The sequence below is a fragment of the Phaenicophaeus curvirostris genome, chromosome 6 (genome assembly GCF_032191515.1).
Source record: "Phaenicophaeus curvirostris isolate KB17595 chromosome 6, BPBGC_Pcur_1.0, whole genome shotgun sequence".
NCBI lineage: Eukaryota > Metazoa > Chordata > Aves > Cuculiformes > Cuculidae > Phaenicophaeus > Phaenicophaeus curvirostris.
Window position 1 is genome coordinate 48,547,801 of NC_091397.1, and position 128,543 is coordinate 48,676,343.

Consider the following 128,543-nt stretch of genomic DNA (forward strand, 5'->3'; position numbering starts at 1 on the left):
ATATTCCCAAAGTTCAATCGCATAAGACAGCCCTGCTCATACTGCTTCGTTAGTCTGGCCGTGGTTTGTGGGACCGTGTGCCACCATGGCCCGTGTTTGTTCAGGAGAGCTGTGACTGATTACCAACAATGGTGCAACTGATTACTGTGAAGGCCTGAAGAGATTAACACTGGAGAACAGAAAATGCTCTTGGCACAAATGACCTCATTAGAACAGATTTATTTATGGAAAGAAGACAAATTTTAAGGTGTTGTTTATATTCCAAGGAAAACCTCTTTGTGACAGGTTGCTTCAAGAGCACAACACATTTGACACATTTACATTGTTAAGTATATTCAGAATCAATGCATTAAATGTGATGGTGAAAATAAATACAGAGATTTGGGAAAAAAAAATGTCAAGTGCCAAGGTTAGATTGCATGTTTGTTAGAAGCTGTGTCTGTTGACTCAAAAAACTGTAACATTGGTTAAAGGGATTCTGAGCTTGTTTGCAGGAGGATAAAATTTCAACAGACTTGCAGAAGTCTGAAATATTAGAGTGACATTAAGACAAGTTGATTGCATCTCACCGGGTCAATGTGACTTCTCACAGAGCATTTATTACAACGTTGAGAAAGCTGCCCAACAACCAAATTCTAGTGCTTGCTCCCACTGCTAGCCCACTATGACTGGAAAAAAGAGGAAGAGAATCAAAGTACAGTGTCCTGTGCAGTTTACTGGGTTAGGCAAAAAGACATCTGGCAAGTGGCATCTGTCATTGATTCATTCGTTTCTTAGTCAAAGAGGAAATAATGGGAGGAGGTGTCCTGTTGCATGGCTGCACAGTAAGTTAGTTTTGTATTTCGCCCTTGAAACAAGAGACCTGGTCTTGATGCTCAGGGTAAACCTGATCTCCAAAAAGGGGATAAGCATGGAGTACTTAAAAGATCTAAACCTTGCAAAACAATTAAGATCATGTCTAATTTCATAACATTACAATAGAACCAGTCTTGTCAGCACCACAATTAGCAATACATAAGTGCAAAACCAAGAGTCTGTTTCAACTCTGCTAAACAACCCCTCATCTTGTGCATAGACAGAAATATCTCAGGAGGTGAGAGCTTTACAGCTGACTGAAGAGCTTGAAGCTCCCTTAACTTCTGCAGGGATTTTGGAAGGTACTGAAGTATTGTGTCCATTGAACTACTGGTAAGACTAAAAGCATGGGTCTCCCTTTAAGGAAGACTCTATTGAAACTGAACAGAAGAGCTGTGCTTCATAGAAACATCCCACCTAACATTAAGAAAACTGTACAGAGTATCATGACTGAGCACTGTAAATGTCAGCATTTTAACTTAAAGTCTGCCACGTTGTCCATCACAGTACTGGTCTGCCAGGGCACACTTTAGTACAAGCAGCTGACTAAAATGGAATCCCAGAAAGCCTATAGTTTCCATTAAAATGTGTCTTAAGATATTTTTCTCTTCATCTCTCAAGCCCCTCCTCAGCCAGTGGCACTCCACCCTCGCTAAAACAACAGTCTTTCTGTTCTGATAACTCTTTCCTCTGGAGCCTGAGGCAAGGGAAATTCTGCTACTGCTTTGTGAATCTCCAGGTATTCTGAGAAAGACTTTTATCAAACTTACTATCACCTAAGTATTACCTGGTCCAGGTAATTACCTGGAGGCTCTGGGAGGTGACAGTTTAGAGAAAAGCCATACCTCTACCGCCATGGGGCTATATCTTTTTCCTTCTGCAAAAGGCAGCAGGAATGTGGCACAAATGTTCTCCTTTCAATGTTGTTAAACTATGACCAAGAATAATACAACTGTAAATTCATTAATCAATATTGACAGTAATTGCAAGAATAATTTCCACAAGTTAAATAAGAAAAGCTTTCACAGCATATGAAGACCAGCACTTTAATGATAAAGTTCATGTGAGTTGATTGTTCATCACTTTGTCATATTTTAATTCTCTATTACAACCAGGTTATATTTATTTGAAAAGAAAATAATACCCACAACTAGAAATTTCCCCTGTTCTTAGCAGTGATTATTTTGCTGCATGGCTCATGACATTTGAATGTACGTGTAGCCGAGCTGAACAATAAGAGCCTTAATGGAAGAACTATGCCCAGTTCATCATCAACCATTAATAACGTTATGGTTAACCAATACCTGAGCAGTGTATCATAAATCATGTGCTGATTTTGACCCTTGGTAGACTGCAGATCCCCATTATTTGGGAAAAATAGGTTTTATGTAGGTGACTATCTCCATTAATTAAGCTACTCTAATCCAATTAGCTTTTTCCAGAGGGTACTTTATCTCATTACAGTTCACTCAACTTAAACAACAAAACAAACAAGAAAAAACTACAAACTCAATCTTACTGTTCCCAGTGTCACGGTGAGTTAATGTCTTGCTCACCAGACAGTGAGCGGTGATGCTAACGCTTCTAGTCAGGCTCTTTGCCTTCACCTACGTGGGGGGAGCAGTTCTGATGTACATTAAAGACACTAATCACTGTCACAAGGAATAGCGAGTTTTCTCACCTCTCTGACGACACCACAACAGCAATGTCCCATCAGGGTCATCATATTCCAGCAGCAAGAAGCTTTTGAATGTAACTTATCTTTACAGACAATCACAACCCTGGCTACTGCATTTGAAGTAAAGGTCACAGTTGTACTTTTTACTCAAACAGCGCTGCCCACATGCTGATAGTGTAGCACGTGTGAGGATTCCCAGGATTCAGGCGCAACATAGTTTTTTCTCACGCAGGATTTCACCCAGACATGTGGAAGTGAGATGCTACGATACACCACCTTATTTTTTCCATCTGGACACTGCTGGAAGCATTTTGCTTCTCACAAATAGTCTGAGATCATTTTTCCTCATTAACTAGGTCGTTGAATGGCTAGCCAAGTTGTTGAGCCATGTTGTAACATGCACACTAAAATGGTTAATCTGACCAACAGCCTACAAATAAGGACAGATCCCTAATCTTCAGGTTTCTTTGCTGAAACATGCCCCAAACTCATGTTCAGTGCTACTTGACAGTGTGAATGAGCACCAGGTGAATTTACTCAACACTGATACTCATTAGCAGCTCTAAGAGCAAGGCCCAGATGTTCCCATTCATTTCTTGCCACTTTGCAGGACTAGTGCATGATTGTAATCCAAGAGAGGACCAGAAAAAACAGAAAGAGGAAGAAATAAAGGCCAGATACCTTGGGGAGGCCATGAGACCAGAGGGCAAACTGTTCTGCCAGTCGTCAGAAGCAACCTCCTCCCTTAGGAGGCATTATTGCTCTCTACAACTACCTGAAGGGAGGTTGTGGAGAGGAGGGAGCTGGCCTCTTCTCCCAAGTGACAGGGGACAGGACAAGAGGGAATGGCCTCAAGCTCTGCCAGGGGAGGTTCAGGCTCGACATAAGGAAAAAATTCTTCACTGAAATGGTCATTAGGCAATGGAACAGGCTGCCCAGGGAGGTGGTTGACTCGCCTTCCCTGGAGGTGTTTAAGGTGCGGGTGGATGAGGTGCTGAGGGGCATGGGTTAGAAATTGGTGGGAATGGTTGGACTCGATGATCCAGTGGGTCTCTTCCAACCTGGTTATTCTATGATTATTTAAGACAGAGAAAACAAAACATTATTTGAGACAGAGAAAACAAAATGTCAAAGTGGTTTTAAATGAGAGGATTTCAAAGCACTTATTAGTGATGTCAAAAAAAGACAATTTGACACACAACTCCTCTCTTCCTCTGATCTCTGAGGCAAAGCCTTTGTGTCTGCAGTGTTAGATTTTACCATATCAGATTCTGCAGCAGTGCAAAATTGCATGCCATGACCATTCCCTTTGCCCTGGCCTTCTTCCACAACTAGTGAAATTTTAACCTACATGGGCAAACAGCAATTTAGAGACCAGATCTCAGTAATCCTAGTTTTCTTCAGTGTGTGGACTCAGAAAGAATAGCATCTTAAATGTTGTTGCTTTATTAGGTGCCCTAGGTGGAAGGTGGGAGTGCTGTGGAGGACATAGCTGGAGTCAGATGAAGGGAAACAGGACACAGGTCTGTAGGAACTCAGTATCCATTTGTTCTGCTGCTCACAGATCAGTGTATTTACCCAAGGCAACAGTTGTAGTGAGCATCAGTGCAGGGTTCTGCTTTCTAGTGATGGTGAGACCTAATAGCAGAATTTCCCTGTGATATTGCGTGGTTAAACAAGTCTTGTTTCAGAAACCAAGAAAGCAGTATGACGAGTGGTATTATGATTAAGGGGTGTTGTTATACTGCCTGTTTCCTAGATGTGTTGCAGTTAATTTTAGCCAATGCGTCCACTTTCTGTGCGGTCACATGAAAACACACTGGTCTATGAGGAATGTGCACAGCTGCAAGATGGCCACATGAATTTTAGATGTCTAAAAAGGTGGCTAATTGATTGTCTTTAAGCACCCTTACCTCTCTTCTGCCCTCCAGGTCGCCTGTACCCTCTGCTTCAAAAACTGTGGTCACAGATCTGTCTCTAGATGTCTGTGTCCAAAGTTTTGCCCTTCCAGTTATTAGTTTTGACTGCCTATCTCTGTGGGATGATTTCAGGGTATCCTGAAAACACAATCTTGGCCACTAACTCTTCTTTGCCCCAGGCTGAAAACAGGTTTGAAAAAGATGACAGCTGCCTAGTTCCACCTAACACTGAAAACCTGCTGCTTTTGCTGACCTTCATGTTCCTACACCATTTCTCGCTGTGTCTGTTGGCATGGTTCTCACAGATACTCAGACTAAAATTGGCTGCTACAACCACCTGGTCTGAATGGATGCACAACCCAGGCCACAGGGTTTAACCCACAGTCTTGCCTCTGCTAAACTACTCCAGGCTTTCACTCCTGTGGGGTGGGAGCATACCAGAAAAGACCTGAATGAACTGGAGAAGGAAGTACATCAATGTGAGAAAGCAATTGGACAGATATCAGTTAGGGTAATATATCATACAGGTGCTGAGCAGTCAGCCTGTGTTGTTCTTTGTCTAACTTCATATTTTGCAGCTCACAGTAGTCTGGCCAGTCAAGGTAGGAGTCATTTCACCTGACTTAAGACTCCTCCTCATGGCCTTTATCATCTGTGAAGAGACGCAGGTAATTGTAAGGCATGAGTCATCTGCCCATTTTAGATGTCTACATAGGAGTGAGATGACTCACATGCTTCCCAATGACTACGAAGGAAGTTCAAACCACAAGCTCAGATAAAGGCATTTATATTGTGACATCGAAAGTTAGATGAGTTGAGCTCATATCTTGAAGTTTGTCAGCAGCCCAGTCTCACTCCCGTTCTGTCATTTCGAAATAAAACAATATGTTTGTCCTGAGAATGATGTGTCTAATTCTTACCTGCTCAAGTGGATACTCTTGAACTGGAAATATCACCAGTTTCAAATATAGTGTTTAAATATGGAAATTCCTTCTGTCCCTGGTTTCTATCTAGCCAGCTTCTATCTTTTGCTGCTATTTTACAGTAACGCGGTCCTATTATTTTTAAATTATACTTCTCCAGCCTTCTTCTACATCCATTGCATTGCTGGGAGATCAAACAAAGCGTGCAAGGAGTGGACACAGCAAAGAAAGGATTTTTTTTAATTCTAGTCTCTTTTTAACTTTTTAAAAAAATTAGTAGTTACTTATGACAGCAAAACAGACTTCTCTAAGAGAGTGCTCTTAGTCGGCAGTGTCCCTTTAAATTTTTCTAATTGAATAACTAGCTTCATCAAGCAGCCAAAATCAATGCTTTGCATTAGATATGGACCCAAATGCTTTATGGCCTTATTATTCTAGCATGCACCTCCCTTCAGCTTTTATCTCCCCTCAAGGGTTTTCATAGCCAAGCAGGCTTACTGTTTTTATTTTTTTCTGTTTTTTAATTAGCTCTTATGCCCTGGAGTCTTCTATTTGATTTTCCAGGGAAGCTGGATGTTTTTACTACTCAATCCTTGGATAGAAAATTTTGCCTCTTAGTTCTTCATTACCAGTGATAATAAAGCTTCATGGAAGACATACTGATAATGCAGAGGCAGAAGCGCACAAAGGCAAAGTGACACTTCAAAGGGGCTTTAGCTCTGATACTGGAATCTCAGTCATCTAACTTGCTCCTAAAGGACAAGTTAGCATTTCACAGGGGCACAGTTCACATGTGTACATGAAGTGGCATGAAAGGCCCTTCGGTTCGGCAGAGCTGCCTGATCCCAATGCCCATGAGCATGCGGAGCTTTATGAATGTTGTATTATTTTTTTCTCCTGACTTCATTTGGATTCATATCCACAGAACCAACCACTTGCTTAGCTATTGCTGTTTGTGTGTCATGAGGCACCTAGAAATGATTGTATGAGGGGCACAGTTATTGTACGAGGAACTATCTGCATGTTTGCTGCCTTCCTATGTATGCTGAGCAACCTGTGACCGCTCACCAGTCAGTGACATGCAGTACCATGACTACCCAGGTGTGCACACCTGTGTAACAGATGCTGTGCCTTTGCTACTTAATCACAGTGTATCTCATCAATAGTATAACCAATGTTCACATAATCAATGCAAAGATCATCAACATAGGTGTATTCAATTAACATAGATATATGCATGGTACATTCTCTTATCCTTTAGAAATACTACAGCAACTATTCAGGGACTCTAATTTTATTAATAAGATAAAGGCATCAGATCATATTGTCCCAGGGTCTCCTCAAATGTAAGTCCACATGGTGGACGCAATTGCTATCCGTGACTGGTGAGTCTATGTTGTAAGCACCACCCTGTAAGAGCACCTAGTGGACTCAGACCTCCTCAGAGGGATTCATTCAAGTGTGCTGTCATCAAGGCAAAGGGGCTCATCCCAGCATCTGTCATCATGGCAAAGGGGCTCATCCTGTGCTGCAACAAACCGATGAGCCAGCCTTGAGTGCTGATACAGACATTGCAACTCTGTGATGCAAAACAACACAGAGTTGAGTTGGATCAAACTAACACACCCTCAGTAAATTTTACATTCTGGTAGGTAACGAATGCATCCATCCCCTTTCCTTTACCAAAGGCTTATGCTTGCCTCATTTCTGCACTCTGCTGGCATCTACCAAAGTCTCTGTACCTTGCTGAAATACTGGGATGTGGACACTGAGACCAAGTAGCTAAAGCTTTCAGCAAGAGAGAAGCTCAGGAACCAGCATAAGTGAATGGGAACAAAGCACTCAGTGAAGTTTTATCTCTGTTTTTCTGAAACTAGACATCATTGTGTGAAGAAAACTCAATGTGAATTGCCACCAAGTTGTTTTCCAGAGTGCAAGGCAGTTTCAAGCAGTAACTTCAAAAGAAAACTGTTCTCCTCCTTTTAGTGAAAGAGGAGCTCAGTAATATAAAAGCAGCCATTTAAATGTCTATGCAAATTATTTCATTCAGTGATCATTTTGCTCCCGCTAATGAGTTCAGCCGTATCTTCCCCAAATCCCCAAAGCCTGGGGACTTCAAGGCTGCACACTGTTGTGGGGAAAGTCACAATAATAAAATCACATAATAAAGATTGAAAACGGAATATTATTAAGTAGCATTAGAGAACTAAAATTGCCTGAAATGGCTGTCAGACAGAAATTTTTGCCATGCTTTCTTGGTCCAATAGTGTCGTTTGCAAAGTTAATTGCTTCTTAGTGCAAGCCTGTCAGAAGTGAGCCCCAGACCAGTACAGAGGGCTCTGACTCATGTGTTAATTTTCATACTTACTCTGTACATTTTCATATTTAAATTGGATTGCCTGATCGATCCTGCCAGGGCACTAGTAACAAAAGGAGACTTGGGGCAGAGCTTAGCACCATCCTACTCACCGCATGGGTTTGGAGAAATGCTTTTATTCATTCTGCTTCACCAGCATGGGAGGTAATTTCCCCTACAGTTGTGTGTGCTTCTCTGCCTCGCATTCCTGCAGAGTCCGCACGCATGAAGAGAGTGGGCTGGCCCCACAAAGAGTTGGCTGGCTTTGCAAAACACCACATATACTTATTTCTCTTGCAGGTCTCTGAAGGGACTCCACGAGCTGTGGCTGGGAAGAGGGAGATCATGAACCAGCTATGTTGTGCTTCAGCCTACTAGAGGGATGTCCATGACTGCTGCCCAGGAGGAGGCTTGGCCGTCTCTTCCTTGGATCTTAGAAGCCCAGCTGGCCTAGGAGCCTACAGATCCGCCTTTCATAGAATCATAGAATCACCAGGTTGAAAAAGACCCACTGGATCATCGAGTCCAACCATTCCTATCAAATACCAAACCATGCCCCTCAGCGCATCATCCGCCCGTGCCTTAAACACCTCCAGGGAAGGTGACTCAACCACCTCCCTGGGCAGCCTGTTCCAGTGCCCAATGACCCTTTCCGTGAAAAATTTTCTCCTAATGTTCAGCCTAAACCTCCGCTGGCGGAGCTTGAGGCCATTTCTTCTTGTCCTGTCCCCAGTCACTTGGGAGAAGAGGCCAGCACCCTCCTCTCTACAACCTCCTTTCAGGTAGTTGTAGGGAGAAATGTAGAGAGCCTCCTCCTCTCCAGGCTAAACACCCCCAGCTCTCTCAGCTGTTCCTCGTAAGGCCTGTTCTCCAGCCCCTTCACCAGCTTCGTTGTTCTTCTCTGGACTCGCTCCAGAGCCTCAACATCCTTCTTGTGGTGAGGGGCCCAGAAATGAACACAGGATTCGAGGAGTGGTCTCACCAGTGCCGAGAAAATCTTTGCTTTGAAATCCTTTCACAAGAAGAAGTAATCTGCAGCAAGCCACCCGCTTTTTGTCCTTTTTCTATGTTTTTCTCCACAGGAGTGACTTGAATAAACACCTTAACTTTCCTCTGGCAACAGGCAGAGCAGGCAGAGTAGCATACAAGGAATATAGACTGAAGTTCTGGTCTTTGCAGCCAGATCTGCCTTGCCTTACAGCCACCCTTCAGACCTGACTCTCCTGCAAGGGCATGGATGCAGGTATCCACAGCGGGTGGGAGTCCCTGGTACCTCATACGCTGGGACGTGTGGACAACATGGGCTGTTCACAAGCAGTCAGAGCCTAGGCCTGATTGTGTTTAGAGCTGTTCTTTAGCAAAGCAGACAAAACAATGGACAAAATGGGAGTTTAACCTGTGACTGATACACAGCCTACTGGCTCTGCCCCTTAGCCTGTGCTGTGAACCTGGGCAGCACTGCGCCAGGCTCCTGCCTTGTAGATGATGCTGGAGTTGAAACAGTCCAGGGGAGCAATGTGTTGACAGGCTGAGAGAGTTGGGCTTTTTCAGCCTGGAGAAGAGAAGGCTCTGAGGAGATCTTATAGTGACCTTCCAGTACCTGGAAGGGGCCTAGAAGAAAGCTGGAGTGGGGCTATTCATAAAGGCTTGTGGTTATAGGAAGAAGGGGAACAGATATAAACTGGAGAGGGGCAGATTTAGGCTTGATATAAGGAAGAATTTCTTCACCATGAGAGTGGTGAGTCACTGGAACAGGTTACCAAGGGAAGTTTTGGATGCCCCGTCCCTGGAGGTGTTCAGGGTCAGGTTGGTTGGGGCATTGGGCAGCCTGAGCTACTGGGATGTCCCCATTCATGGCAGGGGGGGTTGGAACTAGATGATCATTAAGGTCCCTTACAACTCCAACTATTCTATGATTCTATGATTATTAAGACCCGTGAAGACTGTCTTCACAGAGAGCATGGGGGAAAGAACCCATGTAGCGATGAGGTTTTTCTCTGCAGAGACCACAAGTCCAGCACCACAGGGGGGTGGAAAACTGGGGGGGGTTTCAGATTGCATTAAGGATTGGTTGATGACTTCTGAGTATGGAGGCTCATCTGTCACCAACAGGTAGGCACACCATCTCAGTTTGTGGTATGCTTCCTCCTTGGAAAGCAGGTATATTTTTGTTCTCTGTTTTCCCACAGGTGTCAGCTTAGTCGTGGATTTTAGCATGTTGCCTCATCTGGACCTGTGTACAATAGGCCAAGTCAGGAGAGCTCATGCTGTGCTGGAAAGTAAATGGAAATCCCCCGAGCAGAGTGTCCCTGGTGCTTGTTCCAGTCTGTGCTGGGGTTTCCCAACCACTCTGACCAGACACCTTTACCTGCATCATCAAATCCAATCAAGGCTGGCCATTGTCATAAATCACAGGTCCTTGCTAACTCAAGGAGGACATGGGGACACAGGTTTCATAAATGTATGAGCCAGGGATTTTGTGTCCTCCATGTCCTGAATCTAACTGACTGACAACCCGATGAATATGCAGCTCTTAAACATATGTACCATGAATGGCATTTTTAATATAGATTATTTGCTTAGGACATTGCTAGCTGACCAAAAAAAAAGTTGCCCTTTGTAGCCAGACCATGGTTAAGAGCCTGCCAAGTATGCCAGGTATGCTAGGTATTAAATACATAGCTCTTATGAACTGTTTAGATGATTAGCACACCTAAAAGCACCTCAGGAAACAGGACTGCCTCAGGTGTTTAGTAGCCATCTAGTCTATGCTTCTGCTCTGAGGCAGATTCAATTAGATGTAAACCATTTTTGAGAGGTGTTTTTTCCTTGTCTGCTCTTAGAAACCTCTAGCGACAAGGATTCTATAAGCACCCCAATCTTCTCCAGTGTTTCACAATACCTATATTCAGGAAACTTAACTTTCTGGTCAAAGTATCCCTTGCTGCAGTTGAAGTTCTCTTCTCCTTGTCCTGTCTGTGGTGGAAAGACTATTACTTACACACCAGCACCAGCATGCTTGAAGGCTGAAGCCCTCAGTCTGTTTTCCTTTCTCGCTGACTGAGCACTGTCCATTTGTAGAGTCTTTTCTCACCAGTGGCGTTATCTATACACCCCTCCCAGATCATTGCTCACCCCGAACTACTGAAATATATCAACTGCTTTTTTTGGTATGCTTTTAGATGCTAAATACAGGATTCCAGCAACTCTGTGCTTCTCACAGTGTCTAATGTATGACATTATCAGTGTGAATCCAGTATCTCCCTTTTTTCACCACAGCATGGAATCATCCACGCATGTTAAATCACAAACCATCCCTTAGGTCTTTCTGCAGAACTTCTGATGGCTGAGAAGGCCAAGAGCTACAGAAGTAAAGTCGCTTGTGCAGTTGCCCTCTTGATCAGAGCCAGGGGTGGGAACAGGCAAGAGGAGGTTGCGTTTAGAGGATTGTGTGAAAAGCAGCAAAAGGACATGAGAATACAGGCAGCAGGGGTTCAAAGGAAAGCACAGGCTGCCTCCTCTTATCATGAGAGCTGCAGCCAGTTTCCAAACCACCCTCCTACATCCCAGCCCAAGCAGGAGCTTTCACTGTTTGCTCCAGACAAGACCAAAGCAGCTGTTGCAGCATTTGCAGCCTTAAGAAGTCTGCTAGGTGACAATGGCTGTACAATGTTATGCTAAATAGGTCCTTGGAGTCCTCCACTGGGGGTGAGGGGGGGGTTCTGCCATGCTGGAGCAGGGTACAGAAGTGAAACCAGCCAGCAAAGCAAACACTGCCATGCCATAGGGGCCTCTCAGCCCTGAATCGCATGTCTCTCCACTGCGTTGTTGTGTAATGTGTGGCTTAGCACAGCCCCTCCATCTCTCACTGACATGGTGCTAGGTCAGGAGGTGCAGCACTGAACTCAAAGAGGTCACAGGTGACAACAGCAGCGCAAAGTCAGCATGCAGAAAGGATGTTGACACATTCAAAATCATTTGCGGAAGCAGAGTTGATCTAAAATGTTACTACACTAAGGTATCTTGAACAGTTGGACTCGATGATCTGGTGGGTCTCTTCCAACCTGGTTATTCTATGATTCTATGATTCTATGATTCTGTGATTCGAGGGTGGCAGGATGGGGATGAGAAAGCAAGACCCAAAAAGCACGGAGTGCTCCCTTGTTACGTGTTTCCATTTGTATTGGGAAGGCAGTTTTTTTTTTCTAATTGCTACCAACACAGGGCATATTTCCTGACTATTTCCTTCTCCCTTCATGTAGCAAGGCACGGTGCAGTCAGGTAAGCTGCTCTCACTGAAAGCCAGATCACTTGGAAATGGGGATGACTAGGTTTAAAGAAAGCCCTTGTTTGGCAGGCTCTGACAATGCCCGATCTCACATGCACAGCATCGACGTCTGGTAGGAAGGCTAACCCAGTGAAAATACATGCAAGGCTGTCATGTCAACAGCAGAGAAACAAAAGCTCCAGGATGCACTGCTGTGAGGAGCACAGGGGACATGGAGCCTTGCAGCTGTCATGCTCCAAGTGAAGCTCCCTATTCACTCACCTCCTGCCATCCACACTCATTGGGGCTGCAGATATTTCCCCCTCCCTCTCCTTGCCACTGAGGAGCCCCCAGGGGTGCTAATGCCATACCCTCTCCTCTGCAGCATGAACGAAAAGCTCTGTTCTGAGCTCAGTTTAGTAGGAAGAGATTAGAAGAGATTCAGAGGTTAGTTGGGGTTTTGCTGTCTGTTTTGTTGTGGGTTTGCAGTGATGAGCCGGCTTCTGAGCCCCCAGCAGGGTTAATTATTTATGAATGTTCCACAGAGACCAGGTCCTGTCGGAAAATGATTAAGCCAAATGCTTGCCAGCTGCACTGCTTTTCTATTGTGGCAGCTCTTCTCACTGATTACTGGCAGAGCAGGATACAGCCCTTATTAAAATAGGTAGACTACCTAATTGCCTCCCCTGGGAAAAAAAAAAAGGCCCTTTTGTAATCTTCATCTACTCGGAAAACATCAGACTCAAAATTGCTATTTATGTCTATACAAAAATACATACATAGTTATTTACACAACTGTTGTTAATGTATATGCACTAAAATGCACACACAGGCATTAGAGAAGGGTAGTAATGGTATCTGGAGTATTTTCTGCATGGTGCAAGTTAGTGGGCAGGTCCATGCTATGGTGGTAGGTGGATCTCACTAGATGTCACAGGAAAGATAGCTCAGTACAGATCTGCAAGGGGAAATAGCCGAGTACCTGGTTCCTTTCACACCAGGCCCTGATGGATGGTCCCTGCCTTGCTGTCCTCTTTGCTACACCACAGTGCACAGATCTTCTCCCAGTCTGTGGTCCCTGCACCTTCAGACAGAGCAAGAGAGACTAATCACTCTGAATTTGCAGTATTTTGCAATGTTTTCACTCTAACCATCCAGGAGCCCAGTTTACCATGTGTCTTAGAGCACCATTATCAGTACTTTGCCCACTGATATATATTTCTGAGAGTGGCTGAGACTGGTAATGGTTTTAAGCAGAAAGAGGGGAGATTTAGATTAGACATTAGGAGGAAATTTTTTACTGTAAGGGTTGTGAGGCACTGGAATAGGTTGTGCAGGGCAATTGTGCATGCCCCATCCCTGGAGGTGTTCAAGACCAGGTTGGATGGGACTTTGAGCAACGTGATCCAGTGGAAGATGTCTCTGCTCATGGCAGGGGGGTTGGAACTGGATGATCTCTAAGGTCAGTTCCAACCCAAACCATTCAATGATTATATGGTGAGTGGTGTGTCCAGCTCAAACCTTTTTCTCCAATCACTCACGTATCCTAGACACATGATGTGCTGAGATCAGTTCCCTGCTGGAGACGTGGGACAGGGTGAGGATGGAGGAGAAGGAGACATTGACCCAGTAATTATATTCTGTTGTGCAGTAAGTGCTGACAACAAGAGCTTCAATATGTGATGAATATGTGTGTTCCAAGTCCATCACTGTTTTGATATATCAACAGCAAATTTTGCTTCCCTGGATGACAGCTCTGTCCAGCTCAGGACTTGATGCATCTCCTGTTCTGATAGCTGCAAACAGCTTATCCTCTGCCACTAAAAAGAGAATGGGCTAAAAGAGAATGGAGGGGGCACTGCAGACATTTCTGGTTCCCCCATAAATCTGTTCTTCTACAAATTTGCCTAGTTGAGCTAAACCTGGGGCACCCACATCCTGCTGTGTTAAGTAGCGTAGTCCACCACTTGAGTACATTGTGGGTGATAGAACATCTTTCACTTATTAGAACCTGCCTCTTACTGCTTTAGTTTAATGGTCCTTACCTCCTGTATTGGAGGAGACAGTGAAAACCTTTTTCCCTTTCTTGACCTTCACATCACTCATGACTTTACAGAGCTTTAGTATCTCTCTCTATACTTTCTCTTTTGCAGGAAAATTAGTCCCAGGAACATTCGTCATAGTTAAGTTTTATCTGCTGTTTTATTGCCCATTCCCCTTGCAACCCTTGCATTTGGCTTTCATTTTAATACACCTATTAACCTGAACTTTCAGAGCCAAAGTATTTTTATATCCTGGAGCCGTAGCCCACGTAGACCACAAGTGAGAGTCCTAGTGCTGTGTTGGAAAGCTACTTCAAAGCAGAAGGCCTTGAATCTGATTTACAATGTCCTCAAGGAGAGATTTACTCATTCCTGAAGATTCCAGAAGCAGTTAGCCCAGTCTTCTGGCTGAGTGTCATACCTTAAGACAGAGAGGACCCAATTCTGGTATCTGGTGCCTTTGGGAGACGTGCAGGGATTGGTCGACATAACTGGATGCATGTTCTGCTCTGCTGTAGTGCAGGGATAAAGCTACACGAGGCACGCAGAGTCTTGTCTTACTCTATTTTTCATGAAAGAGGATGCTTTCCACACTGCCACCAGTCTGTGGTACTGAAAACCCTTAAAACACTGGCAGCAAAGGGCAGGTTATGTACAAAAGTAATTTGTTTTGACCTGGAGTGTACTTCTCTGTTCCTAGGTTTACAGCATCATGTGCCACCAGAGCAAAAGGAAGACGTGTTTGTGAAAGCCTGTAAATTAAATGTTTACCAAAACAAATGGGTCAGATAGACTTATGTGAGCCTTTGCCTCTCTCTGCCATAGACACATCCCTTACATGCCCAAAAGATGGGTGAGGTGAATGAGGTAAATGCTGAGCTGTGAATTCCTGAGCCACCCAGCCTGTTACTAATTACCATGATTAAATATTGACACAGTGACTGCACACAGGGCTCCCAGGCAGAGATCTGCACCCCTCCATGGCAGCAGCAGAGAAATCCTGACTAAGAAGTAGTTCCCTGGGCACTTAACACTGCAAGACACTGATCCATCCTACAATTAACGTCCCCTGGGGACTGGCAGCATGTGTGAGGACCTCCACAGCTCTAGCAGGGAGGTGGGGGTCAGGAGGTTTCTTATCCAAAACCATTGCCTTTGAGGTTCATTTTGCTGCAACCTCCGGCAGCTGGTAGGGTGAGTGGGATGAGGCGGCACAGTGGGATCTACTTCCTCACAGCAAAGGAAGGTTGTTACTCAGAAGAAGAGTAGAATTATGCTGCTCTGGCTGCCGACCCGAAAACATCCCTGGGGAAGCTCCCAGGCTGACCTCACAGCCCCAGTTGGCTTCCTCCCTTTAAGCTTGTGAAAGCTGACAAGCCTGGTAACTGCAACCCCTCACACACTCCATCAAACATCTTATAACCTGCGCTTTTGCAGATCTCAGGTAAGAGATCATGTCAAAACCCAGTAACTATACACTTGAGATCACCTCTGTTCAGGGAACCATTTAATCGCACGACTCGAGTTAAAAGTGTGCTGCATAGGGATGCACTAACTCACCTGACACAGAAAGATTTTGCCCAAGAAAGACTTGGTGCTGGGATGGGGAAGCCTCTGGAGGCTGTAGCTCTTTCTCCCTCACCCTCCCCTTCCCCAGCACTGCTAGTTAACGTGCTGGGCTGTGCGCCAGGGCAGCAGATGCACTATTGCATGGTTTCTCCGCCCCATATCATGGCCGTGGCCAGCACTGATTTTGCCTATGGTCATTTTTAAATACAGCAGCTGACTTGGCTACAAGCAAAAAATAAAATATGATCCCTTGCAATTGCAAACTACCCCAAGCCGTCTGCAGCCCTGAGCTCCCTCTCCTTTGGGAATGAGGAGCAGTATCTGTGACGTTTTCCTGTACCCAGTCCATTCAGCAGCCAAAAATCTCTTCTTTTTCATGAGATCTTCCCTCTTCATCTCTTCAAATCGCATTGGGCAGCCACAGAAGCCAGGATGAGTCAGTGACAGGTTAGGGCTCTTTAAGTGGCAGAACATCCATGTTCTCAGTTATACCCTGCTCCCATGCTAAGATTTTTTAATGAATGCTGCCTGTTACTTGTGTTAAGAACAGCCCCTACTCATAATTTGAAGCTCTAAAGAGCCTCTGCTTTCTAGGTGAGCTTTCGTGTCCTAATGCAGAAAAAGTGCTTTCCAGCAGTAGTATTTAATTTCAAAAGTCATTATAGAAGCGTTAGCATTTGAGATTATGCGCTATATATTAATACAAATTGTTGCAAGGCACCAAATTCTCCGTTCTCCTGGCTTCACACTGCAGCGTGCAGCAGCTTTGCCTGTGAAGGGCTGCAGCTGCAGCAGTCAAGGAAGGGCCGGATGGACCACCCTGGCTCCAGCTTCCTTCCTCATTCATCCAGGAGCAGTCAGGATTGGGGGAAAGAGGGAAGAAGTTATGAGGCAGCTCCTTTCCCCGTGGGAGGTCAGAAGCTGCAAAGACAGATGGAGGCAAGGAGCCAGAGTGAGGACTAAGGTACTCGTGGTTGGTTTTAATCCCCTTTAGGTGTAACCCGTGCTGGGAATAGCCCAAGTTAGGAGCTAAGGGCAGCCCTGAAAGGCACTTACAGTACGTCCTTATTTGGGATGAGGAAAGGAGAAGACAAGACTCAATGTATTTATTATCCATCCCAGACATAGTCAACAAGCTGTTAATTATCAGGCTGTAGGACAGACAGCTATAGCATACATGGCTTATACGGGAAACCATTGTTTAAACAAAATATCAAGGATGGTAGTAATTTGCCTTGTGGTTTGCCTGTGCTTTACTATGAGCTTAGTACATTTCCAATTAACCTAAGCTGATCCATTCCTCTTGAGGAGAAGACTGAGCTCCCCCAGGTTTGTAAGTGGGTTAGGAGGGAGTCAGGGGAGCTGGGTCTTGTTCTCTTCCACCTCAGACTTGTCCCCTGGCTCCTGGGGGGCTGCTGGGGCTGAGTGGGTTATTCTAACCCAGACATAGGTCCCACACATCTGGCCTGATTCATTTCTTTTTTAGCGTCTTAGAGCTGCTCGGTGACCAGTAGTGGGAGAAGGGCTTCACTGGTGGGAAAAACAGGGATGGTGATGTGGGAATTCATAGGGAGGGAAACACACTTTATCCTGATTTCTCCATTTTGTTGTTTTGTGACCTTGAGACAACCAAAGGGACTTTAATTCTGTTCTTCCACTTTTAACGATACCTTAATATTCATTAATTATCACAGTAGTGAACCCCAGTACTTGAACATTTGTTGTTTGTGTGTAGCCTCAACTTGCAGTTCAGGGTTAGCCACAACTTGGAATGAACATCGTTGTCCATAATCAAGCAGCAGTGAAGCACATACAAGAGGGCTGACAGACCATCCTTGTTGGCAGTCATTTGACTCACGTTTCTTTCAGCAGTGCCTTCTTCCCTTGCTAACTTTACCCATGAGAAATATCTCCTCATTGTTCAATTGGCTCCTCATTTGGGACCAAAAGAGGGACCTCTCTGGGTTAGAAATAACGTCACCAGTATGGGAGGTTGTTTTTTAAGCAAATGGGACTCCAGTCCTGTTCATTGTGGGTCCCAACAAATAGTCTCACTGACACAACTGAGAAAGCAGGGCTGGAGAGAAATGAACGGCCAAAGGCGTTTGAGCTAGACTGCCTCCAAAACTGTGCATGCCATCCAAGTGTTATCATCTGCTCATGCTGCTGCTGCTATGCATGCGGTAACTGCTTATTGCACACACTCTTCAAAATCTGTTTGGGTAGTGCAGTGGTACATGCACTCCAAACAGTGAAAACCAGCAACTGTTATACATCTACTGAAGAGCTGAATGTGTAATGGAGAAGGCAGTGATGCAAATGACATTCCCAAGCCTCACTGTTCTTGGATCCCCAGTGACTCTTATCCCTATTTCTCATTTTCTCTAGCTGTATTTCCATTTCATTTATTAAAATGCATAACAAAGAAATTCTACCCTTATTTATGCAAATGTGTTGGCAGAACTTTTAATTATTGGAAGAATAGCATGGATTTAAGTACAACCGATGTGAACTTTCTGATGAAATGCACCCAGATTTTACTCTTTTCTTGAGAACAGCCAAATATTTGGTGGTAACCAAATGAAGTACCTATCATCCACCTGCATTTTTCCACATTTCTTTCAAATCACCTTGCTGTGCTGCTGTCCAGTGGAGAAACTTCAAATGCTTAGGTTCAGCCTGTAAAAGCTGTTCATGGGTGTGAGCTGAGACAAATGTTGTCCCAGGCTATCTGTCATTTCAGAAGACAAACCCAGAAGCTCGTGTTACATTAAGGCATCTACAGCACGTCTGCTCCTGTGAGCATCACTTCAGCGGAGACCTCGATGGGTTGTCAGGGGGCAGGTTTTTATTTATGGCACCCATTGAATAAGAAGAGGGAAAAATAATTTCCTGTTTTGAAATGAGTCTCAATTTTATCAAAAGGAAAACTACATTGCAGAGCTGACTTGCTGCCTGCAATTTAATGTACACAGCTTTCCTATTTAGGCATTAAGCAGATTATTCTCTGCTGGATGGATGTGTCATTCCTGTTAATATTAATAGTCCTACATATGCCATGACAAAATAAATGCCAAACTACGTGAAGCATTTACTCCTAAAACAGAAATGCATCTCCTTCAAGCATAGTAGGAATCTGCCAGCAAAGTGATGGAAGCCCAGGAAGAGTGGAGAGAGCTTCTAGAGAAGCTGAGATGTAAGGATGTTGCTTTGGCAGCAAAGCCAACTGGAGAATATTGCTGCCCTGTTCCCAATCCTGTTCCCTTGTACTGTCATCCCCTGCTCCCTGAGTTGAAGCAACTGTAAATGAGCTGCAGACATGACTGAGGTTTAAAACAGCCCTTCAGAAGGAATGAAAAACCTGATTGCCCTTGTCAGTTTTTAGCCCAGCTGATCTCACAGAGCAGTTCTGCAGACAGTTGTACCCGAGGCAACAGAGCAAACGAGGCCAGAGGCCAGGAATGAGCAAACAGGGCAGGGCTATGGAGAAAAACTTCCTACGCTGGTATAGGAGAGAGCAGGGAAGCTAGAGGATGTGGAGTCATGCTTGGGTGCCTGCCCTGGCACAGAGTGTATGTCTGTGCCACTTCTGCACAGTGACACCAGCTCACAAAGCTCTGCCTCTGCAGCTTCTGGCTCCAGCAGAGTTCTGTCAGTGAGTAGCTTCTGACTCAAACCTTTGCCCCTGCTCTGAGACAGGCTGACCAGTCTTCCTGGATAAAAGCCAGGTCATTCAAGGTGCCTCCCTGTCGTCTTCCCTCTGAGGCACCTCTGGCAGTCATGTACGTGTGCCAGGGCAGCATGACCGGAATCCTTGACCCAGCAAATCCTGAAGATAGAAGGAAAAGGCTTTGCCAGAATATCACAGAATCACAGAATCACAGAATAACCAGGTTGGAAGAGACCCACCGGATCATCGAGTCCAACTGTTCCTATCAAACACAAATATCTGTAGTTCTCTACGCAACCATAAAGCTGTTGTTTAGATGGATGAAAAAACCAGGACCTAGACAAAAATCAGCTCTCAGAATCACTGATTAAGCTGAAGAGGAGACTGGGATTTTGTTCTTTTATAAGCCTCTTGTAACCACTGAGCTATGTCAATAAAATCAGCTTCAACCGTGTGTTGTCTTTTCACACAGATTTCATATCTTAGCAAGTTTATTAGTAAACAAACCCAGTGGTACTACTTAATACCCTGAGTGCTAACCTGCCGGGGGGCAGAGCCACCGCAGAGGACCTAAGCTTGTCCTGCCCAGCGTATTCCCAGGGAACGCAAACCCAGTGGGCAACCTCAGTAACAGCCAACCTGCACTTTACCACCAAACATGTATTTCTTTGCTTTAAGAAATAAAGAAGGTGCTGGCATTTCTGAGGTAACCCTCATGGCATCAACACAAGAACACACGGTATTTAAGGAATGCAAACAGTCACAGCAGAGAAGGGAAATTACACCAGGCTTTTGCTGCTTCTACACAGAACCAGTCACTGGATCAAGTTGTTTCCTCCCCACACTGGGTTTTTTTCTATGGGTGAGTCAGGGCTAATTCACATGGAGTCTTTCACATGGTGCCAATAGGATGTGAAAGGGAAAATAGCCAGGGGTGTCCACATTGCACCACTGGCAGGTCAAACTCGGCAACCTCTGTTTGGTTTCCCATGTTCTCCTGCTTCTCAGGGTCTGCAGGTGACTTTGCAAAGTCCTGATGTGTTGCTGTGGCCAAAACAGCTCCACACACAACTTTGCTGCTCGCTTGTTGCAGACAGCGGCTCCTTCTGATGTGTTTGATCTGCATTTCTGGCTGGCTGTGGCTTGGAGAATCACGTGCCCGTTCTGCCAGCCTGTGTGGACTACAATTTGCTGTAGCAGCAGCAGCAACTGCAGCTGAGAGAGGGGAAGAGGACAGAGAACAGCGGACCTTTGAAAGGAGACCTCTTGGAGAAATGTCTGCCTTAGCTGGAAGGGTTCACCAGGGAGCCTATGAACTGTGACCCGTTCTTGGAGTTGACAGTGGAGGTGATAGCAAAGCACGTCACTCTGAGAGTGAGGTTGCTCATTCAGAAGTGTGTGGCCATCATGAAAACTGCAGGTCCAGCCGTGAATGACCAGGGCTGGCCAGGTTCATCTGTGCAGGCTGGCGGCTGGTCAGGTGAATAAATGGTTGTGTACTCTGCTGCTACCACATATCATAAGACTGACTGGTCATCAGTGGAAGTGATTACTGGTGGTTAGGTCTGCAAGGGAGCACCACAGGGCATCCCCATTCTTCTTAGATGCATTCCACGCTGTCCCTTAGTGGCCACCTATAGAAGCACACCTCATTGTGCTCTAGCTCAGTTTGAAAAGACAGAATGAGCTCGATCTGGAAACGTCCAGGCTGCTTGAAAGTTTTTGGGAATTCTCATCTGTTCTCTTTAATGCAAAAACTATTTTGCCGGCATAGCTAATACAGACATTGATGGTATCAGCAGTCTTCCCCTTGTCCTTGGAAGCTCCTCTCTATTATCATGGCTAACGAATCATTTTATGGCATTTTGGGACTGCAGATTGACACTATTTAAGTACCACTGCTAGCTAAGAGTGGCACATGCATTTTGAGAAATTAAGAGTAGGTGATGAGCACTGACAAGAAGCTTTACTTTGCTAAGCAGCAGCTTCAAAGGCAAAGGAGGGCAGAGGTTTAGGGACCAGCATGACCACATGAGCTGCCCATCAGACATGCTGGCTTCAGTGGTAGTAGTCAGAAGCATGTTATTCATGTCTTTTGTGCAATTTTCTTGTGCATCTAAATGTCTGATACAACAGCATGAGTCACGCCACTGCGGGTGACTGAATGGCAGCACCTGGTCACTTTGGTTTGCTTGTATTAAATCTCACCATTGTTGTCCCATTAATTCTCGGGATTTGGCCTGCATGAACACAGGGACCTGCGGGCTTGGGCATGTCCCTGGTATATGGGCAAGGCTTGCCAAACATAGTGCTATACAAACAACCCTGCAGGGCCAGTGGGAGGAAAGAAACTTCATCAGGAAGGAAAACATGATATTGATTGTTCTGAAAGAACAACTGGTAGTGAAAGTGCCAACAGCGTGATAACACGTAAAAGCTCGTGAACCATGCAAATGGTGATGGTGAGAAGCTGTGCCAAAGGTACGAGGGACTTCAGTCACTGAGATGCAGAAGCACCTCACACAGGAGCAATTAGCCCTATCTGTTCAGCGTGCTGGCTGGCTGGATGAGGAGCACCACAGCAGCAGACTGGTGCTTAGTCACAAGGCTTTGGGGTCCTGCCAATGCTCTTTTTGCAAAGGCAGAGGCAGCTGAGTGATAGGGGTGGGGGCTAGGAGGGCGCTGCAGCTCCTGGAGCCCGTGATGGCTGGGGCAGGACCAGGCACAGGGCACCTTGTGAGATGGTGAAGAGGAAGAAGAGGTGCAGGGATTGTTGCTGACAGGCATGTGCTAGAGCCACGTTTCCCTGTGTGTTTTTTCATCAGATTCTGCTACATCCATTTCTGTTGCTTGTTCTGGCCAAGTCAAGCTGCACTGAGCTGTCACAAGTACCACTGCAGGTCAAACCAATCCTTGACTCCACCAGTCCCTTGCTACAATGCCCTTTTCCTGGTCTCAGTTCTCTTATATTTCCTGGTTTCCATTCCCTTCCCTTGTCTCAGGTATGCTGCCAGCTCCTGAACCGTGGTGCACTTTGAGGTATGGTCCATGACCTCCCAGATGCCTCCTCCTGGGGTCTTTGCCTCGAGCTGCTGTTCCTCGAAGGCTGACTGTGTCAGCATCCCTGCTGTGAAGCTAGAGAAGCAACAAGCTGCTGTTCAATGCCTGGTTTCCACAGTAACAAAGATACAAAGATGGCTCCCCCCACACCCCCTTCAAAACCCCATCCTCCTACTCCAGTTTTGAGACGTGATCTCCACTGTCTTGACATGATTTATCCCCAGCCAGCAACTAAACGCCACACAGCCGCTCACTCACTCCTTGCCCCTGTGCTGGGATGGGGAGGAGAATCGGAAAGAAGAAAGGTAAAACTCGTAGGTTGGGATAAAGACAGATTAATAGAGCAGCAAAGGAAGATAATGATGATGATAATCATATACAAAGCGAGTAATGCACAGTACAATTGCTCACCATCTGGAAACCAATGACCAGCCTGTCCCTGAGCAGTAATGACCCGCAGCCAACTTCCACAGTTTATATACTGAGCATGATGTTAAATAGTACGGAATATTCCTCCAGCTTGGGTCAGCTGTCCTGCCTATAGTCTCTCCCAGCTTCTTGTGCACCTCCCCGTTTTCTTGTCAGCAGACCACTATGAGAAACTGCAGAAAATCAACTCTGTCCCAGGTGAACCCAGGGCACACCTCTTAGATGTTTCTGAAGACCCCAGAGATGCTGAGTCTACCCCTAATTTCTCTCTTGAGTTCTGTTCGCTGACGCATGGAAGCAGGGGCCTGGGGCTGGTGGTACATGCCTTTGCTGACCTGTTGCTGCACTGCAATCTGTCTTTTACAAGGAATGCTGTATAGGACTAGTTATCTAGTGTATCTAGTTATCTCGTGCATGCTTGAGAGCATTCAGGGAGCACTGATGCGGCCCGGCTAGCAAACATGTTACCTGTTCTGCAGGTAGTGTCCTCCCTCACTATTTTGAATGACACGACAAAGAAACTGCACATTGACAAAACCTAAAGGAGTTTAGCAGGACCTTTCGGTGGTGGTTCCCAGAAAGGTGCCTCCTGCTGTCTGGCAGAGCTGGAAAAATACACACCCATCCATTGAGACTAGGGGGAAGGAAGTCCTGCCGCACAGTTTGAAGGGCTCCAGCAAGCATTCCGTCATCCCACTTGACATCTCCAGCTCATGGCTTGCTGGATTCATAAAGCTGTCTTGCCCTCCAGCTCAGACATTTCATGAAGATGAGAAAGGGTCCATGGGTCTGTGCTTTGCAATTTAGGCTTTGCATAAACAATTCTGTTGTGGTCTGTTCCATTGACTTCAGAAGGCTCAAAACCAGAGCCGGACTTCTCGTGGTTAAGGCGTACACTTTCTGTAGCACATGGGGGACAGACGTGACCAGCCTAGAAGTCCATCCATAGCTGGGTGACCCACTAGCAGCCTTTGTCATGAGACAAAAGTGGGGCACACACTCACACGCTTGGCTCCCACAGCTCTGCGCTGCCACTCCCCATCGCTGGAACATGAGTCACAGGCAGTTCAAAACCTTTACTGACAAAGGTTTTGCAGAAACTAAAAAGAAATACAGCAAACAAGAAGTAAGAGAATAACAAAAAAACCTTCAAGAAGAGCTAATATAAAATAACTTTTATTAACCAAAAGGGACAGTGGGATGGGATAAAAACTGGCACTGGTTTTTGTTGTGATTCCAGTACAACGTGTCCTCCTGAACGAAGTCTGCAAGTCTCAGTTCTCATCAAATGCTTTTGCTGGAGCTGAGCGTATGGTCCTTAAGGATGCAGAGAAAAATGGAGAGCCGTGCTTGGAGGGTGGCGCAGCTAAACTACAGGCGAAAAGGCAGCCACAGTCCTGGGCACGATGGGCGGGAGAAATACTGGGGAGAAAGAGGCATGTTTTGCCAGCTGCACTCCCAGTTATTTAGCCTGCAGCTGCAGCTGAGGAGAGGGTGAGCAGTATGTAGGGTGAATGCAAGCTCACGTTCACTCAAGGTAACTCATTTTCTCATTACTAAGCAATGTAATGCATGTGCTGACAGTGCTCTGCAGGCAAATGCCGCACTGGGTTTGGGCCTCCCTGCTGGGGCTGCTTGCTGCAAGGCCAAGTATTTCCAGAGGCCAGCAGCGGAAATTAGAGTCTTGGTCTGAGGTCTGGTCCAGCTCCCGGGTTGCAGGTACATCCAAGGTAGGACTCACCACTCGTCATCTCCTCAGCAATCTGTGCTGGTGCCTTGTGTCAAAACTCTTGTCCCTCTTCTGGTACTGCAGAAAGCTGACCAGATATGGAGTGTCTGTCTGCAACAGGCTCGTCAGCCCCAAGTCATCTGAATGTGGCACAGCTTGGTTCCCTTACACAGACACTCCAACCCCAGAGGCTGAGAAGGTCCAGGGAAAACCAGCTCCACCTCCAGTCCCAGGTAAAATGAGTGCCTGCACAAGGTGGGTTGAGATTGCAAGGACCTGGGCATGCAGAGAGGTGCTACCTGGTCAGCAGCGTGGCTGAGGCCAGCACAGCATCAGAAAGGAAGATAAGGGTTGGAAGCAGACCAGTGTGACCAGCAGCTATGCCATTGCAACACTGGAGCATGGATGGAAGAGGTGGCTTCGCTTCTGCTTGTAATGCAGTCCAGCCACAGTCCCAGGAGGGCTGGGTAATGTCAAGTCCAAGAAGTGCAGCCACCAGCTCCCGCTGCCCTATGCAGTTTTGACAATGCTGGTACCCATCTTCAGGCTGCTTCTGTTCCCTCTTCCCCATGGTCTCGCTCCATGGCAAACTCTCAGCCCACCCATCTCCAAAGCAGGACTTTTGCCCTATGCACTGATTCTTTTTTTCTCTTTTTTTCTTTTTCTTTTTTTTCCCAGCCTGCTCCTTTCTCCAGCAACAGCTGAGGTTGCAAGAGCAAAAACAGAGTCTTGCAGACCAGAAGCAAACTTGCTTTAACCATACCCACAACGCTACTGCTACCATCGGTTTGCGATGCTTCAAAATTTATGCTCTGCTGACCTCTAGGGGACTGCTACAAACGCAAAAGCAGAAAGGCTTCAGAGCTCCTGGCATGCTACAACTCTCCACATGCTCTTAAGAAACCCTGTGGCGGGTATAACATAGGTGACACCCACTTGTGGGCTCTTAAGCACCAAATTGTGTGCAAGCAAGGTAAGGTTGTTGTGGAGAGGTATTACCTGCTATCAGACTGCCCCATATAATCACAGCTTTGTTTCAGCATGAAGAAGCACTTGGGAGCTTCAGAGCTTGCGGTTTTCACCCCGTTCTGTATCAGTTGTCTAACAAAAGGTATAAAAAACTTTCCTTGGCATCACAACTACAGCACCACTCAGTGAAAAGTATGGGTGCATACATCTAGGCATTGAAAATAAATGTGTTTTTGTGGTATTTCATCACTCACTGTACGAGCCATGGGAGCAAGAACTTTAGCACAGAGAATAAAGAACACGAAGACTTGTAGAAAGAAAATGTAAAATTTTCAGACAGCACATAGAGCTGCTGAGAGGGGTAACTGCATTTCCCAGTTGACTCTACTTGAGGACACTTGCTCTTCCACAGACTGTAAGGTGTTCTTCAACCCAGAGACAGAGGCTAAGAACTACGAGTAACAATTGGCAGTGTTCCTTCAACTAAATCAGGGTGAGAAGATATCAAAGAGGCAATTAAAAGTGCAATATTTAAAGAGACAAATGAGTTGAACAGAACCAGCTATTTTCATTTCAGCATCATTACATGTGTCTTAACTAAAACAGAAGTCTCCCTAATGTGTGCAAATTAGAAGAGGACCTGTGAGGTCTGAAGTATTGGCTCATCCACAAATATTACCACCAACTCCCATCTTCTGACAGCAAATCCACCTCCTCAGACTGCACCAAACCAAACCACCCATTAGTTCTGGGTCCTGTCCTGCAAATCAGGGCTTACTCTGCAGTGCCCAAAGCTCAGATGGAATAATTTTCTCCTCCTTATATCTGCAAACACTATGTTAAATCCCACAAAGCACCAACACTGCCCAGGAAAAGCAAGCCTCTCATTCCCTTTCCCACATACATTGCAGCCATGCTTTAGCGCCTCAAAATACCTGCTTAGTTGATTTTCTCACAGAAAAAAGGACTCCCATCACTCATCAGAGTTTGGTAAGGTCTTTAATGGCAAGCTCATGGTGTAGCAACACTGCTGGATTTGATGCATTGGTGGTGGGAGAGGAAGGAGGATTAGAAGAAAGACAGGGTTCCACTGAAGGCTTACACCTTTTAAAGCACTGAACAAAATGGCAACACCCTTTGGCAACCTATTTCACAGCTTTATAGTCCCAAAGACAGAGAGATGTGCCAGTCAGAAAAATGGTGGAAAGCACATCAAAGACAACCTTTGCATGGTGTGGTGCAACAGGGTTTCTGCTTGATGCGTTTGATTGTTCCCTGCATTAGGAAAGCTTGGCGACAACAAAAAATTGTATTGACTGAAATCCAGAGCTGACATTTCCACCACCAGCCCTGAAGATGAAAGCAGACATCCTTCATATGCAGCATTACCACAGATCTTTGCCTCCATGAGCAACAGCACGTCAGTATGGAAAGGGAGTTTCAAAGTTCCACACATTTTATGTGAAACCAGTGAGCTGAACTGTCGTCAGCAGTAACTAGTTCAATGAAGTTTTCTTCTGCAGACAAATTAAAACCCTTTTTTGTTATCTGTGTATTTGTTTATAATCAAGCTCATACTGACAGTGCAGTGCTACACAGCTCTGTAGAAACTGGGGTTTGCAATAACGCAGACGTGTCTTTAGGGACTGTCTTTCTCTAAGAGAAAAATCAGCAATGAGAAAAGAGTGAAAGATAAACCACGTGAGTGATTTATGTTTGGTTTCCCTCATACACCTGACACAGACATCAGATACCAACAATGCAACTAGGCAAGTCTCAGAAGTCCAAAAAAAACCACTGAGGTGACAGGGTCTGCCCTCAGCGTCTTTCCTATCAGAGTTAAGGCCCGTATTTAAGGGATCTCTTATTTCAGAAGTGATATCTTGGAAGTGATATCCCTGTGCCTTCAGCTTTGTGGTGACTCTGCAAGCACCACCTCAAGCCCAGCCTGTTACAGGGTCTAAGAGCCGCTGCCCTGAGTCACTCCAAAGGCTTCCCAGCTGCAGCTGCCTGCTGGGAAGGAGGGGACATGCTGCCAGAATTCAACAGATAAAATAAAGGTTTTTCCCTTTGCTCAGCATTTTGCAGAATGGGGTATCCAGCTAGAGCCCTTGAAAGGATCCTTCTCAATTTTTCTGTGGCCAGACTGAAACCAGCCAGCACTAAGAGCAAGCCCTACAGGCTGGGCCAGGCTCCCCAGTGACTGGCAGCCAGAGATGTCTCATTTTCTGGATGCCCAGCCTGATAAGCCTCAATGGGTCATGATTTTCAGAGACTGGATTATTCGGCTAGGCACTGCTCCCTCTGAAAAGATCTTGAGTTTGGCACCTAAAACAACTGCTCCCTCCTGCACAGCCTCTGTCTGGCACAGACTGTTCCTGAGCGCTCAAAGGACAACACATCTCCCACGCCACCTCATCGCCCTCTGAGAAAGCGCTGCCTGTGCAGAACGGACAGCGCAGCTCGGTAACACACTCTGCATCCACCTGCAGCTCTCGCTGATGCACCTGGATGCAGCTGTGGGTGGAAGGTGTTTCCTCCTTCTGCTACTCTCTCTGTTCTGAGAGTAGGAATTTCTGAGAACAGAGTGGGAAGGATGAGACACAAGCTCATGATGGATGAAGTGGCAACCTTGCCTTCTGCCACAGCTAAATCTGACTTGGTAAAATAGCTGTGGACTTCAGCTCTAGATCCCAATGAAACATCAGGAAAAGTTGAAAGAGGCTGGGAATCTGTCCCACATGGAAGCTTTCCAAAGCAATGTCCACAACATTATTGCAATCATTTCTACTGTCACAGTCTCATGTCCTACCTCGCAGAGGGGGAAAGGGTAGTTCGCTACTCGGCAATGCTGTAGCAGAAACTCCTTCCCCCAGCCACCATCTCCCACAGCAAACCTTGCATAGACACAGCAGCAGCTAGTAGACAGATCACTGATGCAGGGAAACCAACTTTGGCTATTCGCATCAAAAGTGACACTCTTACATGCACGTGACTTCCAAATGCACCGCACTATGCAGAGGGATACTGCCAGGAAGACGGTGCAGAGCAGGCAGGAGGTGAAGCTTGTGAGAGTTCAGGTCATGTTCAGGGTGTGCTATTCCTCTTTCTACAAAGGAACAGTCTGCCAATTTTTCCTCTCCTAAGCAAGTCCTTTTAAGAGATGTTACTGTGCACACAGTACAGCAGCTTCCTGCTCCCTGACTGCTGCTCATAGCTACTCATACAAGATCATAAATAATAATGTCAGGGAAGAGAGGACAAGGCTTTTTAGTTTGCCTTTTCTCCATCCCTTCCTCCCTCACCATCTCAATGCATTAATCAGGCAGGACTCAAGGCCCCAGTAATGTCCAGAGCAGCTTTTTATAAACTGCGTAGGTTCAAAACTCCGACACTTGCAGGATGGTTTGGTCTGTCTCAGAAATCCCAGTATCTCTCTGAAAGGGGCCTTTCTCATTCTTGCCCTTGCAACCCAAACCAGTTGTTGCGTTTCCGAAATCTGCTCTTCTCCTATATATTTTCCATCCCCCAAGCAGCACTCAGCTCACTGCATTCATACAACTCAAGTTCTTCAAGAGGCTTTGCTCTGTTATCTTTTTATTCAGCTAGAGCATGGAAAGCCTATGAGAGAAAGGTGAGGGAGGAGAAAGAAGACTCTTCTGTGTACTTTCACTGTTCACTTTGAGGACAGGCAACAATAATGCTCACCTCTTTCTACTCACAGATCTAAAAGCACTTCATACACTGGTGGGCAAATAATACTAACAGACCCTTGTACAAAAGGTGGGACATTCAAAGGAGTTACTCTGCTGCCACTGAATTTCATGCAGGCTGGATTGCATAACTGAAGGCCTGCCTTGAATTCCCAGCTGCTGAGATCCACTCAAAACTCAGGACAAGGCAATGTCAGAGCTCTGAACTCAGGTTTTCTCACCAAGTCCCCAGGCTTTCTAGCATTTACACTTATGTTTGCAAATCTTGTGCCACAGTCTGGCAGTCTAGAAACTGTGTCATGCTATTCTTGGTTAACTACTGAATGGCTACTAACCTCAGTACGTGCTGGGAGTGAGGTAAAAATAAAATACAAATAAAATATAAAAATACATTGTGGTACAACTAAACTAGTTCTGCATCCCTTGCGTCATTTGTTAAGTATGGGACAAGTAACACAGTAATAGAGAAATGTATTTGGTCAAAGTAAGCAATCAATATTTTCTGATAAAATACATTCTATATTAATGCTCATTCACATTTAATACACAAGTAAATTAAATTTTCTATGTATAAAATTCCAGTTTATTCTCGCGCTGCCTGGTCATGCTTCAGTTCAGCAGCAGGGTTCAACACATTCGGCTCGCAGCAAAGTGAGAGGGGACGAGAGCGCTCGGCTCTCTGCAGGACCAAGCCTCATGCATTCCCTGGAGCACCTGGTCCTGCAGGTCCCATTTCAACAACATCTTGCTGGCTTCAGTGGGAATTTTGCAGGAGTGGGAGCTGCAGAGGGGCTCCTCAGGTGTTCAGCACTTGCAGTCTGGTATGGAGATCACCCAAATGGTATACAGCATTCCAAAAAAAAAGTGTGTTAGTGAACACAGAAAATGTATCTACATAATTTACAGCTTTATGTTTGCTCGTAACCATATTAATGCTCAATCACTCATGAACAATTCAATCAATATGCCGGGAAAGGCAGCAAAGTGCAGCACATATTACAACCTCTTGTATGCTATTACAAGCACCGGATCTTAGTCTTTCCTCATTTCATGAATTCCTGCCCTTCCCACTGCCACCCAGAGCCCAGTTCTCCATTGAGCCTTGTGGAGTCAATCCTTCACAGCCCTTAGGCCAGTTCAGATTGCGTCTGCACCTCCACCATAAACCCCTCGCACCAACTCCCGCCCCCTCCCCTCTGTTGTGCTGGCACTCACCTGTGCCACCATGCACCGAACTAGACGGTGGGACTGATCTGGCTGGAAAAGTGTCTGTCTGTAAAAAGGCAGAGGGCTATTTCCCAGCCAGACCAACCCCACAGCCCAGCTAACAATGCAGCCACGCGCAGGGCTTGTGCAGGTGCGCATGTGGGTTCATGCACGTGTGTGTCCGTGCCAGCCACCTGCACCTAAGCAAAATTGGTTCAAGTGGCTAGCAAACCTGAACGGCAGGACTTTGCCTCCAGCTTGCACTACTGGAAATTACACCTGGCATTACATTAGACCAGAGGAAAGCCAGTCCCAAAAGATCTACTTGTATGAGCCACAACCAAAGAACTGTATGCTACAAGGAGAAAGGTTGTCCCAAAGCAAGGTTCTGTTTAAGTTATGGCATCTGTTTCAGCTGGAGAGGAAAAAAAAAACTTAGGGACTTAAAGCAGGGATGGAAACCACTGGTCTTAACACTTTATTTTAGTAAGCAAAAAGCCTATTGCTGCTGTACAGTGTTATACAATGAACTGCCAAGGTTCTCACGTCACTAGTCCATAGAAAATGTGCTGTGACTACCATGTTTATGCCTGCATGCCGAAAGAATGTACAAAGTTACATTAAGCTCTGTTTCTCTTCTACTTTTTTTTTTTATATTCTTAAATTCCAACTTTTACAGTGTTGCAGACACTTCTGTGCATACTCAGGTACCACACATCATCCCAGGTATGGAAGGTCTTTGCCCCAGATTGGAAAAAATCAAGTGCTATTAATCTCTCAAGCAAGCCATCATCAGAAATGTAAAGAGAGCAAGTTTTCTTGGTGGTTAAGTAACCTCGAAAAAAAAGTCTTTAAAAAATCTATTGAAGAGGAGACATCGCTAACAACAGGGTTTTCAAAACAGTGTGAGTTATTTCTAGGAGTTGTCCAAACACTTTCTCTTCTCTCAGTATTTGGTTTTATAAAGCTAATTCTGTATAAAAGGGCTTTTGAAGTATGATACTTTCATTTCATGATTCTTAAAAAACTGGAAAAACCAAGTAAATTTAGAAACATTTTGCTTGATTGTGGAAAACAGCTGTATCACAACAGAACCCCCTCTGCTTCTTCTATTTTCAGTACAAAAGGCAAGTAAATAAAGAAATCTTACATCTTCACTGCCTGGCACTCATCCAAGTCACTTAAATCTAAGCAAAATAGGTATAAAATACGAGGGGTCTTCTTGTTCTTTATACCATGACCCTGTCAAACCCCTCTGGAGAGCAAGTCCCCAGCTAAGTAAAACCTCACTAGTTTTTATATCAGCCAAAGTAGCAGTATTTTAGCTTCTCTCCAACAAGGTGTAAATGCCTGGACTAGCTCAAAGGCCCAGGGAGAGGAACAGGTCCAGCATAATTTTAAGAGCCAGGTGCTGGTTTATACCCTTATGGCTTTAAAGTTAAGTTGCACTTTAATTCATAATGCCGCGAGGTTTGAGTAATAATTTAGCAGTGTATTAAAATCAGTAAAGCTCAAAGTTGGTAGTCATGCAGAAGTGGATAAGCAATGGCTATTTTTTAATTGATTTGGTTTATACACAAGCATTTGGCTTTGGATCAAATGGTGTCGGAGCACCAGGCTTGGTTAGAGGTTGTAACATGTACTGTTGGTACTAATTACTCCTAGTTATTAATCCAGCATTCATAAACTCAGGTGTCAGTAAAACAACATTAATACATCTGACACCGATATTCCCCTGGATTTTCTACTTCCCGTCATTTTTGTTAAGCCTTCATGTGCACTTCTGCAGTACCGACCACTATTAAACTAGGTTTTTTTCAGAAGAAATCTCTCCAAGTTTGGTGCTTTGTCAAAAAACATAGCTGTTGAACTCAAAAGAAAAGTGCAGGTTGTGTGTGCCCTCTACGCTGGCTTCCTTGGAAAGGTCACTGGTGAGGACTTGGCACTCTCACCACGTGCTTCCTACATTCTTGGTACTCTACATTCATGGCAGTGATTGCTACCCTTGAACACAAATCAAAGAGACAAGTCAGCGACAGAACGACTTCTAGACTGATAACAGCAGAATGCTAACAAGACAACTCCATAGAAAACCCACTGAAGCAGGAGCAAAATTCAGGTCACTTCTTAGCAAAGCTCATCACAGATTATTATTATTACTATGATTTTTTAAAACCATTTTGTAAAACTTCTATCCTGGGAGCCAGATATCCCCCTGTGATGTACTAATTCAAACAGGCTAATGTGGGACCACCTGACCCCACCTGGTACCAAAGGCTTCCGAATTTTTTTAGCTTCTCAGAAAATCACTGCTGACTAACACCCATCTGTTGGTGATCGGCTTCTGGTTCCTCCTCTTCCACATCTGCATTATATTCTTCAAATGCATCATCATCAACATCCGGAAGTCCAAGTAACTACAAAGAAGAAAAAACACTGTGTAATAAGTTACCCACTCGTGCAGCTTCGCTGCAAACCTTCACATAATGCCTAGGTGCCAATTCTTGAAATACACAAACCCTAGAATAACAGTATGGCATAACAATATCAACCCTCCTTCTCTCCCTCCTGTGACAGAGAAAGATTTGAAAGTGCATACTCATATCAAGTGCTCAGAGACCAGAAGACAAATAAAACCAAAGCAGAGCATTTGCACAAAGCTTCGTGTTCTTCCCTGAGGTTGTATAATGAATTGTCAAGTGTTTAGAATTGGCAGTGGTTTAACTCCAGAAAGAACCATGATAATACTATAGCAACAGTTATCTCAGTCCAAGATTGTGTTCAGCAACCCTACAAAAGCCAAAGAAAAAGTATCCTCATGCAGAACTGCCTAGTATGGAGGAAGCAAGAAGTCTCTAAAAACCTAAAGACCCCACCACATTAAGCACGTCTCTTGAACCTTTCACTCTATCACACCAGATGAAGCCTTGCAAGCTGGGTGAAGCCCTAACAGTTAGAAATAATGCGTATTCAATTCAAAATTGCCCAAGTCCCTTTAAATTTCTGCAAATTAGATGGGGCTTCTGAAGGACTGCCAGTTCATCTCTTTTGGATAATGCTTGGATGCCTCCACGCGATGGCTCCGATCCCTGCACTTGTTCGCTACAGGAAAAGGAGCAAATAGTGATGTTTGAACTTTTCCCCTCTCCTCCAAAAGGTTGCCAAGCCAACAAGAGTCAGGAAGACAGATAAACCAAATAACAGTCAAAATAACGCATCTGTTGCAGAAATCTCATATTAGAATCCTACACTAGCAGCTATTAGTAGCCACAAAGCAAATTCATATGCCAGGCATTATTTGGAATACCATGTATTTAGCTTGCCAGAGCTGGAAGAGCAGCACAGATGCACGCAACACCCTCTTTGGAGAGTGAGGCAGCTGTTAGCACTCGAAAGAGGCAAAGCACAGAAATATCAGGAGGAGGGTGACGCTCACTAAGTGGGAGAATGAAAATGAGAAGGCTGTGACTAGGCAGATTTTTTAGGAATCTAAACTAATATAGTCTGTAATCAACATTCAAAATTATTTAGTGGACATGAATAAAATACACAAAATTAGCGTCTGGGTCCAATGAAGCTTGTATTCCTCATTGTCACTGGGAGAAAAACAGCTTCTTAGTTGCAGGGTTTCTTCAGCAGGGAAATGGAAGGAGAATTTGCTGACTAAAACCCCTCCTTCACATTTTAAAAATACTTACAGAAGAGATCCCAAGATGAAAACGTTCTTGTTTTCTGACCGGAACAAAGAGTAAATACTCCTGTGCACACACATTTTTCAAATCAAATGCTTAACTGAACATGAAACTACTTGGTTCATTTTCAGGATGTGGAGGATTTGTCTCATGTTGAAGCTAAAATTAAGAGACTCTGTGTTTAAAATGCAAAAGCAAGGCCTCTGGACTTACTTACCCACCAGTATTATTTTTGCTGAACTGATTCAGTGTATTCAAATTAAATGTTGAGTGTTGTACTGCTCCGTTTACATCACCCAGCAGAAAAAGCTTTAATCGCTTTTTTTTGTCCAGCTCTGTTTATAATTCATCCTTGATTTGCAGGGAAATGAGCCACATGAATCTTCATTTTCTAAGATACTGTAAGCCTTTCCCAAGCAAAAATAGCAAGACACAACATACAGCACAAGAACTGCAAAGATGCACATGAACTCCAAGGGTTGGGAGCGCATCCTGCTTTTCACACAACCCCTCTCCCTTCACCCTTGGGAAACGCAGCTCTCCTCTCCCTGTCAATACATAAATCAGGGTGAAGCTGGAGACATCAGTGGTTTTACAGATCATAGGAAGGATGGGGAGGGCAGAAGATGGGATGCTATTCCGAGAGAGGTGTGATTTTGCTCTCTCATGGACACTACAGGATATTCCAAGGCATCAACGACCTCGGCCACGCAGATCCTACTTTCAGGGGTCACATCTTGATGCCTCCCACGGGACTACAGTCTGTCACTGCTGTTAAGCCCTTACAGCTGTCTGGACTGCAGTGACACATCAGCCAACATCTTGACCCCAAAGAGGGAGGATCAGCAACCAAAGTCTGAAGTGCAGGACACTCTGCAAACACTGGGTCAAAGCAGAAGGAGAAAGTATAAAAGATGAGGACAAAGTAAGATTGTGAAGGTGGGCTGAGCTGACCCTAGATTGACTCCCATTTTGTTTTCTTTCACACACACACATTTCTGCTTCTAGCCCATATCTGCTTTATTTATTCAAGTATCAGCTATGTGGCAGACTGGAAAGGACTTTAATGAAGTGCGAAGACAAAGATGAAAGAGGTAAAACAGGGAGAGGGTGTGGAAAGAGCAGATCCACCAGCCTAACAGGGAAGTGGAACAAAACTCACAGGTGAGGGGGACATGGGGAGGAGGACAGGAGAGTGGTGAGGAGGGAGGGAGGACAACAACCAGTTGCAGCACCACCTGAACTACACCTATCTACTCCTGATGGCCAAATTACCCATCTGGAGGTAAAGGACAGGTCACTGGGATGTGTATGAATTAAATGAAAATGGGATAAATGGCTTTTACACTGCAGGCTCCTCAGTTCATACATAAGCATTTTTGGCTGAAGGTGAGCTGAGTGCCAAGAGCCCTAGAATTTGCTGCTGAATTGTACGACTCATGTTTTGATTCTCTGCAAACTCTGTCAGACACAGCAACGCCCCTCAGGCATTTCTTATTTTTTTGTTTGTGTTTCTTTTCTTAACTCTTTCAAAATGCCCCAATTTTAGACAAATAACCTAGTAGTTTTCAAGGTGCAAACTCAGAGAAGTAGAGTGACATTGCCTGCTCACACACGTACAAACTGAAAAACAAGCCAAGCACAAGACTGAGCATTAGCGGTCCACATGATGCTACACTACAGATAACAAGGTTCTGTCAAATCCTGGTGTTAAGAGCTTAGTCTCCAGGAAGATTTGCTCACAAGCGCCAGTACAGATACCTCTGGCACTAGAGAGACAAGGACATCAGAGGAGCTGGGATGCTCTCAGGCAAACAGTGGCATTTGAGCCCAGTGCTACTGATATCACTTCATGTACCTGCATGGTGTCTGGCACTTTTGGACGTTCCCTGAATAAGTGGATAATAAGACAAATCACAGGAAAAAAAATGACCCAGGAAGGCAGTAACTGTCAGAGACAATATGCCTCCCACCACTTTCAGCAAAGAAACAGCTTGACCTTGCCTAGGGTAGGATTTAGAGATGCAGTTTTGCTGTCAAGGGTTAACCAACACTTTCTAAAACTAAATATCCTGCCCTGGCACTGCGTTTATGCCCATAAACCATAAGGGAGAGATGCCTGAAAGCAGTGAGGACTGGAAAGCAGCCCCTAGAGTACCCTCATAGCCTCCTGTGCCCAAGGAAGAGGGGTGAGCAGAAGAAAATCCCTTTCTCTCACTGAGAGATGCCAATCGCTGGGGCATCCCCATTCTCACAGCCTCCAAAAAATGGGCCTCGCTGGTATAAGCAGCCAGTCCCTTCCCATGTTGCAGTCTCAGAGTGAGCCTGCAGAAACATGTCTGGGCTGCTATTACAAATGTGTGGAGCAGGGCTGAGCTGAAATGATAAACCAGGTTTTGTTACACTGATGCAAATCTCTCAATATTAGGTCAAAGAAGCATCTGAGAAACTTAATCTTTGTGGTACCACCAAGAGAAAATGAAGAGGTACCTTATTATAGTCTGCAAGAAGTCTTTGACAGCTGAGGACACTGGTTTGAGCGGACAAAAGCACAATCAAAGTCAAACAGCTAGGAAGTAAAACTAGAAAAACACAGATTGTAAATAAAATATATGAGTTTTTCACAGGAGCGTAACAAATGATGAGAAGAAAAAGTGCTGTATCTTACAGTGGTGCTGTATCTTTCAAGTCATTTGAAGACTTTACATCAAGACCAGGTGTCTTTGGAAAAGACACACTTCAGCTCAACCACAATTTATGTGCTTGGTTGTGGGAATCATGGGGTGAATGTGATGTATTAACAAAGGGCCTAGACTAAATGAGCATAATGGTTCCCCTTGCTTTGAACCTTTTTATTCTGAGGAGTAACTTAACTTGGTTTGACTGAAGCCAATTTCTCAGTTACTTAAGCTATGCTGAAATAAATGTGGTTTAAATGAAATAAGTGATCTGCCATCAATTTAATTAAGTCTTTTTGAAGTCCTTTTCAGTTGAACCAGTGGAAGTTTCTCCTCAAAGACATGGCTTTTCTGAGCAGGAGAAAGCAGCTATGAAGATCCAAGAGCTGAATATTGTTCTGGGAAACATATTTATATTTTTGTATGTTTTCACAATTACAACCAGCTGTACTGACAGATCAGATTTCCAGTCCTTTCTAAGAAAAGTGTGCATCTGTTCTATTTATTTCCAGTCTCTCAAAGGATTCTTTACAATTACGGTCTTTCATGTCGACCAGCTGTGACGGTCCACGGCAACGCAATGCAAGGGTGTAACTCAAGGAGGGCCAGTGTTTTCATATCAGCACTCCTGGCTCTTCCCTTTTGCTTTAAGTACTTGGGATACATTTTCAGTCTTCTTGATTAGTCAGCCAGAAAAAGAGAGGAGAAAAAAGGTTGACATTTTCAGTTTAGAAATGTCCATCAATCAGCTTTCCCATGGACATCGTTGGAGCATGGCTCTGGCAATGAACCTCCACTCTGCTTCACACCAACCCCTTACCGAGCCCCAGGCACCCAAAAAAAAGAGGTTGCACAAAGTAGGATTTAGCAAAAATTAAGGACAATGGTCAGCCTAAGGCACCTCATCCTGATAAAAACCAGGCTTTGAGCCAAATCGTAGTGTTAAACAAGGACAGAGAAAGCTCAGTAACAGCAAAACAGAAAAATACCAAGCCCCCTCCCCACAAAACCCAGCTTCTGCTCTGAATTCTCAACCACTGGCCTAACTGGCATTTGCAAATACCAAGTGGCAACCATCCTAACAGTACCATCTGGGCCACTTAAGCAGGGGGAAAAAAAAAAGCCAACCCTAAAGTAAAACAAATCACTCTAAGGAAAGAACATACTCCCAGCTTCCAAGAGGTCTACTTGTGCTACCCAGATCCCTGCAAAACTCCCCAATTCCACTGCCTGGAAACAACTCTGCCGCAAAGTCCCATGGCGCTGACTTGCATCCCATTCCTTGGAGTCAGCGCTGCATCAGCAGGACGTGAGCCCCTGCGCAGCTGGGGAGCCGCTGCCATCGGCTGCTGCACCATTTGGCCTCCCACTCTATGTGGGAATCTCATCGTCTCAAATGCAGAGATAGAAATAAAAAAGGCAGCTGCTTTCCAAGAAACAATTCCTAATTGCCTCACAGTAGCTTAAATCCTAACACACTTGGACCTAGGCAACTGACTGAAGATGCAAGTCCCTGCAGAATCAAAAAACACCTTCCTCCATCCAGTGCTATCCTATTAAAAGTCACAGGTAACAATCAATGTTTGGAAGTAAAGAAGAGTACTTACGGGTCTGAAGGATTTGAAGACTTTTTCCAGTATTTCATGGAGTGTTTTCTTCCCACAGGATGAGATGTAATCCTGTGCGAGCTGCAGGAAAGGTAAGCAGTCCTCACTTTCACTCCACACGTGCTGAAAGCCAACAGCAACACAAGAGAGAAAAGGCATTAAAAGGAATTCACGCCTGCCTTTCCACGTTATTTTATTAGGTGACATGCTGTAAACATCTGTCAAAGTACATTGGGCCTCCTGCAGCTCAAACCCGCATCGGGGACAGGCACTGCAGGCTGTTTCAGAAGCCACACATTGGAGGAGAAACCTTCATTTTATTAACACAACGCATCAGAAAGCAGGGAAATCAATCCAGAAGAGAAAATACCTTATGAGTGCACCGACAGTGAAGGGTATGCACCCCTCGCACATGCGCACTTTACAATAAAAGGTGGGTTTGTTTGACATGAGCCCTGCTCAGACCTGGAAGTCACATCAGGTTTTCTCTTCTTCTCTATCATCCGCTGCAATGAAGCCCTCAGGAAAAGCCAAAGCATCTCTTTGTCTTCCTGGCATTAATGCAAATGTGATGTGACCCTGAAGGTGGAACTTGATGTGTAATTCTCTTGATGATGCAGAAGAAATGATGCGAAACATACCCGCAGGTTAGACACAGAGAGAGGTAGAGGCATTTGGGCACTCAGAACATCCTCACACTTCATGCCTCCCTCCCTGTTTTGGAGTTTACTCCTCCTAGACCCAAATCTTCTCTTCCCAGGCAGACACATCTAAACCCATCTGAGATACTCTTCTTGCTCTTGCTTCAGACATGCTGTTTTTTCCAGTCTGGGTCTGTGAAGCCTCCCTTTCTCTGCTGCTAGGAGGTTGCTTGAAACAGAGCTGGTGAGCAATGGTGGAAGCACTCAGGTGACAATGCTTCTTACGCACAGGGGCAGCACACAGCACAAGGTAATGTTTACTTTTAAAGTCCTTCTTTTTGAAGGCTTTATGCAAGGGACTGTCTTAGGCAGTCAACTACACAAAGAAGGGGAATACTGCAAAATTGGTTTGAGACGCTAATAGCTCTACTTTTGCAGAGGAGGTCTTTTCCCCAAAGTGCCATGCAGCTTTTTACCACGCTGAAAACAGTAGGTTATGCTTAAACAAGGAAAGGGGAGGGTCTCTCTGAAGCTTAACTAACTTCAAAGAAAAGAGTCAGAACGACAGATGTTTCAAGCCCTAACATAAGTGGAAAACTGGTTGGCTGGCGGGGCCCAGAAAGTGGTGCTAAATGGTGTGAAATCCAGCTGGAGGCCAGTGACAAGTGGGGTTCCCCAGGGCTCAGTGCTGGGTCCAGCCCTGTTCAATGTCTTTATCAATGACCTGGATGAAGGCATCGAGTGCACCCTTAGCAAGTTTGCAGATAACACTAAGCTGGGTGGAAGTGTCGATCTGCTGGAGGGTAGGGAGGCTCTGCAAAGGGATCTGAACAGGCTGGACCACTGGGCAGAGTCCAATGGCATGAGGTTTAACAAGGCCAAGTGCCGGGTCCTGCACTTGGGGCACAACAACCCTGTGCAGTGCTACAGACTAGGAGAAGTCTGTAGAAGTTTAGCCTGGAGAAGAGGAGGCTGAGGGGAGACCTCATTGCTCTCTATAACTACCTGAAAGGAGGTTGTAGAGAGGAGGGTGCTGGCCTCTTCTCCCAAGTGACAGGGGACAGGACAAGAGGGAATGGTCTCAAGCTCCACCAGGGGAGATTTAGGTTGGACATTAGGAAAAAAATTTTCACAGAAAGGGTCATTGGAGACTGGAACAGGCTGCCCAGGGAGGTGGTCGAGTCACCTTCCCTGGAGGTGTTTAAAGGACAGGTGGATGAGGTGCTAAGGGGCATGGTTCAGTGTTTGATAGGAATGGTTGGACTCGATGATTCGGTGGGTCTCTTCCAAACTGGTTATTCTCTGATAAGGCTTGCATGTCGCCCTCCTGTTCAGTGGTGAATACTTGCCAGGGATGCAGTTTTACACTTAATGAAAGAAAACACTACTTAACATGACCTAAGTTGCATCTTCACGACGAAAACTGTAATTGTCTTGCTTTTAAGCTCACTTGACCTACATTTGCTTTGCTGTTTGTTGCATTTTACAAGCATAAACATAGTGAAATGTTTTGTTACGAAAAGAGCCCTGCCTTACTGAGTAGGTTCTTTCCATATAATCAGAGTAATCTCTGAACTAGTTTGACAATAAAAATAAGATCTTTACAGTCTTGCCAACTCTCAGAGCCACATACCACAAATCTCATGATACATCACGCCATCTTAGACTCATGGGCCTTGTAATCCTATAAATATATAACCAAATCTCAGCTTCTGCTTACAAAAAAAATTAAATAAATGTCTGCACTTTGTGATTTCTCTGGCCTAAAAAGGCAGAAGGTACATGAAATGAACTCAAATGAACTCTTTTTAAAATATCAAATAAACACTTTCAAATCCCAGCATTTTAAGAATGCCCTTGAGATTTCGTAGGTCTGGCCCACAATTCCTTAATACTTGGGGTTAGCAGTAACTACTTGATTACTTCTACTCTTTGCATCAAACTTAAAAGTTGGATGATGCAGCTTGTCAATTCATGGCTCGTGCCATACCTGTTGTAATTGTTTACATGTATAAAACAGTTATGACTACTGTTCCAATTCTTGTTTAAATTGTGGCTTCTTTGGACTACCACAGCTATACACAGGAGCTTCCACATAAATGAAAATTAGGCCCTGCCCTTTTACAAATAATAGCTAGTTCATTCCCCAAGAGAAGTTAACCCCATGTTGTCCTATCATGTTTTTACAGTCTCTTTTTAAGCTGCACCATGTGCACTCCAGGGTGAATTTGTCAGCGGTAGCACAGAATAAGGTAATCTGGCACGAGGGGAAAACCTAAGTGAGTAACTTGATCATTGAGCCTTTGAAGAGACTTTTTTGCACAACATTGTAAGGCAACAAGCAAGTAAGGTTTCCAACCATTTCCATGTCTGAAGATCTAAAATTTTGGCTGTAGCAACAAACACTATGAAAGGTCTCACATGCCATTAGTGCATGCATCTAGTTCCAAAACAGCTTGATTTCATCTTACACCCAAGAAAAATCCTTAACTGTAATAAAGACCAGGGTTATAACACCTATGTATTCAGCTGCATTTAAAGTTCTTTGTGGACGTTCAGCTCTGCTCCGAGGCAGCGCAGGAACTGAGTCTCACCACTGACTCATGCATCTCCAGAGGAACCAGCAAAAGGAATTTTGGCCCCTCAAAATAAAAACAAATGTAATTTGAGGATTCAGTTCTTCCTTAGAAAGTTAGAACAGTCAGTGAGGCGGCACATATGGAGATGCTTTTCCTGGAAAAACCCTGACACCTGAGAACCTCTTCACAGTGGGAGAAGCAGGCTGCTGGCAAACCAGTGGACCACAGTGCTCAGCCTCGCCTGAGCAATTAAAAAATATTAACCTCATCATCTAAGTATGCGTTTTCCAAGCTTGCCCAGTTTTGCTCATGGTTGCTTTGTGTCACTATGAAAGCACACAGCCACTCATTTCCACCTCAGCTGTCCTAGGATCATGGTTGAATTATTCATTTCAGCATCTACATACAGCACGCAGCTGAGGCAATTCAGAGGGTTGCATCTGGAGCGGTTTGCTTTTCCTCACGCCTTCGGATGATGCAGTGTTGCTGGACAACAGAGGCACTTGCTGGGCCACCTTTTTCTAGCCAGCCCACTTGTCGAGCATGGCAGCAAAACTTACTCTTTGTGGGAATAATTCGACATGCAGAAAATGTTCAGACTTACTGAATGTTCCAAAATTTTTTACAGGAAATCAAGGTGGCATATTATTTTTATTTGCTTTATCGGTTACTTTGAACACCAGTGACAGCACAGTGACAAAACAAATGACAGACCATAAGGAATAGCATTGCAACCCTCACCCTTATTGGTTATGGCTATACAGGTCCAGTTAATATTTTGAGAATATCAGGAGCCTCAGGAGCTAAATTGTACGTTTTTCAGCTATCTAAAATGCTGATTCAGAGTTTTGGTGTCCAGGTGGTATTGAAAATTCTACTATGCATCTAGATGGATCTTCTGCATCCCTAGCATGTTAAAAACTTAGCCCAAAGATACCTTTACTGGAAATTAAAATTATAGGATAGTTGTGGTCTGGAATCTCAGATTTTATACAAAACTCAGAGTTATTCTCCCCCAATGTAAATCTTCTCACCCTTCCCATGTTTTTCTTCTCCTCCCTTTTAAGTTCATCATGCTAGTAATTTCCTCCTTAGAAGTGGGTTATCATGGACTTCTCTGGCACCTCTTAGGTAGCTTTTAAAGTCCGATTATTGTGAAATGAAGATGTAAAGAAAGAGAGAATACCAGGCACCAGATGCTTATCAAATGTGAAGCTCCTTTATGAGAGTCACAGGATGCAAAAAGTCTGTGAAGTGTGCCACTGTGAATTCTGTTTATATTTACTCACTTTCACACTCCATTGTGTGTTACTGGAGCCACACAACATGACTCAAGTGCAAATGAAAATCACTCCCATGGCATGTATCAAGCATTCTTAAAATAAACTTTAGCTCATAATAGCCCATAGAAAGGAAACTTCTGGAACATCAAAAAAGAAAATGACTGAAAAAAAAAAACCAAGATAGCCAAGCTGGGAGCAGAAATGAAGCCCCACGGTGCACCAGGAGCAGAAAACATGATGCTGGTGAATCAGCTCATTAGTGGTTCTTAATAGCATTAAAGAGACACCATCCACAGTAAAAGAATTAAGAATGAGACCTATCTGCCTGTCTTGAAAGTATTATTACTACAAAAAGTGCCTCAAGTAATTATGCCAAAAAAAAAAAAGATAGAAAAACACACTGCCTCTGCTTTTCCACTGTTTACATCCCACAGTTGACAGCAGTTGGCCCTTTTGCTCAGTTTTAACTCCTGGCAGCTTTGGGCGGGGAGCCCTTCCCAGAGCAACCCTGGAACGAAGTATTTGCCAGAAAAAAAAAAAAAAAAAAGAAAAAAGATTTTTAAAAAAGGAAAAAGTGGTTGCAAAGCCACAAAAGATGGCCAGTGTTGGAGGCATGGGAATAGGGTCTGAAACAGCCGATGTTTTTTTTTCGTTTTCAAGTTGACAAGATTTGGTTTTGAAAGAGTTTGCTCCATTATTGAGCAGCATATAAAGAAACAACACACAACTAAGAAAAACAATGAACTTTCTTCGCAATTTCTGTTACCATTAGCATCCAATCGCAGCTTTAGACTAGTCCTGCAATGGATTCATTTGTATCCCTGCCTAAGATTCCAGCAGGCATGGCCCTCTCCGGGCATGGGGATATCTAGAAGGCAATGAGCACCGGGGTTTGACAGGCTCACAGGTGCTGGGGGATGGGTACGCAGTGCTAGTCCCACCAGGGACCAAGAGAATCTACCTAAGATGCTAAAGTTCTACCTAAGATGCTAAAGACCTATCTTAGATGCTAAAGACCTATCTTAGACGCTAAAGATCTACCTAAAGATGCTCCACCGCCACGGCTGGGACTGCGGCCGAAGGTCTCCTGTATCCATGGACGGATGCATAACTAAACTCCTGAAAACTTCTTTCATAATTCAGCAGGACCATCTGCCTCACACAATGAACAAATGTCCTGCTCGCTGAGATTTGTGGTCCTGGAGAAGTGGCTTAACTGCTCTTTGTTTCCATCTGCCAAAGGGGCTCAGGCTGCACTTACCTGTCAGGAAGGGAATGAATTAACGTTTGCCAAGCAGGTTAAGGGATGGAAGTTGCTCTGGGGAGGAAGGACCTACAACAGTTTGCGCTGGGAGCTATTTTTTTCTTTTAAATTAAAACAAAACCCTTTCACTGCGGTTAACCAGAGCTTCGCGGGTTACGAGCCCCGTGACGAGATGTCGCTTTTTGGCAACTCTTCTTGCACTTCTCTGCTCGGCACCGTGAGGGATAAAGGGGGGGGAAACATACCCCCCCCACCCCCGATCCCAGCGGCAGGGGATGCTTTGCGTGAACTCCGCGGGGGACGGGGAGGGGACACCTGCCCGGGGGACCCCAGCCCCGGGGAGGGGACACCTCCCGTCATCCCGACTCCATTTTATTCCTGCCCATTCTCCATTTGCTGTGACAGCCCTGCCCGGCCCCCCGGGGAGGACGGAGTTGGGGGCGGGGGGGGGGGAGGCGAGGGGAGCGGCAGCCGCGGGGACGCGGGCGGGAGCCTCGCAGCCCGCATCCCCCTCTCCCCCCGCAGCCTCCCCGCGCCGGGGCCACGGCAAGATGGGGAGGGGGAGGACGGGGTCCCTGCCCGCAGCCCTGCCCCGGACTCCATCTTGCAGAGGGGAGGATCCGTCCCCGCATCCCTCCATCCCCGCATCGCCTCCCCCCCCACGCTCCCCCATCCCGCGGCACTCACGAAATTGTCGCCGCAGGCGGCCTCCGGGCACAGCACGTAGAAAGAGACGCCCGGCTCGGCGTAGAAGTCCATGCGGCGCTCGGTCTCCTCGGCGGCGATGAGCTGGAAGGGCGTGCGGGCGCACCAGCGCTCCGCCGCCTCCGCCAGCGCCTCGAAAGCCATCGCCGCCGCCGGGATCCGCCCCGCCCCCGCCCCGCCTCCCGCCCACCGCGGGGACAGCGGGAGCGACCCACCTGGGCGCCCGCTGTCAGCTCTGCTCCGCTTCTGCCTCTCTCTCTTTGCCTACCCGCTCTACAGTTTTGTCTCTTTTTGTGCTAAATAAACGCGCCCCCCCCCCCCCCCAACCCCCTTCCCAGCCCCAGCGCTGAGGCTGGCAGCAGCCATTCGTAGAGTCAGAGAACAGCCAGGTTGGAAGAGACCCACCGGGTCATCGAGTCCAACCATTCCTACCAAACACTAAACCATGTCCCTCAGCACCTCGTCCATCCATCCTTTAAACACCTCCAGGGAAGGTGACTCAACCACCTCCCTGGGCAGCCTGTTCCAGTGCCCAATGACCCTTTCTGTGAAAAATTTTTTCCTAATGTCCAGCCTAAACCTCCCCTGGCGGAGCTTGGGGCCATTCCCTCTTGTCCTGTCCCCTGTCACTTGGGAGAAGAGGCCAGCACCCTCCTCTCCACAACCTCCTTTCAGGTAGTTATAGAGAGCAATGAGGTCTGCCCTCAGCCTCCTCTTCTCCAGGCTAAACAACCCCAGCTCTCTCAGCCGCTCCTCATAAGGCCTGTTCTCCAGCCCCCTCACCAGCTTTACACACATCAGGACTGTAGCCACAGAAAGTAATTTTAACATCTTGGTTATGACAGAATTAAACAGAGTTCTAACTAGGAAAACTCTGCCTTATCTGGGCCACTGGAGGGATTAGACATCATTAAGCTACCGTATTGTTCACAGCGGAAGGCAGGGAAGTTCTCGCTGTTGTTAGTATGCACTAGGATCAGTAAAACAAACCTTATCAGGTTAGTAGAATCATAGAATAATAGAATAGTTAGGGTTGGAAGGGACCTTAAAGATCATCCAGCTCCAAGCCCCCTGCCATGGGCAGGGACACCTCCCACCAGCCCAGGCTGCCCAAGGCCCCATCCAGCCTGGCCTTGAACACCCGGGATGGGGCAGCCACAGCTTCCCTGGGCAACCTGTGCCAGGGCCTCACCACCCTCATAGCAAAGAATTTCTTCCTTATCTCTCGCCTAAATCTGCCCTTCTCCAATTTACACCCATTGCCCTTGTCCTATCACTACAAGCCTTTGTGAACAGCCCCACCCCAGCTTTCTTGTAGGCCCCCTTCAGGTACTGGAAGGTCACTATAAGGTTTCCCTGGAGCCTTCTCTTCTCCAGGTTGAACAACCGCAACTGTCTCAGCCTGTCCTCATCTGGGAGGTGCTCCACAGCCCTCTGATCATCCTTGGAGCCCTCCTCTGGACCTGTTCTAACAATTCCATATCCTTCTCATGTTGAGCATTCCAGAACTGGACACAGTACTCCAGACGAGGTCTCGCAAGAGACCCTACAGACTTGAGTAGGTTTTTGGCTGGAAGCCTGGGATCTTATGAAGGTGACCAGGTAGCACAAAGCCCATATGTGGCATCTGGCAGAAGATTTTGCATGGACAACACTGGCTTCCAGTGATGCTCAGCAGCTGTTCCTTGTCTGAGGAGCGGTGTTGAGCTGCATTTCCACCACGGGTACTGAATGCCTGGCTGATGGGGTCTGAGTTGCATGTCATATACTCCCATCATACGTATTAGTTGGTGCACACATCATTCGACCGTTGCCAAAGTAACTGCGGAGGGGATGAGGCCGAGCAGGGCAGCTCCAGCAAGACTGTAGCCAGAAGACACCCATTCTGCCTGTGGCTGGCCTGGGGCATGCTCTGAGCATCCCACACTGCTGCGCTCAGCTCCATGCTCATCATCTCCTGCCCTCTAGCTTCACCCAGCTGTGGGCACGGGTGCAGCAGAGCTCGGTACTCATGACAGCACAGAGAAAAACCTCCACTGGCATTATAGCCGAGCACTGAAGCATCAGGAAATACCAGTGACGGGAGTGCTCTTGCAGCTGTAAATCAGCCCCTTTGTACATGTGGGATGTGATTGCTGTTTTTTTCACCAAAGGCTGTTTCATTTATTGCATGCAGTTATTCTGGATATTGCTCTTGTTTCTGGGGTGCTATTAGAGGGGCAAGTGCTGAGCACCCCAACAGTGTACTCAGAGCTGTGCTTTGACTGTGCAAAGCACGGTAAAAAAAGACAAATGTACCAAACCTCCTGGCCCCAGCTTCCTCAGATCCCAGAACCTGAGGATGCTCTTGTAGGCACTTACGCTGGTCCCACTGCAGCTCCCTTTGCCAGGGGAACATGAGGGTGGTAACATCTATCTTTTCCCTTCTGCACAGGCCCCGGGGAGGTGGGTGCAGTGCTATCTGCAAAGCAATTGGTGGTGGTAGGGAAGCTCCACGGGGCCATCTGTGAAAGATCTGTGGTTTTGCAGGCAGCCTGGGATGGGAGTGGTGAGTCCTGGACAGCTGGAGAGGAAATCCTGAACCACTTGCCTTTTCCTGAAGGAGGCAGGGGTCCTGCAGAGACCCCAATGTGACCACAGGGCTGCTGGGACTCTGGGAGCTGGCAGTGCTGTGACTCCTGTGCAGGGCTTTGCAACTGGAACACTCTGTCAGTGTCTGGTTTTTGGTGTTTGGTTTGTTTTTTTTCCAAATGTATTTACATAATTAGCATGAAAATAGGACATGGAGAAATACAGCCTTTTCTCCTTATATGTGACATTGTCAGCTTGCCTGACACCAGTGGACAGGGTGCCACCACCTGGGAAGTTTTCTCTCCCACCACAGTGCTCAGCCACCAGGGTTGACCCCAATCCTGCTGTCTCTTTATGCTTCCCTGAGGTCCAGCCTTGTTTTCTGTCCTCCCCATAGCCAGTGCCAGTGTTGGGTGAGGACGTAGTGGGGGGAGTGAAGCCTTGGGCTTTTCTCTCTCTGATGGGGTCACAGGCAGGGTTTGGGGCTGCCGGAGGCATGCAGCCGTGTCCTCCTGGCTGGCAGTGCCCTGGCCCATAGCAGCAAGGAGAGGTCAAGGCTGCCTCGCAGGCAGCTGCAGATTCAAATAAACGAGGTTTTGGTGTTAACACCTATGATTTATATGTATTTCCACAGCCGCACGTGAACAGCTTTTTAGTCCTTAAAATGACGCTTTGAAGTATGTGCTGTTTCTTATCTCCCTTCCGTGGGGTAGGGAAGCAAACAGGTTTTGAATGAGATTTTAAATATCTTATTGCAGCATGTGCTGCAAAATCCATTGTCATGTCTGACAGTGTAGCCTTCAAACCAGACAGCCGTGCTTATTTGTTTATTTACATGTGATGAGTCTCCTTGCCGTTACACCTGTAACCCAAAAGCAGATTATAAAAACAGCTCGATAAAGGATAGTGATTTTGGCAATGCTAGGAAACAACCCACAGAAGAGCTGCTTGCGGAGTAAGCCAGGCTTGGTGGCCACTGTGCCAATACCAGTGGCCGGGGGATGGCAATGCGGGCGCTAGGCAGATGCAGTGCCTGTGACAGCCTTTTGCCTCTCTACAAGTCAAAAGCAGAAGCAGTCGCTGCTCCCTTGAGCAGAAAAGTAGGCGGCTAGCAGTTCTGTACTGTGCCTTGGATTTTCCATTGTACTGTATCAATCACATGCATGGTTTTGCTTCCGACTTGCTCCAAAGACCCGTGAGCGTCCATGCCCTGAAGGATGGCCACATAAGGGGAACAGCTGTCCTCTTGGGAAAGGAGGACAGAGGAGGTCAGGAAGCTATCTGCTGTGGTAAGAATGGCTTGCAGAAGGGAAGCTGCACCAGAGGGAAGGTATTTCCCCCTACCCAGGGGGGATGTGCTTCCATCTCCCTCCAGGACATAGCAGATCCCATGTTTTTCCCTGATCCAGGCCATCACGAGGTCAGAGAAGTGTAGCTAGATCATTTCAGAGGGATGCCACTATCCAATAACTGCTGCCTGATGGAAATGGTATTTCACTCTGAAGAGCACATGAAGAGTATTAGGAAGGTGGAGCACGTGCACTGCCATAGCCACGCTAGTTGAATTGGAAACACAAATATTGGCATTTTACAGGTGACTTCAGTTTTTATGAGGGTTCTCTACTTTCCCAGGAATGAAATTGCTGGGTCAAAGGTGAATGGCAGCGTGAGGGCTGAGTGAATGAAACAGTTGTCTGCCATTTGCATGAATTGGAGGAGGTGTGGAGGGGAAGGTTTTTAAAGCCTCAGATACTTGGCTTCTAGGAGTTACCTTTACTAAAGCCTCTGAGATGCTTGGTGAGGACAGCGATCTGGAAAGCTGGAAGATCAACAGCCCTGTGCTCAAGTGAGGAAGGGAACAGCACCTCACTTAGGTGTTTACTATTCCCCTACTCCCTCAGGACACAGTGACATTAAATGATGAGGGGAAAAGGGGCACAGAGGAGGGGGAGTGAGAAGCTGCTAAAGGTGGAGGAGCAGAAGGGTTTCTGAAATGTGTCAGACAAAGGCAACTTGACCGCAGCTGTACTGTCTCTGAAATACTGAACTGCTGTTCTGTTCTACAGCGGGTTAGAAAGATGACAAATCGAGCCCATCTACTGTCTACCTTCAATATTTTTCTCTCTCTTTTCTTTTTCTTTTCTTATGAAGAGCCCTCATTGGTCTGCTTTTGGTGAACTGCCAAGCAATTTGCATTAATTCGCCTGACCAGCTGTAAGAACCCAGTTGCCCTCCCATGGCCCTCATTACACACCCTTCCTGCTGATCTAAATACAGAAAGGTCAGGAGGGTGAACTCCAGTAAATTATTAGAGATACACCCTTAATTGCTGTGCTGCATCAGCTCGTTCTTTCACATCTCTGCAGTTTGGTCTCCTAAGGGAAGACTGGCTCCCTTGCTTAAAAAGAGAAAAGGATTGAGAAATCCTAGGAGGGAAAAACGGGCAAGGGGAGCTGATCTCCTCATGGTCAGTCCCTCACAGACGTTCTTTACACCATGGGCCTTGAAAAAGACATTATTTCTTACTGTTATCAACGCTGTCTCGTTGGCAACATGCATTTCACTTGTCCAGAGCCCTGATTATCGCACTTGCTTTATGCGGGTGCTGAAACAGCTGTCCCTGCAAAAAGCTGCTCTGTGCAGGACTTTCAATGGTGCTTGCACCATTGCAGTTTATAGAAGTCCTACTGCAGCACAGCAATGGTGGGTTCTTCCAGGAAGTCAAGCTGAGTGACTATTGCTCAGCAGATCAGTTTTTAACTGCTAAGTATCTACTTAGAGGTTACTAAAAACTGAAAAATTCCTGGCTGCTACAATGTTTTCAACCCACCCACTGGGTGCTGCATCCTCCTTGAACACACAACCCCAGCCTCGTCATCCCCTGAGGCTGGAGCCCAGGAGCCAGCACACTGGTATCTTGCAAATTGTTCCCCACCTGACTTCCCCACTCCTGAGGTTACTCAGCTTTCCAGTGTCTAGGTGGTGACTTGTATTTTTCTTGTCTTTATTAGGGAATGCAGCCATGGCTGTAGACTTTGCTTTGGGTTGCCTTTTTTTTTTGACCAATTGCCATGGTAAATCGAGTTGAGGAAAGGGCAAGAAAGCTGTGAAGAATGATCCAAGCCAAGATGATGTTGTAGAGGGAAGGTGAATTAGAAATGCACAGTTTCTTAATTAAGTTCTAAACTACCAAAAAAAAGCTAGTTAAAAATCTACACAGAATTAAAATCCTGTTGCTCCCACAAATCCTGACACCCTCCTTTTGAAGTCAGTGGTTGAAAATCCTATGGCTTTGGCAGTTAGAAATCAAACACATCAATAATGATGATAATCTGGGCTATACAAAATCCACTCGCTAATTAGCAGCTTTCTCTAGTGGCATTGCCTGCTCCACAATATGAACTTGAATTTAAAAAGGTCACCAAACAACCCCCAAATATGTTCTCCTCCAAGTCCTTGTTTTCTAGGAACCGGAAGATCGTGTGCTAAATGTGAGGGAGAATATACCTATGCCCTATCATTTTCCTGGCCTTGCGGGCAGGCAGTTTTAAAATCTCTGTTGCTCTCAGCTCCCACTGCCACACCACATTGCTGGGTGCTGTAGAGTGTCTCCAGGCTCGACCGCTATGTGTTTATTAAAGTGGTGGCACATGACATTTGTGAGCACTCTACTGAAATATGATGGAAATATTTGATGACTCGGAAAACTGAGGGTGACAAAAGGGCTCGTTTGCCATGGATTGCTTCACCCAAAGCTGTGTAGAAATTTTCATCCATCTTCCCTTTATTCTGACCCTCAAAACCTACTGCAATGCCTCCATCCTACTGCACACAGGTAAGAAAACTGGCAGGCAATTTTGAAAGAATTCAATTTTCCTTGAAACTTTCTAAAGTTGCATACGCATTTAACATTTGATGCCCTTGAAAACAGCATGGCTCATCTCAAATATAGGTGGGGTGGTAGGGCTGAAGAGCTGGGAACTTTGTTTAGGGCCGGCCAGCCGAGGGTCAGCAAGCAGCCAGGCAGATGTGGCCAGAGATGAGGCTTAGCAGGCCCAGGTTGAATACAGGGATGGGAGAAAATGGGAGGAGAACACTGGACAACTTCTGCCCTTGTGTCTATTTTGGACATAGAAGCTGGTACACCACAGTCCCTGCCTTTTTCACCAGGAATTATGTGCCAACGCTTTTGTTTACTGTTGGATCTGTGTAGCCACGAGCAGACCATGTGGCCAGGCAAGCCAAGTGGGGGGTATATTATGAATTGGCTTATTAAGAGCTGAAAGGTGATTCTGCAAAGACCTGAATGTCATAAGGCACCATAATCTCTTCAGGCAAACAAACCGGACTTTTTTTGTTAATTTGTGATCCTTTTTGGTACTAGAAGGGCACAGAGCTGTGGACTAGCCCTGATTTTCAGACTAATTCCTACACTAGTATAAAATATATTCTCATAATAGTCCCAAATTAGTTGATTGCTTGAAGTGCCAGAATCCTTAATGCTCTGCTATTTTAAACATATGGAAATTGATTCGACACTTATCATCTATTTAGAGATGTAAATTTATTGAAAAAGATGCCACTTCTTCCTAAGCTTCAGGCAAGCTCTGATACTTAGCTTTCTGGGCACAAGCAGGTCTTTATGAGGACTTGTGATTTTAACTACAGTGATTTATTTTCCTTCTAAAGGCTGGGAGAAGGAGCAGAAAATTGACTGTGTAGTCTATAGAGAGAAAAAAGATACTGGTACAAGAACTGGTAGGAACTGACACAGTATCTGGCACAACATACCCTGAGGGTCTTTTGCCAAGCATGGGCACTGGCCCAGACCTTGCCCTAATTTGTGTTGCAATTGCCGTGTTGGTAGGTCCACTCTGATGTTGGAAGCATAAATTATTTCTGTTACAGTCTCTTGCTTTAGGGCAAGAGCAATGAAAAACCAAGCACAGGCAGTGACAACAGTGACATTGGCCAGGTCACCACCCTATAGAAAATGAAACTCCCCCCCTTCCCAAATTTAGCCTAACCTTCTAAAAGCAAAAAAACATTGATCATTCATCTGCAATTAAAAGCTCTTCTCTGAAAGTCAGACAGTTTTCCAACTTCAGTCTGTTGGGATACCCTCCTGCACAGGCAAGCTCTGTGTGGATGTCATGGGCATGAGGCTGCTATTGGGATTAGATGAGAAAATCTGCAGCCTGGTCCTAGCTCTGCTGCTGACAGGCTTGTTTTTGATTTGGCATAGTCACTTAGCACCTTACAAGGTGGAGATGTGTGTGTGTTACATAGGAATGTCATTTGTGCCTTAAGGGTTGTGAAAATAGAAGTTCCTTCTGTGGAAAAAAGGTATTTTTAAAAAAAAATGGTCAAGTCTCAGCTATTTCATCATGTGTTATTTTTCAGCATGATTCATATATTAATACTATGGTAGAAAGTGTCTCTATAAAGCCTAATATTATGCTTCTAGGATTAAGCAATATTTCCTAATGTATTTCTTATCTCAGTGTTTTTGTAGAGAAGCTGGAATGGGGCCAGCTCACGCAAGGTGCCTACACATTAGTGGTTACCTCGGGTCAGGAGAGCACTTACTAAGTGAATGCCTCAATCATCCCTACTTACCCTGCTGTGGTTTGCATCATGGAGAGGGCACTCAAGGTGGATTCCTCTCAGATGAAAGGTGGATGGTGCGCACCTTGCAATTTCAGCACTCTTCAGCATTATGGATCTGCTCCTGGGTTGTACTGCTTCTAGCATAGACGCATCTACAGCACGTTTACTGCATCTTGAAATCTCTTGATGGCATTTGGGAGGCAAGTTCACTGGTTGGATTAAGTAACCACCAAACCTGGTATCTTGACTCACTGATGTTTAATCAGGGGCTTTATTTTCTTATTTATACCATTTTGTTGATAATGCTGAGTCCAGTCTCAGTATCATGGAAGAAATACCCGGCTCTGTGCCTGAGGTTAAGCACCTTAGTCTTTTGGATAAACCCAGGAGAACTAATCTGGAGTGAGACAGGGTTACTAGAAAGCTGGCTTGTGGAAGTGCCCATTCACTTCTGGGGGTCTGCTTCAACCAGTATCTTTACTCCCAGTGGAAACTGGTGATCTCCCTCATCTAAGACCCACTGGCTCCCTTTCAAAGAGAGCAGAGAACTACAACAGCCCAGTGGTCCCCATCCCTACCCTTCCCTTTTGCTTTCACTCTCCACCTTCCAGATTCAAGTAACTAGCTCTCCTCCTTAACTATGCAATGACTGCATACCTATGTATACTTAAATTATGAAGGAGACGGTGACAACCCCCAGCACCTCTCAGGGCATTCAAGGCCTCTGCCCCACGCTGGTGACCTCTCACACGGGTTGTGCTGGGGGGGCTACAGTGTGACCTGGCTGACAGGACCCTGTGGCTGGCATCACTGAATGGACATTCACCTTTGTGTCCCATCCACCTCAGTCCCATTGACAGCCTTTCTGTCGTCTCTTCTGTGCAAACTGCTCCCAAACCTCTCCTCCCATTCAGCTTCCCAACGCACATGGGGCACAGCCTGTAGCTCTGGCATAACTGAAAATTTTGTATGCGTCCTGTATGCTTTCAAAGTTTTGTCCACTTTTGTTATATGTGATAAACATCCAGGTCTCACGTTGCAGGTTCTGCGTTCCTAGCAGACTATCACAATCCCGAGAATTATTGGAAGCACTGGAGTAAAACCCATGCTCCTCACTGATAGCTCTTTTCCTGAGAAGATGTTTATTTTTGTAAGTGGTTATAATGTCCAGCAGCAGGAAAACCTTAAGGAGGTATCAGAGCTACAGAGGAAAAAGCCAACTCCCAAGTTACAAAGGGGTGATGGCAGAATTTACGGGCTGGTTGGGGTTGCAAAGCAGTGGACAATTAAATCTTACTTGCAAAACACAGGGAATGTTTTCCTTCAGAAAAGGCCCTGTATCTCAAAGGTTTTTACATAGGGTTCTATAACAGGCGATAGGACAAGAGGATACGGCCTCAGGTTGTGCCAGGGGAGGTTTACATTGGATATTAGGAAAAATTTCTTTACTGAAAGAGTGGTATTGGAACAGGCTGCCCAGGGAAGTGGTGGAGTCTCCATCCCTGGAGATGTTCAGAATACCCGTAGATGTGGCACACTGCTGGACTGACAGGTGGACTGGATGATCTTGGAGGTGTTTTCCAACCTCAATGATTCTAAGACTCTAGGGAAGAAACCCCAATCAAAATTTTCATGCAAAACCTTCAACTTGGTGTTCAGTGCATCTTTATACTCTGCCTCCAGAAACCCTTGTTTTTACAAAAGTTTGGGAGAATTAAAATCACTGGCAGATGTACTAGAATGTATGGATGCTGTAGGATTTCAAGTCAAATTCATGTGATTGCTCCCAAGATATCCCACCGGTTGTCTTCTTTAGCTTGCCAGCGTCATTTTTAAAACACAGGGCTCAACTAAATCCAACAGCATATATTGAAAAAAAAACCCCATAACAGCCTTGTTCCAGCCCCTGCTTCCATCACCATCTGCCCAAAAAGTCAGGGAGATGTGGGTATCCCCAGTACACACAGCACACAAACACTCACTGGGAGTGCTAAACAAAAGTTAGCAGGGCCAAACATCTCACCAAAACTCTTGCGCAAATCCCTTTGGCAAGGTATTTGTAACCCACTTTTTCTCCAGACTCCACTTCTCTCTTCCCGGCCACAGGGCAACGGTAGCAATGACATTTGTATTTCATCTACAATGATGCCACAAGATCAAGTCACGCTATCTCAGGTCATGGCTTTGTAAGAAGAGCATCCTCCAAACAAGAGGAAGATGACTGGTCCATTCATGAGGTCTTTGTCATTTACAATAAATTTAAAGCAAATGCCTTTACCTACCCCCTTTCCTGTACTCCCACAAGTCTATGGGGCCAGATGGGATCCACACAAGAGCATTGAAGGAGCTGGCAGGTGTGCTTTTTCCCTGTGATATTACATGTATTTACGTGTGTATAAAAAACCTAAACAGCTGGGTAGATTCAGCATTCATCATAGTTGGGCTCAATGGTCTTGAAGGTCTTTTCCAACTGAAACCATTCTGTGATTAGAAGCCAAGACCAAGACCCTCAGAGTTATCAGCAGAAGCCTGCAAGCCTTCATCCTATCAAGATGCCCATTGCTTGGCAGCTGTGTTTTCCATGGGATCTCTCTGACTCAGTGGCTAGCAGGAAATGCATAGCATGCTGAACAATGAAGCACAGGCAATTACTGAAAGAAAGTGTTCTCCGTTACAAGTAATTCCAGACATTTTTCTTAGTTTCTGATTTTTTTTTTTTAAAAAAAAGAAATAGACTTGCACGGGTTGTTTAACTCCCCCCGCCCTTTTTTTTATTCAAATGAATGGACCTTGAAGGAGGAAAAAAAAAAGACTCTAAAGCTTTGCACAGCAATCTGTTTCTATACATAAGCAGGCATACGACTAGTCTATAATAAAGCAAACTGTAGATCAGCATAGGGATAGATTCTTTAAAATAGATGTACTACCCACAGTTAAGCTCTGAGCTATTCCAAGCAATGCTGAGGAAAACAAGCATTTTCCCGTAGTCTGCCTTCTCAAGAAAATTGGTTCAGCCAAGACCTGAGACAGCCTGAGACAGGAGGGGGATGCTTTGGTGGAACAGGAGAGTGGTCACGTTGTGCATTCTTACAAACAGGTGACTCATCAGGGGACTGGGACACCTTCTGCCTGGAGGTGGCCATCCCTGTGGTTTAGCTGCAGTGACTCAAAACCGTGCCTGCTGGCAGGGCTGGTCAGCCCTCATGGGAGGAACAAAGGCAGTGGTGCGTGGAAGCTTTTCTGCATGACTGACCAGCTTGGGCATTGCTGCAATCATATTTTAAGGTGTCCAAGACAGACAAGCAGATGACTGAATCTGTCCTTTTCAAAACACAAAATACGTTTTAATTAAAAAAATTAGTAACTGTAATTGAGATTATGACAATCTAATTGAATCAATTTAAATAATTTTTGACTATTACTCCTAGAGCAATTCTAGTTATGGGAAAAGTCATAAGCAAGCTATGCTTGATTTAAGCAAAATCAAACCACAGAAATTAAGTCACTGAAGAAACCTTGTGTTGAACCACTAAACTCACCATAGCCAGCAGGCAGCTTTTCCACGAATGCAAAGAAATATTTACTTAGTTTCAGTTCATTCCAGTAATTGCATTCTATACGCGCTGTTAATTCACATTTACACTAATAGGGATAAAAAAGATGTTCCTACTTTATGTGGAAAAAGGAGCATGAAGTGTTACAATCCGTTAGTGCTAAAATCCTGCAGTATAGAACAGGAATAAACAGGAGTACTTTGTTTCATTACCAGGTTTAATCAAAACATATTTTAGTCTGGTTTATTTCTCCAGCATGTTAAAGATATTGCCAACTAATTAAAAGAATTCTAAATAACTGCTTTTCTGCTAGAAATTTGAATTCCAATTTCCATCTGAATAAAACTTGCCACAAATCATGAACAAATGAACAACTATCTAAGAGGAACAGACAGACAACTTTTACTATTTCCTAATACATGAAACATAAAACTTTAAGAGCCTTAACTAAAATGTCAGGCTGGCAATGGCTTCAAAGCACACTCATGTATTTAGAAAAAGGAAAAATGTGGCAGCCATGCTTTCTGATCTTACACGTTTGCTTAGTGAAGTCTCCACATGGTTCACTTTTATGAAATATGTGTCACATACCTGGAGGAAAGGCGGAGATCCCAGAGAGCTTCTCTGGCAGAAGACGCCAGGAGCTGCTCGGGTCACAGCGTTTGGGAGGAGGTGGGTTGGTCACACACAGTATGGACTGTCCTGCTTATGCCCACAAGTGGGCTGGCAGCCACTGCATTACACAGCAGCTCTGGGGAAAGCCAAACGCTGTCGTCTGCGCGTGGGATGTGCAGCTCAACAGCTCACATACAACAGGCTGCCCACCCTTGATACGATGCATCTCCAGGGGGCACAAAGGACGGCCACAGGTAGTTTAAAAGCTGCACGCAATTGTGCGAAAAGATGTTGTTACCAAGAGAGGGGAAGGGAAGGATAGCAGGGAAATGTGACCTAGAGTACAAACACAAAACAGGAAAGAAATTGATTATCTGAATGAAACGTTCCCACTTGCTGATCTAAATAATTAAATTGGCAATTCAAATCAACATAGTTAGGGGTTGTCTTATTCTCTTAAGTTTAACATATTTTATTTACACATAATTACTAAGCTTCCTATGCAGTGTCCTTGATTTTAGAATGCATGAGCAGTCAGTGAATGATAAGCAATGAAAATGCTGCACTGCTGATTTTCCATTTAAGTGCAAATGATGTCAACAGAACTCAGGAATAAGACCCTGTAATGGGGAAACGGCATCAGAGAAATGTCTCCCTGCTTATTCAAATCTTAAGCTGGGGAAAAGTCAAGAGGAATACTAGCATTAAATAGACTGCTAACCGCTATGCAGATCTCCTGCACCAAAGTGTAAAATCCCAAACTAGTACAAGCCTGTAAGAACAGTGCACTTTTACTGAAGGAGGAGGAAGAAGGCGGGGGCATGAAGAAGTGGGGAAAAAAAAAAAAGGAGAGAGCAATTGTGGCTTTACATCAAGTATATTTCATAACTGTCTGTTAAAATATGCACCCACATCATAAAACACTTATAAAAAACAAAGTATTTTTAAATGTATGTACAATAATGCAAAAATACGCCTAAATATGTATCTAATGCAAAAAAATAAACCATTTAATAAAATCTCCCTTCAAATGTCCCCTTGCTCTTCAACACCTTAAAAAAAATGAAAGAACTCAGTAAACAAACAGGAGTTAAAACACAAACTGACAGACAAAAGCAGTGCAAAGCAAACATTTAAGAATGGCGAGCCATCCAATTCAGCTTCCCATTCTCCTGGATTACACGACAATTACAGTCCCACTTGTCCTATGCCTGCTGAAGTTTGATTTTAAAAACAGCCTAATGTTTAAGCTGCAAGAGGCTGCCCGACACTCATTTTCCATGTGAGCCAAAGAAGTTAATCATAATCCAAACAAGCACCCTTTAAACCCCCTTAAATAGGGGTGAATTTCACTCTGGCAAATATTTCATGTTCTGTGCACTCCTGTCAAGCACAGATCCTACCCAAAACCCAACATAAACTAAAGTCTACCTGGACAGTTGTGGTGGGACAGACACTTCTGCTGTTCCACAGTTAATTGTTCAGTAACCTCTTCTTTCTGCATTCTCTAGGAAACTGCAAACAGGGCCGTAGTCTTACAATTTCAGTAAGTGCAATATCTTGTATTTGTGACACTGCAATTTCACTGGAAATTGGGCTCTCAAATACTTTTGAAGACTAGGTTTGAATGTCTGATTAAATGAGACACTTAATTGCTCAAGAAAATCCTCATCTGGTTATTTGGATGTGTTCTGGTGACTGATGTACATCCTTTGTCTGGCTTGAGTAACTACCCTCAGAGTGCAGATGGCTGTATGTGAAATACAGCTCTTGTTCGCAAAAGCAATCTGAAGAGGTTTCAGTATTGCTTCCTATAGGAAAGGTGGCAGGAATCAAAGCTGTTTAAAAAACCTGCTTATAAGGCACTGGTGCAGCATGGTTTGTGATAAACATGGTTTTATGATTTCTCTTTTCCAGCTGTTTAAAATAAGTCCATTAAGTCAACTATAAATAGCAATAAAAAGACATTAGAGAAGTTCCAAACCAAAAAAAACAAGTTGGCATTGAAACTTAATTTATGACAGTCCAACTTCAGTGCACACACTAGCTCCTGCATGTTTTTCTTAAACTCGTTGTTGGCTCATGCTCAACCTATATACAAAGTCCCCCCCAAAGTTATGTCTTCTACAAACACGAAATTTTTAGATGACGTTATAAAGTTACACATTAAACTTACGGATGATGGACAAGAACATAGGAACATATATTGGCTTACCCACTGTACAGATCTGTTTAAAGGTTTAAAAGAATATGAATATACACAAAATATACACTTAATTCACAAAGTAAAACAGCCCTCAACATCTGCTATTTTGTAGGGCTATGCATTTCTCCTATTAAAATTCCACACATGGAACTAGCTCTGTGCCAGCACCACTTTGTAAGCAATAGGATCACTTCAAGGTAAATTAGTTCTCTCTGTATATGTAACAAAACCAGCAGAACCTCAGCCTCTAGTCATCGCTGTCACTCCCAGACTCACTCAACTGCAAGTCATTTCCTATAGAAAACAAAAAACAAGAAAACACAACAAGTGCATAGGCATTAATCCACATTTCATGGCAATCAAACCAAAGAACAGTCACATTTACACGGGAAGATTTAAATAATAATAACAACACAAAAAATGAATGCAAACATCATCTGTCGTTCAATGGAACTGCTCTCCAAGAACATTAAGAGCTGCATTCGGTTAATATCAGACACACCGAACATCCTCGGCTCCACAGCCATCAAAGCTGCTCCCTAGTGGGAGGATAGAACTCCCCATGACAGCAGCTACTGGAAGGCATCCCACAGCCTCCACCCAGCCCAGCTCCCGCACATGGCACTGGGACAAGACACTGGGGAATTCCCTGGATTTCCCTTTTAAAATAGACTTTTTTGTTTTAAGGCCATTTGGGTAGACAAAGCAAGGACTCTACATGTCAACAAACCAAAAGGGATGTTAAAGCCATCTGCAACTCAGGGCTCTTGGCTGAACTAGCCCAATATATGCTGTGACAGTGAAGGTCTCCCTTCAAAGTGAAATTAGAAAGAAGGCAGACAGGACATGGATCAGACCTATAGTCTCAGACCCTGTTTTGCAGAGCACTTCTGATTTGGTCATGTGGAGGGGGCGGAAATCATGCTTAAGTACTGGCAACTGAACCTAGCCCTTCCAGAATTCTTCTGCGGCCCTGCCCTGAACACCAGTCCCCTGCAGAGCAGCTATGCAATGGCTATGCCCTGGATTTCTTCATCTCCTCTTCTACGAAACAAGAACTTGGGTCAGGGGTGATTCTTCCTGTGTCGATGGTCACTAGTGACTTGAATGCTCAAGGACATATTAAATCTTTGACAAAAGAATTTTAAATACAAAGGCAAAAATCACTGCCCAAAAGAAGGAGCTACCCTACCAGTTCCCAGATTCTCCTAGAGTCAAGAAACTTCTTGACATTAAATGTCCCATGCAGTATTGTTGTCACTGCCCAGGAGAAACAGGAAAGAGGCAGCTCACAATCAGAAACAGGGAAATGGAAAGAGTCCTACTGACTGCGCTGAACTTTGAATTTCGCTCAGGCATTCATTACTGACAGGAAGACTTACGGGCCCCTCCAGTTTTCCAGCTGGTCTTTTCAGTATTGTCTGTATAATACGCTTTGTCTCCTTCAAGCTGGAAACACTACATTTATCTGTATTTAAACCCCACGAGTTCCCTATGTGTGGGTGCCAAGAGATGCACGCAAATGTACCTCAGGAGGAATTAAGAACAATATATGGTAACTAAATTCTAGTCTCTTGTAAATGCAATATTTTGACTCCACTGAGTTAGAATACACCTGACTTAAGATAAGGAAAGAGCAACACAGCTGTGCACCATCTTCTCTGAATCTCATAAGGCAAGATTTTGATTTAAAATCATTTTTGAGTTTTAAAAGAGTGGAGTGAATTTGTACTGATTCCACACTTGCAAACACCATAGCAGTAAAATTTTAACCAAATACATGGCACTTCAAATTTCTCTTCAAAATGTAGTATTTGTGAAAATGCAGCTGAGACCAACACAGTCTAGAATAAATACTCTGACAAAGCAATACAGCTAATAATAAATACCACAGAGACTGTGCATTTATGACCACAGGAGAGCCCTGTGTAATTCACAATTCTTTACAGGCCTTTAATTGATACAGAGAAGAACCCCACTATTTATGTCTAATCTGTGTTTTCACATTAAAATAATTCCCATCCTCCCATGCACCAGATTGTCTGGCACTGATGCTTTGCTACCCACTCATTCCACCTGGAGGCCTGAGTCAAGGCTCAGCGTGGTCAATGGAGGCCACTACACTGATGGCCACAGGCTCTAAACCAAACTAAAGCAATCTCTGCATCTTCAAACAGATCTCAGCCTTCTGTTCAAAAACCCTGCCCACAAATTTCAGCCAGTGCAATTCCCTAGGATTACTATTTGGCCAACTGCACTTGATGGAGTTAGCCTAACCTGCTAAGAAAATGCGTTGTCTCGAGCAGCTTCCCACAGCGGTAAGACATGAGCTTTTACTCACGGAGTGTGTTCATGAGATGATTGCTTCCTTGCGGCCTGCTGGTGCCGTTAGCAACAGCATTCCTGTTGTTATACTGCTGGTGTGGTGGCTGGGAAGGGGAAACATGTGCTGGCTCTTCCCCCTCACTGCTGGAGCTTTCATCTTCACTCCCAGATGAGCTTTCTGAATCCGATGAGCTGCTTCCACTGCTGCTGCTCATCTGCTCAATAATTTCAACCTCTGCTCTCAGCTCTGAAATAAAAGGACATTCAACTGGTTGAAACCATAAACAGGGCCCCATGGAATTTAGGGAAAGAATGTGAAAATGTCAAGTATAATTAATCCCATCAAAATATCTCACATAAACCAGAGACAGGAAGGAAAACCAAAAAATTCTGAAAGATTTCACGTAGTTGTTGTTGCTAAGTTTAAAGAAGCAGCAGTATAGATTAATATCATAAAACCCTCCCTTCAACTATTATTATTTATATACCTTACACCCCTGAAAGCATTTCCTGCTTCATTATTTCCGACAGGTTATATGCTCTTCACACAAAGGAAGTACATTTCCTGATTGAGTTTTACAGGCCAACAGCCAGCCCATTTTTTGAAAGCATCTTAATGTGGAGGAATCTAAACTGTTTGATGTCAGTGACACGTAGGCTTTTGGAAAACACAAAACAGAGGGACACGGGCACATGGTCACAACAGAAACTGCTTTGACTTCAGATCATGTATGAACCTGCTCCAGAGTGAAGTCACAAAACTCACTGTAAACAAACTTCAGAAGCAGATGGATGACATCAGATAATTTTGCAGTTGGGCAGATGAAAATATGCACATTGGGTAGCAGTAATAATACCTTAACTTGCTATAGAGCTTACAAGTAAGCAGAAAATACAGAGCCTACTCTGAAACCAGGAAGTTATTCAAGTCAAACACATCCCACTTCAGGGTTTCCAGTGTAAAGAAATACTGGAATGCTATGACAGTACCACAACAGCAGCATGCATAACAGCTATTGTTGGCTGAATGATTGGTTACTAAACAGCTATTAAGGTAAATCACCCCAAATCATATTGTATTGTTAAATTTGCCAAAACCGTAAGTGGCCTAAACACTTATAGAGGACAACTCTTTTCCATCCACCCACAAAGCTGAGCGTCTAATGACTCAGTTCACCCAGGCAGGTTTCCATGAGATAACAATATTCACATATATGTTAAGCATAGCATGTTAAGCTCTCAAAACTTAGGCTTTTGTTATGCTAGCAGTTCTGTACCCACAGGGTAAGGACTCAGTGCTTGCCCTGGAGAAATCACAGGCCAAAGGGACAAGAAGGGAGAGAGGAGGCATTATCATTTTGAACACTTGCCTTAATTGAGCCTGGATAATCTGAAAAGGCTGATGGTGCTAGGTGAACTTTATATTTTGCAAATTTCATGTTACAATTGCAGGCTTTCTTTCAAGAAAACAAACCGGTTTACTGTTTTATACTGGCACTCAATGCAGTTTTTAGAGTGAAAAAAAACCAAATTCAAGGTCAGAAATCATTATACAAACAGAACAGCCTTTCTTAATAGGGCTGTCTCCTGTATATGTTCAACATCAAATTGCCCTAATTTCTTTCCATAATCATATCTAAGAGTTCTTACTTATTCTCTCAATTCCAATAGGCGATGCAGAAATTTTAACTAAAGCCTTAACCTTGGGCTGCAAGAATACCACGGACTTTTGAAAACAAAGTATTTCAGCTTTAGGTTGTAAGCCAATAGCAGAATGCTCGCTGTTAATAATGGTATGTAATGTGGAGAGGAAACAACTTGATACTGGCACTTTGAGCATGCAGAGATTGCAGCTAACAAGGCAGTGTTTTACACTGAAGTGTGAAAAATTTGATTGAGATACTCCTGAGAGACCAACAGTTCTATGGTATAACCTTTACAAACTACAGCTGCATTTTAGATAAACAAGATCTGCTCAGATTTTTAAGCGCTGAATTTACAGTCTCTAAACCAGAAATATGCTTCTGCGGTTTTTTACAAGTACGGCATGCTGTAGTTATGTCAATATTATTAAAAACATTTCTGTTGTGGCCAAACATGGCTGATAAATGCCAATTATTTCATGCACATTAATGGCTGTTTTGTGGTATATGCGTGCAAATGTTCCACTTAATGAAATATTATCAGATATAGCCAAATATTCAAAAGAACAAGCTCTTACTGTCTCTTTTGCTCCCTTCAGGCAGGGTAACAACATAAAACTTGAAGGGGAAAAGATTCCTCTGGTGCAGAAACCCTAGACAAAGCCTCCAAAAGGCATCACTGCATGAAGGAAAAGACTGGTTCAACTCCCACATTCCCTGACTCTCCCCTCATGCACTGTTGTTTGGGCAGCTGTGTAATGGGGCAGAAAACTGACCTACCTCAAAGTTCATTTCCCAGCTCATCTGTAAGGGAGGTGATGGGAATGCACAGCTCAGGGTACCAAGGGAAAGCAGAAACCTGTACTGAGGTTACCTTAGAACTACTGTCAAACATCACGAGGGCTGTCTCTCTTACCATGCCCTTAAGTGGGGCGTACTGTGAGCAAGAGAGCGTTACAGTGCCAGAGAAACTTTCAACCATCTCCTCTGGGAACTCTTAAATTCTATTCTGTGTCCGTTAAAGAAAAAACACAGAATTTCAGCTTTACATTTATCTTTCTTTTGTACGAAGTAGGTATGCCACTCAAAAGCAAAGCTATTGCTTGAATAGAAGGAACATAGTCTCTTCAGCACCTACAAGTCTTTGTTCATAAAAAGACACATTAACGGAAGATAACAGGACTATAGAGTCTCTCTCAGCTTTAACGGATAAGTCTTATTCATTATTTTCATTGTATGATGGTATCATTTTAGTTCTACCTTTCCCAAGCAGGTTCTTATGATATAAATGCTTTATGAATGCTTACATTGTAGATTATCAATACTGGAAAAAAGTTATAAAGAGTATATACTATAAGCAAAAAAACCACCCTCCCCAGGTATCTGCGCTCTCTTTTTGGGCCTTGTATGATTCTCTACCAACTTGAAGTCCTGCTTTTAGCATCCGTCCTGTGTTCTTTAGCTTGATTTTGGAAACAAAACTCTAGAGGTTATGTATTTTAAGGTACTTCCCATTAAAAAACAACTACTAAGACAGTTGTAAACAATGTGAGTAAAACACAATCTTTGTAAAATAGATGTCATATTGGACAAATCTAACTATGTAACTGTTGTACATATGTAAGAGTACCCCAATGGTTAAGTAACGTATTACGCACCACAAGAAAAGACATTTAAAATTCACAACTGCTTAAATTTTTAAATTAAAATATGACCTGTTATCTTTCTCCTTACCTATTCAAATCGTCTAGCACTCAGCTGCAGGTTTCTGGATTCATGCTTATTTTGTCTTCTTTTCAGAACAGAGAAATAGTTTGGAAAAGAGAAAATTATCCACAAAGAGGAAGTTCTCTCATGCCAAAGAAATAGCAATGCTGGCAGAAGAGAATAAATAATTCACTAAGATGCCTTAAAATGAGATATAAAGATGACAAACCAGCTGTCAAGTACCATTTTTTAATCCCTGAACATTCTAACATGTTTCTATAAATTGCAGTTTTTATTATAAAGAAGAAAGACAAAACCAATAAAAATGCAGGAAACAACAAATCCTTCTTTACCTCTCTTAATGTCATCCAGCTGAGGCTCAGGGGAAGGATTATCTTTCAAAGGAGAAGTTTTAGGTCCAACTGCTGGCTTCGTTGGGGCTCTGAACTGTGAAGGAGGCTGAGATGCTCGGGCAGACTGTTGTTCTATGCGGGCTTGGATCTTACTGCTGCCCTCTGCTCTGAAAAAACAACCAGAGATATTCAGCAGTACTGTGCAACTGTCTTCCACTTTTTCAATATCCTCATACCAATACATCATCTGTGACTTCCTTCTGTACAGATCTCTACTTTTTTTGTAAAGATAAACAGTGAATTACAGCTTTCTGTAGGCAACACTTGCCTTCAAGAGCAAACGTGTATACACAACTACACTGCAACACCCTTACAAAATGTAGTTTCAAATCCAGGTGTGGTTCAGTGGTGCCAAATTCTGTACTTAAAGAACAAAGAAGGCTTTAATTAGCAATTAGTATTTGTGTTTTTAAAGAAAGAATAAGCAATTATAATATTTTGAAGAAACTATATGATAAAACAGATCCACTCAAAATAAAATCCTGTTTAAAACAATCACAGCAAAAGAAACAACTTTCTCACTTGTAATTAAATCATGTCAAACTGAACTCTCTTAAGAGGTCAACCTGACTAGAGCAATCATTCTTACTGCTAAATACAGCACGCAAGCACTTCATTCCTGATTTTCGTTCATTTCCTATAATCCCTTAAAAACAGTTCGAGCTGTTTCCTTAGTGGGAAAGTCTCCACAATAATGCTGTACCTGGCTGTTCAATTCAAAGCAGGTATTTCTTCTTTTTACTGAATCAATGATGCAATTCAGATTGTACAGTCAACATAATTGGCAGAAGAGAATCCCAAAATAAAATCCTTTTCACGTCCCTCTATGGTAGACCATAAACGAGATTAAAATGTGTGGCATATTCATCACATAACCAAAGCTTTTGGGGTATGGCTTCACATAGCATAGCAAAGAAGCAGCCTACGCTGCTATTAGAGCTCAGTTTCAGTTCTAAGAGGGTCCCAGCTCAGCAGCGTGACACTTTAGGCCTGTGAGCTAATCCCAGTGAGAAACAAGTCAAACAAGCCCACCTGGAACTTCCTGGGGCTTCACCTAAACTGCTTCTGACATCTGAGCTAGCAGACTAACCTGTAACTCAGGTTTCTCTGTGCCCCACTGAACTGTAGATGCAACCTCTAAAATTAAGCACAGAACCACCTCTTCATTCATCATTGAAATACAGCTATTGGACACCACGTTAATAGAGCTTAGAGTCAGGTACAACAGAAGTGGGGATTTGGGAATACACTCACTTTATCACATGAAAGGTAAAAGCAAAAGATTGTTCCTAGTGCTAATTATTCTCTTGGAACTACAGTAAGTTTTATGCAGAATAAGTGCAATTACTCTCCTGTGAATGTCGTCAAGGTGATAACACTAAAACCTCTGTGCCCACAAAATGTCAACAGCTCATTAGAGATCAAGGTAGCCATGGGGAAAACAAAAGAATTCTGATCCAGAAAACAGAATGAGTTTGCAGAGCACTATTCCCCAAAACAGACACCCCCAATTTTTATCTACCTGGACTCTGCTTGAGAAAAGCTGAAATATCTTTCACCTCACCAGAACTAAAATTCAGTGATTTCAAATACCTCACTGAACTTTCTTTGCTCCTTTCTGATGTAAGCTTCACCTGGACAAAGTCCAGCAGAATAGGGAATTCAAATCTCATCTATGACACACTCAGATCGACTGGACGGGATGAATGCCACATGGATGAGTTTTCACATCACTGATTCAGAGGAGTTTACAGTCCATTTATCTTGCAAACTTCCAGCCAACTGCTGATGAGATGCAACCCACATTTCTAGTAGTTTCACAAGTTAAAAGTTTTACACTGCAATGTTTATCTCTTATTTTTTAAAATGTAAAACTTGTAAAATCACTTCAGAGTTTCTTCTTCATGAGACACTTAAATAACTGCTTTCTCTTCAGATCTCCATAACCAGTGGTTCAGTGACGCTGAAAGAACATGTTCCACTTGACTTCAGGTACTTGCACAGCAGCGAGACTACTGAAAATGTTCCAGCTGCACACTTGGTAGCTTTTGTGCAGTGAAACAAGCATACTGAAGCAGAGAGAATTTCTGTCTTCTGCAATTCTTTTAGGCAAAGCTTCACAACCATTATTTCTAGTTTTCTTTTCCTGCTGCCTGAGCTGCAGGCTTTGGGCTTGTGTTCCACTTTATCTACCACTGACCCAATATACAGGGAGGAGTGCTTCTTGTACCTTAAGAGTATATTATTAAAGTATCATGACTCCCACAAGCGCAACAAACCTAGAAAGTCCAACAATCCTTTTGACAGCCTAATATTTATGGGGTCTTTTCAGCTAAGCAGAAATTCCTGAAACACATCTGATCTTTCAGGCAGCTTCCAAAGCTTCAAAGCATAAGAGGTAATGAACCATAATTATGCCCTTTCAGCAGTGAAGAATTTACAAGTTCTTAATTTTTGGATTCACGCTCCTATTTGCATTTTTAGGCAAGAAAATCGGTCATGTAAAGCTCATAAGGCTCAGTAATCAAACATCACTACAAATGAAAGAAAACTGAGTTCTGGTTCAAAAGACAGCCTAAAGAAGAAAATTCAGCAATAATTAATTCCAACAACAGCCCCATTCCCAGCTTTACCTTGTCTTCTTAACTTGAATGCTGCTGCTAAGTTTTTCCAGCATGTATTCCCCAGTGTCATGATTGATAATAAGCACACAGTCCTTCTGATACGGCCTTTTATTTCCTTTAAACACAGTCATTGGTGGAGTTGAACCCTGGTATCAAAGAGAGAGCACATTCTTTTTGTTATATTCCCCTAAAAAAAAATACAAACACTAAGAGAAATAAATAGGTGTATTGGTCTGACCAAAAGGCTAAGCAGTTAATGTTTAGTTTCTACAGAAAATGTTCATTCATGATATGGGAAAAATACAGTTATGTGCAGTAGATCAGATGCTTACTCATAGCTATATTACACCTTTCATCATTTTAAGCGTCTCTGCAGTGACAAGACATCTTCTCCATGGTTGCAATTATTTACAATTCTCATTCCCAAAATGGTAACATAACTGGATTTGCATAGTAGGTTCTGACAAGTGTCAGAAATCATCTTGACATTTCTGCACTTGAAATCTTGGGTTTGGATAAGAAATAAAGTTCTAATTATTCGTGCAGCAGAACTATTGCCTAAAGAAATACGTGATCAACTGAAAAATAATTTAAACTGTTTTGTATCTAAAAAAGGTTGTATTTTCACAGTGGATTACAAGCCACTGTCATAAACAATGTAACAATAGCTGCGTTCTTCAAAGTCAGATTAGCATACAGATGCCATGCAATTATACCCAAACGTCTTCTCAAAAGCAAATGGGGTAGTTTGACACCTTCCACAAAGTCCCCAAACCCACACAATGCTGCACAGAGCCATAAAAGTCTAATGGCTGAGACTGAGAGGCAATAAAGACAAACTCATGTGGTGGTGCATCTGGCTAGCTGATACTGCTGAGATTATGTTCAGCGCTATCGCATCCATGAGCAGGCTGTCTTGTACACCTGGGTTTAGGGTAACTGGAAGCAGAATCTATGGTTTATCTGCCCATAGCAGCATGGAAACACACCTGCCCGTGTCAAAAAAGGACAAGTTACTCAAGGGGGATATGCAGAATCACATTCTCAGCTATGAAACCTTCTCAGACTTCTCTGTAATGCATTGCTACTGCACAAAAGAAAAAAAGCTTATTCATGCACACCTTTGTACATGCTGTAGGAAAGCAATCACAGTCAGGGAGAAAAGGAGAAAAACACACTCTTATACATTTTATTATGAGTAGCAAAAATGAACAATCATATTTTAACCACTCCAAATGCCATTCCTATTCTCCATACTGCTAATAAATAGGATATGTTTGAATTTAAAAGAGCTTTGGGACAATAAGGGTGAAAAATTGGAATTCTCAACAAAGATACATTAAGAAATATGGATAGGATTCAGAAAAGATGACACAAGAAAGTCTAATCTTCAAAGGCTTGTCATATTTTTATCATTCCTGCATTCAGGAGAGGCAAGCAATATTTAAGACAATAAAAAGCAAACTGAAAGTCAAATCCTGCTCGCAGCTGACAGCTAAGCCAGGAAATGTGTAAAGCACAAATTTAATGAAAATTGATCAAAGTTTGTTGGCTATCATCCTGTTACCACAAGCCTCCAAACTGAAAGACTGATTTTTGGCTAAAAAAAAAAATAAAAAAAAATAAGCAGGCATGTAACCCAGCTTAAACAAATTAACAGTTCTACCCTTGTACTTAAAATGAAATGTTTAGGTTTGATGTCAGTGTCTAAATAACACTTGCCAACAGATTCTGCTGATTATAGCATAGAAGAAGTAGTAAAAGATGAAATGGGCAACATTTAATCCATTTCTTTTCATGCATGAGGGTTTTGTAACAAATTGGCCAATTCCCCAAACAAGCCTGTTTATCAAGTATTAAGGCCACTAAATCCACACATAGAAATATTACTTCAATTTATCCAAGCAGCAAGGGACACCAAAATACCTTCACTGAACAAATTACCAGAGATACCCTCATGGACCAGGCAACTTCAAAAAACCAACTTGGAACCTGTATCCTATCCCATTGTTGGGCAACTGAGAACCACAGCAGGATCCAAGAAATTCAGTAAATCTCGTCAGGATGAAATGATCTCAAGACTTCTCATTCTTTTCCAGTATGCTCAGTGTTCTCCAGCTCTCTGTCCAGAACACAGGCAGCACCGCCTTGATACAAAATACACGTGGTGGCTGCAGTTAGTGCAGCCTAAGCCTCCGAAGTGCACCATAAGCTTAAAGCTGCTCATTGTCATGGGAGGATGATAAAAATTAAACTCATCAGTGCAGAGATTTGGAATGGGACAAGTGATGTTGTTCATCACAGAATATGAACCAAGAGCCCAGTCAATCCAAGATGAATGTCACTGAATGCTTTTAATCATATTGTTACCCACTCTCAAATAGCACTACCATGTTCATCATTTTTATAAACAAAAACCATTGTGTGACCTCACGCATCACTAAAGGTGACCAAAGCCATAGAAAAACAGGACTGAGGGAAGCAGGCTAAAGCCTCATTCAGTGAGAATTACCATAGTATCACCACCTACCAATCAAAACCATGAACATGGTAAGGCAAACAACACCAAAAGGATCTGACACAGCTTCTAAACTGACTGATGCCTGCCTGCAACAACCAAACTCATTGATGTCTGTGAGTTCTGGTTTATTGGCTCAACACACTGCATTAGCTTCAGCTAATAAACACACCCAGTTCCAGCGTGCAAGCACTTTGTTTTGGTAAGGAAAACACTGAACTTTCAACTACAAAACAGCTGCACCAATAAACAGTTTGATCTCTTGTTTCACTGCTGTTTGCCCATCATCCTCACACAGTAGATCTTTATGGCATAATTTGAGGAGGAAGTGGATGGGAAACAACTTAATTGCCACTCACAAGAATCACCCCCCTGCTTTCACAGCTTCAGCTGAAGGCAGTGAATCCTCTGTGCTATCTGTACATGTTTAGTAAGGGGAAGAATATGCTTACAGGCCTACCTGCAGCTTCTAAACATCAAATCTTGACTAAAGTCCAAATTACTCTGCCTTTCTTCATTAAGCCACAGCACTATAAATGGATGAAAACCAGCTAAAAGCCTTGTTAGCTAAGGAAGAGTAGGAAGGAAGGATGCACAAATAAAGAACAGACTGGAACCTTGCAAATGCAACCCTTTAGGGACACTCTACAAGTCTGGCTGCTCAAATATTGAACCCATTTGTATTAACAAAAATGAAAGTGAAAATAACATTTACATTAGACAGTAACCACATTGCAAATTTGTTCGAGAGTAAAAAAGGACACATATCAAACTTACTGGAATATGTGGCAAAGTGATTGTTACGTCTTCTCCTTTACCGACTTGGAGCTCCCCCTCACAAGACGTATCAATTGATGCTGGCTTGAAATCATCTAACGAGGAAAACAATTGCAATCACATTTCTTAGAGTCTTCATAAGTGCCATCTGGCCCTGCAAAGAGTCACTGAACATTTACTGTGATTCCAGGAAATGCTAAAATACACATTGGGGTTTACATCAAGGGTGGAATAACACACCAGTACAATGTGTCTGTGCTTAGTGCCTGAGTCATATGATGGCACAAGATTTTAAGTTTCCTTTTCAAAACAGAAATAAGATTCTAGACCTTGTGTTTGGAGACCAAAAGCAGAATTCTCCATCAAATTTGGAAACAAGTATAAACCTGTACTATGCATCTCTAAAGAGCATCAACTTCAAGATCCAGAGCTCTGCATGGCTCCCCCCAATTCCAAACCCGAGGACTCTGTGATAAAGACTAATTCAGTGACACCAACTCATATAGCCTTACTGATATTTCTGGCTATTTAACTGTCATCTTGCCTCCACAATACCTCCTCAAGGGTAGAGGCCTCAGATCTCATCTATAAGGAAAAAAGAGGCACTGAGCTCAGTTCAGTAGGCTTCATGCTAGTCCAACACCACTGTGGATGGAAAGCACAACTAAGATAAGACACTAATAGCTTTAAAATAACTCTAGTTTTAAGTATTTTTGCTGCACTGTATGGAGTGCTTTGTCCCCCAAACAAGTCTGTTTAGTGCATTTATTTGAACTAAGAACATTTTAACTCAAAAGTATTTTTCCCTCATTATTCTGTCATACTGATGAGCCATAAAAAACAGAAAAAAGCTACCAGAACCTGTAATATTTTGACAGAGCATTTTGACAAAGCAAAATAAGAACAGAGAGATCATCAGTTGTCTTGTTTTGCTTCGTTTTTTAAAATAAGCCTCCATTCAACTCAAGTACCATTGGAGACGAAAGAGGTGAAATCATATGCATGATCAAGGCTTTCCATTACTGCATTAGTTAAGAAATTAATATCTCAGAATAAATTTCAAATATAATTCCATTATGAAAAGCACATTTGCAGAAAAAAAAGCCAAACCCTAGCTATAATAAATTCTCATTAAGAGGATGTTAATGTTTAACTGAGTTTTACTTTGACAGCACAACAAGCAGAATCACTTGACTTAATCCTCATGCCTGAACTGCCAGACCACTCATACGCTTCATTTTCATCTGAGCAATCTATTTCTAGCTATTGTTTCTTACCTACTTTATGTGCAAGCTTGCTAAATAAAACAAATCAGCAGTACAAGAGCAAGTGTCTTTGCCAAAAAGGGATCAAGAGTTTCAACAGTGCAGTCATTAAATTAAAAGGGATATCACTGTCACACATACTTCTTAGGTATCAGCAAAACATAGTTGCTATAAACAAACACCTAACAACATGTTTGCATTTGGTTAGCTTACTAGGTGTACGTGCTTGGCTAATCTTGCCATAGATCGAGTGCACTTATGCCACTCCAAATGCACCCATGGTCCTTTTCCCAAAAGTCAAATTTTTTTTAGACGCGCTTTCTAGGGATAATCCTGTTTTTCAGCACAGTATTTCATAAATGTTACGGAAATGAATGAAGTATTTTAAGAAGGCTGAAACAAATTTAGCCTATCAAATCCTCTTATTGTAGTTTGTGTGAAAAGGATTACGGGAACAATATAATGCTCAGATCCCAGATACATCATTTGAGATCAACAGTTAGAAAAAAAACCAAACATATAACCAGGAAATGAAAAGATCTCACTTGAAAGTCACAGATGGAAAATATAGCACACAGAAAGCTCTTTTGAAATAAAACTGCATTCTTCCAGTTGTAGTCTGAAGAGCTTTGGCTTTGCAGTTCCTTAGGAAATGGATTATTGAAGCAATTCCAGAAATCCGGTGTATTTCTGAGTGTGCCTTGGGTTTAATTCCTACACTGTCAGATAACAACCCCATTCATTTGATAGTTGGGCTATTTTAAAATTTTGATTTACAAATGGAGACTTGCTAGTATCTTAGAGTTGGATAAAATTGTTCAGTATTACATATGAACAGTTAAATATACCAAACACGGTATCATATTTTTTAACGTGGCAGAATAACGTGTAACCAGAGAGGTAAAATGCACAAAACTGAAGTCTTAATCCACTAGACAGTTTACAATTGAGCAAAATAGCTTTGCGTCAACCACTGACCATCCGCTTGAGCAAGAGTTCGATCTAGGAAGCTGTTCGTTCAAGTCATATTTGGTGATTAATATCACTGAACTTACTTACTTGTAGGGTATGAATATAGGCCATGAGACTGGGCCTAGGATTACGCATCATAAAACAATCCCCCACCTACAGTTAACTGTATAATTTCCCACAAAGCTACTGAAATACAAGTTTAGTTTTACTCTCATTTACTGTTGGTGATTAACTACTCATTCTAAATCCTGGACTCATTCAGGGGCAGAAAAAGCAATTTCTTGCCCACAGAATTCAAGTACGGATATACCGTGAGCCCCTCTTCAAAAACAGTTTTCTAAAATGAAATTAAATGTACCCAATGCTAAACAGAGCAGTTGAAATAATATCTGGCACCTTTAAAAAAACAAGTGTTCTTCCAGCTATTCCTAAACATCAGCCCTGCTCGAAACCCTTCCTCAGGATTTATCTTACTTATTAGGCAGTACTTTATGTGTGCGAGTAATTTCTGCTGGCTCTCCTGGGAAGTGACTGACTGCAGCTGGCTGGACTCAGGACAGCCAGGGACAGGGCTGCTGGGTTATATATGGCCTCATCACAAAAAAATCCAGTTAAAAATCAAACTGCGGGTGCTCTGGCTGCCAACCAGCTGCCCTCTTCTCCAGGCACTCCACCAAGCTAAGGCCAGCAGGGACCTGTCCTGCAGCTGCCATAAAATAACATAAAAATAGGGAGCCACGGAGGGACTCACTTTATGCTCCTAAGCGATTCAAGCATGTTTTGTGAAAAACTTCATAAAGCAGTTTGCCTCACTCAAACCTTTCTCCCTGCCAGTGCTCTCAGCCAACATCCATCCTCCCCTTCTCCCTTTGGGTTGCCCACTTCGGTGGGACACCTCTGTGGGGAAAACACTCATGGAGTGGGGGGGAGGGAATACAGGTGCTGAGGGAGCAGGGAATGTGGGAGTGGGATGGAAAGCAGGGAGATGGGTGCTGAGTGGAGCAGGAAAGCAGGGAGATGCGTGCCGAGGAAGTGTGAAGGAAAGAGGGGACACGGGAGCTGAGGGAAAGTGGGGACACAGGAGCTGAGAGGAGTGAGAGGCAAATAGGGGAGACAGGCGCTGAAGGAGTAGGAGGAAAAGCAAGGAGATGGGTGTAGGAGGATAGTGGAAGGAAAAGAGGGGAGATGGGCGCTGAGGGAGTGGGAAAGAGAGCAGGGAGATGAGTGCTGAAGGGAAGCAAGGAGGAAAGCATGGAGACAGGCAAGAAGTGGGGACATAGGCACTGAAGGAAAGTGGGAAAGAAAGCTGGGAGATGAACACTAGAATGGGAGGGAAAGTGGGGAGATGGGTGCAGAGGGATCGGGAAAGTGGGGAGACAGATGCTGAGGGAGCGGGAGGGAAAGCGGTGAAGACAGGCTGGTGAAAGGGACAAAGCCCTGGAGCAGCAGCAGCCAAGGCAAGAGGGAGGGTGTGTAGTGTGGGCTGGGACCCCCACAGCCAACAGGGAGGGATGGACCTGAAGGAGCAAGCGGACCCCAGAGGGCACCTCGGTGAGGATGGTGGGACTCCTGCCCTTGGCTGCCTCTGTCCCTCACATGTCACAGATTCAGGCACCTTCACTGGAGCTGCAGCTTAGAAACACAGAATGGTTTGAGTCGGAAGGGACCTTAAAGATCATATAGCTCCAACCCCCCTGCCACGGGCTGGGACACCTCCCATCAGACCAGGCTGCTCACAGTCCCATCCAGCCTGGCCTTGAACACCTCAGGGATGGGGCAGCCACAGCTTCCCTGGGCAACCTGTGCCGGTGTCTCACCACCCTCGCGAAGGAAAGAAAAAAAAGCCTCGTTCACAGGAGCTGAAGATTGACATCTTCAAAGCTAAAACCCAGGAAAAAACCCCAAACACTGCAGAACACAGATGTTTCATAGCGACCGGAACAGCCAGTGACCAGGAAAACCCTTATGGGAGCTTCCTTTTTTCACAAGGCAAACTGCACCGCCTCGCCCCGCGAGCCCGCACCCCCGCAGCGCGGCCCCGCGCCTTCAGCCCCGGCTGCCGCCGCTTTCCGACACGGAGCCTGGATGCTGCGGGGCCGCCGCTCGGGAGGCGCCCGGCGGGAAGGAGCCGGAGAAGGGCAGGTGAGGAGGGGACGGGGAGGGACGAGGGGAGGAAGGGAGCTCACAGCGGATGGTGTGGAAGGAGGCCTTGGGCCGCCGCTCGAAGCTCTCGCCCAGCTGCAGCGGGTGCTCCTCCTTGTCCAGCAACGAGTTCGCCGAGCCGTTCATGGCCCCGCTCCTGCCCCTCCCCTCCCGGCCCCTTCCTCTCCGCCGCGCGCCCTTCCGGGGGCCGCGTGCAGCCGGGAAAGCGCTCCGGGCCCGCGCCGGGGGGTGAGCGGGGCGGGGGCGCCGGGCGGGGGTCCCTGGCGGGGAGGGGAATGGGTCCCTGGGCCCCTCACCACAAGAAGGACGTTGAGGCTCTGGAGTGAGTGCAGAGAAGAGCAATGAAGCTGGTGAGGGGGCTGGAGAACAGGCCTTATGAGGAACGGCTGAGAGAGCTGGGGGTGTTTAGCCTGGAGAAGAGGAGGCTGAGGAGAGACCTCGTTGCTCTCTACAACTACCTGAAAGGAGGTTGTGGAGAGGAGAGTGCTGGCCTCTTCTCTCAGGGGACACAGGACGAGAGGGAATGGCCTCAAGCTCCGCCAGGGGAGGTTCAGGCTGGACATCAGGAAAGATTTTTTCACGGAAAGGGTCATTGGGCACTGGCACAGGCTGCCCAGGGAGGTGGTTGAGTCACCTTCCCTGGAGGTGTTTAAAGGACGGGAAAAAGAAAAAAAAAAAAGAAAAGGACAGGTGGATGAGGTGCTGAGGGGCATGGTTTAGTGACTGATAGGAATAGTTGGACTCGATGATCCAGTAGGGATCCAACCTGGGGATTCTGTGATTCTATGAAAGGGGTTGGGAGTGCTGTTCTGAGGTCCCTGGTGAGGGGGTAAGGGGTTGCGAGCGCTGGGTTGGGGTCCCTGGCGAGGGAGAAGGTGTTGGGAGCGCTGGGCTGAGCAGGGACGCAGGTCCCCGCGGGGTGTCCCTCGGAGGAGAGGCGGTGCCCGCATTCCCCGCCCTAGGGAGGGGCTTTTCCCTACCGGGAAAAGGGAGGGAGCGGCTCTCAGCGGCTCCGAGGGAGCCCCTGGGGGCGGGAGCCTGTTTCCGAGCGAGGGGGCTTGCAGGGCGGTGTTGCCTCTTTACGGTCCTTAGGGCGCTTTTAGACGCTCGGAGCTGGTGTTTAACTGTTTAAAAGGCTCTTTCGTCCAAGCCCAGGCTGTTAAAACCGTGTTTGTCGCGGTAAACTCCCAGTGCACTGTTTTCGGAGGGCAAACGGGTCAGTGAAAGGACTGGCTTGGGTGTTTCTTTCTAGCTCGTCCTATGAAGAAAAACGAATGTTAATCTTTTTGTGCCAGGCATATGGTAGAAATTTTGCTGACTCAGCTCTTTTTTTAGGCTATACTTTTCTTGTGGGCACTTTCTTTCAAAGGAACCTCTTTTCTGTAACCTTTCTTGTTGTTTTTAAAGGGAAATAAAACAGGCGTTTCTGTCTCCTGTGAAGCTAGACAAAAAATTAGACCTTTCTTTATTTCATTTGCACACATGGTTGCAATGGTTGGACTCGATGATCCGGTGGGTCTCTTCCAACCTGGTTATTCTATGATTTGTTTTTTGTATCGTGTAAGATAAAATACATTAGTGAAATACTGCTCTCAGTTTGCTTTAGGGTGGGTATCGAATTATGGAACAGTTTGGGTTGGGTGGGACCTTAAAGATCATCCAGTTCCAATCTCCCTTCCACTGGATCAGGTTGCTCAAAGCCTCATCCGACCTGGTCTTGAACATCTCCAGGGATGGCACATTTCCATTCATTTCCATTTTGGTAAAATGACACCAGAGCCTGATTCTGGGCACCGATAATTCTGGGCACTGATATACACAAGTGGCATGTTTTGGCTGCCTGAGCTTCCCTGGGAGTTACTGGGCCATAGAGGAATTAATTCACACGTGCCATCATCTAGGATCTGAATGTTTGTGGCAAGGCAGGGATCAGAACTAGTTTAACATCAGAGAAAAGGTTTGGGTCCCTTCCTAGACTTTGCAGAGGTCCTTTCACTGCTTCATTTTTTTAACTTATGAAAATAAACCCACGTGGGGTTGTTAAAACCAGTGTGGGTCCTCAGGAGGAGGCAGGGGAAGGAATGCTGATGCAGGCCAGCAATGGGCATTTTGCAACAGAACTGGTTTTGCTGTCTTGTTTGAGTGATGTGGTGTTATATAAATGCTGGTATTTTTGCTGGTGTTTTCTCACAGAGGTGAGAATGGGAAGGAGAAGTGCTAACATTGAATACATTTTGTTTCATTGACTTTAACGGGACTTTGAAATGTCACCTGTTTTACAGTTATGATTTCTCTGAAGAGTTCTAGCTGGAGTTAACAAGAAACAAAGCCCTTGCTTTGTTTTTAAAATCAATTTTAGTGAAAATAAACTTAGAGCTGGACTATCTTTCTCTTATTAGGTAGCTTTCTAGGATGCAGGGGGAAGACTAGCAGGCTCGGTTAAGTATCTTTGATATCAGTGTGATGTCATACACTCTTGTTGGTTTGGGTGCAAGATTTCTGAAATTAAGAGAAATCTGGTGGCTTTACAGTCTGACAGGGAGGGCAAATCACCATAAAATCTTAATAAGCGCACGCTGTAACTATTTCTGGTTTTTTTTTTCTGCTTTTAGATCCTCTGTTTTCCTAAATTAAGTGATGGAAACATATACTGAAGGAAAAAAAATCACCCTTTAGGCTTTGGCATTCATATCTGTATGAAAGAATCTAGGATGTTCCAAGAAAATGCATCAGCCAATTGTTCCAGTATAGTAACAACATCTGCTGAAGATGGTGCTTTCCAAAAAAGAGGCCATAGTGCAAGAATCCTTAGTCCAGAAGAGGCTGAGAGACTGGCAAAAGATCAGGTTTTGGTGTCTGAATTCAAACAACTAAGGCTGGAGAAAGAGGCCCAGAAGAACTGGGATCTGTTTTACAAAAGAAATAGCACCAACTTTTTCAAAGACAGACATTGGACAACCAGAGAGTTTCAAGAGTTAAAAGCATGTCGGGAGGTGAGATCTATGCACTTCCTCTGTGAAAGATGGGATTGATTGTTTCCAAATGATTTAATAAGACTTCTAACAAAGCCATTACGGCAAGAGCTGCCACATGTTAAGTTTGCAGTGCCCTGTGTAGTCTCTCTTAATATCAAGGATGCCTCCTCAGGATCACATGCGTCAGTTTGGTTTCAATTTATAATTGACCCATATTGGATACTCCGTAATGTGCCGCTTTCAGATGCAAGCTGGTGAACTTCAGAACACTACTTTAAAGAAACACATCCAGAATTACAGGCTAATTGCAGGACATCATTAAGGGGAATAGCCAGATGCATCTGTTGTTCATTATAGCTAAATGAACGATGAGACAAAAAAGGTACAACAATCTGGTGATTAGTTACAAGGTAGGTGACTGAAGAGATTTGTAATTTTGCAGAAATTGGGATTCCTGTTTCGTAGATCCGGTGGATTCCTACTTTGGTTTTTGAATCGACTGTAATTAAAATTGATTATAGCTTTTAAAATGCCAATTGAGCAGTGTCTGTGCTCATATTATGAGGACAAGAAAAATTGTGTCTTACCTTTGATTTCTTCCTCCCCAGTTTGCAGATCAGAAGCTGACCATTCTGGAAGCGGGCTGTGGGGTTGGAAACTGCTTGTTTCCACTCTTAGAAGAAGATCTGAATATTTTTGCGTATGCCTGTGATTTCTCTCCTAGAGCTGTTGAGTATGTGAAGGTTGGTGTGATATTTGGAACTTCTTTTTAGAGTATCTTTAGAAGTTTCTTAAATGACAAGTGACTGGAATGATAGACTTCTCTTGCTTTCCTTTTGCAAGAAGGGTAGAATAGCTTTTGCCAGAAGAAAACAGAGACTGATCCATTTTAGTGGAGCTCCTATGCATCATTGCTGCAGACAGTTTTTCAGCATCAAATCCTAGCATTATGGTAATACATGTGTACTACTTGGATGATTTGTGAAGTCTGTGGTTTTTGGAAGCACTACAATGTCCCTGCTCACTGTGCAGTACAAGCAAAATTTGTTTGGGATAGAAGCTTGCCCTTGATATTTGTGAAGTGGAGGGAGTCCCAGGGAGAATCTCAAAACCAAGGCTATGACAGTTATTATTAAGGAAATTTGTACCCTGATTAGAAATAGCTATGTTTGTACTTACTCATAGGTAGGTGGTATCACACACCAAAGTTCAGCTTTCCAGCAAGGCTCGCGGGGGCTTTGTACTTTTAAAAGTCGCCTGGTTTATTAAATTCGTAATCACAGGTAAACTTCCATGTATCTATTATTTTAAATCATTCTCTTGTGGGACATTTGTGACTGAGAACCATAAGGTGCATGCTGCATGTCTCATAGGCAAGATGGGAGGGAATACACATGACAAGCAGGGTAGGAGAGCAGCTTCCTGGGATGCCACAGCTGTGCTGCAAGATGAGGTTGGGCTGGGTGTGTACCCTGGATTTTGGATGACTTAGTGGTGTCTGCCTCTGCTGCTCTTGCAGAACTTCTTTCTTGCCAAGACCAGGTTTCCTTTTACCCAGTAGAACTGTGGGCAACAACAGCCCGGCTGCAGGTTGTGTGATATGAACTAGAACCATTTACAATCTACTTGTAGCACAAGAGCTGTAATCACCTCGTAATACAGAATTTCTTTTAATATTTCTGCATTTTTAAAGAGTAGAAGCAGTGCTAAAAGAGAAATGGTGTGTTTTCTAAACTGTTTTAACATACATTCCTTCTCTAGATTCCTGTACTAAAATATTGTTCTATTTAGTAGTTGTAGTTTTGCTGTAGTACTATGCAGCAAAGAATTTCTGATTGCTTTAATCACCTCTTGGAAGGTAATGTTCTTCTGCCCCTGTGTTTTGTGTCGCTCTACTGATTAGTTTCACAAGTTTTATTTGCAAGAACAGGTGCTGGTGGTTTTCAGTGAAAGTGTGCCATTTTCGTTTCCCTAGAAAAATGCCTTATATAGTGCTGAAAGATGTAAAGCGTTCCAGTGTGATCTTACTAAAGATGATCTTCTAGAAAACATACCAGCAGAATCTGTGGATGTTGTCACGCTTATATTTGTGCTTTCTGCCATTCATCCCGACAAAATGCATCTTGTCTTGAAGAACATATACAAGGTAAAACCAGTTGATTTCACAGCCTTTAAAGTACTTTTCTTCTTTTTAGCTTGAAAGTATGTTTTTTTCTTGAGAAAATAACCCCTCTTATAATGGTGATCTCTAATACTATATTCCATGGATGTATTTAGTTAGTTCACCTAGTATACGGGACTAAAATATGTTTTACAATGCTTTTTTTCTCTTTTGGAATTGTGAGGTTGCATGATGTCAGCATAACAAAAGGTATTTTGAACCTGTGATTTGGGCTTCTAAGTTGTAGCTACAAGTAATATTTACTGATTGCAAAAATGTCTGTGTTGATAAGGTGTGAATGACAGTAAACCAAAGTTGACTTCCGAAAGATAAAGTGAGTTGCAGTTAGGATGTTATAGTTCTTAAACACGCTTGATCTGTGGTGATTTAGAAGAGGGGTGTTCAGACACCAATGCTAATCTAGAGAGACTCGTTTCCCTGGGCTGCTTTTATTAGCTGATAGACTACAATAAGTCCATCCAGAGGGTGGATTAAGCAATCTGAATTGTGCTTGTTCTGAAATCTCCTGAGATGTCATATATGACATGCAGAGAGAAATAGTCAACATATTTTTTATTTATTCATATGTGTACATTTTGGGTTTTAAACTGTCAGATATTCTCATTTATCTTCAGTAGTTTGAAAAGAGAATGTTAGATTTTTTGGTATACCCCCAGTTATCCAAAGTCAGGATTGGTTTGTAGCTTGTGCACGTGAAAGGCTCATCACTGTTTTCCCTGTGAAGATGCCTGGCTTGTTTAACTTGCTTGTTGGTTTTTGCATAAATTTGTTATTGGCAAATAGTCCTTTTCTGCCCTAACAAATACAGCTGGTATTTGGTGAGGTAGGAAAGGTGCATGCTTCAAATCTCTAAAGTAAGCTTGGCAAATGACCATGTACTTCTAACTTTTGAACTCTTAATGGCTTGATTTCTTTGCCAAAGAATAATTACCACCACCACCCACCCAGCAGTCTCCCCCTAGCCTGCAACTCATTTTCCTTAAACTCTTCCTTTTTTATTTCTTATTATATTGCAGCATTTTTCATTCTCACACGAAAGAAGAAATGTTATGAGATTCTAAATTTTGGTTTTAATCAATAAGCAAAATCAGGTGCTAGACTGTATACTGCCCTACGAAGAAAAGACCCTGTTAGGACTTAATTTTTGTTGTTAAACTGTATATTTTCTCCTTTCCTCTGTATTTGAAGAGTGTTGCAAAAAGCTTATTTAGCTGATCAGCACCCAAACAAGTATCTTAAAACTTTTTGTAGCCTGCTGTTTGTAGGGAAGCATTTTTAAGAGCAGACAACCGACTGCATATATGACTTTTTTCATAGAATTATAGAATGTCCTGAGTCGGAAGGCACCCACAAGGATCATTGAATGCAACTCCTGTCCCTGCATAGGATAACCCCGAAATTCATACCCTGCGTCTGAGGGCATCATCCAAATGCTTCTTGAATATTGTCAGGTTTGGTTCCATGTCTGCTTCCTTGGGAAGCCTGTTCCAGTGCTCCACCACCCTCTGGGTGAAGAACCTTTTCCTAATATCCAAGCTAAACCTTCCCTGGCACATCTTCCTGCCATTCCCTCAGGTCCTATCATTGGTCGCCAGAGGGAAGAGATCAGTGCCTGCTCTTCCACCTTCTCTTGTGAGAAAGCTGTAGACCACAATGAGATCTTCCCTCAGTCTCTTTTTCTCCAGACTGAACAGACCAAGTGACTTCAGCCACTCCTCGTATGGCTTCCCCTCTAAGCCCTTCACCAACTTTGTGGCCCTCTTCTGGACACACCCCAGTTTTGTTGCACAGAGGAATGAATTCTGTATAGATCACTTGTGTGTTGTGAATGCATTAGGATACCTTGTCTTAGTGTCTGTGTGTGTATACAAATAAATATATATGTTGGGCTAGATCAGTTTCTTATTAAAACATATATTATCTGACATTTGTGTTATCTGACAGGTATTAAAACCAGGCAAGTGTATCTTGTTCAGAGACTATGGACTGTATGACCATACAATGCTCAGGTTTAAATCTGGCAACAAACTTGGAGAAAACTTTTATGTTAGACAAGATGGGACAAGGTCGTATTTTTTTACTAAAGGTAAGACATGCTGTAGAGTGCTTTCTTTTCTATGAATCTTCTGTTTAAGCTTGCTTCAGGGAATTGCCAAGATGTCCATAGAAGGTTTGTTTTACACAGATGAACTGCTAAATTGTGGTGTACTTAATTTGCCATCCTTTTGGGGAGGAAGAAGGTATTTTGACTGCAGGGATTTTTGGAGCACTTTATTCTTTACAAGCGTTCTTATATGTGCCAAGAGCAGCCGTTTCAAATTTTGCTGTATTTCATTCAGGTTCATTATCTTAAGGCAAAAGACCAAAGTTCAGTAACAGAATTGATAATTTTCATGAAGCAGCGTCCCAGAGGTGTTCAAGACCAGGCTGGATGAGGCTTCGAGCAACCTGACCTAATGGAAGGTGTCCCTGCCCTCATGACAGGGGAGTTGGAACTGGATGATTTTTAAGGTCTGTTCCAACCCAAACCATTCCATGATTCTATGAACTAAGTGGTTATCTTGGCATTATTCTTTGTGCAAGGTGTGGAAGATGAGGTCTACTGAAGAAGTCAGTGACTTCTAAAGCAGGGCCTTGACTATAGCACTGGGAAGCCTGCTGAGATAGCACTGGCCAGATGTGGTCACTCTGTCTTCTGGTTTTTTTGTAAAGATGATGCAAAAAACATTTCCACGTGGTGCAATGTTTAAACACTTTTTTGTTTAGTACTCATAATGCTTTAGGAGTTAAGGTAATTACTGCAGTTTACTGGTGGAGAATTTGAAGCACAGACACGCAAAGAAATTTGCTTAGACTGTCACAGTGAGTTGGGATTAATAGCTCGTCTTCTAACTCCCAATTCCTTGTGCTAAAGTTCAGTGAACCATTACTTCCCCCTATCAATCATAGGGCATTGTGTAATAAGAGCTGTGTGTTTATTTCTGTGGGGCTCTTTGTTCTTACGCTAAAGCAAAACACAGCCACTGAAGAGACTAATTTGGAGCCAAATAAATGTTATTCATATTTTATGGCTTAACGTATTATCTAATTGCATCTGGTATATAAAAACCATTAATCTTGTCTGAGCTCTCCCTATTCTTTACAGGACAGTGATGAAATCTAAGATAACGCAGGCTGAGCTGCAGCTTCACTGAAGCATGTTTAGAACTGTTATTTGTTGAGTGATTTTTAGTTCTGTTTAAAGAATGGATGCTAAAGGGAACAAATAAGAGAGTAGCCTAGGTGTGGAATTTTAAATTCCATATTTATTGTATGTTAGAATTGTATCTGAATGAGAAATTCCTTGCTAGTATGCACCTTTGCTTTGGGGGAACAAATGACATAGGGAGGAGGAAGAGGAAGGAGGGAGAAAAAAGAGAATTTTTCTTATATTTCTCTTGTTAGCAATTGTTTTACTTCGGGCTGGTCATGGACCACCTCCGCTCCCATTTTTAATCATTATGTTCTCATTCATCTCACTGATTTTCACATAAATATTGCTCAATGCTTGAATTCTTTTGTTACTAGAAACATGACTCCCATCATTTCCTCACAGTTTGCAACCTGTGCTATTTTTTATTTGCTTAGCACAGTGCTGGTACATCAAGTAATTGCTGCATGCAATGATTTGAATGATACTTTGTTATAATTTATCTGGCCTCAGATAACAACACTGAGCTTCTTCCATGGGGAAAATAATCCATTCTTCCAGTGCTTGAAATAATGTTAACTTTGTGGAGGAATACATGGTTGTAGTTTTGCGTTAAGAAAAATGTGTAAGTTCCTGACAATGATGTTTCAAGAGGTCCACAATTAAGTAATGTTTATTTTTATTTCATTGATGTGGGTTCTCCATTTTACATGAATGCACTGTGTTTATAATCAGTGCCTGTGGCTTCCTGATGGGCTTAGGTTGATACAAGCCTATGCTACCACCATAGTGAGTGTTCTCATCTTCCTTCCTCTGCCCACCACCTCCTCTAGCGCTGTGGTTCCTGTACCCACATGATCAACCATTTCATCAAGCTGATCCCCCCTGAACAGTGAAAAGCTGGCGTGTTGTTTGTTTTCTATTCTATACAAGTAGCACAAGTTTAGAATGGCTGAATTTTTTTGTGAAATTGTGATGATTTTTTACTTAATATGACAAGTCAACAGCACGAGCAGCCCTCTCTGCTGCAGAGGTCATCCTATTGGTGAGGTACTTCTGCCTTCCCTAAGGGAGACGTGCCCTCCCTTAAGGGGAGAGGAAGATTCTTCTGTTTATGGAGAATACTTTCATTTTGACTTAGTGGAAGCTTGCTACCACTCTATCCATTTTGCAGTTTTGTCCAGTTTTGTCTTGAGCCGTGGCCTGTCGGTGTCTGATAACAGAGGATGGCATTCTTCCTCAAGCAGAGATGAATTATCTTTGGAATAAGTCACATATTCAGCAGCGAGGGTCAGCTGTGCACGGTGAAAAAACAGTGCCATCAGTCACGAGGAAGATGGCGAGGCTCAATAAATATAAGAGATATGGCAAGTTTTGGCAACTAAACTGAGTAATTGGCTTGAGCCCTGGTTTTGCTTAGGTTGTTAAGCTGTTTTGCTCAGGTAGATGTTTCTACAGATCTGCTTTGATTTTTATTTAGCAGCCTGCCCACATAGAACAGCTTGAAATCTGAAGGCTTGTGTGATTTTCATGCTCTAGCACCGAAGAACATGTACTTATATAATGTTGACTAGTGCTTTAAAAATAGCTTAAGCGTAATATTTCATCTTTTTTTTTATTTTTAAATTCTCTTCCAGAGTTCTTGTCTCAGCTTTTTGAGGCTGAGGGATATGAGCAAGTGGTCAATGAATACGTGCAACGAGAAACTGTGAACAGGAAAGAAGACTTGCGTGTTCCAAGAGTTTTTCTTCAAAGCAAATTTCAAAAGCCTTTCAGTAAGACATAAGTTCTTGCTGGTTTATTGCTCGTTTGTAATGGAAGCTAGCACATGGTTTTTCCTTGTGTGTGCTTATTTTTCTGGAAAAACAGAAATGACGACATCCAGTACCTCTTGTTGGTTTTCACCCTCGGATATGAAATATGAATAGTATTTCTAATTCAAATTTAAGTTGGTTTAGTGATGCAGGCAACCTGTTGAATGTCTGTATTCCTGCTTCTGAAGTAAATGCTGTGCAGCATTGTTGGAGGATCAGGTGAAGCACGCAAAATATGGTTAATTTTAAGAACTAGTTTTCATTGGTTATCATCATAATTATTTCTATTTTTATTAAAACCTTTTTTTAAAAAATAAGTATCCTGTGTTTCCTATCACTTATGTTTTTTGTGGTGTGTTAAAGTTACAGTATTTCATCTGCTTACAGTACTTGTAGGATTTCTCAGTATAATTTCTCAGACACAGGAATGAAACTGACTCAGGTAGTGGCATAATGTAAGCTGCTGTCGTATTTTAATAACGGTATTTTTTTAATGTGCTCAGTATTTGGATATGTAAACAAATGCTTATATTCTAAATAAGATCCTGATTTATCTGATTTCATGATTGAAGAAAGCTGTTAGAGGATCAGGTTGTCTTTATCCTTAATTAATTTCAGATATTCTTCCTTTGGTGAGCAGAAATAGTTGCACTTTCGCAAGTCAGTTTCCTCTTTGGAAACAAAACCAGTGAGTCAGAAGTACTTTCTTTTATATTAAGTGTAGTCAACTGCTTCTTTCCTGAGCAGAGGTCTTAATTTTTTTCTATTGCTCTCAGGAAAGGTGTCGGTCTTTGCTGTTCCTACAACAAAAGCCACTGTATTACTACTGTGGCTTATAGCCAGCCACAGACTTAGTTGCTTGAAAAAGCTTTCTCTTTTCCCTTCAACAGCCCTGGCATTTTGCACGGCAGAGCCTCTTCTTTTTTTCTTGGATGATATAATCTCAAAAACATGTCTGAATCTTTTAACCTACCTTTTGAACAGCTGTTCTGCAGCAGAGGAAGCTCAGAAGTATCCGGTGGCTTGTGCAATGGGCTCTGCTGATCTTGTGTAATGTAGACAAGTTGCAACAAGGGATATTCCAATTAAATACTCGAATTTTTTTTACTTCTTCTGTGTAAGAGGAGGTCAGACACTGGCACAGGGTTCAGAGAAGTTGTGGGAGCTCCATCCTTGGAAATACTCGGAAATGGATTGGGCAAGGCCTTGAGCAACCTGTGGCTTTATTGGAGTGTGGCCTTGTTCTGAGTAGGGATTTCATCTCTTGCAGTATATATTAGTCTGTGATTGATTGATTGACTCAGGTTGCCATTCCACTGGGCTTGTGCATTGCTAGATGACTCTGTCATACATACCTGATGTGGACCAGAGGTGAGTATTTGCCTCCATTTATGGCAAACTAGTCATAAGATATGATAATGACTTTTTTCCCCCAGCTCTCTTAACACTGGCTGTATATGCACAAGGGGAAAGAAGTAATAACTTTTCCAGCATAAAGCCTAACGTTATGAAGTTAACCAGTCAAAATTTTTTCAGCAAATTTGAGCTGCCAGAGGTCTTATTCAGTTGATAGGTTTATAAATCAATTTGTGGCAGGTCATTGCTTTGTGTCAGGAGACCACAGCTTTTCTTTTCATCTGATACCATGAGCCACGAAGCTGTATTTATTGTGTCATCAAACTTTGGCCTTGGAGAAAAAAAGAGATTAACCATGCAGTTCTCGTAATGACTCTTAGAGGAGGGTTATTACATGACATCTCGTTCCTTTATGGAGAGTATCATCCTGGGGATTTATACATTGCTGACCCCTGCTGTGCAACTGATTACCACTTTCTGCCACACCAGTAATAAATATCTAGTAACACTTACAGTAAATGAAGAAATATGTTGAAGAGGATATAACGATAGGAATGTTATTATAATCTGAGCAATCAACATCTTGTGGCTTCCCTCAGCAAACATTACTCTTTAGCATAGCTGTTCAATACAATGGCTGCATGTAGTCTGAGCTCTGCTGATTTTTAGGGTGGTTTGAACCCTGTAACAGCAAGTGTCTTACAAGACTGTATGTTTGGTTCTTTCAGAGTAGATAGTGCATAAATGAGACTGAAAGATTGCCTTATGCGGCTCTGTGTCACTTTGGTGTATGATTGTCAGCACATGCAAAGGCAAATGCACTGAAGTGAGCATCCTAAAAGGGAAATGAAATGTAGGCACGCATTAAAAACTGAAATGTTTGAGTCAATCCAGTAGACTGGGCTGCAGGCAGTCATTGACTTCCATTTTACACTGAATTAACTATTGCCTGAAAAATTATCACAGAATGTCCTGAGTTGGAAGGCACCCACAAGGATCATTGAATGCAACTCCTGTCCCTTCATAGGACAACCCCAAAATTCATACCATGAGTCTGAGGGCATCATCCAAATGCTTCTTGACTATTGTCAGGCTTGGTTCCATGTCTGCTTCCCTGGGAAGCCTGTTCCAGTGCTCCACCACCCTCTGGGTGAAGAACCTTTTCCTAACATCCAACCTAAGCCTCCCCTGGCACGTCTTCCTGCCATTCCCTCAGGTCCTATAATTGGTCGCCAGAGAGAAGAGATCAGTGCCTGTTCCTCCTCCTTTTTTCCCTTGTGTGGAAGTAGTAAACTGTGTTGAGATCTCCTCTCAGTCTCCTCTTCTCTAGGCTGAGCAGACCAAGTGACTTCAGCTGTTCTTCATATGGCTTCCCCTCCAAACCCCTCACCAACTTTGTGGCCCTCCTCTTGGACACTCTCCAGTAGCTTTATATCCTTTTTATACTGTGGTGCCCAAAACTGCACACGATTCTCGAGGTGGGGCAATAGAACACCTCTTTGTGTCTGTAGCTTCAGTGTCCCTGTGTGTTTCTGCTTGAGGAATTAATCACTTTTTGTGTAGCAACACATTAATTGGAGAGGAGTAGTTTGATTTTTTTTTGTTTCTTGTTCAGTCTTGTTTCTGGTCAGACATGGAAAATAAAGTAGCATGCATTAGTGTCCCTGCCAGAAAGTCCTTCAGCTACAGTTGTCATATAGCAGAGATTATTTTAAGATGAATAGTTAGTAAGTTTGGTTTGGTCTCTATGGTTCTGCGTCAGCAAGAACTACAGAGACTGAGTGAGGAGTCGATCTCCATCGGCTCTTCCTCACTCAGTGGCAGGCTGAGCTCCATGGGCTTCAGGTCTTTTCTGCAGCTGCTGCTACCGTCAGCAGTGGCCATTCTGTCTGTTTAACTGATGTTCTTCTTTGGCTGAGGTCACCAACAGAAGGTGCTGTGATTGGATGGGCCCGGTGAGGCTTTTCTTCTGTTCTTGGGTTCAGTTCTAGGTTATCTAATTTTTAAAGTCTTGGATAACTTTTCTAGATTCAAGTTTTCATAACAAATCTCTGAGTACAAGTACAGCAAAGTTTTAATTCTACCACATGCAAACAAATATATGACAGCCGTTAGAAAATAGGAGAGGTGCAAAATACGGTAGCAGTTGTGTTAGCAGCTGTCGCGTGAGAGACGCTGTATCACAAGTGGGAAAATTTGAAGAATTTTAGGTAGAATCATAGAATCATGGAATAGTTAGGATTGGAAGAGACCTTAAGGGTCATCTAGTTCCACCCCCCTGCCATGGGCAGGGACATCCCCCTAGATCAGACTGCCCAAGGCCCCATCCAACCTGGCCTTGAACACCTCCAGGGATGGGGCAGCCACAGCTTCCCTGGGCAACCTGAGCACCACTCTCACAGTGAAGAAATTCTTACGTCTAGCCTAAATCTGCCCCTCTCCAGTTTATACCCATTGCCGCTCATCGTATCCCCACGAGCCGTTGTGAACAGTCCTTCCCCAGCTTTCCTGTAGCCCCTTCAGGTACTGGAAGGTCACTCTAAGGTCTCCTCAGAGCCTTCTCTTCTCCAAGCTGCCCAAGCCCAACTCTCAGCCTGTCCTTGTACGGGAGGTGCACCAGCCCCATGATCATGTTTGTAGCCCTCCTCTAAACACGTTCTAACAGCTCTATCTCCTTCTTCTGCTGAGGATTCCAGAACAGGACACGGTGCTCCAGATGATGTCTCAGGAGGGGAATAGAGGGGCAGACACACTTCTGTAAAAGGGGATGGGCTGCTCCATGCACATGGTCCTGGCGATGGAGCTGCAGGATCATCATCCCCAGGTTGCATTGTCACCACCTCCCTCAGCGCTTCAACACCTGCCCCTGTCAGTTTGAACAAGAGCTGAGGTGAGTTTTTAGAAGGGCCTTTTCGCACTCTTGAAGCCCTTTGGAATTGATGTTCCAAACTGATTTGTTAAGAAGGGAGGGATTAAGTGGAGTTGTCTGGGGGAGAAGTGGTTTGGTTTTGAGGCCTCATTCCTTGATAATCGTTGAGAACCCAATGCTCTGTTTATCTGAGCGTGAGCTGGTTCAGTCAGTGGTGCTTATTCTGTTTCGACGAAAAATTCTGTCTGCTTGAGAGATACCCTCTATTTGTTAGAAGCATTCTTTCTCTGACTGGTCTCCTCTTCCCAGCTGGAGAGAGGCCAGGTTAACTGAACCCCTCAGCTGCCTCCTGCAAGGTGGTGTTTCCAGAGCTTGGGAACATGGCTATGCACAAGCACCCCAGTTTGGTTGGTAGCTGCAGGAGACCTGTAACCTTTGTGCTTTGTGTCCTTGAAAGCGTTTTTGGATCTGTAAATCCCCTGGCATTTCAGGCAAAGAACACTCTTGTTCTTCAACTTAGAGTGAGGCAGGGAGTCCACAGAACAGAGCAGTTCTGCTGTGCGATGCCTTCATTTTGGCGCAACAGACTCTGACCTTGGTGTGAGGGCTCCATCCAGGAGAGCAGTTCTCTGCAGTGCTAGTCCCAGGCTCATCCAGGAGACAGGGGCAGAGAGGGGCACCCCTACAATGTTCCTCATCCTTGACCCAGTACACCTTGACCCAGAACGTCTCACAGCTGGACAACGTGTCCAGAAGGCCACAGTGAGGGACACCATCAAAAGCCTTATTAACATCCAGAGCAAGCACATCCTCTGCTTTGCTGCCATCCACGAGGCAGGTGACCTCTGGGGCGCTGGTTTGGCTGGAGAGGCCCTGGGTGCTGGTGCAGCTTCTGGAGCAGCCCCAGGCTGGCTCTCGGCTGGGTTGTGCTCAGCGCTCCTGGGCCCTTGGCTTTTGCGGGCTGGGGCCAAACCCTCCCCACCCTGAAGGCGACGCCAGGTGTGGAGAGAGCGACTCCGAGACTGCAGAGACAGGACAAGGCAGCGTGCAAAGAGGCATTTTTGACAACAGTAACAACTGGTTTATTCCTTATTCCTCGAGTACCACGTTTCTAGATGTACAACACCGCTCGGTGCCCAAGATGACTGCTGTTTGCAGCCCGAGCCGTTTCAAAGTCTGTCGCCTTGTCGGGCGGCCGTGTGGTTTGTCGGGCAGTAGCAGGTTGGGCAGTGTCGGAAGACGCGAGGTGGGTGGTGCGGTGGCCGTGGCAGGGGAGCGGCAGGAGGTGCTGACAGTGCATCCCTGGCAAGGTGTGGAGGGCGGAATGGAGGGACGGCAGCCCTGGGGAGCTGCCCAGGATCCGGACCGGGCCACCATTCTGGGCGTGGAGGGGGCCCGATGAAGAGTGGGGCAGGAGGTGTGCGGCGCTGGGGTGAAGGTGGGGATGGAGCTGGAGCCGCCTGCTGTACGTGGTCAGGGCTGTTGCTGCGGTGCCGTTTGGCCGGGGCTGGACCGGCACTGGTGCTCGGGGCATCTGGGTCAGCCCGCGGGTCGGTCGCTGTGGGGCTGGGGGCTGCGCGTCTCTGGGGGTCGTTCTCCTGCGCAGCTCCTGTTGCCGCCAGAGCACCAGCTGGTCTCTTGTTTGGGCGCTGGCCCTCCCGCCCGGGGCTGCGTGGGGCTGCAGCCGGGGCTCGCTCTCTTTCCCCAGGGCTTTGGTTGCACCTCCTGAGGAGATGTGGCTGATCTCTCCGGAAGAAGGGGCTGTGGAAGAAGTGCAGCTGCAGAAGGCAAAGGAGAGAAGTCAGTGCCATCATTTCCAGAAAGAGGAAGACACCCCTTTGGTCAGCGCTTCTGCTCCTCCAAAATCCTGCCCTTAGTATTCCTGACAACGACCCGGAGAAAAACTTGGGCCACTTGCTCCCACCCCCATCCTCACTCCCTGCCTGGAAAAGGTTTCTTCTCTCTGAACGTGACCCTCTGCTCACCAAACGTCTGGAGGATTCTCTCATGGGGGATGAACTCGCGTACCTTGCCCAGAGAAGTTCCTGCTGCTGCCATGGCATTCAGCGTCTCAATGGAGATGGAGACGGGAGAACCTCCTTCCATTGTGCAGAATCCGTGGAGGTTCAGTTGTAGGATGAAGCCTCCCATGGAGTCGGTTTCGAAGATGTTCCTGCCCAGCACTTCCTTGCGGAAGAGATTTTCTGCGATCGCGACGCAGTTTCCGTTGTCGGCCCACCACATTGACTGGAAGTGGTGGCTGCTGACAATCTTCCAGAGCTTCATGAGGAACCTTTGGGCTGAAGAGGGGCTGGGTTTGGCACAGCTGACCTCCCAGAAATGATAAGGTAGGTTGGACACCCCCCACTCACCAGACATACCTTGAAGGTTCTCTCCTGCGAGAGGTGCGGTGGCAGCATCGCCAGGTGCTGCCATATCACGTCGTGCGTGATTGGAAGATGATGAAGTCCCCAAACCAGGGTCCTCCGTGTCAGAGGATGAGTCTGGTGAAGGTGACTCCATGTTACGTCTCATCGCCAGCTGAGTTGCAGCGTCGAGCCTCGTCCCTTTCCGTGAGCAGCGAGACTGAGTCCTGCCTGTCAGCGGGCTGAAGGGCTGTGGCGTCTGATGCCTGGGCAGCAGCTCGACAAGTGCCCTGGGGTCACTGGGACGCCTGCGTGGCATCACAGTGACCTCACCGTCTGGCTCGTGTCCCCTGGCGACGGGAGGTGGAAGAGACCACAAGGTGCTAAAAAGCCCTCTTTTCTCTCCATGGGGAGCCCGGGATTGAGTTAAGAAGGAATCAATGGAGGAGCCCAGTGTGGGGCTTGGGGCTGCGCTGCTCTGGGGGTCGTTGTCCTCTGCAGCTCCTGTCGCCAGCAGAGCATCAGCTCATTTCTTCTTCAGGCGCTCGTCGTTCCCGGGCCCTGCTCTCTGGGCATTGCGATAGTCATCTCGGTCTGCACTGCTCCTCCTGTACCTTGTAGGCTCCGTGTGTGTGTAAAGGGCAGAGTCAGGCAGCACAGCTGAGCCAAAGGGGATCCGTCCCAAATTGGCCCCAACTAAAGTGGGCACATGGTGCAAGCCTTGAAGCTGGCGCTGCCCATCTCCTGCGTTTCAGCTGTGAGCCTGGAGCGCACAGGTTTAAATGTGGTCTGCCTCTGTTACTCTGGTTGGGCCTTTGCCTGCCTGTACCCCCTTTCCTCTGGGAGTCTTTGGAAAGAAGGTTTCCACGATCTTTCTGTGCTAAAATGCTGGGGGATGAGGATTTCCCGGTGTTTGTTGACCGCTTCTCCTCGGAATGGGATTGAGTGGCATCTGTCTTTGTAACTCAGAGTCTGGATGAGGGACCCCGTATTGGTTGGTAGCAGCAGGAGAAGGAGGACTATTTGGCTGTCTTCTTGGGAGTCAGAGGTTGCAGCAGAGGGTGCAGAACTCAATTCCACACTAAGATCCATCCTAGGAAATGAATAGAGTCTGCGTCATCTGCTCTGTTCCCGCTCTCTTTCTGGAGAGACGGTGGTTATGGCTCACTAGTTGCTGGTGTGTTTGTAACATGGAGGTGTGAGGTGTTCCCCTTGCTTGTTTGCTCTCTCGATCAGCAAGATTTGGCCGTGCATTGGAAGAATATTATTCTGTAATAGATCTTAAGTTTTTAACAGTAATGCTCTTGTGTATTTCTGTTAGGGAAATAGAGGTGAGAGAACACTTAAAAGATAGATTGAGTTTCTTCCTGGTTAAGGGTAGCAGGGCTTGAGTGCATTGGTCTGGCCTTGCTGGGCTGGAGGTGTGAGGAGGGGCGATCACAGGAGTTCAGCCTTGTCAAACTGGAGCTCCTAGCTCTTTAATTCAAGTAAAAGTCGAAAGGACCTGCTTAGCTTATGTTGTGCTCTGAGCTGAAGTAGAATCAGGTTTCTAGGTTTCCAACTAAGCCTCGCCTAAGCAGCTCCACTTTCTGAAAGTTGACTGCCTCTTTTTCTGTCTCCAGCAGGGATAAAGCGGGGCACTGGTATGCATAAAGGCCACTGCTGACACGTATTCCTGTAGAAACCAAGTGCATCCGCGAGCTGAAGGAATGCCGTGAGGGAAAGGGGCGAGCAAGAGTCGCACTTGCAGGGAGCGGGGAGCAGCCGGGACGGGTGACCCCAAACTGCCCAACAGAGTATTCCGTTCCATGCACTTCCTACTTGGGATACAACTTCAGGATCACAAGGGTAAAGCTCTCTCAGAAAGGTCCCAGGTTGGGCTCAGGAATCGGATTGAGGGATGCGGAGATCCCGGATAAAGGAAAAGACAGGCGACGTCCTCACTGCATGGGGGCTCTCAAAGAAGAATACTTGACCCTCACGATCCCTCAGCTGGTTCTCCTGAGTATGACGTGCATGGTGGGGTGGACTTTTTGAGGCGGTGGGAGCTTCCCGGAGCCGGGAAAATCCCAGAAAAAAAAACCCCAGGCGGGGGTCCTGACAGCCCCCACACGCTGGTCCCGCGCGGTGCCTGACGGGAGGGGGCGGTCCCGGCAGCTACCGCGGGAGATTTAAACTGCGCCCCTGGGAGCACCGGGACCTGGAGCACGGCGAAGAGGAGTGTGGCAAAGAGGTGCGGGGCAGTTTGAGCGGGGCAGTTTGAGCGGCAGTTCGAGAAGGCAGGGCGCAGAGAGGACCTAGGGAATAGGCAGAAGACACCGAAGACCATGGTGGCCACCCGGCAGAAGGTTAAAGCTGCTCTGTGTGCTGCAGCAGGCAGGGTGGATGCTGCCACCCAGACGGAGCCACAGTGGGTGCATGCAGCTACCCAGACCCTGGGCTGCAGGCAGGGCCCCCCTCCCACACCGGCTCGTGCCTCTGGTACTGGCCCCACTTGTGAAAGCTGCGCTCGAGTGGGGGAACTCCTTCACATGGTGAAGGAGCTAAGAGAGGAGGTGAAGAGGCTGAGGACCATCAGGGAGTGTGAGAGGGAGATTGACCAGTGGAGCAGGGCCCTCTCACTAACTCAGCAGCCTGCTCGAGCTAGTGTGTCCGAACATCATCCACCTGCAAACTGCACGGTTGGGGGAACAAGAGATGGGGAGTGGCAGCAAGTTCCTGCCAGAGGAAGGAAGCCTGCTCCCCTCACCCAGACAGCAAAGCCCCAGATCCCCCTGGCGAACAAGTACCAGGTGCTGCAGGTGGAATCCAGCCCTGAGGATGAGGATGGTGGCTCCCACAGCCTAGAATCCTTCCCTAGGCTGCACCATTCTCAGAGAAAGATAAAAACATCCTCCATCAAGAAGAAGAGGAGGGTGATTGTTGTAGGGGACTCCCTCCTAAAAGGAACGGAGGGACCCATTTGCAGACCGGACCCGCTCCACAGAGAGGTCTGCTGCTTGCCGGGTGCATCAGGGAAGGAGGTAGCTAGAAAACTTCCTTCCCTGGTCCACGAGACAGACTACTATCCTCTGATAGTAGTCCAAACTGGTAATGATGACCTAACAAACAAAAAGGCCAAAGCCATCAAGAATGGCTTCAGGGCAATTGGGAGAATGATGGAGGGCTCTGGGGCACAAGTAGTATTCTGCTCCATCCCAATGCTAAATAGAGAGGAGCGGGAAGCCAGGATGAAGAATTCGATTAATACCTGGCTCCGAGCCTGGTGCGAGGAGAGGGGCTTTGGCTTTTTTGATCATGGGGGGGCTCACGCACCCCCAGGCTTTCTCGCTAAGGGCGGGACACATGGGTCTCCTAGGGGGGCTAAAGCCCTTGCTAGAAACCTAGCCAAGCTCATAAATCGAGCTTTAAACTAGATGTGAAGGGGGAGGGGGTTGAGCCCAGGCTAGACAGGAACGAGCCTGGACGTGGGGAATTGGTGATTGGGAGAGGGTGCGCGGGTGAGGACCACCAGTACCTCACCGCACAAAAAGTGGGGGAGAACACACCTCGGGGTGCTAAGGGAGATGCAGGCACTCTGGTGTCAACTACTCCAGTTACCAGGCAGTTGGGAATGAACCGTGTTCCCTCTAGGAGGGCTGAAGGCTCGGCAGCTCAGCTGAAGTGCATTTACACCAATGCACGCAGCATGGGAAATAAGAAGGAAGAGCTGGAAGCTGTCGTAGGGCAAGGAGCCTATGATGTCGTTGCCATCACGGAAACGTGGTGGGATGACTCATATAACTGGAGTACGGCTATGGTGGGGTATAAGCTTTTCAGGCGGGACAGGAAGGGTAGGAGAGGAGGCGGGGTAGCCCTCTTTGTAAGGGAGGACTTGGACTCCATTGAGATGGATTGTGACCATCAGGAGGTTGAGTGCCTGTGGGTCAAAATCAGAGGAGCCCACCAGAAGGTAGATTTTGTGATGGGAGTCTGTTACAGACCACCCAACCAAGGAGAAGCAGCTGATGAGCTCTTCTATGAACAGCTGCGGTCAATCTCTAGATCGATGCCTCTCGTTCTGGTGGGAACGAGAGGCATCAATCTGCCTGATATCTGCTGGGTGTACAACACAGCAGAAAGGAAGCAGTCTAGGAGGTTCCTGGAGTGCGTGGGAGACAACTTCCTCGCACAGCTGGTGAATGAACCAACAAGGGAGGGTGCCCTCCTAGACCTGCTCTTGGTGAACAGAGAAGGCCTTGTAGGGGATGTGGCGGTAGGTGGACGCCTAGGACTAAGCGACCATGAGATGATAAAATTTTCTGTTCTAGGTGAAGTGAAGAGGGTGGTTAGCAAGACTGTAGCATTAAATTTCCAGAGGGCAGACTTTGATCTCTTCAGCAGGCTGGTTGGTGAAGTCTCATGGGAGACAGTACTCAAGGGCAAGGGAGCCCAGGAGGGCTGGGAGCTCTTCAAAGGGGTGGTCCTAGCAGCTCAGGAGAAAGCCATCCCCGTGGTCCGGAAAAAAAGCCGGCAGGGGAGAAAGCCAGCTTGGTTGAATAGAGAGATCTTGAGGGATATCAAGAAGAAGAGAAATGTTTATGGCCTCTGGAAGAAGGGACAGGCCTCTTGGGTGGACTACAGGAGGGAAGTGAGATTGTGTAGGGAAAAAATCAGAAGGGCTAAGGCTCAGCTAGAAATTGGATTGGCCAAGTCAGTGAAAGATAACAAAAAATCTTTCTACAAATATATAAATAATAAAAGGCGGACTAGGGAGACCATACAGTCCCTATTGGACACAGAAGGAACAACAGTGACAGGGAATGAGGAAAAGGCCGAGGTACTTAATGCCTTCTTTGCCTCAGTCTTTAGTCGTAAGGAGGGTCGTTCCGTCTGTGTACTAACCCAGGAACTAGAGGAGCATAATGAGGCTCCCATGATCCAAGAGGAGGTGCTCAGAGCCTTGCTAGCCCGACTGGACAGCCACAAGTCTATGGGGCCGGACGGGATTCACCCTAGGGTACTGAAGGAGCTGGCGGATGTGCTGGCCAAACCCCTTTCCATCATCTTCCAACAGTCCTGGAAGACTGGGGAAGTCCCACTGGACTGGAGGCTGACTGATGTTGTGCCCATCTACAAAAAGGGCCGCAGGGAGGACCCAGGAAACTACAGGCCTGTCAGTCTGACCTCAGTGCCAGGGAAAGTCATGGAGCAGGTGATCTTGAGTGCTATCATGAAGCACATGCAAGAGAACCGGGTGATCAGGCCCAGTCAACATGGGTTCACAAAAGGCAGGTCTTGCCAGACTAACCTGATCGCCTTCTATGACAAAGTGACTCGGCTGCTGGATGAGGGAAAGGCTGCGGATGTGGTCTTCCTGGACTTCAGCAAAGCCTTTGACACAGTTTCTCACAGCATTCTGCTTGAGAAACTGTCAGCCTCTAGCCTGGACAGGCGCACACTCTCCTGGGTGGAAAACTGGTTGGATGGCCGGGCCCAGAGAGTGGTGGGAAATGGTGTGAAATCCAGCTGGAGGCCAGTGACAAGTGGGGTTCCCCAGGGCTCAGTGCTGGGTCCAGCCCTGTTCAATGTCTTCATCAATGATCTGGATGAAGGCATCGAGTGCACCCTGAGCAAGTTTGCGGACGACACTAAGCTGGGTGGAAGTGTCGATCTGCTGGAGGGTCGGGAGGCTCTGCAAAGGGATCTGGACTGGACCAGATCTGGCTGGACCGCTGGGCAGAGTCCAATGGCATGAGGTTTAACAAGGCCAAATGCCGGGTCCTGCACTTGGGGCACAACAACCCTGTGCAGCTACAGACTAGGAGAAGTCTGTCTAGAAAGCTGCCTGGAGGAGAGGGACCTGGGGGTGTTGGTTGACAACCGACTGAATATGAGCCAGCAGTGTGGATCCATCTGCATGGGCTCTTCCTTCTCTGTAGGTGGATCCAGTTCCATGGGCTCCTTGCCACCGAGTGGTGGATCAAACTACCTGGGTTTGCTGGCGGTGCTGGCAAGACAACTTCCATAGGCTCTTGGCCACTGAGTGAGGAATTGATCTCCTTGGGCTCCTCATCACCTGGTGGAAGGTCAACATCCATGGCTCTTTGCCACTGAGTGAGGAGTCGATCTCCATCAGCTCCTCCCCACTCAGTGTCAGGCCGAGCTCCATGGGCTTCAGGACTTTTCTGCAGCTGCTGTGGCCATTCTGTCTGTTTAACTGATGCTCTTCTTCGGCTAAGGTCACCAACGGAAGGTGCTGTGATTGGACGGGCCCCATGAGGCTTTTCTTCTGTTCTTGGGTTCAGTTCTAGGTTATGTAATTTTCAAAGTCTCTGGTAACTTTACTGGATTCAAGTTTTCTTAACAAATCGCTGAGGACAATCACTGTTTCAGTGAATGAGCCCTGGCTCTTCAGGACCTTCTTCCTCCTTGCAAAGTTGGGCTTGAATCTTTGGGAAGAAAAGAGAAACTCTTGCAGAAATACCAGGGGGATCTCTGACTTTTGTAATCCTCCTGGCAGCACTGGAAGCGAGAGCTGCATTTGCCTGCCTCTTCCCCATGTGTCCCCAACAATAACATTTCGAGAAGCTCTGCAGTCAGTGGTACTTGTGTACGGCTTCCCAGCACCGTGCAGGCTCTCTAAAGAGCTCATCTCTGAACATGAGGCCTTCTAAAGTTCTGCCTACCTGAAAGATACCTCTGAGCACTTCTAGGAAGTGATGATTGGTTGCTGGTTCTGTCAGGCCTGGAACATGCATCGTGGTACGCGGACGGTCGCTCTGTTCCCCTGGGTTCTCTGCTGTTAGCCAAGGAAAAGAGCAGGTCTTCCTCACCACAGAAACGGGTTTGGTGAGCGTGGTGTGGTCCGGAGTGACAGCTCCAGCTGTAGCGTCAGAGGGTAGTGCCTGAAAATGTGTACCCAAATTCTGTATTTCACCTGATACAGATAATCTCAGCTTCATATGATATGGGAGCTGTGATTCCCTCAGTATTGATAGCACTTCAAGACTAGGCATCCCCTGTATTCGCCTCTGATTATCTATGAAGTTCAGCCATTTCTTGCAGAGCTCCCCTGGAACCACCTGTGCAATCCTCACAACACTATCTCTTTTGTCAGCTTCTCACGTTGTTACCTGCCAAGCTCAGGGATTTCTCTTATAATGCCCCGTGGTTTTCCATGCCCTGTTCCGTTAGCGCACCCTCGGGCCAGGGTGCAGATCACAGCCTAACGTTTGTGTACAATTTCAAAAAACAAGCACAGGCCAGCGAGACGTAGGATGTTTGATACAGTTGGGCTTTAGTTTTATTTTTAGTGAATGCACTGGGATTCACCTTTTTTTTTTTTTGTAATCTGCAGCTTTTTTATACACCAGTAAAATATATACAGCATATATATATGTTTAAAGGAAGAGCACATAGAGGACTGATTACAGTATATGGCCAGGTGAAAGTGTCTCTTGTAATGGTGATAAAGGATTTTTGATCCATTGGTCCCTGGGCTGTAGCAATGAGGTTTAATCAAACCCGAGTGAGCACACGATCTCACTGTAATCCATGTGAAATTAAAATGTGTGGTGAACAACCTACCAGTGAGTCCAACACTCATGAACAAAACGCGATTCAAAAGAAGTCTCTATGAGGTGAGTTTTTAGAAGGGCCTTTTCCCACTCTCAAAGCCCTTTGGAACTGGTGTTCCAAACTGATTGGTTAAGAAGGGAGGGATTAAGTGGAGTTGTCTGGGGGAGAAGTGGTTTGGTTTTGAGGCCTCATTCCTTGATAATCGTTGAGAACCCAATGCTCTGTTTATCTGAGCGTGAGCTGGTTCAGTCAGTGGTGCTTATTCTGTTTCAACGAAAAATTCTGTCTGCTTGAGAGATACCCTCTATTTGTTAGAAGCATTCTTTCTCTGACTGGTCTCCTCTTCCCAGCTGGAGAGAGGCCAGGTTAACTGAACCCCTCAGCTGCCTCCTGCAAGGTGTTGTTTCCAGAGCTTGGGAACATGGCTATGCACAAGCACCCCAGTTTGGTTGGTAGCTGCAGGAGACCTGTAACTTTTGTGCTTTGTGTCCTTGAAAGCGTTTTTGGATCTGTAAATCCCCTGGCACTTCAGGCAAAGAACACTCTTGTTCTTCAACTTAGAGTGAGGCAGGGAGTCCATAGAACAGAGCAGTTCTGCTGTGCGATGCCTTCATTTCGGCGCAACAGACTCTGACCTTGGTGTGAGGGCTCCATCCAGGAGAGCAGTTCTCTGCAGTGCTAGTCCCAGGCTCATCCAGGAGACAGGGGCAGAGAGGAGCACCCCTACAATGTTCCTCATCCTTGACCCAGTACACCTTGACCCAGAATGTCTCACAGCTGGACAACGTGTCCAGAAGGCCACAGTGAGGGACACCATCAAAAGCCTTATTAACATCCAGAGCAAGCACATCCTCTGCTTTGCTGCCATCCACGAGGCAGGTGACCTCTGGGGCGCTGGTTTGGCTGGAGAGGCCCTGGGTGCTGGTGCAGCTTCTGGAGCAGCCCCAGGCTGGCTCTCGGCTGGGTTGTGCTCAGCGCTCCTGGGCCCTTGGCTTTTGCGGGCTGGGGCCAAACCCTCCCCACCCTGAAGGTGACGCCAGGTGTGGAGAGAGCGACTCTGAGACTGCAGAGACAGGACAAGGCAGCGTGCAAAGAGGCATTTTTGACAACAGTAACCACTGGTTTATTCCTTATTCTTCGAGTACCACGTTTCTAGATGTACAACACCGCTCGGTGCCCAAGATGACTGCTGTTTGCAGCCCGAGCCGTTTCAAAGTCTGTCGCCTTGTCGGGCGGCCGTGTGGTTTGTCGGGCAGTAGCAGGTTGGGCAGTGTCGGAAGACGCGAGGTGGGTGGTGCGGTGGCCGTGGCAGGGGAGCGGCAGGAGGTGCTGACAGTGCATCCCTGGCAAGGTGTGGAGGGCGGAATGGAGGGACGGCAGCCCTGGGGAGCTGCCCAGGATCCGGACCGGGCCACCATTCTGGGCGTGGAGGGGGCCCGATGAAGAGTGGGGCAGGAGGTGTGCGGCGCTGGGGTGAAGGTGGGGATGGAGCTGGAGCCGCCTGCTGTACGTGGTCAGGGCTGTTGCTGCGGTGCCGTTTGGCCGGGGCTGGGCCGGCACTGGTGCTCGGGGCATCTGGGTCAGCCCGCGGGTCGGTCGCTGTGGGGCTGGGGGCTGCGCGTCTCTGGGGGTCGTTCTCCTGCGCAGCTCCTGTTGCCGCCAGAGCACCAGCTGGTCTCTTGTTTGGGCGCTGGTCCTCCCGCCCGGGGCTGCGTGGGGCTGCAGCCGGGGCTCGCTCTCTTTCCCCAGGGCTTTGGTTGCACCTCCTGAGGAGATGTGGCTGATCTCTCCGGAAGAAGGGGCTGTGGAAGAAGTGCAGCTGCAGAAGGCAAAGGAGAGAAGTCAGTGCCATCATTTCCAGAAAGAGGAAGACACCCCTTTGGTCAGCGCTTCTGCTCCTCCAATATCCTGCCCTCAGTATTCCTGACAACGACCCGGAGAAAAACTTGGGCCACTTGCTCCCACCCCCATCCTCGCTCCCTGCCTGGAAAAGGTTTCTTCTCTCTGAACGTGACCCTCTGCTCACCAAACGTCTGGAGGATTCTCTCATGGGGGATGAACTCGCGTACCTTGCCCAGAGAAGTTCCTGCTGCTGCCATGGCATTCAGCGTCTCAATGGAGATGGAGACGGGAGAACCTCCTTCCATTGTGCAGAATCCGTGGAGGTTCAGTTGTAGGATGAAGCCTCCCATGGAGTCGGTTTCGAAGATGTTCCTGCCCAGCACTTCCTTGCGGAAGAGATTTTCTGCGATCGCGACGCAGTTTCCGTTGTCGGCCCACCAGATTGACTGGAAGTGGTGGCTGCTGACAATCTTCCAGAGCTTCATGAGGAACCTTTGGGCTGAAGAGGGGCTGGGTTTGGCACAGCTGACCTCCCAGAAATTATAAGGTAGGTTGGACACCCCCGACTCACCAGACATACCTTGAAGGTTCTCTCCTGCGAGAGGTGCGGTGGCAGCATCGCCAGGTGCTGCCATATCACGTCGTGCGTGATTGGAAGATGATGAAGTCCCCAAACCAGGGTCCTCCGTGTCAGAGGATGAGTCTGGTGAAGGTGACTCCATGTTACGTCTCATCGCCAGCTGAGTTGCAGCGTCGAGCCTCGTCCCTTTCCGTGAGCAGCGAGACTGAGTCCTGCCTGTCAGCGGGCTGAAGGGCTGTGGCGTCTGATGCCTGGGCAGCAGCTCGACAAGTGCCCTGGGGTCACTGGGACGCCTGCGTGGCATCACAGTGACCTCACCGTCTGGCTCGTGTCCCCTGGCGACGGGAGGTGGAAGAGACCACAAGGTGCTAAAAAGCCCTCTTTTCTCTCCATGGGGAGCCCGGGATTGAGTTAAGAAGGAATCAATGGAGGAGCCCAGTGTGGGGCTTGGGGCTGCGCTGCTCTGGGGGTCGTTGTCCTCTGCAGCTCCTGTCGCCAGCAGAGCATCAGCTCATTTCTTCTTCGGGCGCTCGTCGTTCCCGGGCCCTGCTCTCTGGGCATTGCGATAGTCATCTCGGTCTGCACTGCTCCTCCTGTACCTTGTAGGCTCCGTGTGTGTGTAAAGGGCAGAGTCAGGCAGCACAGCTGAGCCAAAGGGGATCCGTCCCAAATCGGCCCCAACTAAACTGGGCACATGGTGCAAGCCTTGAAGCCGGCACTGCCCATCTCCTGCGTTTCAGCTGTGAGCCTGGAGCGCACAGGTTTAAATGTGGTCTGCCTCTGTTACTCTGGTTGGGCCTTTGCCTGCCTGTACCCCCTTTCCTCTGGGAGTCTTTGGAAAGAAGGTTTCCACGATCTTTCTGTGCTAAAATGCTGGGGGATGAGGATTTCCCGGTGTTTGTTGACCGCTTCTCCTCGGAATGGGATTGAGTGGCATCTGTCTTTGTAACTCAGAGTCTGGATGAGGGACCCCGTATTGGTTGGTAGCAGCAGGAGAAGGAGGACTATTTGGCTGTCTTCTTGGGAGTCAGAGGTTGCAGCAGAGGGTGCAGAACTCAATTCCACACTAAGATCCATCCTAGGAAATGAATAGAGTCTGCGTCATCTGCTCTGTTCCCGCTCTCTTTCTGGAGAGACGGTGGTTATGGCTCACTGGTTGCTGGTGTGTTTGTAACATGGAGGTGTGAGGTGTTCCCCTTGCTTGTTTGCTCTCTTGATCAGCAAGATTTGGCCGTGCATTGGAAGAATATTATTCTGTAATAGATCTTAAGTTTTTAACAGTAATGCTCTTGTGTATTTCTGTTAGGGAAATAGAGGTGAGAGAACACTTAAAAGATAGATTGAGTTTCTTCCTGGTTAAGGGTAGCAGGGCTTGAGTGCATTGGTCTGGCCTTGCTGGGCTGGAGGTGTGAGGAGGGGCGATCACAGGAGTTCAGCCTTGTCAAACTGGAGCTCCTAGCTCTTTAATTCAAGTAAAACTCAATAGGAAAAATGCTTCCTGTCTCAGTAGTTTTTGCTTGAACTGTAAATCATTGCAAGTTTTTCTAACTGTGGGAAAGTTTGAGGAAGTTAAGTCAGCTTTAAGAAATCCTTGCCTCATAATATGAGACATAATAACTGAGGGGATGCACCTGGCTGTTGTAATGCTGAGCAAAGTGGATGTACTCCTCCCACCCCAACCCTTCTGCTTTTCCAAGCTCATATCAGGTTCCCAGAGGTAGCACATTCCAAGGATACCCATACCTAGGATCCTTACTTGAAGAACTGTCCTTAGGGAGATATGGTAATGAAGGTACATAGTGTCAAAAGGACTTGGAAAAAATAAACATGCCCTAGATTGTGCTTCCCTGGCACAAACAAGTTACTATGCTGTGATTGTAATAACTGTCTTGGTTGTTCTTTGATTTAAGTTGTCTACAATCAGTGAGGCTGACTCAGTTGTCTGCAGAAGACCTTTCTTTTGTTTCCCTTAAGCTGACCTAGCTGTTCTATCTGGCAAGCATAATTAGTAAGTTACTTACATGCTATCACTTTGTTTTGAGCAATATTTAGAATACAAGCAAATTCCTATTGAATTAGTTGGACTAATAAAACTCTTATCCATCTATCTGTCAGTCTGTCTGTCTGTCTATCTATCTATCTATCTATTATGGTTTAGTGATCTGTGATTACATTCTCTGGTGTAAAATAAATTACAAACTCCCATTAAAGCTTTTCCTACCGTTAGGGAATCCTAAATGTCATTTTCTAGTGTGGGACTCTCTGATGTGTTCTACTGGAATTAGACGGTATATATTAAGGGATCCTGTTAATGAGACAGTGCATCAGTGAGGACATCAGTAAGGTCTATTTGTTGGCTATTTTCATCAAATTTACAGAAATATAATGTTTTTGAGCTTTTTGACTTTTCACATCCTTTACCGCTCTGTCAGATTTGGTTGATACTGTGCAATGTGTTTGACCACAAGCTAAGACTAGACAGAAATCTAGACATGTATTGCACATGTAAGGGTTCCATGGATGAGATTTCTTTCCTTAGAAATATGGGCTACTGAGGAAAATCCACTTCAGTGTTAAAGTAGTGGTATCACAGCAGGTTTTGTGTGGTTCTTTTGATAGCCAAAGGGCTATTTCTGTGCATCTTTCAGGTACCTGAAAATTCACTGGGTTCCAAAGGTGTAATATTTAAGCAGTTAATACATCACTATCCCCATCCTTGGTTGTGCGTAATTTCTATGAAACAAAGTGTTATAAAAGTTGGACCTGAAACTCTAGCACAGGTAAGCATCAACAGCCAAGTGTAGAACATACAGCCATGGTCTCATGGAAGGAAACTGGTATATGAAATCTGAAAGCTCATTTGTCTGTTCAACCTGGTGCAGAGGTGACTGAGGGAAGAATTTATCACAGCCTACAGCTTCCTCACAGTGGGAGAAGGAGCAGGCACTGATCTCTTCTCTCTGGCGACCAATGATAGGACCTAAGGGAATGGCAGGAAGATGTGCCAGGGAAGGTTTAGGTTGGATATTAGGAAAAAAGTTCTTCACCCAGAGGGTGGTGGAGCATCGGAACAGGCTCCCCAGGGAAGCGGTCATGGTGCCAAGCCTGAAAATATTCAAAAAGCATTTGGGCAATGCCCTCAGACACATGGTGTGAATTTTGGGGTTATTTTGTGCAGGGACAGGAGCTGGGCTTGATCTTTGTGGGTTGCTTCCAACTGAAGACATGATTCTACGATTCTACTATTTTATGATGAATTTTTCACTGGTTATGCTTGTTATTATTAGGAAAGATTGCGAGCCATTCCAAACATTTGGGAGCAAATATTTACTAGTTATACATTCTACAAAAACATCTGACCCTTGGGTGCAGTAGGCTCAGGATATGAGTATGTTTGCACTCTCCATTTTTAATGTAAGTTCATTTAGTAGAACAAAGGCAGATGGTGAGCCTGTACTGTGAGGAGTCCCACAGAGGCGTTGCTTGCAAAGATAAAGGCCATTAGCCAGGTACAATGTTCCATTAGAGAACATCTTTCACTCCCGCTTCCCAGGCTGATGTGCATTGTTCATGTGGTTTGCAGCATGGAGAAAATACTGCTGCTGTGAAGTCAGGGAAGACAAAGGCACAGGGAAAGGTGGGTGACCTTTTTATCCAAATGACTAGTGATTTTGAGTACCGCTACATAACATATTGGGAGTTGGGGACATTTATCCCATTTTCCTGCAAGTCTTAGGTTTCATCCTTGGAAAATGGAGTTGCTTTTGAAGATCTTTGCCAAACGCACAGGTGTAACCCGTATGTGTTTGTTGAATACATGAAGTGAAAGATTTCGAGAGGCAGCTGTGTATCTGAAAATATAAAACCAGGTTTGTTTTTTCTCCCTTGCATAAAGCTTTATGTTTCATCATTGCTTCAGTGCTTTTTTCAGAGTTCTCGCTCTGGGGTGTCAGTGCTGTCTTATCCTTGTCTAAGCTAGATGTGCCCTGTCAACTCCAGCTCAAGTTCCTAGTGCCTGAAGTATCCAGGGAACCTAGAATGGGAATAACTGAGGGAAGTTGTAGGGAAAGAGATAAGACAAGTCACAGCCTGCCTGCTGTCTAGGCTCCACCCAGTATTTTCCAACAATCAACTTCTCAGGACCTTTGGTTTTCTGTAGTTGATTTTGGACAGTAGAGAGGCTGCTCTTAAATGGGGTGTTAATGTCTTCACACACATAGAACTGTCGTACATCTGAATCTAAGGATTTTGATGTGCTTTTTATTGATGGTTTTTTTCCAACTTTGATTTCAAGCTTTTGTGTGAAAGATGACATTTAATCAGAGTTTTTATCATCTAATAGAAGCCTTTTAACTGTACCAGACCTCTTGCTGTGGCACTAAAACAAGAGTATTCAAAGTCTGGGACTGGGGGAGGGAAAAGAGAGTTGTTTTCTGCACAAATATGAAAAACACTGTTAGGCTCATTTTATTAGTAGAGCAGATTTCATAGGAATGCAAAAATGCCTTGAAGAAGCCACAAAACCAATACAACCATGTTTTTCTGAATTACCTTCAGAAAGTTCTGAAACCTGGAATCCTGTACAACTTCTTAGACTTAGCAATGAGCAGGTGGCTGAAATATCTGAACACGCATCTTGCATTTAGCATTCAAGGATGTTCTGTAATGTCCTTCAGGACCTGGCCCTTGGGAACATCATTTTTGTCACGTCTTGTCTGTGTGAATGTGAATCACTGGAATTTTAATAGGTAGGTGTTCTAGACTCCAGGCCTTCCAGTACTTGAAGGGGACCACAAGAAAGCTGGGAAGGGACTTCAGAAAAGGACATGTTGTGATAGGACGAAGGGGGAATGGCTTTAAATTGGAAGGCAGAAGATTTAGATTAGACATTAGGAAGAAATTCTTCAAGATGAGGGTGGTAAGGCGCTGGCACAGGTTGCCCAGGGAAGCTGCGGCTGCCCCATCCCTGGAGGTGTTCAAGGCCAGGTTGGATGGGGCCTTGAGCAGCCTGGTCTGGTGGGAGGTGTCCCTGCCCATGGCAGGGGGGTGGAACTGGATCAACTTTAAGGTCCCTTCCAACCCAAACCATTCTATGATTCTGTAACTCTCCACCTGATACAACAGAGTATCCTGTACCCCACAGTGTTTGCCACGATATAAATCTTTTGTTTGCTTTGGATCAGCTTCCAGTAACAGTTTCAAGCTTTGTTTTTGATTTTAAAAGCAGCTAATAAATTAAAGATCAGCAATCATCTCTGTGTTCTTGATCTATACTTGTCTGGGATGTTGAGGCCAAGAGAAAGCTTGTTAGAAATAAGAATCAATCTCAGACAAGTGAAGAACTCACTTTGAAGTAAGCTGAAGCAATTAAGTTGATACAGAGATGGACTGTATTTTAGAAATACTGAAAAATCTTCATATTTTCTTCTACACAACATATTCACTTACCCTTTTATCCAAGGGACTATTTCCAAGCCATCAAATAAAGCATTTAAAAAAACCCATTACTAAACCTAAGAGGAAAATACCACGAACAGGCTTTACACCATGAGCCACATTTCTCTCTTAAAGTAGGGTAGCGGTGTTCTCAAAAGCCCACTGAAGACAGGGTAAGCTTAGGAGCTGTTGCTGGTACTGAGAGCTTTTACCTTTATTCCATAATGCACACTTCATACATAGAGTAGCTAGGTTGGAGAAGAACTTTGAGATCATCAAGTCTAACAGTACCTGTCCACTACTTAATCATATCCCTAAGCATCTCATCTACCTGTCTTTTAAATACCTCCAGGGATAGTGACTTAACCACCTCCCTGGGCAGCCTGGGCCACTGCTGGATAACCCTTTTGGTGAGAAACTTTTCCTAATGTCCAGCCTGTACCTGCCCTGGTGCAACTTGAGGCCATTCCCTCTCACTCTATCGCTTAGGAGAAGAGACTAACACCCACCTCATACAACTGCCTTTCAGGTAGTTGTAGACAATGATAATGTCTCCCCCCCAGTCTCCTTTTCTCCAGACTAAATAACGCCAGTTCCCTCAGCCACTCCTCCTAAGATTTGTGCTCCAGCTCCTTCATCAGTTTTGTTGCTCTTCTCTGGACACGCTCAATGCTTTTCTTGTAATAAGGGGCCCCAAACGGAACACAGTATTTGAGGTGCAGCCTCACCAAGGCCGCGTACAGGGTCACAATCACTTCCATGGTCGTTCCTACAAGCTTCTTTTTCTGGGAGTTCTTTGATTTGGTCACCAATAGCTGATCAGTGAGACAGAAGATCTTGTAGCTGTACCATCTTAAAATGTGTTAGTGCTTCTGTAAAAGAAAGTCTTCTTGTGGATGACGGATGGATTGAAGGAGAAAGGCTGCTTTGTCAATGCTGGCAGCAACATGGCATGTTCACATGGCAGCTGAGCCTGTTGTTTGGCACGAAATGCAATGTCGGGCAGCATTTTTTAGCAATACAAGTAAAACCATAGCTGCAGCAGTGGCATTATATCTTTTTATTACAAATACCAAACAAAAGCAGTTCAAGACGTGCAGTGCCAGTCTTTGCTCCTGGGACACTCAAATGTTTTTGCAGCACAGGTAGCACTGGTATAATTCTCTTCTACTGTGATGATACTGGTTTTTTTCATGTAGTTTTATAGAGTTGGAAATACGTTACTGTTGACTATGGTCATAAATATGAGAAAGTGTGAGTCATAAATATGAGTAAAGTGTGTGAAATTTGCTTTTGTGGCTTCGTTTGATATTTCCTGGAACCTTTAACATTGTATATCCTTACTTTATTTGAATTTTTTATTGCTATTGACTTTTATGGTGAAAGTGTTGAATATTATAGGAATGAAAAGAAAGATAAAATGTTAAAATGGTCCTGATTGTACAGGACTACAGGCGAGTCTCTGAAACCAAGGTGAATGGAGCTGAAATGTCAAGTTTAAGATATGACATCTTCCAAAGAGAATTCTTTTCATCAAATTGCTTTAAAAACATTCACCACATGCTTGTTGTGGCAGTATCTAGGGACCTAAGAATAGGACAGCATTGTTCTGGCTCTTGTAGACAGAGAGAATAAGAGAGAATCCCTGTCCTAAAAATTGTAAACATGCAAGCTGAGTAAGGAGAGGAAGAAAGGACATTATCCCATTTGTGGCAAGAGGTAGAGGTTAATATTTTCCCTATTTCAAATTTAAATAACTGTGAAAATGGGACTGAATAAATTGTTTCCCATGTCTTGGTTCAGTGCCTGAATAACAAGCCATTTTGTTGCAGAGCAGATCCTCTGTTAATGAGAGAAACTAGCTCTGATGAAGAAAAACATGGTACCTGAATGTCTTGTCACTGCAATTTGAAAGACAGGGTACCATTCACAACCATACTATGGATTTCTTGAGTGATTTCAAGTCCTGCCTCTTACTTACTGCCCAGTAGGGAGGAGAGAAAGAGCTTGGAGTGAAAAAAAAAGGTACACAGGAAACCAGTAGCTGCTTTCAGCATGACTTCTAGGTCCTGCTACAACCATCAACGTTTTCAGAGTCTTGGAGATGAAGAGGTAACCACAATGCATCCTCGAAAAGGAAAGTATTGGGTAAAAGGACAACACTGGAAAGTGTACTTTTGCAGATTGGAGCTAGACATGGTAAAAGGCTGCTGTTTCTTCTATCAAAGTCGATGGGAAAAATTTCATCTGACTTCCTTGACAGCTGTTGCAACTCCTAGATGGCAAAAGTAATCACATTTTAGAATGGGAGATCTAATACATCCCTCCCCTTGCTGACTGTTGATGTTGGGAAAAGGGGATCCACTGATATAGTAATTCCCGATCATAAAAAAATGATGAAGTAGGTGCTCAAAATCCATGAGATGGGAGGTGGGGAGAGAAAAAGATACAGAAGTGCCTTGATGAGGGATGCAAAGTAAGTATTTTTGTTTCAAGCAGCAGTGTTTCAGTTACAATTGTGTGGTGCCAGGAGCAGACACTGTAATAAAAATGTTAATGTAGTATGAGAAGTAGCAGTGCTGCTCTTCCCCTGATCTCTCTTGTCTTTTGCTGCTCAATCCCTGATCTCTCCTGTCTTTCCAGTTTGTTTCAGTTTGGAACACAGCAAATCCAAGCCTTACGGAGTCTGTAGGGATCACCAGCTCTCCAGCATCCTTGTGTCTAGCAGACTGCTGGATTTATAGCATAAATCCCTTTACACTCACTAATTTTAGTGCATCCTTTTCTTCCACTACTGTTTGAAACCCAGACACAAAAGAAACGTAGATTTTAAAAAAGAAACTGTCCTAAAAATAGGAAGGAAAGTTTGTCAGTGTTGGTTAGCAAAGTCTGCGGCTGACATGATGTACATTTCTTGAGTAAGGGTAACATTAGGTATTGTTTGAGATCTGGTGAAAAAGGAGCAGCTTCTGTTACCGTCAGCTGTATTGTAAACCAATTTTCTTTTCTCCTGACTGTCTCTACTTTATCAAGCTCTTATCTGGCCTGACTGAGGGTTAGTCTCATGTTTTATGCCCAATGTGGAGCTCTTGTAATGAAGTTAGCTTAATCAGGCTAACATTAGTGTTTTGTCCTTTACCCTGCTGCGTAAGTACAGCTTGACTAAAAAGGGTGAAGGAAGGAAGGGCGTTTGGGATTTTGTTCACAAGATGGCACTAGCCACAAACCAGTGCTACCTTCCTTTTAACCCCAGCACTGAATAGCCTAGATCTTTACCACAGTGATGGGAAGAGCTGGTAATGATTAACTATAGACAAGACAGCTAGAGTCTTTGCTTACATACAGGTAAGTCATCTATTTGTCCACTTAAAGAGCTCTTGGATCTTGAAGGTAAAGAGAATGATTTTTTAAAAGAAAATACAGTTGAATTGTGAAGATACTTGCTATTTAGAGGGAACACTCTTAGCCCAGTGTAAGGGAGAGTAAAGTGAATACTGTTGCTGTTAATGGCAGCAGGGGTCCTAATTGCCTCTGCCTATGAGGCAATAATTTTTCATATTGACAACTTGCAGTTTGTTTCTGTTTAATTTGAGCCCCATTAAACTGTTACCTTAGAAACAGCAGTGACTTGAGATGCAGATTTCAAAATGCAGAACCTTAATACAACGACTTTTAACTCCTTAAAAATACAAGACAAATTTCTGTTTGTATGAACTGCTCTTGTTTTCTTCCCACTTCTTTTGTTTTATAGAGGAGCTGCTCTCCAGCTGAGCAGCCGTTCAAGCAGAGCTGCTCAAGATGCGCATGACCAGAGAGGCTGTCTCTCTTTAGTTACTATGTGAACTCGGTTGTTGTTTAGTTTTCCATTTTACTTTACCCTACTCCAGTAATCCCCATTTTGTCTCTGGCAAGACCTCCTCATTTCAAGGGAAAGAGGAATAATAGAATAAAACTACATTTATACCTTGCTGTCTTTATATCTTGGTTTAAACATTGTGTGTTTAGTATAATCCTCTACCAGGCAGCACTAAGAAGCTACATGTAAAACTGCCTCAACTGCATTTTATGCAACAGTAATTCTTTTGGATAGTAAATATTTGAATTAGTGTAATTGCTAATTACCTGTCAATGCAGAAAGCAATTTGTAAAAATGCAACTCCTCTCCTTGCCTTTTTTACACTTTCTCTTTATTTAGGACTAGCTTATCCTTGCTTTTTGCGCAAGTGGGTAGGATTTGCCAACCACAAAATAAGGAGCTCCATGGAAAGCCTTCTTGGAGGGAAACCTGTCGCCAAGCCAAGCGCAGAGGCTGTGTCTTAGATGCTTCCTTCCCAGCAACTAGATGACAGGCAGAAAGGGAGCAGAATAAGAGCTGCTTTTTCCTGCTTCCCAGGACGGTGGTGAGTGGGACTAACTGGCATGTTCAGCCCAGGAGATGTGTCTCTTCCCACAGGCGGCCCCTCCAGGCACAGCTCTTTCCTGGCCCCTCTCTGAGCAATATGCCTATTTATTAAGTCTCCCTGTGGGCTTTCTTGCACAGAGCTTTCTCTTATATTACCAGGGGCTCGATCTACAAAACGCTGACTGATTTCCATAGAGGGACCACAGCATCCCACAAGTTCAGGCCTTGAAAATGTTACTTTGGGCAATAAGTGAGAACTGCAGTAGGAGTTTACAAGTGGCTCTTAACAGTGTGGTACTTAAGTCCTAGACGTTGTTTTATGCTTGCTTCCCAGTCCTCCAAACTTGTCCTGATTTTCACCGTGTAGAAACAGTATCTGGCCTACCATTTCCTCTCTAAATAGCCAGTGTTCTAAAAGGAAACATGTAATTGTCATGTCAACGTTCATGTGACTGTACAGGCTGAGAGATCAGCAGACCCAGAACCAAAGCCGGCTGAGAATGTTTTGGGGTAGTTGGGCAGGACAAAGAGGTCTTCCCTTTGTGGTTAACACAGGTTTCTGAGATATCACAGAGCCATGGGACTGTGAAGTTTCCCCATTTATGATGGGATTAAATTCAGCCTTGGCATCCATTTTCAGCAGATACTGAAACACCAGTGGAGCAGGGATGTTGAGCGGTATCCAGGACTGTGGTGTTTTGGTTGGCGGGTTGGTCCGTGTCACTGCCTGTGGCTCAGAATAGCCACGGCCAAAGCACAAGATAGAAGGAAAAAATTGGATGCTCGCTTTCTACAGTGCTTGCACCAAGCCAGGTGCTGCAAGCCAACAGTGGTACAGGCTGCAAGAGGGGTACTAAACCTGGTGTCTGCCGTTTGTTCAACAGATTGGACCATCTGGGCACATACTGAAGCTGCATCCAATACACAGCTGGAGACAAGACTGTAACCCCAGCCTTCCTGCTCCCCTACTGATCTGGCACCCTAAAGCACCAGGCAGGAGAGCAGAATGACTCAGACAACTTGTATCCTGGATGTGCAGTGCTTTGCTCAGATCCCAGCCTCACGGCATCTTCCTTTCTGCCGCATTCCCAGCATGAAACTGGGAACAAAAGGCATCTGGGGGCCTACAGAGCGGTCGCTCCCTCTTCTCTTCACAGAAGTTGAATGAAAGCGTGACTGTTCTGTGTTGGAATGAATTGGTGGTTACAGCTGCCTCTGAGACTATGCTGGAGTGTTGTACTCCTGAGAAACTGTGGCACAGGCAGTTGGAATCAGATGCTGTGCTATGCGATGGGTCATGCTGTGCCAGGCTAAGCATTTAGGGCTCGTCCACTGAATAAAGCCGGCTGTGGCCAGGCTTCTTGGCAGTGTATTACTATTGTATAGCAGATGGTAAATCGAGTATAATAGACTAAGAAAATATTCTGAGTAGGGAAAATGTCACAGCTAAAAATGCCACCACAGCTGACATTCTCTGGAAAAGCCGAGGCCAACCGAAAAAGCCTTTTATGCAGACAGTGGGTACCAGCAAAAATGAAGACAGTCATAAGATATTTTTTTCCTCTCATTCTGAATCAGTCGATGCCCCTTGGAATTTTGAGGCATGCTTCACCCTCCAGGACGTTAACCAAATAAAGATAAGAGAGGAGGTGGGTGGGTTTTACATGGGTATACAGAATGGAAATGGAAACTGTGGAAAAAGCTTTTTCCATCAGAGGAGTCAGCTTGAATTACCACGTGCTAGTTGGGATCTGAGGCAAAAAAAAAAGTTTACTAAAGAACACACAACTGACCAGTTGTATTGATCAACTGTAATTTACAAAGCAGAGGAAAATACCCTGACCTATTTGTGAAATTTGTGAAGGCTGAACAACCATCCAATACCATGGAGGTGCTAGGAAATGAGAACTACAGACTACAAGTAAGGAGACCTAACACAAAAAAGGCTCAAAACTGGGTTCTTAAGAAACAAAATATGATGATGCAGAGACTGGTGAATATTGTGAGCCAAGACAATGCAGCATTTAAAAGAAGGATGCAGGAACACCTGTGGGTTGTATTATTTTCTAGTGGCAGCAGTGAGTATAGGTTGGACTGGAGGATAGTGAGCTTCAGGAAGGAAGGAAAGGTGGATAATGCTGCAGCTGAAGCTATACAGACTAATTTCCCCTAAAGCAAATAGGATGCATTAGCGGTGAGTTAGTGGGGTACAAACTGATATAACATCAAAAATGGGAATGTCAACACTGAAATGGTGCTGATAAGGCTGAAGAAAAACAGGCAAAGCCTAAGTGATGATGGTAAGGGATGTGAATTGACTATCTTGATAAGTTGTGAGTGGGCACTATTACAGTTTGCTGTGGGGCAGGAGCAGGGAGAGCAGTAATTGTTATAGGAATCTGGAGTTTACCTAGTTGTTGACCTCCTCAGGTGGACATACATTCTTTCTAATTCTCCTTCCTTTCAGCAGCTTGACTTGCCTGGCTTCTTTCTCCCTTTAGTGATACACGCTACCACGCAACTAGCATTTGCCATTTGTATGTGATAAACATTTCCTTCCTCCTCTTGTTTTATTGTCCTCAGACTGCAAATGTTTGGGGTCAGGTTTGACTTCCTGTATGTTTATGTGGTACTTAGAATAGTGGAAGCCAAATTTGAGCTGAAACTATTGGGATGTAGTCACACCTGTTCTTATTTCTAAAAGACAAGCTTTACTGGTAAATGCTGTGGCAGAAGCATTGCTGCCTCCATCAGTCCCAGGTCCTGCTGTGCTTCATTTCAAAGACGATGTTCTTCAGGAAATTGCTCTACCCCCAACATGGGGTTAATCGCTCCTTATTATAACCTTATTCAACATCTCTTAGTTTATTTTTTTCTTTCAATTTCTCCTTTTTTCTATTAAGCACTAACAAAATGGCTGACAATTGAGATTATTTTTGCCTTTATGAGCAGTTACAGCCTTCTCTGGCTCCTTGTTATGCTGGCTGGAGAGTTCAAACGGTTTCATGCACTCTTCACACAAAGCTATGCAGAGTATGTTATCCAACCCCTTCCTTTCAGCCTTTTTCCTCCCATCTCAGCAAGCTCTTGGATTACTAATGATTGCATTAATTGGTCTGTGAGCCTACATGTGATGCAGCCTGATTTATGAAGCTGCACAGGAAGAGAGGAAACCGCCTTCACTGTAAGCTTATGTTCTGATTTCTTTCAACAAAGTGGTGCTTACAGACATTTGTGCAAAGAAAGCACCTGTTCTGTGCAGAGCTAGGACCAGTGCCTATTTCCCAATTTTTGGTTACGTTCCCTCCAGAAAGCAGGTTTGTGAGGAAGAGCAGCCCAGCTGAAGAGAAGTGAGAGACTTGAGGATGAGCTTCAGCTGTTTTGTTATACGGAAGAGAAGCCTGTTTGAATTATTGGCTTCAGCATGTGTTACAAAAAGCACGCAAGCTGGCAGGCTTCTGCTTTTGTTCCAAGAAAACAAAAATTGAGAGATCTTGTAACCGCCAGAGAAGCATGGGTATAGCTAATTATTACCTAGAGAGTTGCTTCAGCTGAGGATCCTTACCATAACATGAACACAGGCAAAAGTCATTTGCTGGCTAGCAAACGGATGGTAGTGCCTTACACACACAAAATCTGTTTGGAGAAAATTAAATAACAGCCTCTGTCTCTTAAAGCAGGAGAGAGTGAAGCAGTAGAGGGTTGTGGGCCAGGCTCACTAGCAGATGTATATTCCTGAGCTTGTGTACTAAGCCTAGCTAGGGTAAGGTGGATGCCAGCTGAGGTGGTTTGCAAGGATGTGGACAAGTGAGAAAATCCTGGGTTAAGCAGCTCTAAAGGTATTTTGGCCACTCTTGCTCTCTGTTAAGGACATGAGAAAAGGACCAGGGGGAGGTGGGCTCTGGTTTTCCTTGAGGCTGGAGTTTCTTGGCTGTGTTCGCTTTTTTCAGCTCTGTGGTTCTCTGTTTTCTCGGGCAGGACTGTAGCCTGAGGATCAGACTGGGTGGAAAGCTGCAGGCAGTCAGATGTGAATCCCCTCTTCTTGTTTTCCAAAGGGTCTCTAGGTGGGTCATAGCTCTTGGTATAACCTACCATACAGTTGCATGAGGCTCAAACTCTTAGTCAATGTAAATAGTAAGGATTGCTCATTTGGTAAGACTTAGCTCTAGCTCTCAAGAAACCTTTTGTTGTCTTGCCCTGAGTTCTTCAGGTCCCTAAAAGAAAAAAGTTGTTTGGCTGGCCTTAAAGTAGGGAACAAATGCAGTAAAAGAAAGACAAAACTCCACTTTAGACACCATTAGAAGAGAAAATATGCAAAGAGTGTGGAAATCGGATTTTGTGTGCAACCTCAGCTCTCTCCTGTATGCTGTCTTCCCAATATGCAGCCCACTTCCACCACTCTTCTTTTTTTTTTTTTTTTTTTTTTTTGATTGGAGTCCTGGTTTAGGCTGTTGTATACCAAACTCAATTCTTGCTACCAGGTGTGCAGTCTCAGTTCCCAGTCCTCTAAGTCACAGAGCTTGAAACAATGGCATAAAGAAGACAGTAGGGCCCCTCAGGCGAAGCTGTGCTGTAAATCTATTTTAAGCCATTTTGCGGGGAGGAGGAGGACTCAACAGGAGGAGGGTATTTGTTGTACTATGCGGAAGCTGCAGAATTTCCTTCCCCATCCCACAATCATTGTAGATGAAGAGGTGGAAAATGTTGGTGGGGGAAACCTATTCAGGATGTTGATTAAAAAAATGCTGCACTTTTTTTTTTTTTATTATAACAGAAGCATTTAGTGAAACTCTGATGTGTTTCATGCATGCCCCTCTTCAGTGCTTGCAGTTTTTAAAGGTGGCCCAGGTACAATGACCATAAAAGTTATTCTGGAAACCACAGGCAGGAGTGCCTGCATGTAATGACTGTTAGTATTTGCAGGATAGGAATCCAAGTCAGTAGGTGTGTTAGATATATCTAGAAGAGAGAGCTACTCATCTGAGAAACCACAGAGAGCTGCAGACTTGAAAGCAAACTGTGTGGCAGACAAATGCAATCAGTGTCTTCTGAACTTCTCGCTTGCTTGTCTGTCTGTGGGTAAAACAGCTATGGGACCCTTTTAATACATCTTTTGGAAGGAAGAGTAGTTTTAAAACTCAAATTTTATTTCTTTCTCTGCATTTATTTTTCCCCTCCAGAGAGTACAGGCGTTTCTTTCCTGTCTCTGTGCATGCTTGTATTGCAATCTTCCAATTCAGTGCTTGAGGCAGGGGTGGCAGCAGCAACCTGGCTATTCGCCAGGCTGTGGCAGGCACAGGAGGAGGTACCTGGCAGATCATACACCTCCACTTCTGTTTGGGAACAGGCAGTGGGCTGGCTCTAGCCAGCAGCCTTCCAGTTAGTGTGGATTTGTGAAAATATCAATTTAAAGTACCTGGCTGAAAACCATGATTTAGTGGAAAAGTATTTCAGTGAGCATGCTAAGTTATTCCTACGTAAAGAATTCTTGCAGTTCTAAGAATAACCCTTCTTTACACAGCTTCCCCCCCATTAATTTTCTGCATTTTTTTTCATAGAATGCTTTGGTTTGAAAAGACCTGTGAGATCATTGAGTCCAACCGTACATGTCCACTACTAAACCATATCCCTGAACACCTCATCTACCCGTCTTTTAAATACTTCCAGGGATGGTGACTCAATCACCTCTCTGGTTAGCCTGTTCTGGTGCTTGATAACCCTTCCAGTGAAGTAGTATTTCCTAATACCTAATCTGAACCTTCTCTGGTGCAACTTGAGGCCGTTTCCTCTTGTCCTGTTGTCTGTTATTTGCGAGAAGAGACCAACGCATCTTTTCAAGCAGTTCCTCATTGTAAGCTATAAAATGAAGCTTTCTAGAGAAAGTGTTTCTATTTTTCTACTGAACAGAAGAGTCAATATTCTTTGTTGTGAAACCAGACTGTAAATATGTAGCTCCCGAAGGCTTAAAGTTTATCTCTTGCAAGAGAAAGCAAATTCAGAGCAAGAGTCCAAATTTCAAAGTTTTCTTTATGTACGTTTATTTTAAGTTTTAAAGATTAGGATTGTGGAGACGTAGGAGGATATGGACTAGTAGCAGCATTCTAAAGGAGAATTCTGAGCTCTGAATTTGGCGTTCATTACCAGCATCCAAGTTCCTAAAGTTTTGCTTATCTTTAAGCCATTAATTTACTTTCTAGTTGAATTATAATGAAATTAGGAAACACATTAGCCACACATCTGTTATCAGAGTGGTTCCATCAAAGCCTGACTGCAGTAATTTTTAAAGTCGAATCCGGTAAGTGAAGCCTGAAGTATTTGTTTTCATCAGGATAAAAAGCAGCACTCTTTTTTGAAGAGAAATTGGTCTGACTCTGCACAGTTGGGTGCCAATTAAGAACAAATTTTCACTGTAAAAGCACAAGGAAGAGTGGGTGGAACATTGTACATCTCTTCAAAAAGGAACTGAAACAATACTCTTCTAACAGTCATGTTAATCTCATCACATGAATCACAGAATGTACAATATCTTGAAGTCAGGCTTTTGGGTGCAGGGAAGGTGCACCTGAAAACAAGGCATAATGGATGAAAAGCTGCTGTGCTGCTCTGCACCAGCAATGAAATACTGTCATTAATGCAATGCATTTCTTATAGGTCAAGATGTGACATGCAGAATTTTTGTACCCATTTATTTATTTCTGGTAAAGACCCTGCTTCCTCCAAAACCAGCTGCAGTTACTGTAACTGTGTCTAAAGATTGTCATTAGCTTAAAAAGAGCTTAGAATGGTGTTGCAGCTTCCCATACATGTGCAAGGTCAGATCCATCTTGTACATCCTGCATAAGACTTAGGTATTTGAGTTTCAGGTGTGCTCTCCTGTGTTGCCTTCATCTCCAGCCTTGTGTGTGACTGGGATGGAGGAGAAGCCACAGTGTTATGGTGCAGCTGGGTTAGGTTATGGAGCCAACGGACTTCTTACTAGAAGCATATCTTCTGTCAGTAGATTCATACCATGGCCCCTCCTCTGTCCTGCAGTTGGCAGCCAACCTTGTGCCCTGCCATGCGATGCAACCAGTAAATCCTTGCTTGCTGGACTCAAAGAAGGTGAGAAAGGTCTTTACCTTTGTGCCATGGGCTCAGTCAGGAAAGCAAGCTACGTCATGGAGGTGGCTCTACAGCAATTTTCTGTGGGCATACTCCTGTCCTCGGGGAAATACAGGGGAATTTGAGCCATTTTTGCCCTTCTTCTGGGTGTCTTTGTCTGTACAAAGAGAGATGTACTTCATTGCATCCTGATTTTTGCATATAGGCAAGTTATGACTAAACCCCTTGCTTCTGTGTCATAACATTTCCCCGCTGCTGGCAAGGTTTTGGGCAAGTTTTCTTCTCCATAAGTGATCTCAAGGAGGTTACTCTGCACGCTCACCCTCTGGGGCTCTTCTGGCTGCTGCCCCCTGGCTCTGGCATGTTGGAATGGCTCTTCAGCTCGGGAAGGGGCACAGATCCCTTGAACTCCATGGGGTTCTTCTAGTGTATGTGAGTGGTGGGTATGATCCATTATTGTTAGCGTTCCCAGGGGGTGATAATGTGTCCAGATGCTGTTACTGTAGGCAGGGGATAAGAAGCTACAGTTTAGTCCTTAATCTGCCTCTTTGTAATGCTATGGTGCAGGGAAGAGGTGAAGAAGCATCTTGCCTCCTCTCACTTCTGCTAGTGTTTACTCACGGACATGACAAGCTGTCATTTTCCACTTTGTGTGAAAAGCGACACTTAATTTCCCTTCCCTGCATTGCAACCTTGCCAATGTATTTGCTGTATTCAGATATAGATTTGTGTTCATTTCCCTAGCAGATGTCACAGTGATTCACTGCAAAATCTGCTTGGGGACATGATTATAACTGAACTGTTCTTCAGGAAGTAAGGATGAATGCATCGGTATTTTCTGTTTCTGTTACAATGTTTTAGAGCTTTCTAATTCAGCTCCTTGATTCAGAATTTTAACTTTGTTTTGCACAAGAAGGAGGCAATGCATGCCTCCTTGTTTTAAACACTTCAGAAGTGCTGTAGGACCAAATACAAATAATGAAACTACCTAATGCTAAATAACTTCTATTTATGATGATTCCTATAATAAGACTCTGAACATCCAGGCAGTGTCATATAGCGAAAGCTGCTGTTTCTAAGTTGTTTTAGGCAAGGCTGGATGAGATGTACTGATATCCCAATGTGAATTCAAGATGATGTTTCCTGCGCATTACCTAAAGGTGTTTAGGAACCGACTTTATAATCAGTGCCATGGTGGAGTGACAGCTGTTTGATATTTAGATGCAAAAAGCATCTATGAGTAGAATGTAAATACTACTCTTACTTAAAGTAAGGTTTAATTAAATGCAGGCTCCTGTTACTCAGGATTTTACTGAGAATGCTTATCTTTTTTTCTGTCACATCTGCATCCAATTTATATGGAAAATTCACTCTCTTCTGAGAAAGCAGCACAGGAAAGTTTGGCATTCTTGTAATAACAACACAGGGGCACTGCTTCCTCCTTCAGAATGTAAGTTGATTGTAGAGCTGCTGCAAAAATAATACAGGAGCCAAATTTAAGAAAAAGAAAAGGCTATTATTAGCTGCTCACGTTGCTGCTGCTATGCTGTTGTTTGATAGCTGTATAATTCATGTGTGTGGCTGTGACATGCAGCCTCTAGTTTGGGTGCATGTTTGATGCCTGCGTATTCTTTCAGGAGTTCCCAACTGCCTGCTGTTTTCTGTCATTACAAGTAGATGCTTACATAGTACTGTCTACAGTTGGCTATTGACCAAGCCTTCTCAGGGCTTGTGGAAATACCCCTCCTTTAATAAAGTTAATACCAGTGAAGATTTTTGCCTTCAACCATTTTGATATCCTTGGCACAATGGAAATGCTGTTTCCTTCCTTTGGAGGATTAGACAGCATTAAAGCTGCTCTGTCTGTGAAGATTAGCACATTGCTGGGTGGTTTGTTTTTTTTTTTTTCCTCCCCTTCCCCCCCTTGAAGGAATTATTGCTCCAAAGTGGTGCCCGCAAGGGGAGAGCTGTACTGCAGAGAGCGTGACATCTGTTTTGTTCCTTTCACTCTCTCTGCAAAATGCCTATGTCTGAAAATCAATTTCATCTCCTACTGTTTGGAGAGGGTGTTCCTGTTCTTGCATCCACACATCCCCAGCGCAGCAGCTGGAGGGCTGATTGCGCCACTGCACCTATTGTTAAACTGAGACTCCCTCCCAGTCTTGCTGGCTGGAACTGGGAAGCAGTGTGGGTGCCAGACTGAGCTAGGGCAACTTTTGTCCCTGTGTGTCAGGACTGCTGATATTATTCCCAGTTTGCTTCAAAGAGAAGCCTTCTGGGTCTCTAGGATGCTGAGAGCACTGAACCCTTTCTTGTGATGGTGACTAAGGAGGTAGATCCACCTTCTTCCTAGTAAGCTTGCTCTTGTGAAGATCCGCGTGTCAAACATTACCAGAATATTTTGCAATATACGGATCCTTCTCCAAACAGGGCTGGATGATCCTCACATACCTGTCAAGCACAAACCCCTTCAACTACTTTCCTTCTTATATGTATTTTGGCTGGCGACTACACTGGCTTCCTGAGCAATTCAGTCCATTTGCTGAAATGGTCCGGACAACAAATCGCCCAGGCTTCCCTTTCCCTTTCCCTTTCCCTTTCCCTTTCCCTTTCCCTTTCCCTTTCCCTTTCCCTTTCCCTTTCCCTTTCCCTTTCCCTTTCCCTTTCCCTTTCCCTTTCCCTTTCCCTTTCCCTTTCCCTTTCCCTTTCCCTTTCCCTTTCCCTTTCCCTTTCCCTTTCCCTTTCCCTTTCCCTTTCCCTTTCCCTTTCCCTTTCCCTTTCCCTTTCCCTTTCCCTTTCCCTTTCCCTTTCCCTTTCCCCCTGAACACTTTTTTTTTACAAAAAGTCATGTGAAATATGTAGAGAAATGAAGGTAACCTTTCAGATCAAATTTTCGACGTGTAAAATCCCACTGTTCTACCCAGAACCTGCCCAGCTATTCATCGTGCCAGCTATTTCTAGGGAAGTCGGATACTTTGCATTATGGAAGAGTCACTTGTGCCTTGGCAGCCAGTCAGAAGTGTGGGTGCAGTGGGGTATGTATGGTTTCAGGTGCTAACATCTCACTTGCAACGAGTTACCCTGTGGGAGGAGAGGAAATGAAAATGTGGAAGGAAATTAAAGGAAAGGCCAAAGGAGCTTAGAGGGAGGCTGATGAAGGGGCTGGAGAACAGGCCTTATGAGGAGCGGCTGAGAGAGCTGGGGGTGTTTAGCCTGGAGAAGAGGAGGCTGAGGGGAGACCTCATTGGTGGGAGGTGTCCCTGCCTGTGGCAGGGGAGTTGGAACTGGATGATCTTTATGGTCCCTTCCAACCCAAACTATTCTATGATTCTACGCTTCAGAGCTGATGGAGATCTGAACATCTCACTTTCACAAAACTCTGGAGACCCTTCCCCTGCCACTGCTCCTGCATGTCTATACTGTACATTCCAGACATATCACTTTGTAGAAGCTATAAGGATATCCTCTGCTCCTCAGAAGTCCCCAGTTTTGCTTGCTTTTTTTTTTTTTTCCAGAACCTACACTGTGTCTTCTAATGGCTGTCCCCAGGTCCCTTAGGCAGCCCTAGCAGCCTCTGCTTTATTCCTGCCTTGTTGGTGTGCCTGAAGGACCTGTAGGAAAGCTGATAAGAAGTGGCATAGGTGAAGGTCAGCCTGAGGACTGGTGTCTAGTCTGGGTTGCAATACTGAGAGAGTGCTCCTCAGACTGTTTTGGTAGTGGAAAGTTGGGGTGTGGAGAATTGTGTGAGAGGTGAGGTGAAATGGAGAAATGAGAGGGGAAAAAAAACATCCAGAAGGAGTGAACAGCAAATTCTGCTGCTGAGGCAGGAATTTCCAGGATGTAAAGTTGATAGGATCAGAAGAACAGAAGAAAAGAAACAGAGAACAACGAGAAATGAAGGAAAGGAGGGTAGCAACGGGTTAAGTTATATCTGAGATGGTAGAAAGAAGGGGAAGGAGTTAATACTGTGGAAAGGAAGAGGCTGAGCCTGGATGGTGAGGGAGAAGTAGAGAGGATAGAGCTGAGGAGGGAGAGCCTGTGTTGCAATCTGAAAGGGTTTATACAGCTCTTGAAGATCTGAGGCACTTGGTAAAACACTGCTGACAGCACAGTTGTGGTAGCAAGGATTCATAACCTGCGTGACTGACTTTGGCTTGGGTCATGCTTCATGGCTGTGGTGCTGCTGTTGGGCATCAAGGTGGAAGTGCAGGGCTGTGGCTGTGCAGCAGCACGCCCCTGCAGGTTGTGACATGGGGGAAGGCTGGAGAAGGAACTGGATAATTCTTATCTTGATATGGAGTTGAGTGCTAAAACAGACTCTACTTCACTCCTACGCACAGTGTGCTCAATCGCTCAATTTTTATATAATGGGAAGCATTGAAGAGTGTGATTCTGCCAGGTAGTGGGTGGAGGGCAGAAAATTTTGCTATTAATGGTAGGAGAGGAAGGGAAAGGGGCTTTGTACACAGGAAGCATCTCACCTTTACAACATGTCACCTTTTATTTATCTGAATATTTTAGAGGCTTGTGGATTTCCATACATATCTGGAAGAAGACACTTGAAGTGTGGACACTTAAGATCTTGCAGGCATCAAATTCCAAATTGTTAAACTGACAGTTTTTTTCTGTATCTAGATACTTGATAAATTCCTGTTTTCTGGCACAAGGTAAATTAGGCTATAATGGACCTGGAAAGGAAACTAAAGAGAAGAGTACGAAAAACATTTCATGTTTCTCCAGTCACTGCCTATAGGTTAGCTGAATGCGATTAGGAAGTAAAAAGACTGTGCAAAGACCTTTCTTAATACCTTGCTAATTAGTCTTGGCTGTGGAAGAGCCTGCCCCCATCTCTGGGCTTCCCAGGTGTTTCCCACTTGGCTGCTAGTCTGCCTTTACAACTGAGAGGCAGAAGTTTCCCTTTTGTGGTTAACCCCTGTCTTCTGTTTCTCTAGATGTAGACCAGTGTTTTGTATTTTCTCTCTGCACTTGAGCTGATCATGAGGATAATAAGGTCCCAAGTCTTTCTGTAACTACCTGGTCTACCCAGCCCTCAGTTTGAAAGCTCATTCTGAGTAGCTATCTGCTTCCCTGATCCTTTGAGCCACCCTTGTACTTGATATATCTGTGCTGTTTCCTTCTATTTAGTCAATTAGCACCTGTAAGAAACAGGAGTTTTGCAGGAAACCAAAGGGAAAGCTTCCCTGGATAGCCAGTGCTTGAAGGAATGCTCTGAAATCCTCTGAGAAAAGGTGTTTTGGAGACTGAAGGTGTTAACACTGTGTGTTCAGCAGCACATCATTAAAATAGGATATGGGTGAGTTTCCTGCCTGACAGCAAGATTACTAAGAAGCAAAGTCTGCGGTCAGATAGCTCTCAGCAGTCACCAGGTTGCTTTTGCACAGAGCTGCGCTCCAGCCTGCATGCACAGGGTAGCTTTGACCCATAGGAGATGCCTCACTGGTGGCGGGAAGGTACCTGTAAACAGCATTGAAAAGCACCTCTCAAGAGCACTGCCCATAAGTGGGAGGTGTAAGGAGTCCCTTTCCTGGTGAGCTGGGGAATTACTCTGTGCTGAGTGCGTAGAGTAGCCACGCCGTGTGAGGGAAGGGTTGTAGAAACTTTGAACAGCCATTCATGGCTCTCACTGAAGTACGCTGGCCACATGAATATCCTGAACCAGACTCACAGGAGCTTCACTACCTGGAGTTTCTTGTTGGTCAATAATGCTGTGTTGCAGGGACTCCTGCCTTCATCTGTCAGTGTTGGCATTTGGGATCATGAGGAGTGTGGGCTAGTGGCAAGAGACCAGTGAAAGCATTTTATCCTTTAAATCTGCCAGTAAGAAACCTAGTAATATAGTTAAATATCCAAAAATATGGAATCAGTCTGAGCATTAAGCAAACAAAGAACTGGAAAATGAGATGTGTCCTTGCACATGGCTAATTTTATTTGGGTATTGGAAGTGGTTCTTTAAATAAATGCTTTAAATGTGGTTTTCATAGATGTCTAAGCATCAAAAATAAAAGATGAGGGTGGATGTTTTTGTACTGAAAAACAATGATGTATCCGCACTGCTGCAGAAGCATTACTGAATTGTCAGGCTGGTTAGAAGAGAATGGCACTTGCATCTCATTTTGGCTCTCACAAGGCAACACCTCTTGCCTAAGGCCTTATTTTCAGTACAGACCAAAAGCTTAACATTCGATCCTGCTCCTATTGAAACTGATGGGAGACTACTTATTGAGGAAAGCAGACAGCAGGACTGTGGACTTGGGTGGATATATTCAACTTAAAAGGGTGCAGTATAGGGTTTTCTTCTGTTCCAGCAGCAAGTACTGAAAAGGGATTTTCCTTATCGTTCAGCAGCAGATCTAGGAAAGAGTCTCACGTTACTCTGTTGTTTCCTAACTCTGCATAAGCAGCTCACTCTATATTTTGGCCAGATGGGCAGCAGTACTGCTCTGTTCCTCTGCAGATGTAGTATTACTGTACTGATGGTTTCTAGTGAGAAATTCCACTTGCTACCTGCCTTGCTGAAAGGCAGTGTGGAGGAGGATAAAATGAGTCCTGTGATGATGTTGATTCTTTCTCAATAAAACAAGAAGCAGGGAAATCCATCAAGCTGTTAGTCATGCACGTATATATATCTAAATCACAATGTCTGTGTATATGTAAATATAAACCATATTACACTTACACTGTGTATAAAAGCATCATCAATATTAGGCTTCAAAATAATAAGAAAAGTAGCCTATGGGATATAAATGTACATTCAGTAGAAACTGGCCCAGCAGGTAAATTTGTTAATAATCCTTGTATTTAGCTTTTATGAAAGATATTAAGATTCCTTTGGCTAGAAAATAGATTGTGCCTCTTCAAATGAGCCTCCTTTCTTCGTAGCCTTGTGAAGCCTAGAGGGTATTTTTAATCAGCTTTAAATGATGCATGATAAAAAGAAGTGAAACTAAAGAGTATTTTGGCATGTAGCGTTTTCTTTAAATACATTCCTTGTGGAGAAATCTACAATTGTTCGCACCATAGGTGCCCAAGCTCCATTAATGTGTCTTTGTGTGCATCATTTGTATGTGAGAACATGAGGTGACAGCATCTTATCAATTGGTGTAAAAAGGATAATTAATTTTTAGTGCTTGCTAAAATGCAGAGCATAAGCATTCCACAACCATTGTGAGTATGGAAGTGTGGAAATTTGCTTGAGAAGTAAGTCAGAGGAGGTTATGATTCTGACCACTTCTTAAGTGTATAATACTCTATGTGTGCATCCAGGGAAATTTGTATCTTCCATGAATGCAGCGCATATCTTCAAAAAACGTTATGTGCTTTGCCTCTTATCAAAGATTAAGATATGGAGGACCAGATCTTCAAAATGTACTGTGACTGTGGTGAGATCTTATTTAATGCTTAAAAGTGTTTTGAATATGTGCAAAATACTACTGAAAACCAGGAAGGCATCTGGGATTTGAATGTTAGTAGAGCAGTATCTTTGCTGCAGTTCAGAACGGGGACATGGTGGCTTTGTTTTTAAATGAGACGTTCCCGGAGCTAGGCTAATTTCTGGTGTAACATTGCAGAAGTCAGTGTAGCAAACTGGTCTTTGGGATGACTTTGGTTAAGAAATTACATGGAGGATTTTATGTCCATAAATGTCTTTTGCAGATCATGTTACAATACAGGATGGTGGATGATGTGATTGAGAGCAGCCCGGCAGAGAAGGACTTGGGGGTGCTGATTGATGAGAAGCTCGACATGAGCTGGCAATGTGCACTCACAGCCCAGAAGGCCAACCACATCCTGGGCTGCATCAAAAGCAGCGTGGCCAGCAGGGTGCAGGAGGTGATTCTGTCCCTTTATTCCGCTCTTGCGGACCTTGTCTGGAATATTGTGTCCAGTTTTGTAATCCTCAACATTAGAAGGATATGTAACTGTTTGAATGGGTCCAGAAGAGGGCTACAAAGATGATCTGAGGGTTGGAGAACCTTCCATATGAGGACAGGCTGAGGGAGTTGGGCTTGGGCAGCCTGGAGAAGGCTCAGAGGACACCTTATAGTGACCTTCCAGTACCTGAAGGGGGCCTGCAAGAAAACTGGGGAGGGACTTCTTACAAAGGCTTGTAGTGATAGGACTAGGGGCAATGGCTTTTAATTGGAGAGGGAAGGTTTAGACTAGGCGTAAGGAGGAATGTCTTCACCATGAGGGTGGTGAGACACTAGCACAGGTTGCCAGGGAAGCTGTGGCTGCCCCATCCCTGGAGGTGCTCAAGGCCAGGCTGGATGGGGCCTTGGGCAGCCTGGTCTGGTGGGAGGTGTCCCTGCCCATCACAGAGGGTGTTGGAACTGGATGATCTTTAAGGTCTCTTCCAACCTAAACTATTCTATGATTCTATGTTTTACATACTTTTATGTACTTTTTCTTTCCTCCTTAGAATTGGAATTTTTATATTTCTGTGTTTCTTTGATGGTAAGTTATTTTAAAAAAATTGCAACAGGGGTTCAATATTTGAGACCAATGAGAATTTAGCCTCTAGCACCATCATCAAGGAAAACAGAGGAATTCTTCAGAGCAGAACTATTTCTCCAGGCCCTTTGAGAAGAAAGGCCATATTCTGTAAACAGGGCTCTGTCTCTCACGCTGTTTTCTCCACGAAGGTTTCCATGAACTGCAAGTGTGTCTTCAGTCATCAAATGTGCCTTAATTAATCCTGAGTCCTCTGCTCAGTATGTGATCAGTGTCCAAAAAGCAGAGATACTTCTTTCAGAGTATGGAATTACAACTTTGGTTTGTATTTTATATCCTTACCTCTAGTGTTTGGACATAAGCGAGCTTTGAGGACAAGTGTGAGCAGAAATTTGAATGTAAACTGAGACTTGGAGAAAAAACAACCCTCCCTTATAATCCATTCAGAATCTGCCATTATCAAACATATATAAAATTACACTTCCATTCATTTTGATTCCTCCCCCCCTAAATTAACTACAGTCAATACTATGTTTCCCCAGTGTTCTTCAATGATGCATACTTCTTCCAATTTTATTTTATTTAAAATGCAACTTGTAGT

The 128,543-nt window shown here is 44.8% G+C and overlaps 3 protein-coding genes across 6 annotated transcripts; 1 reads left to right on the plus strand and 2 right to left on the minus strand.

Annotated features, from left to right (window-relative positions):
* Window positions 1-29,252: 29,252 nt before the first annotated feature.
* MTURN (maturin, neural progenitor differentiation regulator homolog) lies at window positions 29,253-45,005 on the minus strand. Of its 2 annotated transcripts, XM_069860161.1 has the most exons (4): window positions 44,817-45,005; window positions 38,363-38,485; window positions 32,650-32,802; window positions 29,253-29,997 (listed from the first exon to the last, which is right to left on the minus strand). In XM_069860161.1, exons 1-3 carry the CDS (start codon window positions 44,976-44,978, stop codon window positions 32,692-32,694), a joined length of 396 nt encoding a protein of 131 aa, XP_069716262.1. In that variant the 5' UTR covers window positions 44,979-45,005; the 3' UTR covers window positions 29,253-29,997; window positions 32,650-32,691. The 2 variants fall into 2 exon arrangements, with proteins under 2 accessions (XP_069716262.1, XP_069716261.1); XM_069860160.1 differs by lacking the exon at window positions 29,253-29,997 and having other exon boundaries at window positions 32,532-32,802.
* Window positions 45,006-58,042: 13,037 nt separating this feature from the next.
* EAF1 (ELL associated factor 1) lies at window positions 58,043-76,010 on the minus strand. The gene is made up of 6 exons (XM_069860097.1): window positions 75,821-76,010; window positions 71,398-71,492; window positions 68,112-68,248; window positions 65,419-65,585; window positions 61,732-61,962; window positions 58,043-59,684 (listed from the first exon to the last, which is right to left on the minus strand). The coding sequence occupies exons 1-6, from the start codon at window positions 75,921-75,923 to the stop codon at window positions 59,638-59,640; spliced, it is 780 nt and encodes a 259-aa protein (XP_069716198.1). The 5' UTR covers window positions 75,924-76,010; the 3' UTR covers window positions 58,043-59,637.
* A 1,343-nt stretch (window positions 76,011-77,353) lies between these two features.
* Window positions 77,354-87,221, plus strand: METTL6 (methyltransferase 6, tRNA N3-cytidine). 3 transcript variants are annotated; one of them, XM_069860094.1, is made up of 5 exons: window positions 77,356-78,790; window positions 79,381-79,515; window positions 80,748-80,918; window positions 82,899-83,040; window positions 84,880-85,744. In XM_069860094.1, the coding sequence occupies exons 1-5, from the start codon at window positions 78,494-78,496 to the stop codon at window positions 84,894-84,896; spliced, it is 762 nt and encodes a 253-aa protein (XP_069716195.1). In that variant the 5' UTR covers window positions 77,356-78,493; the 3' UTR covers window positions 84,897-85,744. The 3 variants fall into 3 exon arrangements, with proteins under 3 accessions (XP_069716196.1, XP_069716195.1, XP_069716194.1); XM_069860093.1 differs by lacking the exon at window positions 84,880-85,744 and adding an exon at window positions 85,782-87,200 and having other exon boundaries at window positions 77,358-78,790; XM_069860095.1 differs by lacking the exons at window positions 79,381-79,515; window positions 84,880-85,744 and adding an exon at window positions 85,782-87,221 and having other exon boundaries at window positions 77,354-78,790.
* Window positions 87,222-128,543: the final 41,322 nt, after the last annotated feature.

Excerpts from the sequence above, each read along its gene's own strand:
- MTURN (XM_069860161.1), bottom strand. The coding sequence starts at position 44,978 with ATGGCTTTCGAGGCGCTGGCGGAGGCGGCGGAGCGCTGGTGCGCCCGC. Across the intron at positions 38,486-44,816 it reads CCGCCTGCGGCGACAATTTC|CACGTGTGGAGTGAAAGTGA; the intron begins GTGAGTGCCGCG and ends GTTGGCTTTCAG. Across the intron at positions 32,803-38,362 it reads TCTTCAAATCCTTCAGACCC|TTACTTGGACTTCCGGATGT; the intron begins GTAAGTACTCTT and ends TCTTCTTTGTAG.
- METTL6 (XM_069860093.1), top strand. The coding sequence starts at position 78,494 with ATGAAAGAATCTAGGATGTTCCAAGAAAATGCATCAGCCAATTGTTCC. Across the intron at positions 79,516-80,747 it reads GAGCTGTTGAGTATGTGAAG|AAAAATGCCTTATATAGTGC; the intron begins GTTGGTGTGATA and ends TCGTTTCCCTAG. Across the intron at positions 80,919-82,898 it reads TCTTGAAGAACATATACAAG|GTATTAAAACCAGGCAAGTG; the intron begins GTAAAACCAGTT and ends GTTATCTGACAG.
- EAF1 (XM_069860097.1), bottom strand. The coding sequence starts at position 75,923 with ATGAACGGCTCGGCGAACTCGTTGCTGGACAAGGAGGAGCACCCGCTG. Across the intron at positions 61,963-65,418 it reads GCTGGATGACATTAAGAGAG|AGCTGAGAGCAGAGGTTGAA; the intron begins GTAAAGAAGGAT and ends CTTTTATTTCAG. Across the intron at positions 59,685-61,731 it reads TCATCTCATGAACACACTCC|GAAATGACTTGCAGTTGAGT; the intron begins GTGAGTAAAAGC and ends TGTTTTCTATAG.